Source organism: Pelophylax lessonae (assembly GCF_965119305.1).
Source record: "Pelophylax lessonae genome assembly, chromosome: 9".
Lineage (NCBI taxonomy): Eukaryota > Metazoa > Chordata > Amphibia > Anura > Ranidae > Pelophylax > Pelophylax lessonae.
In genome coordinates, this window is record NC_138776.1 from 250609379 (window position 1) to 250753557 (window position 144179).

Below are 144179 nucleotides of genomic sequence, written 5' to 3' on the forward strand. Positions count from 1 at the left end.
TATATATATATATATATATATATTTATATTTATATATATATATATATATATATACAGTATATATATAGGGGCCGATAGGCACTTTCCCCGATATATCAGAATCGGCCCCTGAGGTTACCGATATTGCCGATATTTCGGGAAAGTGCTTGTAGCAGATTGATGCATGCAGCTAGAGGCATCACCCGGTACCGGCGTCCATAGTCGATGGTCGGCTGTCTTGTAATGACAACCGATGTGGCTGAGAAGCCGCTCGGCTGTCATTACAAGGAGCGAGAGGACGTCCCCCCCCCTCCCACTGGGAGTCCCGGGCAACCAGCCTGCATGGCCCATGAAGAGAAGACCCGATCAAAGCCGCATTTGGCTCTAATCGGGTATCCATGTAAAAACCCGAAAGTGATGTCATGACATCACTTCCGGGTACTCAGCGCCAAATAAAAATTTCAGCATTCAAAACAGCCAAACTTGGCATTTTGAATGCTTTTAACTGCAGAGGAGGGGTTTGGGGATACCTCCACAATAGTACCTGTAAAAAAAAAAAAAAAAAAATGTTTTTTAATGTACGAAAATATCGGCCAATATCGGCCGATACCGATATGCGATGACCAAAATATTGGTATCGGCAATAAAAAAACAATATCGGTCGATCACTAATATATATATATATATATATATATATATATATATATATATGAAAAAATATATAGAAAACCAAGATTAATTCATCAATAAACTCATATAAAATATGTATAAAAAATATAATTGAAAAGATTATTCTTAAAAAACACAGTCTTTATAAAGTCCCAAGTGAATATAGAAAAGTGCAAAAAGTGCAAAAAAATATATCAAATGATGCAAATTTTCTGGGGCCGCATATAAAATATATACTATAGTTAAGACATAGTAATTACAAAGTAATAAATCGCCACCCCGCCCTTCAAGCACTGCCCCCCACCCGCACTAATTTAACTAGAGGATGATCAAATGAAATGGAATCAGGATACAAAGGTTTACTTCTGATGAGAGATATTAAAGGAACACTCTAACCACCATGACCACTTCAGTGATTTGAAGTGGTGATGGTGGTAGGAGCCAGAAACACTGCACATGCTGGAATATTTACAGTTATGTGCCGGGGGCTAGTTGCACCCCTAGCACATATGACTTAGGCAGGCAGAAAATATCATGTCCTTATTCATACATGTATGAACAAGGACATGACATATTATGACTAAGCACAACTAGTTATTAAAAAACAGATGGCAACAATTTACACACGCTAATGCACATACCTTTTCTACTTATTTAGCAGACTGCTGGCAGTTACTGCTGGCGGGTACTGTTGGTGTGGTTACTGCTGGTGGTTACTGGTGGTGTAGTTACTGCTGGTGGTTACTGCTGGTGTTTACTGCTGGTGGGTAGTGCTGGCGGTTACTGCTGACTGCTGGTACCTCCCCCTGATCTGGAATGTTGAAGAATCTTCTAGAACTAGAGGTTAGAGGTTAGGAGGGGCTGCCATGAATATTTGTGGGGCCTCAGTCAATCCCCGACTGTGGGCCAGTAGGGGGCTAAGACTACCCCATAAATAGACATGGACCATGCCAGCAGGGCAGTCAGGTGTTAGATGGAGATGCAGTGTTGAGGAGGCTGTCGGTGGCCCTTGAGGCTAACCCCTAGTCTGGGGGGTGGGCCAGGGTTCAGGTGATAGAAGGATCCTGCTTAAAACACAAAGGGAGGAGGCTTTCCTGGAGGCATAGGAGAAAGAGAGGACAGAGTGAGTAGTGCAACACTGTGGGGAGACTGCCACATGTAACCAGTCCCCCTTGAAGACAGTGGTGTACGGTGTACTTACGTCTTCTATCCTTTCCCTGGGAGATCCCCTGAAAGTCAGCTGGGTGGGCTGAGGAAGAGTCAGTCAGGCGGACTAGTGTACAGAGGCAGCCAGGAGGGCTGGTGAAAGAGACAGATGCAGCCAGGTGGGCTGGCATTGCCTGAAGAAGTGGTGTTGGGATCAGTGGCCACAAGAGAAGCTGTTTCACTCTAATCATGCTACTTTTAAGGGACTTCGAATTCCTCCCTGAACTGACAAGAGGCCCTTCAGTTCCTTCAAGAATGAACCAGTAGGAGCTGTACAGAGGAAGAGAGGAACAAAGTGTGTGCAGGTGGAAGGCTAAAGAAGTTGTAGCTGTATATAGGAAGCTTTATATATGAGACTGTAATTAAGAAGTTGTCCTTGAAGATCTTGTTCAAGTCAAGTGGGCATCCCATAATCTCCTATCCCTATCCAAGTTATTACCCCCTAATAAATAACAAAAACACAGCTCTGGACCGTTCTCTGGCTCTGAATTTTTTGAGCCCACCATTAGATGGGAGCTCTTATGGATGCCAACAAAACAAGGATATAAATAAGTTGTTAAACCCCATTGACTTTACTTTCTGATGGATTATCTTGTGACCCATTGGGATTCTATCTATACTGGGGGAGTTTGTTTTTAACATAAGCAAACAAGGAGACTACGCTCGGTGCTCACAACGCAGGGGCATAACTACAGGGGTTGCAGGGGTTGCAATTGCTACCGGGCCCCATGCTCCAGTGAGTGAACTTCCAGGATCTCAAAGGTCACACTTGCGACCGGGCCCTTGCATCGCACCTCTGTGGGGAGGCCCCAAGATTGCAGGCAGGGGGCCCACTGCAGAACTTGTGAAAGGATCGTGCTGCGGGACAATAATAAAAGGCCATGCAATGAGAGTAAAGAGCCCCAGGATTAGTGGGAAGAGCCCCGGGCTTAAAGGGAAGGGCCCCAGCCAGGGGTCTGGGGGGCCCTTCATGGTTTCTTGCATCTGGGCCCTGAAGGTTCTAGTTACGCCTCTGTCACAACGGTACCTGTATTGGGAGCCAGTTGGCATATAGAAAGTCTTGAAAAATAAAACACAGACAGTTTATTTGAATTAAACATAATTGTAGATAAATGAACGATACCACGTTGTGCAACCCTCAGCATCAGGAAGAAGGTCATCTGAAACTACACCCTGAAAGTGAAGCCCTGATGGAAGCAGTAAACCCACTCGATCAGCCTGAGGGAGCGCTGCACACACGTGTGATGACATCACACACAGGACGTGGGCGGAAACAGGAAGTCCTAGTGGAAGCCTCAGGGAAGCCAGTGTGGACCGCACGTTTGAGACTTTGCCGTGACTACGTGTTTCACACGCATGTGCTTTCTTAAGCCCTTGTTTTTCAGCTTCGCATGCTCTATATTTAGCTGATATGTGAGTATTTTAAAGGGATGGGTAGTTTTCTCCCTTCACTTACACTCTTTCCCCAATGTTTTGGTATATTATTAGATTATATTGGTATATCTACATGTCTACTTGCAGATAATTGATGCATCCGCCCCTGAGGAAGTAGAGTTAATCCAGGAAATGCGCCAGGCTCATCTAGATGCACCATGTTCTCTCAATAGACGGCTCTACATGCCTTATTCATTCAATCGTACCACACTAGTCTGCCTTGAAATAACCTTATGACATGGAGGACAGTGTCTTACAGCACACAATGCTACTCTTGTTACAATGATAGTTTGTTTTGGGTGATCCTGAGGGAGTGGCCATTTGATAGCCCCAGACTCCCAGATAATATGATCCAAAAAGCGACATATTCCATGGACGGGGCCAGAGTGAAAGCTGGTTAATTGTAACCGGGTGACATTCATAGAGTAACCGAGCAACACTTCCATAGCTGTGATTACCAAACCCAAGGGAGATGAAACTGTGAAATTCCGAGATTCCCAAGCAAGCTCCCTCTCAGTAACCACCCGGCCCTTGCCCCACCAAAAGAAGAACATAGTTCCAAAAGAGCGAAGTGGCAGGAAAGTAGGCCTTTGAACAACTTCTAGTAAAGTTAGCGGGTATTCCTACTGGCCCTAGCTGCTATACAGTTCCATGAGAATATGAAGCACTGATGGAGTGCCCAGTCTAGATGGAACCTTGGATGGGCATAAAAGTCAACTTTTGACCAACTCCTTCTGGATAACTTGAAAACACAGTAAAACACAGAGTTCTCTGGGCAGTGGTTCTCCTGCAGCCACAAATCTGTGACACACACAGTGCCTTGAAAAGTATTCATACCCCTTGAAATTTTCCACATTTTGTCATGTTACAGCTAAAAATATAAATGTATTTTATTGGGCTTTTATGTGATAAACCTACACAAAGTGGCACATAATTGTGAAGTTAAAGGAAAATGATGAATGGTTTTCAAAATTTTTTACAAATAAATATCTGAAAAGTGTGGCGTGCATTTGTATTCACCCCCCTGAGTCAATACTTTGTAGAACCGCCTTTCCATGCAAATACAGCTGCAAGTCTTTTTGGGGATGTCTCTACCAGTTTTCCACATCTAGAGAGTGACATTTTTGCCCATTCTTCTTTGCAAAAATAGCTCAAGCTCTGTCAGATTGGATGGAGAGCATCCGTGAACAGCAATTTTCAAGTCTTGCCACAGATTTCTATTTGGATTTAGGTCTGGACTTTGACTGGAACATTCTAACACATGAATATGCTTTGATATAAACCATTCCATTATAGGAGGGGCGTGGCCGCAGCGCGGAAGATGGACGCTTGTTAATCCAGCTCCGCTGAGCCACCAGGCACACGCAACGATCGTCAGAGCATCGGGACCCGCCGAACCCCGCAAAATACTCCCCGCACTGCCGCTCACTGCCGCCGACATGACACGCCGCAAGAAAGGACCGGAGCAGGCGAACAAGCTGTCCGGTTTCTTCATCTCTCAGAGCTCCGGGCTCCAACAAAATGGCGGCGGCCCGGGAAATCGAGGAGGACACGGCGCTGCACCGCTGAAAAAACTTTCTCCTCTGCTTTCATCTCCTCAGGCGCACAGGGTAATTGCAAACCCTGACAGTGGGCAATCCTCTGGATCTCCTTCACCTCCGTCTCCCTCATCCAGAAGCCCGGCTAAGACGCGGCAGAGAAGGGACTCCCCACAGAGGTATCGAGTGCATTCAGGTATGGACATCAGCCTCCCAGTACCAACCATCCCTGCCTCTCATTCCACTGTGTCTGACCCATTTGCAGCTTTCCCCTCTGGGTCCAATCCCATATCAGAAGGGGTCATGAAAGACATGATGTACACTTTACGAGCCACCATGCAGGCAGACATGCTATCATGTATGCAACAACTTAGATCAGATGTGGGTTCCCTGGGTTCTACGGTGGATGTCGTGGAAAGGTCAGTGGATACACATGCCTCCACTATCAACTCCATTATTACCACAATTAACACGCAAACGGATGAGATTCAGTGGCTAAAGGGAAAAGTGGCAGATTTGGAGGATCGTTCCAGACGGAACCATTCCATTACAGCTCTGGCTGTATGTTTGGGGTCGTTGTCCTGCTGGATGGTAAAACCTCTGCCTCAGTCTCAAGTCTTTTGCAGACTCTAACAGGTTTTCTTCTAAAATGGCCCTGTATTTGGCTCCATCTATCTCCCCATCAACTGTGACCAGCTTCCTTGTCACTGCTGAAGAAAAGCATCCTCACAACATGATGCTGCCACCACCATGTTTCACGGTTTGTTTAGGCTGATGTGCAGTGTTAGTTTTCCGACACACATAGCATTTTCCTTTTAGGACAAAAAGTTAAATTTTGGTCTCACCTGACCAGGGCACCATCTTCCACATGTTTTCTTTGCCCCCCCCCCCCCCACATGGCTTCTCACAAACTGCAAACAGGACTTCTTATGGCTTTCTTTCAACAATTGCTTTCTTCTTGCCACTCTTCCATTAAGGAGATTTTCTTCAGTAACTCTTCCACTTCACAATTATGTGCCACTTTGTGTTGGTCTATTACATAAAATCCCAATAAAATACATTTACGTTTTTGGTTGTAACATGACAAAATGTGGAAAATTTCAAGGGGTATAAATACTTTTTTTGCAAGGCACTGTATAAATGAATCAGCAGAGGAATCTTATGTTTGTCGATATACAGTCATGGCCAAAAACATTGGCACCCCTGCATTTCTGTTAGATAATGCACAACTTTGCCCAGAAAATTGTTGCAAAAGTGGAGAAACTAAAAGCCATATCTGACACATTCCACGCAAAACTCCAAAAATGGACTGGACAAAATTATTGGCACCCTCAATTTAATATTTGGTTGCACTGGGCCTTACATTGCACCCCAGAATTCTTTGGTAGTCTTCAGATTTCATAATGCCATGCACACGGTAAAGACATCCAGTGCCTGATGCAGCAAAGCAACCCCAAAACATCAGTGAACCTCCACCATGTTTGACTATAGGGGCTGTATTCTTTTCTTTAAATGCCTCATTTCTTTTGCTGAAAGCAGTAGAGTAATTGACTTTACCCAAAATTTGTAATTTTGTTTTCGTCTGTTCACAGCACATTCTCCCAGAAGGATTTTGGCTTCTTCAGGTAAATTTTGGCAAACTCCAATCTGGCTTTTTTATGGTTCTTGTCAGCAGTGGGGTCCTTCTGGGTATCCTGCCATAATGTCCCTTTTCATTCAGATGGCAACGTATAGTGCTAGCTGACACAGATGTACCCTGTGCCTGAAGGTCAGCTTGAATTTGTCTGGAAGTTGATCAAGGTTCTTTATCTACCATTTATCTACCACAATCCTTAGTTGCAATCTTTGATCAATTTTTCTCTTTCGTCCACATTCAGAGAGATTAGCTACAGTGCCATGGGCTGTAAACTTCTTGACAATGTTGCGCACAGTGGACACAAGAACATTAACATCTCTGGAGATGGACTTGTAATCCTCAATGGGAGCAATTAAAAAAATTTACAGGGGTTTAACCCATTCACACTCTATGCAAATCTGTAAAAAAAAATTAGTTTTGGTTATCCATAAGACTGTGTAGTCAACTTAATGACAGGGTCCACTTATTTAACCAGTTCCCACCCGTGCTATAGCCGAAAGACGGCTACAGCGCGGGCTCTAATTTCCGGGAGGCCGTCCGGCGCGCACGCATTGGGGAAAATCTGTGTCGGCCGTGTCCCTTGGACACAGTCAATCACAGATCGTGGTGAATGGCCAATCACAGCGGCCATTTGCCACGCGATCGAAACATCCAATGAGAGATGATCTCAAATGTAAACATATTGCCAGCTCTCCTTCCTCACTCAGAGACTGCGTGTGAGGAAGCGGAGAGCCAATCAGCGGTTAGGGGACACAGAGAAATGTAATCAGGGCACTGATCACCAGTGCCCTGATTACACAAGAGGGAAATAAAATGCCATAACTGCCCACCATCAGTGCCCACAGTGCCCACCATCAGTGCCCCCCATCAGTGCCCATAGTGCTGCCAGTCAGTGCCCATCAGTGCCTGCTCATCTAGGCACTGATGGGCACTAACTAGCAGCACTATGAGCACTGAGTGTGGGCACTGATGGTGCTGCCCATCAGTGCTCATCAGTGCAACCCATCAGTGCTCATCAGTGCCACCCGTCAGTGTCCATCAGTGCCACCCATCAGTGTCCATCAGTGCCGCCTCTCAGTGCCCATCAGTGCCACCCATCAGTGCCGCCTCTCAGTGCCCAGCAGTGCCGCCTCTCAGTGCCCAGCAGTGCCACCTATCAGTGCTCATCAGTGCCACCTATCAGTACTCATCAGTGCCACCTATCAGTGCCACCTATCAGTGATCATCAGTGTGGCATATTAGTACCTCCTCATCAGTGCCACCTCATCATTGCCCATAAGTGCCACCTCATCAGTGCCCATAAGTGCCACCTCATCAGTGCCCATCAGTGCAGCCTATTAGTGCCCATCAGTGCCCTCTCATCAGCGCACATCAGTGAAGGAGAAAAATGTATTTATTTTCAAAATTTACTGTCTTTTTTCTTTTTTTTTTTGTAAGAAATAAAAAACCCAGAGGTGATTAAATACCACCAAAAGAAAACTCTATTTATGTGAAAAAAATGATAAAAATGTCATATGGGTGCAGTGTAGCATGACCGCGCAATTGTCATTCAAAGCGTGACAGCGCTGAAAGCTGAAAATTGGCCTGGGCAGGAAGGGGGTGAAAGTGCCCGGTAGGCAAGTGGTTAAGGTGCCCCCTCCCCTTCCCTAAAACGTTGGAAAAAAGTTCAAAAAGAAATCCTGTTGGGGCGCTAGATAATATACAGGTTCTTTTTATTTTATGCAGAATTTAAGGATGGGGAAGGGAGGGGCTCATTGAGTAAGCGGACCATGTCTGAAGTACAAGGTCCGCTTTAACTAAAACGTGATTAATTGAGCAATACTGTTAAGTAAATTTTGACTGTGCCATGTTTCCAGAAGTCCATTTCTTAGGTACACAGAAGTTTAATCATTGTAGATCTGCTGGATACTGTTTCATGGTAAACCAAACCATGTCCCTGGAAACATAGAACTTTTACCTAACAGACTCTTTAATTTGTTTGGAAAAGATTTGGGGTCAAAGTTTGTGTTTGCTATTTTTGATTGACTTAGTTTGCAGGAAGAAATATGTACATAGTCAGATAACATATCGGTATATATAGATGACCACCTTGGATCCGCATCATTTGCTCCAGGTCTCTTGTGTCTACATTGGTCAGGTCTCTTGCGTCTATCCTGGTGAGTACCATTGTACAATCAAGTACCATTTGAATGAGCACCTTACTTATATTTATCAATAAATGTATTTCTATGTATTGGCAGGTCCAGCTGCCAAAATTACTTTAGGTTTATTTTTTAATTTTATTATTATTTATTATAAATTTATTATTATTTATTTTATTATTTTTATTATTTTTTTTTTCGGTTTTAGGTTTATTTTTTAATTTATTTTACCGGTTTTTGGATTGCGGGAATAATTTTCAATTTTCAATGACAAAAAAAATCTTAATTTTTTCGCTTTGGATAGAGTCAGGAAGGGTGACTGCATTGCTTTATCCCTTCTGGGGAGATTACACCTATTTGCCATGGTGGCCATCGTCACCAGAACATAAAGTGATATGAGATGGGAGGCATGCCTCACTAACAGCTGAGAGGTGATTTCCAATCACATTGGGAAGATTTTGTATTGTGTATCCTGGACGAGAAGTGAAAACTTCCCAAATGGACCATGACATAGAACGCATCCTTGCTATTAAAATCTCATGACGGCAAGACAAGTAATATTTCTTGAGATCAGCAAGAGCCAGTTTATTTAATCACTTCAATACTGGGCACTTTCACCCCCTTCCTGCCCAGGCCAATTTTCAGTGCTTTTGCACTTGGAATGACAACACTGTACCCAAATGAGATTTTTTATCATTTTGTTCACACAAATAGCTTTCTTTTGGTGGTATTTAATCACCACCGAGTTTTTATTTTTTGCTAAATAAACAAACAAACAAAAAAAAAAACGCTATTTAATTTCTTTGTTGTTATAAAATTTTGCAAATAAATAATCCTTTTTAATAAATTTTGGCCAAACTGTATTAAGCTGTAGAAAGATGATCTGCACACACCGGTGATTGCGCTTAAAAAATCTTCATCTTTATTCAGGAATCACAGAACACAACTGCTGATAAGATCAGTTGATGCATTTCTGCCTATAAGGCCTTAGTCATAACAGTTATGACTAAGGCCTTATAGGCTGAAACGGGTCAACTGATCTTATCAGCAGTTGTAATCTGTTGTTCCTGAATAAAGATGAAGATTTTTTAAGAGCAACTACCCATGTGCGGATCACCTTTTTACATATGAACACAGGTAAATGGCTGTGGATCAGGCACCTGGGAGCTTGTTTATTGGTGAGCTGTATGGGCAGTAGCACTGCTCCTTCTGTTTGCATTTCAAACTGTATTATGCTACATTTCTTTGGTGAAAATAACCACCAATGTGGGCTGTGATTGGCCCCGTCTGTACCATGTGATAACTGTGACCAATCACAGGTAGCAACACAAATTGTACACAATGAATGGCATGAAAGGAAGCCATCCATTGTTTACAATTGTCATGTGATCTGCTGTGATTGGTTGGTACACTGAATCAGTAGTTGGGTGTGACAGATCATATGGTGGTGTCCACCTGGATGAAGGAATGTCCCGTTCAGCCGTCATTTGACAATAGGCTGGGTGGGAAGTTGTTAATAATGGAGTGGAGGCATCAGCATAACATAAATATGAGTCATTTTTTTCCTCCTGTGTAGATCAGCTGTGTTCAAAATATGAAAACTCTGCAGGTTTTGGGTGTACTTTTCCTCCATGTGGCTTTGACATCGAACACACAGATACGCGCTGATGCTGAAAAAGATGGGGAGAGAGTAAAACGAGGTATAAACGAACATATCTTAAAAGGACTCTGGAATAGTTTGGGGCCATTTTCTTTTTCTACATCAATAAGTTTTATTTGTTTGAATTGTTCTTATATTTTTTGTAAAAATAATATGTTTAATATGTGTATGTGTGATATATATATATATATATATATATATATATATATATATATATATATATATACATACACTATATTATCAAAAGTATTGGGACACCTGCCTTTACAGGCACATGAACTTTAATGGCATCCCAACCTTAGTCCGTAGGGTTCAGTATTGAGTTGGCCCACCCATTACAGCTATACGAACGAGCTTCAACTCCTCTGTGAAGGCTGTCCACAAGGTTTAGGAGTGTGTCTATGGGAATATTTGACTGTTCTTCCAGAAGCGCATTTGTGAGGTCAGGCACTGATGTGGACGAGAAGGCCTGACTCGCATTCTTCGCTCTAATTCACCACAAAGGTCTTCTATCAGGTTGAGGTCAGGTCTCTGTGCAGGCCAGTCAAATTCCTCCACCCCAAACTTGCTCATCCTTGTGTTTATGGACCTTGTTTTGTGCACTGGTCCAAATCATTTGGTGGAGGGGGGGATTTTAGTGTGGGGTTGTTTTTCAGGGACTGGGCTTGGCCCTTTAGTTCAAGTGAAGGTAACTCTTAAGGCACCAATATACCAAGTCCCCTTCCTGTTTCAACATGACTGCACACCAGTGCACAAAGCAAGGTCCATAAAGACATGGATAAGCGAGTTTGGGGTGGAGGAACTTGATTGGCCTGACCTCAACCTGATAGAAAATCTTTGGGATGAATCAGAGCGGAGACTGCGAGCCAGGCCTTCTCATCCAACACCAGTGCCTGACCTCACAAATGACGCTTTTCCACTGCATGGAACCAAACGGTTCGGCTCGCTTTTGTGCTTTTCCACTGCATGGTAACACATGGTACGGTGTTGGAACAGTTCGGTACGGTACGATACGGTTCGGCGGCGCTTTTTCACTACATGGAACCAAACGGTACGGCTCGCTTAAAAAGTACCACCTCGGTTGTGGTTCCAAGAGGGCCGTACCGATACCATATCCCACAATCTTTTGCATGCAGCCTTGACTGTTTGTCACTACTAGCTACTGATTGGTCAGAGAATCTTTGTTATCCCACCCACTTTACTTTAGTTATAAAAGCAAACCGTGCGTACCGTACCGAACCGTTCAAACACCGTACCATGCGGTACCATGCAGTGGAAAACCAAACCAAGCCAAGCAGGGCCGAGTGGAGCAGGAGTCGGTACTTGCAGTGGAAAAGTGCCAAAATGCGCCTCTGAAAGAATGGTCAAACATTCCCATAGACACACTCCTAAACCTTGTGGACAGCCTTGTAAAGCTGCAAAGGGTGGGCCAACTCAATATTGAACCCCATTGGCTAAGACTGGGATGCCATTAAAGTACATGTGCATATAAAGACAGGCGTCCCAATACTTTTTAGTTATTTTAGCAAATATATATATATATATTGTTTTTAATATACTCTTTACAGGATCTGTGTTGTGATTGAACCTGGACAGATTTTTTTTTTTTAAATAAACTAGGAGCTCCAAAGGGGCGGTGGAGTATACTGGAGGGTTGGTGAGTCTGAAGTTGGGTTTTAAAAAGTAATGCTCAGGGTCGCCTCACTTTAACTGTGCTGTATACTATATTTAACCCCTTGAAACCGGTGCCTCCTGCCCTTTTAAGGGGTTTAGGATGCCGGGAGGGGTGGGGTTTATGATCATGTGACTGCCGTGATTGGCTGTCACGGCGGTCACATGATCAGAAAGCTCCCGATCACAAGTAGTGATCGGGAGCTTTACGGTAGCCGCCTGTAACTGTGTCAGGAGGGCGCTTGCTCTGGGCACCGCTGTATTTACACTAATGAATGTAAATATGCGGCTGCTCATTGCCAAGGCCCACCCACCGAGAGACCGCATATTTGCGCGGGGCCGGTGCCAAGGGGTTAAACAGTACAAATTGGACTCCCTGGATTCCTGGGACCAAGAGGACCCCCAGGGTCACCAGGAGACATCGTGCTCAAGAGTTTTTGCTTTAAATTATCTATTTAAAATCAGGAAGATATGATCTTTATAGTTAAAGTGAAGCTCTGAACAAATTTTATTTTTTTAGCTTTGAAGTACTGGGGAAAGGTTAGAACCTCTGTTAGGGTTGCAGTGTCTATGTCCCCTTTGGGCTCTTTTTAAGATACTCAGGTTACACTCCCTATTCTTTTTTTCCAAGTAACAATAAGTCAATAAGAGGGTAATTGGCAATGAAAGATACGTAATTACAGCACATGACTCAGAATGGTGGACTATTTCAAAGGGTTTACTGGAAGAAATACTCAAAAGATAACACAGGTCAAATCTATAGAATGGGGAAATACACAGCAGGAAAAATGTTAAGATATCTAAAGTCTCATTGTGACATAATGCAAGAAGCAGCTGTATGGAGATGGTCGTCACCCAACGAGGAGGGGTCAAACCGTCCCATCAGGGATTTGTGGCAAGGGTGAGATAGAGGTGCAGTTGACTAAATCTTAATTGGGGGGGGGGAGTAGATTACTAGGATGAGGGGAAAGAACATGAGGTAGGAGAAGAGGGAAGAGGGGCAGAAAGGAAGGCGGGAGAGAGGCAGGGAGGAAGGAAGAGAAAAAAAAAAGAAGGGGAGCGAGGGGTAAGGGGTGGTAAACAAATTAGCAAATTTTTTTAGTAAATCTCTTTGGTGTGTGGTTCCCTCCATATATAGCCCCTCCTGGAAAAGAGGGAGCAAAGGAGGTTCAAGGTCCGTGGTAGTCTCACAGGGAGAAAGAACTGAGGGATAAGGAAAGAGGTCATGGAGGTATGTATGTTCAAGGAGCAGGTTCCATCAGATGGTAGTAATGGTCAGTTCAGAAACTAAGCCAACAGGCTAAAGTAGTCGAGAATTTTGAGGGGCTATCACGTGCAATATGAATTAACTCTTCCATTTCCTCAATTTTACGCAGATGGGTGAGCCAGTCAGACATGGAGGGAGTATGGAGCCCAGATGAAGTCCAAATGGGAAAGACCGCTCCAGGTGGGCTGGGTATCGGGTGCCGGACGGATCCGCAATCCAAAATCGTATGAGGCAAAAAGAGATGACCGCACTCCGATATAAATCAAAAATTGGAGTAAATTTATTCCACATCAAACAATAGGCAACTGGAACAACACACTGTGAATGCAGGACACAAAGGCAGACGCATTTCACGACTTAGGGATGTCTCTTACTCATTGCCATGTCCATGGCAATGAGTAAGCGACATCCCTAAGTCGTGAAACGCATCTGCCTTTGTGTCCTGCATTCACAGTGTGTTGTTCCAGTTGCCTATTGTTTGATGTGGAATAAATTTACTCCAATTTTTGATTTATATCGGAGTGCGGTCATCTCTTTTTGCCTCATGGGAGTATGGAGCCCCCCAATGCACTGGTATGCAAAGCTTAGTGGCATTACCATATGCATTGCTAGTAAAGTATGTTACAGCTTAGTGGGTAGAGAGGAATGGTGTAAAATGAATTGCCCTGGCATATAATCTAGTGTGTAGGTGTTCACCTGGAAGATAATATGGTGAACCTCCAACCAATGGGATTGGATCAGTAAGCCTGACTACCAGATGCGGAGAAACATGAAAGACTCTCTAGAAAAGGTTGGTTGTCTCCGGACGGAATTTGTGAATATGGGTACCTTTGAGTTCCTATTTTTTTTTTTTTACTTTAATGTAATATTATTTTGCAAAATAATTTCTATGAAACATTTGAACAAAACCTTTTACAAAAATTCCTCTGAAAAACATTTACAGTACGTCGGATAAAGGGATCAGCATACAAGATACATTGCTAAGAGTTCTGTAAAAGGAAAGGCCACTGTTGGGCCTTTCCTTTTACAGAACTCTTTGCAAAGTATCTTGTATGCTGATCCCTTTATCCAACGTAAATGTTTTCCGGGGAATGCATAGAAGCAGCTTGTGTACAGCTGAAAAAAGCCAGATGTTGGTTTTGAAAAGAAACTGTAAAGTCAGAAGAAGTGAGTCAATTGTGAGGTGGAGGGGAGTCCCACTGTGTGACTCGATTTGGAGGTTGTGTATTCTGATCTCCCCACTGTGCAGGAGCTTTTGAATGGACGCTACTGTTGCTTAAGAAGAGATCCCTTCAACTCTTGGTCACTGACAATAAATTTCCCCACCCTAAGCAAAGGTCCTATTCCTGGCACAGTTCCAGAAGTCCTAAATCACACTGGATACAAAAAGTTAGGCTTCTTTTTAAAGCGGAAGTAAACCCATCTTTTTAAAGTTTCAAAAAACAGTTACATTCCCGGCATGCCGGGAATGCTAACTGTCACATTGGTTTTGCTCTCAACCAAACTTTCATACCATCCATTAGGCCAAGATGGCAGCTTCCTTGGCTGAAAATGATAGGAGGTTCCACTTTAAAGAATCAAAAAAAGAGCAATAAATCTGATCACTGCTTGTATCAGGGCTGAGGGCTTTTGTGAGGAGTACTGAGGCAGGGTGCTGTGATGTTCTCAAGAAGGCATGTACAGCACCCTGCTGACCCCTAGCTTTGCCACCTTTTCTTCAAGCTAAATCCGAACACTTTAGCCGCGCAAGGCAACATTTTATTTTTAGGGGAACTCTAATGTAAGGTGGTTTCTGCTCACCATACCTCCCACTTACATCAGAGTTCCCAGCACTCCCCCTTTAATTATGGTTCCCAAAGCCCCCCTTACATCAGAGTCCACAGGGCACCCCATACTTTTGATTCCCCCATACCTTAGTGTAATCACTTGCTTGGAGGCAAGAGAGAGAAGGGAGGGGGGTGGAGACTTCAGTCACACACATTGGATGGTGACCTCACTCGCCCGATGATAGAGGCCCATCTAAACCTTTCATTCATGATGTATCCGCCAGTTGCTGAGCTTTAAACTTCCAGCCCACACATCCCTTTCCTGAGGCACAGAACACCAGGGATTGGAGTGTGGGTGGGCAGATAGAGGGGTAGGGGCAGGAGAAGCAGATCAAGCCCTTTCTCTTCTCCTGTCCATGTATGGGGGTGGAGCCCATGTGCACACCTATGCACTCGGCGGTTGTTGTACTTGGTTACTTGGGAAGTCACAGTCCATTCTGAATATTGTGTCCGGGTTTCAAGTGGTGTGAAACCTGGACACACAATTCAAAACTCAGACTGTCCGGGTGGATCCTGGATGGGTGGCAGCCCCACTGGCCCAACACACCAGCCATAATCTGCATACATAACATAGAGAAATTTAAAGACCCAACAATACCATCACTGGGATTAAAATAAGGTACCAAATAAAAACAGGAAAGTTTGATTTAAACATTTTAGTAGTGTAGCAGGTTTTCCAGGCATTGAGCCTGATTTGGGTCTGCCATTGTTACCGGGTACCTCTCCAGCCCTTGTGAGCTGCGACCCTGAGTGTGAGAACTGAGACATTGACAACTCCTGCATCTTTGTTTTGTTGTTTTATTGTATTTAAGGGGATGGAATGAGTGGGATACTCCTTTAGGCTTAACTAAGTAAAACTTGGGACTTTCTCAGAAAATGTCTGTTAATGCTGTCTTGATGCCAGCCGACGCTAGCCAACGCTTACTGACGCTTAGAACACACTGTAACTTGAAGGGAGTGCTGAATCCTTTGAGTCCAGAAGATCCAGGACTATAGAATAAAGAGCTTCTAACGCTGCTGCACTGCAAAGTCACTGACTTCTTCCTCCAGCCTTGCACTGGCTTGAGGTAGATTGTTATGAATTCCTGCATGGCTGCAACTCTCAACCAATACACTGTACACTGTCTCTTCAGGGCCCAAACTGCAGGTGCCCCCTTTAACTCTTCAGGGTCCCCTGACTAGGTACCCTCTCTGTCACTTCAGGGTCCTCAACCTAGGTGCCCCCTTTACAGCTAGCTGATATCTGGATCCTAGAACCTTCTCCAGAGTGGTCCCCTCTAACACTTCAGGCAGACCCCCAGGGGCAATCCTCAGTACTCACGACCTGTGTAGGCTTTCCTGGGACTGGACCCCTCTCGCTCTCCGCTGGTTCTCGGCACACCGGATCCCCCTCAGCTCAACTCAGCACTCTCTGGATTCTCGGGCGGCACCCCGAGACATCCGCTTCCTCAGACAGGAGGAGAGACAGCTGTTCTCTCCCTCCTGGGACTCTGCTCCAGCCAAAGACACCCAGTCATGCACTTACCTCAAACTTATACCCACTCCCAGAATCCTTTGTGGCATAATCTGCCTTCTGGGGTAGTTACAAGCCTAAATGTGCCCCCTGATTGGTTTTCCTCCACTGCCCTATGAGAAGCCTCTCACAGGAACCAGTGGGGAGACTCCCCTCTCAGCAGGCTCGACACCCTGGCAAAAAGACATCATGGCCCTGCTGTTAGGCAGACAAGGCCCACTATACATTTGCCTAGCACCTACCTGTAGGGTGCTACAGTAGCATGTTGATGAGAAAGGAGGGGGGATTCGGAAAGGAAAAATATAAGCATATAAATCTTCAGGCCTATAAAAGAACTATTGGCAAAACATTTTTTTTAAAATTTTGGATAGAGTAAAGGAAGATTATAACCCGTCAGATTTTTCTACCCCATCTGTGTCCCATTGCAGAGATTTTTCTTCACTTCCTGTCCAATAGCCAAATAGGAAGTGAGAGGAAATCCCTGCAAACGAAAAGAATTATTTCGGGACCGAAAGATCACCAGAACTAGGTACCCTATTGGAAGGTTTCCCCTTTTTTTTCTATTTTTGGGGACAATCCAAAATATTGCATATTCTTTTACTTTCACTTTCAATAATAACGGACAAATAGAGTGGGTGAATCTCAAATAGAAAGGGTTTTGCCTTTAGTTATACTTTAGTTGCCCCCTCCCATCCTATGGATACTTACCTTCACTCCCCAGCTACAACATTCATTCTTATTGAATAAACAAAACTCTATTTAACGTTTGTCTAGCCAAAACTTAAGGGTTGGAATCCTTGTTGGGCTTTTACTGCTGGGATTTTGTTGGATAGATTTATCTTCAACTCCTGTCCTTCTACGAGGAGTGAGGGGAACTCTTCAACAGTAATGCAGAACACAAATAAAAAAAAAATAGTTTTTATGTAGATAGGAGCAGGCTGTCTGTGTTCCTGGTGCCCATTATCTCTGCCCTACTATCTGGTAAAGAAATTGCCATTAGGACAAGAAGTTAGAAGAAAACCTCACTAACAGAGCCATGGATTCCATAAAACGATATTTGGATGTACAAGTTATTTCACTTGGCCTTGTCGAGTGACTGGAGCAGAGAATATAAGCATGGGGGTAGAGACCTAAGTAAACTTGTTACTTTGCCTGTATAGTTAATGAACAGGCTTACTTCATGCTAATATAAAATGGTCTATTTTACAGCCCTCATTGAAAACCAGCAGCCTTCTGTAGGCATACTGTGATATAGAAGAGAGTAAAATCCCAGCACCAGGACATCTTGGCATTAGACATAAAAAGGAATCGATTCCTAAAAAATTATGCGTTTCAGCCTTCTACATAGGCCTTAGTCATAATTATGACTAAGGCCTATGTAGGAGGCTAAAACGTGTACATTTTTAGGAATTGATTCCTTTTTATGGTTTGATGGTTTTTATGGTTTTGATTAAATAAAGATATCATTTTTTAATGCCAAGACGCCCTGGTGCCAGATTTTTACTCTCTTCATTGGATTTTGGATGTTCAGTACTATGTAAGTCTGGGCACAGATGTCTTGATCTCATCTTGTCTATCCTTATGAGATTTTGGAGATGTAGCACTCTCTTTGTTGCTCTATACCAGGGGTCTCCAGTCTTTCTAAACAAAGAGCAAGTTTCCTGTTCTTCATACTTAGGGGGCCGGACTGTGGCCATCAGGAGTAGAAAATGTCCCAGCATCAGTTGCAATAAACAATGGCCCCATCTTTGTTGTCAGTGAGAGGAATTGTGCACCATCGTTTGTGTCATTGGAAGGAGTTGTGCCTCATCATTGGTGTCATTGGTAGGAATTGTGCCCCATCATTGGTGTCATTGGGCCCCATTGTTGTCATTGGTAGAAATTGTGCCCCATCGTTTGTGTCAGTGGAAGGAGTTGTGCCTCATCATTGTGTCTTTGGCAGGAATTGTGCCCCATTGTTAATGTTACTGAGAAGAATTGTGCCCCATCATTGGTGTCACTGGGAGGTATTGTGCTCCATCGTTGGTGTCAATGAATAAAAAGGTGCCCCAAGGGCCAAATAAAAGCAAACAAAGGGGCACATCTGGATTCAGGGCCGTAGTTTGGAGAACACTGCTTTATACTGTGAGATAGCCACAATGCTATGCCATAGTGCATGGGAGCTCCAATGAATAACGTGATTGGTGGATTATCCAAAGAGGGTACCCAGAATTTTCAAAAACAAATTACAAATTCTTAAAATAATAATAAAAAAAAATTAATGCATTTTCTTAAGTAGGCACAGAATAAACTTCATTGTCCTTTTTATCAATCTTTCAGCAGCATCAAATTCTATTTGCTCAGTGTGTGATGATCTCCGAGACAAAGTAAAAGCCTTGGATGCACAACAAAAGCAAATACAAACGGGTAAGAAGAAACAAAGAATCGTTGGAAAAAATGTATTTAACTTTAATGCCTGATGTACCAAACTATTCTACTAAGAGTCTGAGCCGTGAGACTGAATCTGAGTTGGGCCATGGAGACATATCTCATTCTTAGTAATAATATGTTGATACGTTGAGTTCTTTATGTTTCGATTAATTTAAAGTGATATTATAGACTTTTTTTTTTGTTTAAAAATAACAAACATGTTATACGTACCTGCTCTGTGCAGTGGTTTTGCACAGAGCATCTTATATCCTCCTCTTCTCTGGTCCCCCGCCTCTGCTCCTGGCCCCTCCCTCCTGCTGAGTGCCCCCACAGCAAGCAGCTTGCTATAGGGGCACCCGAGCTGAGCTGCTTCTCTGTGTGTCCATTCAGACACGTAATATAGAAGGGGGTTGTACCGCGCTTCAGGGGTTGCTTAACCACTTAAGCCCCGGAGGATGTGGCTGCTAAAAGACCAGGGGGTATTTTGCGATTCGGCACTGCGTGACTTTAATGGACAATTGCGCGGTCGTGCGATGCTGTACCCAAACGAATTTGACGTCCTTTTTTTCCCACAAACAGAGCTTTCTTTTGGTGGTATTTGATCACCTATGCGATTTTTTGATCATGCGCTATAAACAAAAAAAAAGAGCGTCAATTTTGCAAAAATAATATTTTTCACATTTTTTTTATATAAAATTCCCCCCAAAAAAATGTAAAAATCAAAATTTTTTAACATTTTCGGCCAATTTGTTTTATGCTACATATGTTTGGTAAAAAAAATCGCAAAAAGCGTATTTTGATTGGTTTGTGCAAAAGTTATCTCATTTACTAACAAAGGGAAAGATTTTTGTCATTTTTGTTTTTTTTTAACGCGTAATGGCGGCGATCAGCGATTTCTTTTGCGGTAGTGCAACATTGCGGCGGACAGATCGGACCCTTGACTGACATTTTTGACACTTTTGGGGTTACCAGTGACATTTCTACAGTAATCAGTGCTATATATATGCACTGTTACTGTAAAATTACACTGGCAGTGAAGGGGTTAACTTTTTTTGAGAGGGAGGGGCTATGTGTGTCCCTAGGGGCGTGATTCTAACTGTGATTGGCTGTGAACAGTGATCAACGGTTCTACATAGTAGAACCGTATGATCATCATTCATACAGCGGGGAGAATGACAGGCGGCTTGTTTACACTAGCCGCCTGACTTTCTCCCTCTCCCGCCACGATCGCTGAGTGACCGGAGGACATCGGGTCCGCCGGTCACACGCGCGGGGGGGGTCTGTGACCACTCAGGAGTGGGAGAGCGCCTCCGGGGGCGCGCGCTCGCTCCCTAGACCCTCACAGGCTAGCGACGTAGACCTACGTCACTCTGCCTGTGAGGGGCTGACCGCCGCAGTAAATAGTCGTGCGGCGGTCGGCAAGTGGTTAACTAGAACTTCAGAAAATTAATTGGTTATATATTCACTCTTATCTGGTGGTCACAAATATGAATCTTCTATGTGAAAATTCTTCTCCAGTTACTCTCCAATAAAACAATACTTTTGTATTTCATACACAGTGAACAGTAGAATCAATCAAGTGATATTTGTATATCTCAAAGTGCTGATGTGACCATTTACACACATAAAAAGTGAAGAGGGTTATTACTGTGCTTTAAATTGTATCTATGTTTCCAAAGTGCTTATTGTGCATCAAATTATATCCGTATCTTTATATCATTAATTAAATAAGTGCTTGTGTTCCAGTTAAAATAAATGATAAAGTGCTTGTATCACTTAAAGTGAGCTTGTGCCCAAATATAAATATAACCAATGTGTTTGGTGTTTAAAGTGCTAGTATTACAATTCTATAAATAACATTAAATCATATAGATGACAGTTATAATGTCTTCAATATAATCTCTTCAAAGTAATATTAAGTGTCCAATCAAAATGTTGTGCAAAACAAACAGAGGCAATAATGGTGATCCGTGGTGCTTAGTCTCTTCCTCCACCTTTAATCTCCGTGTCCCAGATCTTTTCAGTGCTTTCACTTCTAGGTGCTCTAAATGCTCACCTCAGTGAGGTCAGTAATACGCTTGTATCACTTGACACTCTATGGATGTGGTTAATTTGTCCCAACGCCATCCACTTCCTCCTGGAATGATCCCTGTATCTCCTGCTTTTATTCTGTCCTCTCTCCTGGGGGGGGGGGGGGTATATTAAGACTTTTATTCAATACAGAGGAAGTCACGTGGTATTGTGACGCAACGCGTAGGAGGAAATACCCGGAAGTGACGTGACGGAGGTCCCCGAGTACGCTACAGGATACAGGCAGCAGTGTTTTTAAATGTGAGTTGGCTATTTTTTATTGAATAAAAGTCTTAATATACTGCACCATGATGGCCCCATTATTTGTATGAGCCTGAAGGCACAGTGGAAGCAAATAAGGAAACAAATACGGAAGGACCCTAGGAAAGCCCCCCATAGAAAATCGGTGTACACACCCCCCCAGGAGAGAGGACCGAATAAAGGCAGGAGATACAGGGATCATCCCAGGAGGAAGTGGACGGCATTGGGACAAATTAACCACATCCATAGAGGCAGGGCCGGCGCTACCACTAGGCAGGTTAGGCAGTCGCCTAGAGCGCACTGCCGCCTAGGGCGCCTGCCCCCTGGTTTTGTCCCTCTCGGGGTCAAGTGATACAAACGTATTACTGACCTCACTGAGGTGAGCATTTAGAGCACCTAGAAGTGAAAGCACTGAAAAGATCTGGGACACAGAGATTAAAGGTGGAGGAAGAGACTAAGCACCACGGATCACCATTATTGCATCTGTTTGTTTTGCACAAAATTTTGATTGGACACCTAATATTACTTTGAAGAGATTATGTTGAAGACATTATAACTGTCATCTATATGATTTAATGTTACTTATAGAATTGTAATACTAGCACTTTAAACACCAAACGCATTGGTTTTATTTATATTTGCGCACTTTAAGTGATACAAGCACTATATAATTTATTTTAACTGGAACACAAGCACTTATTTAATTAATGATATAAAGATACGGATATAATTTGATGCACAATAAGCACTTTGGAAACATAGATACACTTTAAAGCACGGTAATAACCCTCTTCACTTTTTATGTGTGTAAATGGTCACATCAGCACTTTGAGATATACAAATATCACTTGATTGATTCTACTGTTCACTGTGTATGAAATACAAAAGTATTGTTTTATTGGAGAGTAACGGGAGAAGAATTTTCACATAGAAGATTAATATTTGTGACCAGATAAGAGTGAATATATAACCAATTAATTTTCTGAAGTTCTAGTTAAGCAACCCCTGAAGCGCAGTACAACCCCCTTCTATATTAGGTATTGAAACTGTTTTATTTGGTATCAGTTAAAGTATATGCAGCATTAGGGTAAATAGCTGACCCTTCCAGGATAGCGCAGGAACCACACTCTAGAAATTTGCATTCAGACAGGTAGTTGTGGCTAGGCCCCACCCCCTCTTTCTTCTTATTGGCACACTGACTTTGATTAACAGCAGCAGGAACCAATGGTGCCTGCTGCTTTCTTAGCCAATGAGGAAGAGCCCCTGGACAGCCGAAGGCTCTCGTGCAACATCGCTGGATTGAGAAGGGGCTCAAGTACGTATTAGGGGGGCTGAAGCACACACAAGGTTTTTACCTTAATACATAGAATGCAATAAGTTAAAAAACCTTCTGCCTTTCAAACCACTTTAATTTTGCTGTATGTAACCAATTTACATTTCATGTGAATTTCAGGTGTATCCATAAGCTTATATGTGGATTGGTACAGGCAACACTGGATACGTCAGATTATAGAATGCATTGGGCCATGGTTTGGATACAAGCAAGGCATAGCACAAGGTTGACTTAAAGTGGTCAAATAATGAAGTCCTGCTCAATCAGTTCAGGCTGGCCCCTTTTGCTGGTAGAGCTATGTAAAACATTAACCACTTTACCACCGGAGGACTTTGCTGTCTTACTTCTGGGCCACTTTTTGCGATTCGGCACTGTGCGAATTTAACTGACAATAGCGCGGTCATGCAGCGCCGTACCCAAACTAAATTTACGTCCTTTTTTTCTCACAAACAGAGCTTTCTTTTGGTGGTATTTAATCATCTCTGCGATTTTTATTTTTTGCGATATTAATAAAAAAAAGCGACAATTTTGAAAAAATAACAATATTTTTCTACTTTGACAGCTAAAAAATATCCAATATATTCAATTTTTGTCATATATTTAGGCCAAAATGTATTTAGCTACATGTCTTTGACAAAAAAATTCTCAATGAGCGTATTTTTAACCGCTTTTAGACCGGAAGATTTTACCCCATTCCTGACCAGGCCATATTTTGCGATTCGGCACTGTGTTACTTTAATGGACAATTGCGCAGTCATGCGATGCTGTACCCAAATTAAATTGATGTCCTTTTTTTCCCCACAAATAGAGCTTTCTTTTGGTGGTATTTGATCACCTGTGCGATCTTTACTTTTTGCGCTATAAACAAAAAAAGAGCAACAATTTTGAAAAAAATAACAATATTTTTCACATTTTTTTATAGGAAATTCCCCCCCAAAAAAATGTAAAAATCAAAATTTTTTAACATTTTAGGTCAATTTGTTTTCTGCTACATATTTTTGGTAAAAAAAAATCACAATAAGCGTATTTTGATTGGTTTGCGCAAAAGTTATCGCAGCTACTAACTACGGGAAATTTATGTCATTTTTATTGTTTTTTTTTTTTAACTAGTAATGGCGGCGATCTAGCGGCGATCTGCGATTTTTTTTGCGGGACTCCGACATTGCGGCGGACAGATCGGACCCTTGACTGACATTTTTGACACTTTTGGGGGTACCAGTGACATTACTACAGTAATCAGTGCTATAAATATGCACTGTTACTGTAAAAATGACACTGGCAGGGTAGGGGTTCATTTTTATTGGAGAGGGAGGGGTTAATGTATGCCTGGTGCTTACTAACGTGTGTCGGGGGAGGTGACTGAGTGACACAGGCACAGATCGCAGGTTCAGCTATGCTGAATCCTGCAATCTGACCCTGCCTGTCACTTAGGAGATCCACACTCACACTCGATCCCCGACGATCAGGGAAGAGCGGCGGTGATCACCGCCTCTCCCCCCCCTGGCCCGACTCCTGCTGTGACTGATTACAGCGGGAGCGAGCCTCCGGCGAGAGAGGGGAATGTCTGGTGACGAAGGTCTACGTCGCCAGACGATAACGAGCCACTGTGCCTCAGTAGCAGCACAGTGAGCAGTGGGCAAGTGGTTAACAATAAGTGTCTACACTGTTTAAAATCCAGTAATACCCCATCTCACCCTGCTCCGCACATGCTCAGTTGCTCTCTGTTTTTAGGCACTATGCTCATTTTGTAGAGGCCGATCTGCTGACAGCCTAAAGATTTACTGCTGCTCAGGGGCTCTGGGGTTCAGCAAAAGGGAAGACTCTGGCAAGAAGAAACAGGAGCAATGCTGGAGGCAATATACCGCACACACTAATTTTGGTGGCATAATTATTAATGTGGAACATAGCTTTCATACTAAAGAATCCTATTTTTTTATCAAATTGTTATGGTTCCACTTTAAGTGCCAGCCCACCACCTCCATGTTATATTTTGGTTGCGGTATAGATACTTATACATCATAGTGATATTATATTATCTTGTGATGAAAGATATTTTTTTTTATCTTCTCTTTTTTTTTATTGCAGCATTTTTATTTTTCAAAGGAAGAGCTACAAGCCGTGACAAAATCTACCTCACAGATGGTGACCATGGAGAATTCAACGTGGCTAGACAAAGGTGCACCAATGCAGGAGGTCAAATGGCCTCTCCAAGGAATATTGAGGAGAACGAAGCCATACGGTCCATCGCCAATCAGTTCGGTGGAGTTTCTTATCTCGGAATAAATGAACTTGAGGAACTTGGGACTTACAGATATCCAGCCGGTGAGGCGATCTCCTTCACCAACTGGAATCCAAATGAGCCTAATAATTTTGAGGGCAGACAGGAGAATTGTGTAGAGCTGCAAAGTACAGGAAAATGGAATGACATTACTTGTGCATCTGCACGTCTTATCATCTGCGAGTTTACTGTCATTAGATTTTAAAATAATTACTTCCTTTGTCACTTTCATTTGTATTCTTCGCTTCTTTATTGAGCATTATTGCACATTAAAATGTAACTTCAGCGACAACTTTTTTTTAATTTCAGGAGGAACAAAAAAGTGGTACAATAATATATTTCACAGTTGTTACGTAGATAGATATACAATATTTTCCACACAGGCTCGCATAATTAGATACATAATGCATGTTTTTATCAGTAACAACTTTATTCTAAGCTTTTGGTAGAGTAGGGAAGATTGGAAATTCACATTCTTAATCCAGGTCCTGGTGGCCACATGCCAAGAAATTCAATCTTCCCATCCCCTTCCCAAAATTTCCAAAATATTTTGGCTAGAGTGGGGCTTCACATTTCTGTGGTGCACAACTAGACACCCCCAGATGAAAAAAAAAAGTGTTTTGCAAAAAATGTATATTCTATTTATAACAAAAGTATTCACTTTACCAACAAACAAACCTAGTCACCCCTCGTCATCACAACTGTTCCAGATCAAAGGGCCATGTGTTCATCAACTGACCCCCCTGTATCTAGAACAGGCACACTACAGATGGGTTGAACCACAGCTTCTCAGCCAGTGGTACACTGTATGGCCAAAGATTAGTGTACATCTGACCATCACATCTAAATGAGCTTGTTGGAAATCCCATTGATAAAGTGTTGTCCCCCTCCTTTGTGAAAAGACCCCACTCTTCTGGAGAGGCTTTTTGAAAGATTTCAGAAGGTGTATGTGGGAATTTATGGCCGTTTAGCACAAGCATTGTATTTTGCTGTGATGCATTTCACTAAAGTGGAACTATAATCATTCACTGGTTTTCTCTAAATTGTAGTCATAATTTGCCAATCCTTTATAAACATCCAAAAATTGTATTTCTTCATAACTCTATGTAGGAGTAACAACCCCAAAAACATGATTAAAATTATATAGTTAATCCTAGGTATAAATGCATCTCAATCTGTTTATGAACTCTTCCAAAGGAATAAAATATCGTCTTCGTCTATATACCTTCACCATAGAACAAGAACTTCAACCAAGCTTATCATCCTTGTGATGGACCGCCTGGCACCCCACCTGGGTGCCTCTGCCATGCGGTGCCTTCTGTCCTCCAAACTCTTCCAGCAGAGCAATAGCTAATACCAGCCCTTTACCCCATGCATCATACAAAGACAAGATGTTGAGGTAAAAACCAAAATACAGTTTTTTTATACACCACAAAAGTAGGGGGCAGCCACCACATGAACAATGCAAACTTCAAACAGCAATCAAATTAACAACTAACAGCTACTGGTGATCTAATTAAACAGTAATCTAATTAACAGCTAATAACACAGCAAACTCATTAACAACTAGTCACCTAAACAAGCCTTGATTGGTCAGGGTATGCCCCCCCAGACAGTCTGCCAACAGCCCCCAGCATCCAAGAAGACCCAGGGCTGTCCAAATCTCATTAACCAGCTTTCTGTTCACATCCATCTTCTCACTGAGTTTTAAGTTGACAGAGACCATCATGGCATCCTTGACAGTTAAATGTGGTATTAGCATGTCATCTTGCATTATATAACAAGACATCTTCCTGAACTCTCGCAACTCATTCAAATGCCAGGGCTCATAGTAGGCAAGAGGCTACCCTGCAGTCCCCTCCAAAAGCCCCTGTCCCGGTTGGGTCTGTCACAATCCTCCCAAATGGAAATGGATTCCCAAAATGCCATAAAACGCTTGGCAAATCTTGGTAAGAACCTTCTTCCCATAGCTGTGCCAACCTTTTGCTGAAACAAAATTTGTCAATCACAAAATAGTTATGTTGTTATATAAATCAAATACTGTTCAATATGAAGTCTATCTTCTCGGTTCCAAAAAATGTCTTTCTCCACCAGAACATGTTCCACTGCCATACAACCTTTCTCACAATCATTATTACATACAAAGATACCAAATATAAAATGCTATCTATATACCTTTTTCAGAGAATAAGATACGTGCCCAGCTTATCATCCTTCTAAATGGTAATGGAACCAGTTGGCAAAGCTCTTGTTCCCATACAAATGCTCCCATGATCAATAATTGTGTTCAATAAAGCCACATCGGTAAGAAATTGCAATGCTCAATAGGGAAAATATATATTTAGGAAACATACTGTATGTGATTTATAAATCTATATGTGATTACTGAGAGATATTGGCAAAAGTATGTATCAATGCCACCAAAGGTGAGAACAGGTCTGTCTCTCTTCACCCAAGAAATCAAAGGATTTCCTGTTGCCCACTTTTTTAGTATGCTAAAGTCAAATTTTACACATTATAATTATATCTCCTTTTTGTCTCCAAGGGTAGGCAAATTGGTACGGTCGGTTAATAGACCTGTTGTGTCTCCATGAGGTCATAGAGTTTTGGTATGCTAAGCTGGCCAATGGATTGTACAAATGTCCATGTGTGTTGTCAGAAGATAACACCTAATGAATATAGTCTCTACGGAGGCTTCAAAGAAGAAACAGGCGAAGCGCCTCTAAGTGCAGTACGTTTATTAAATCTTGGCACACAAGTAAAAAGCAACTCACAAGAGAGTAGATGACAATCGGCTCAATTTAAAGTCAAACGGTGAGCGGACAGTCCAGGAAAGCCAATGCCGAGAGGAAGGAGAGGGTGGAAAAGTCCTTTCCGGTGGATGGAAATGGATGACAGAAGGAAGCCGGTTGCTGTCTTCCGGGACCGGCTGGTTCTCTCGTGGCTAGCTGGAGCGCAGCATCCACCAAGTGACGTCAAGGGGTCAAAGAGTACACGACACGTTTCAGAGCATGCGCCAAGCTGGTGGGGAGCATGCGCGCTCTTTTCTCAAGTGTACTCCTTGACCCCTGGACCCTAGACTTTTCCACCCTCTCCTTCCTCTCGGCATTGGCTTTCCTGGACTGTCCGCTCACCGTTTGACTTTAGATCGAGCCGATTGTCATCTACTCTCTTGTGAGTTGCTTTTTACTTGTGTGCCAAGATTTAATAAACGTACTGCACTTAGAGGCGCTTCGCCTGTTTCTTCTTTCCATTATTCACAGATTTGACTTCCTGTGTGGAGGAGCTGGCCCTTTATTTGCAGACTCTCAACCCACTTCCCAGCCTCATCATCTTTATTTGCAATTTACCTTATGGAATTCATTTGATTCTCTGCAGTATGCCACATAGGTAACCAATTTTTATTGCACCGTTGTTACAATTATCCTTTACATCCTTACATTGATCCTACCACATCAGACCAGAGCGCCAGTTAACCCCTATTTGTCTATGGAGGCTTCAAAGAAAGGAAGGAAAGGAACCACTCATCATCTTAAAAGCCTCAGAACAGTTTATTGAATCATCCAACAAACAGACTAATCCATCTGATGTACAGACCCACTAACACATTTCACTTGATCGGGAGCTTACTTATAGGATAGTCAGACTAGCACACATGGGTAGACACCGGGGGGGACATTTGGATGTAGGCACATGGGGGAACCCAACAGAGAGATCGGACATTATTTCATCCCCTGGGACAGGCAATATGTGATATACTTGTTAACTAGTTATCACCTATCCAATTTGTGATTGCTGGAATATATTGTTATTTCCTTAAGGAATCTCTTCAGTGATGTGGGGTTTTTCTGACTGATAGTATTAGGTTCAGGACTGTTTTTGTCATTTTTATGTAATGGAGGGTGCGTGTGTGCTTGATTTTTAGGTATCTTAGGTAAATAATAAAACATTGGTCTTCAGAGTATATAAGCTAAAATTCTTGTTTGGTAAAAAAAAATGGCTATTTGGATGTCCTAGAGCAGTGGTTCCCAACCTCAGTCCCCAAGTACCCCCAACAGCTCATGTTTTCAGGATTTCCTTCACCTTGCACAGGTGCTTTCAGCTAATGACAATGGTGTGGTATTTATGGCAGCTATTTTATCTAAGGGAAATTCCCAAAACAACATACACACAAGTTGGGGGTATTGAGGATGTAGATTGGGAACTGATGTCCTAGAGCACATGTGTCAAACACAAGGCCCGCGGGCCGAATGCGGCCCTCCAGTCCATTTTATGTGGCCCTTGCACCTCTCCTGCAGCTGCAGGAGAGCTCCAGCCCTCCTCTGATTCTCCTCCAGACCCCTTACTTTCTGCTTTCCAGCAATGCCTCCAGCTTCTTCCCAGCAGCAGCACAAGTTAAGGGGGTTCACTGTGATGTACTGGAGGGTGGGGGACTCAACTTCTGATGGTGAAGAGGCTCTTGACATCTTATGTAAGGGTAGGACCCTTGTCCTAGAGGCTTCATTTGCATTTTATGTATCTTAAGTGAGTAATAAAACGTTGTTGTCCTCGGACATTTAGTGTAATAAATTTGAATTCTTGTTTCGTCAAAAGACTGTTATCTTTATTGATTACAGTATTTACGTAGATTTTTATTGCTTTCTTATAACTATGGGTCGGATCTGAACTTAGTCCTTGGTACAACACTTTACGTTGCCTTCAGAAGTACAATTCTGCCCCTACAATAGTGTTATCTATTGTAGGTTAAGAATTGATGGCTCATTTCTCATATTTATTGACATTTTCAAAATGGTTTGGATTATTCACATTCATGTCCGGTATAACAGGTTCCTGAAATGACATTATACAACGCTCACTGCTTTTATTACTTGAATTAAACTTTCATTTGGGTCTCAGGGAAGTTTGAGGACATTCTCTGCTGCCTCGTTTGAGGACATTCTCTGTTGCCTCGTTTATATTTATCTTACTTCTAGATATAAAGCATAAAAGAGAACCCCAGGAATTATTTCACTTTATTATCTTACTGTGGGCCAGCTTGGATAAAGTGATTTCTCCATAAGTCCTAAATGTATGGCCACTGGGGACGCCACAGTCCACTGAAGTAGTATTCATTACATATAGTTAGAAAGGTCGGCTTCTGCAGGAGTAGGAGCATTTTCCGGAAATAAGAAGCATCAGTCTGTCCTGTCCCTCTGCCACTCAAGAACTGCCTTCTATTTCTGTCAGTGGATTACTAGGCAGGCTCTGATTGGCTGAGGTAGAGAATGTGACATCATCCACCCCATCTGTCCTCCTTTGAAAATAGGAAACCTGCCTGGTATTCATTGACAAGATAAGATGGTGGTTCCTGAGTGGTGGAGGAATGGAGGACAACAACACTTTTTTCTGGTAGCAGAGGGATTTCTCTCCCAATGCTGAGGAACAGTTTATGATTCATGTCAGCTTCCCACTGTCAATTGTTGTTAAAGTGACACGGAACTATAGTCTTATTTTTTAAAAATAACCCACTACTTAATGGCCCTGTAGCTTGTTTTTCATGAAATAGTTTCTTAATGTATTTTCTGCCTCTTTATAACATCTTCCATGAACTCCTGAACCTGTCCTCTTTCATCATCACTTTTTTTTGTTTGGAATGACAGGGCATGTTAGTTGTGGTCATGTGCACTACTCTTTGCACTCTACAAATCCCATAGTCAATAGCCCAAAGCTCATAGTTCATAACCCATAGCCTATAGTCCATAGACCAAAGCTCATAGTCCATAGCTCATAGTCCATAACTCATAGCCTATAGTATATAGCCCATAGCCCATAGTCCATAGCTCATAGTCCATAGCCCATAACTTATAGTCCATAGCTCATAGTCCAAAGTCCAGAGCTCATAGTCCATAGCCCATAGTCCTTAGCCCATAACTCATAGTCCATAGTCCTTAGCCCATAACGCATAGTCCATAGCTCATAGTCCATAGCTCATAGTCCATAGCCTAAAGCTCATAGCTCATAGTCCATAGCCCATAACTTATAGTACATAGCTCATAGTCCAAATTCCAGAGCTCATAGTCCATAGCCCATGGTCCATAGTCCTTAGCCCATAACTCATAGTCCATAGCTCAAAGTCCATAGCTCATAGTTTATAGCCCATAGTCCATAACCCATAGCTTATATTCCATAGCCCAAAACTCAAAGTACATAGCTCACCCAAAGCCTATAGTCTATAGCCCATAGTTCAAAGCCTAAAGCCCATAGCTCATAGTCCATAGCTCATAGTCCATAGCCCATAACTTATAGTCCATAGCTCATAGTCCAAAGTCCAGAGCTCATAGTCCATAGCCCATAGTCCTTAGCCCATAACTCATAGTCCATAGTCCTTAGCCCATAATGCATAGTCCATAGCTCATAGTCCATAGCTCATAGTCCATAGCCTAAAGCTCATAGCTCATAGTCTATAGCCCATAACTTATAGTCCATAGCTCATAGTCCAAAGTCCAGAGCTCATAGTCCATAGCCCATAGTCCTTAGCCCATAACTCATAGTCCATAGTCCTTAGCCCATAATGCATAGTCCATAGCTCATAGTCCATAGCCTAAAGCTCATAGCTCATAGTCTATAGCCCATAACTTATAGTCCATAGCTCATAGTCCAAATTCCAGAGCTCATAGTCCATAGCCCATGGTCCATAGTCCTTAGCCCATAACTCATAGTCCATAGCTCAAAGTCCATAGCTCATAGTTTATAGCCCATAGTCCATAACCCATAGCTTATATTCCATAGCCCAAAACTCAAAGTACATAGCTCACCCAAAGCCTATAGTCTATAGCCCATAGTCCAAAGCCTAAAGCCCATAGCTCATAGTCCATAGCTCATAGTTCATAGCTCATAGCCCATATCTCATAGTCCATAGCCCATAGTCCATAACCCATAGCTTATAGTCCATAGCCCAAAGTTCATAGTTCATAGTCCATAACCCATAGCCTATAGTCTATAGCTCATGGTCCATAACTTATAGTCCATAGCCTTAAACCCATAGCTCATATCCATAGCTTATAGTTCATAGCTTATAGCCCATAGCCCATAGCTCATAGCCCAAAGCCCATAGCCCATAGCTCATAGTCCATAGCCCATAGTCCATATAGCTCATAGTCCAAAGCCCATAGCTCATAGTCCATAGTTTATAGTCCATAGACCATAGCTCATAGTCCATAGCCCTTAGCCCATAGCCCATAGCTCATAGCCCAAAGCCCATAGCCCATAGCTCATAGTCCATAGCCCATAGTCCATATAGCTCATAGTCCAAAGCCCATAGCTCATAGTCCATAGTTTATAGTCCATAGACCATAGCTCATAGTCCATAGCCCTTAGCTCATAGCCCATAGTCCATAGCTCATAGTCCATTCAAGGAGTGAGCATGAGAAGGTGGCTACTTTTCTACATACAGTGGGACCATGGAGAACGAATGTAGGCACCCTCTAACAGAAAGTTGTAGCAAGAAAGCAGCAAAAACAGCATCACAGAAGCAAATAAAAGAATAAAGGGAATGAGGAGATTTGGTGGAGGCTGTGAACAGAAGAAGGCACTTTTCAGATTTAGGAAAACATACTGGAATAGTATTTTATTTTATAACCAGGGTTTAGTATAACTTTAAGGATGCGGGCACCCCCAAGTTCACAGCAATCACAACCCAGATACGTCACTGGCCCCATTCACTTACATGGCCAGGAATTGTGGGCATTGTAAGCATAAGGACGTGTCTAAATTTGCTCAGTGATGTCACCACATCCCCGCCCTCTTGTACATAAACCTAATGACAGCTCTGGAGAGCTGTTATTAGCGTAGAAGTTCAGCACGAGTGGAGGGGTTGACCGCTCAGCAGGTTTTTTTTGTAACGATCAGCAGGCAATGTTCATCGTCACTGAGGCAAAATTTAGTTTTTTTTTTTACATTTTTTTAATAAAGAATTTTTCGAAACTTGTATGTGTTTATTCACAATTGACTTTTGTCTGTGTGTGTGTGTGCTATATACCCCTTACTCATTCACGTGGGGGGGGGGGGGTAGGAGGGACCCTTATTTTAAAGGGGGCTTACAGATTCCAATGAGTCTCCCCCACAACCACACCAGGCCAGGGTTGTGGGGAGGAGGCCCTTGTCCTTATCAACAATGTGCCCCCAGCCATGTTGAGGGCATGCGGCCTAGTATAGAGAGACAGCGTGACTGCCCCACCTTTCTTGGGTTTCCAGCCCGAGTGCTTGGATTAGGGGTCTGGTTTGGATTTGGGGGGACCCCATATAATTTTTTTGGGCAGAGTTCCCTCTTAAAATCAGTATCAGATCTAAAAGCTATGGTATGGATTTTGACGGGGACCCCATTTTCCTTTTATTGCATTTTTGCATGGGGCTCCTCCTTAAAATGCATACCAAATCCAAAGGGTCTTCATTTTTTTTTAAGATGTATAAGATGTAAAAGTGATATATAGAAAAAAAATGCTGCTAATTCACTTTTCCCTGCAAGTTTCCTTTATTTTGTATACAATGCAGTGGGGGCCCACCTAAAATACATACCACATCCTCATCCTCCTTAATTTTTTTCGGGGTCCCATTGCGTTATTTCCAAAACAAAAAATCTTGCAGGGAAATGTGAACTAAAAGCATTTATCAACTTGCCGCCCAGTGTAAGTATATAAATGTCCTGTACAGCAAGTGGTTATACCAGAATCATGGCCTCCCCCCCTCCATTCCACCGGAAAGCCCAGGACTACTGTAAACAGTCGGATCAAATACCCACAGAGGAGATTAGGGGGGTAGTGGACAATGCTGCGGGGGAGGGTATGTGAAAGGGATAGTGGACACTGCTGATGTGGGGGGGGGGGGGTGGGTAATTTGAAGGAGAGCCTAGGAGACCACTGTGTCGGCGGATAGATGTGAAGGGGAGCAGAGGACACCACTGTGTGGGGAGGGGTGATATGAAGAGAAGTAGAGGTAGAGGTGTGGCGGAGGTCACTGTTGTGGGGGAGGGTTATGTGAGGGGTCAGAGGTCACTGTTGTGTGGGGGGGGTGATGTAAAGAGGAAGCAGAGGACACCACTAGGGGAATGACGTGAAGAGGGGTAGAAGACACTGTTGTGGGGGGGGGGGGGTGATGTGAAGGGGGCAAGGAACACAGCTGTGGATGGTAATGTGAAGAGGGGCAGAGGACACAGTTACAGGGGTGATGTTAAGAGGGGCAGAGGACACCACTGGGGGGTGTTGTGGAGGGGTAAAGAGGATGCGGCTGTGGGGGGGTTGATATGAAGAGGGGCAGAGGAAACTGCTGTGGGGGGAGGGAAGTGAAGGGGGCAGTAGGCAATGCTGTGGGGGGGGGGGTATTTGAAGGGGGCTAAGGGCACAGCTGTGAAGTGGAGTGATGTGAAGAGAGGAAGAGGACACTGCTGTGGGGGGAGGGGGGGGGGGGTTGTTTGCGAAAGGGACACTGCTTTTGGGGAGGAGCGAATTGAAGGGGGCAGAGGACACTGCTGTGGGGTGATGTGAGGAGGGTCAGAGGTCACTGGGATACTTCTGTGGGGGGAAGGGGATGTGATGAACGGCAGAGAACACCACTGTGAGGGGTGATGTGAAGAGGGGGATAAGGATAATCGCTGTGGGGGGGGGGTTGATGATAGGAGGGGGGATTTTGGGGGGAGAGGATTTGTGCTAGGAGGAGGGATTTTGGGGAGAGGATTTATGCTAAGAATAGGGCTTTGGGGAGAAGATTTGTGCTAGAAGGGGTGATTTTGGGGGAGAAATGATTTGTGCTAAGAAGAGGATTTTGAGGGAGAGGATGTTTGCTAGGAGGAGGGATTTGGGGGGAGAGGATTTGTGCTAGGAGGAGGATTTTTGGGGGAGAGGATTTGTGCTAGGAGGGGTGTGTGTGTGTGTGTGGGGGGGTAATGTGAAAAAGGGCAGAAGACACTGGGACACTGCTGGGGGGGGGGATGTGATGCAGGGCAGAGAACACCACTGTGGGGGGTGATGTGAAGAGGGGAAGAGGATAATCGCTGTGAGGGGGGGGTGATAGGTGGGGGGATTTGGGGGGAGAGGATTTGTGCTAGGAGGAGGGATTTTGGGGAGAGAATTTATGCTAAGAAAAGGGATTTGGGGGAGAGGATTTGTGCTAGAAGGGGTGATTTTGGGGGAGAGATGATTTGTGCTAAGAAGAGGGATTTAAGGGGAGAGGATTTGTGCTAGGAGGAGAAATTTTAGGGGAGAGGATTTGTGCTAGGAGGGGGGATTTGGGGGGGGGGGATTTATGCTAGGAGGAGGGAATTGGGGGAGAGGGTTTGTGCTAAGAATAGGGATTTGGGGAGAGAGGATCTGTGCTAGGAGGGGGGAGAGGGGGGATTTTTTCTAGGAGGGGGATTTGAGTGGAGAGGATTTGTGATAGGAGGGTGGATTTGGGGGGAGAGGATTGGTGCTAGGAGGAGAAATCTGGGGGGAGAGAATTTGTGCTAGGAGGGGGGATTTGGGGGGGGGGGGTTGTGCTAAAGGGGGGATTTGGGGGGAAAGGATTTGTGCTAGGAGGAGGGATTTTGGGAGAGAGGATTTTTGCTAGGAGGGGGGATTTGGGGGGGAGAGGTTTTGTGCTAGGAGGAGAGATTTGGGGGGGGGGATTTGTGCTAGAAGGAGGGATTTGGTGGGAGAGGATTTGTGCTAGGAGGGGGGTTTTGGAGGGAGAGGATTTGAGCTAGAAGGAAGGATTGGGGGGAGAAGATTTGTGCTAGGAGGGGGGATTTGGAGGGAGAGGATTTGAGCTAGAAGGAGGAATTTGGTGGGACAGGATTTGTGCTAGGGGGGGATTTTGGGGGAGAGGATTTGTGCTAGGAGGAAGGATGGGGGGGGGGGAGAAGATTTGTGCTAGGAGGGGGGGTTTTGGGGGAGAGGATTTGCGCTAGGAGGAAGGATTTGGGGGGAGAATTTATACAAGTGTAGCGCACCCCCTAAGGAGCCGCAGATGAACTGGGATCCCCCACCTTGCACAGCCAGGCACAGTGAAATTTCACCAGCACTCAGAGATAAAGAACAGCCCGTGACTTTAGTTTTTGTTATTTATTAGAGGGATAATAACCTGGATAGGGATGGGAGATTATGGGATGCCAACTGCAACTTTAGCAAACTTCAGGGACATTCTTCCAATATACAGTCTATATATACCAGTGATGGTGAACCTTGGCACCCCAAATGTTTTGGAACTACATTTCCTATGATGCTCATGCACTCTGCAGTGTAGTTGAGCATCATGGGAAATGTAGCTCTAAATATCTGGGGTGCCAAGGTACACCATTACTGATACTGTATATACAGCTCAAACTCCTTCCTCCAGCACCAGACATCCCAAGTCTCCCGCCTTTGGCCAGCAGCTGATAGACACCAACAAGTGCCGTGCGATCTCCCGGCTGCCACAGGAGACTTAGAATGCTCTGCAGTCAGTGACAGAGCGGCTGCTTCCTGTGTAGTTCCGGCTCTGTGCACAGGCAGAGTGATATGAAATGCATCCGCCTGTGACAGGAGCCATACAGGAAGCAGCTGCTCTACTCTCTACTGCAGCCACTGCTTCCTCCAGTAGTACCCGCATGACCAGCATTACCCGCCAGCAGTGCCAGCAGTACCCACCAGAATTACCTACCAGCATTACCCGCCATCAGTAACCACCAGCATTACCCACCAGCATTATCCGCCAGCATTACCCGCCAGCAGTAACCACCAGCATTACCAGCCAGCAGTAACCACCAGAAGTACCCGCCAGCAGTAACCGCCAGCAGTAACCACTAGCATTACCCAACAGCTGTAACCACCAGCATTACCAGGCAGCAGTAACCACCAGCAGTAACCACCAGAAGTACCCGCCAGCAGTAACCACCAGAAATACCCGCCAGCAGTAACCGCCAGCAGTAACCACTAGCATTACCCACCAGCTGTAACCACCAGCATTACCAGCCAGCAGTAACCACCAGCAGTAACCACCAGCAGTAACCGCCAGCAGTAACTGCCAGCAGTACCCGCCAGCACTACCTGACAGCAGTAACTGCCAGCATTACCCACCAGCAGTACCCACCAGCAGTAGCCACAAGCAGTACCAGCCAGCAGTAACCACCAGCATTACCCGCCAGCAGTAACCACCAGCATTTCCCGTCAGCAGTAACCACCAGCATTACCCACCAGCAGTAACCACCAGCAGTACCCACCAGCACTACCTGCCAGCAGTAACCACCAGCACTACCCACTAGCAGTACCCACCAGCAGTAACCACAAGCAGTACCAGCCAGCAGTAACCACCAGCATTACCCACCAGCAGTAGCCACCAGCATTTCCCGCCAACAGTAACCACCAGCATTACCCACCAGCAGTAACCACAAGCAGTACCAGCCAGCAGTAACCACCAGCATTTCCCGCCAACAGTAACCACCAGCATTACCCACCAGCAGTAACTGCCAGCAGTAACCGCACCAGCAGTAGCCGCCAGCAGTCTGCAAAATAAGTAGAAAAGGTATGTGCATTAGCGTGTGTAAATTGTTACAATATGTTTTTTAATAACTAGTTGTGTTTTGTCATAACATGTCATGTCCTTGTTCATACATATATGAAGAAGGACATGACATTTTCTGGCTGCCTAAGTCACATGTGCTAGTGGTGCAACTAGCCCCCAGCACATAACTGTAAATATCCCAGCATGTGCAGTGTTTCTGACTCCTACCACCATCACCACTTCAAATCACTGAAGGGGTCATGGTGGTTAGAGTGTTCCTTTAATATCTCTCAGAAGAAGTAAACCTCTGTATACTGATTCAATTTCATTTGATCATCCTCTAGTGTTAAATTAGTGAGGGGGGCGGCATCACGGGAAGGACTTGGGTGGCGCGGGGGGGGGGGGGGCGTCACGGAGTGCCACCTCCCTGATATTAGTCTTTGCAGGTTAGGATGCCTGCAGCACACACTTTCTTGGTCCAGATACGTCATTCTGAAATGACTTGACAGTCTCTAGTAGCGGCACATTACAGGCAGGGACTCGCAACCCCTATAAGTGTAGAACAGTAGAGTGACACAGCTTTTACTTTCACATTACTTCCTCCCTGTGGACCCTGATCCCAGCACCACCACTTCACCCCAGACTAGGAGGCACCCTTGAGGGCCACCAACTGCCTCCTCAACACCATATCTCCATCTTCCACCTGACTGCCCCCGCTGCCATGGCTCATGCCTATTGATGAGGCAAGCTCCGCCCCCTGCCAGCCCACTCCTTACAGAAAGATCTCATAACATACAAATGTATTTTCTTCATCTGTTTATTGTGTGACGAGCCATCCGGAGCATGAACTGTACCTCAAGTGACTGTGTGCTGGTAATCAGAGGAGGCCCGAAAAGTCATCTTACAGCAGGCCCTACAGTCTTTGAGCTAGACCATGTGGGACACCAGGGTGCGACTAATGCTCAAGGGATGTCTGGCCCTGTGCAGCGGAGGAGACATGGAGCATCTGGGACTGCTATGTAGCAGATGCCTGAATGTGTCCATACGGCTGTGGGCGTGGGGTCAGTGTGGGCACTGCGGTGACATGTTGTTGCAGATGGAGAGGAGTGATTGCCAGCCCAGGAGACTGTATGTAAGCTGGGAGACAAGAATCACACAGGAGTTGTTGATACCCAGAGTGGCGATCCCTGTGGGAAGAGGATGGAAAGTACTGAAAACACCACTGGGGCCAGGACCAGTGATGCAAACCTGTAACACCATCTGCAAAACCAGGGAGACCCACATTTTAGAGGTGCAGTGTATGCAAATTGTGAGGGCCGAGCAGCGGCCGCAAGATGCATTGACAACACTTGCAACAATGAACAGTCTGGTTCTTAAAGAGGCAGAGGGGAATCAATGGGCCCAGAAGTCGAAGGCTTCCAGTGCATCCAGTGAGGAGGAAGTCGGGGCCATTGATATAGGGTCACCCAATTTCCAACATTGGTGTGGGTCCCTGGAAGAGGGAATTGATGATTGGAAGTCTGAGGTAGAGACTGAGTGGGATTGGGGAAGTGAGGAGAGAAGCAGCCCTACGAATTCCAGTTCCCTCAGTGGACTGAGGCAGCCATTGTCCGAATGCAGTGTGCAAGGAATCTGAGTTTCTGCAATGCCTATGCCACAGGGGTCCCAGATTTGTCCCCATCTCGCAACTATGCCTGGGCTCAGGTTCAAAATGAAGCTTACGCCAGCCTCATCAAAAGAGTGGAGACCCTACTGTATATGCCCCATCTGGGAGAGGAGACAAGCAGAAACTTCCCAGGTTTTCCCACTTTCAGTGCCTTGTACAGAAGAAGGTGGCCTTGGAATATGGATATGACTATCTGTACGCTCCTCGGGAGATAATGGAGGAGATTGAGGAAAAGAGAGGGGCTTGGTGTGATGAAGCCGTTTGGGACTTTCTCTCTCTTACCTAAACCATAGAGAATCCTGTCCAAGCCTCATCTTTGGGACACCTTTAAATATTTCACGGCAAATTGGAATCTGGGGAAGTCCATTTACATTGATCGAGTGGAAGTCAACTGTTCAGATGGAAAAGGCCAAGCCTGGGCCGTCAGCATTCATAACTCTGAGGGAAAGATCATCCGCATACCGAATCCTGATCATTACTACTGAGGTGTGCAGAGTTCTGGTTCCTGCCAGAAAAGGGGCTAGTTGGCCTTAAAAGTGTGATATATTAAGTGGAGAGAGTTACAAAGGGGCTAGTGTGCCTGACGAGTTGCTTTGATTCCAAAGCTGCTGTTAGGGCTGGAGGCCCTGTACCTTAATCCACTTCCCTTCTATCCTTGCAAAAGAAGATGGTATTCAGCGAAACTGCTACAGTTTCTTCACTTGGGAAAATACATTTTTCCACAAATAACTTCTCCTGTTAAAGCCAGGGGCTGCTACCTGGAGGGGGCAAACCCCCTACTTCACAGAGATTTCCTGTTTTTGAAGATCCTCTTGGCCTTTGGGCCACTTTTTGCGACACTTTGGGAAGATACTTTTTTTAAAGGACACTTTGCGAAGATCCCTTGTGCCAGTGGGCCATAGAAATGCTGAAGGCAACTTTGTGTGAGTTGCCACCTTGTGAGAGAAGGGTGGCGGCTCATTGCCTCTTCAGAGAAAGGGATGCCAGAGTGAAGGATCCCTTGAAGAGTTCTTACAGAGACTCCCAAGTAAGGCAAGCTTCGCTCAGGCTCCAGCAAGAATAGCTTGCCGCCAGGAGAAGATGTGCTGCCTCGGGGTTACAGTAGGAAAGAACACTGTGAACACCAGTTAGGTGAACTTTGCATTTCTTCATTCTGAACTTGGGGGTCTGCCTATAAAAGGGGAGAGTCAGTGCCCTGGTGTCTGAGAGGGACTGTGCCTATTACTAGTCAAAAATATTGTTTCCTGGCGAAATTGCTGATCAAATGTTAGCTAGTTATCTTGGCAGGATCTGTTTTGTTTGTCTATTGCAGGTACACAACAGAATGTCGGGTCAAGCGTGCCCTTAGGGGGCTGGCAGTGATGGAGATCTCTATGGGGATGTTAGAGATAGAAATGATGCTGGTGAGAGGATCGCCTCTGAGTAGAGGGCAGTCGCTTCGTAAGTAGGTAGGCTATGTAAATTTCCATGTGCTTAACTTTTTTTCCTTTGCAGGCTTGCAGGGAACTTCCGGGTCTTGGAGAGGCTCCCCACTGTCCTCATTGTAAATATGTAATGTTGATATTAGTGTCTAGTTAGTTAGATAGGGTGTTGCCTTTACCTGTCAATCAGATTTTTGCTTGGCGGGGGGTGCATTGGTCTAAATGCACTTGGTATATTCCCATGTGCATACATGTGTAAAGCAGAGAAATATATTTTTTCCACGAAATTTATTGTATTTACTGGCCACATATGGGGTATGTCCCATGGCCCTGTACGTATCTCCCTTTTCCCCTTTTCCAAGTTTGTTGGATACTCCGTGTAACTTTTGTACAGGAATTTTTGTTAGGGTGGCTATCCAGAGCCAGTGAGGACATGGCTCAGTTTGGCAGGGGGTGAGTGTAGCACCCTCCTAGGTAGGTGCTAGTTAGAAAGTATAGTTTTGAGCTCTGTCTGCTTACCAGAGGGGCTGCAGGTAAATCTATATTGTTCTCTGCCTATCAGAGAGCAGGATCTCATTCTGTCTAAGAGAATGTCTCACACTGGTCCAATAGGGAGGCATGTTAGACAGTGGTAGGAAACCTGACAAATGGGTGCACAGGCTTTTCATACAGTCCTGAGGATTGGCAGAGGAAAAGAGCCTTGGTGCATGATGGGATACTGTAACAAGGCCAGGAGCACATGTGCTCAAAGTCTTTCGTCTGGATAGCGGAGTTCTGGAGGGAGGGGGCGGCTGCCTTCTCCTCTGTAGAGGTGTCATGCAGCCTCAGGGGGTCATCCTGAGGGCCTGGAGAGTAGCAGAGAGGAACTGAACCCAGAGGTCCAGAGGAGCTAAATGAGAGGGGAGACACTGGAGGATCGTCTCTGCGGTACAGTGAGTACAGAATCTTGTGTCAAGGGGCCTGACCTGAGGGGGACCACCCCTGCTCCTAGGATAGTCAGGGTGTCAGTTAAAAGGGGATACTGTGTCAGTTAAAAGGGGATGCTAGTGAGAGTGTCCTGAAGATAAGTGATCATCCATTCAGTTGTTTTGCTAGAAAGTAAAGAGCAAGAGACTAAACTCTTTCTACACTTGTGGTAGTGTGGATTAAGCAGCTTAGCTGTTTCCAATCAACCTAGAAGAATTAAAGATAGAAGTCCTTATCTAATATGAATAGTTCAAACTGGAGTATCCAACTATTCCCTTCTCCAATCCCAGTTCCAAATAAACATGAAAAAACCCAACACCCCTAGACTGTTTATTTGTGTGACGAGCCATCAGGAGCAAGGAAGGGATCCACAAACTATATCTCAAGGTAACCGTCAGAGATGTATAGTAACTAAGTAGAACTACTTCACTACTGTACTTAAGTACCGAAAGGCGGTATCTGTACTTTCCTGGAGTAGAACTTTTTTCTCCTACTTCCACTTTTACTTCACTACATTTTTTCAATGATTTCAATACTTCTACTCTGATATTTTTTTTGTGCTGCATAGTTACTCGTTACTATTATAAAACTTCTACTCAAGTCACTTTTTGATCGAGCACTTGTACTTTTACTCAAGTATGGGTTTCGAGTACTTTATACAACTCTGGTAACCGTGTCCTGGTAATCAGGGGAGCCCGTCAAGTCATTATTCAGCAGGAGATAGCTATTACTATTTACTACCAAATGAAAGACTGATTTGACCTGAACAAAACAAGGTATTATCCATGCATATGGTGCACAAAGTAGTTGTGATGATATATACGGTTTAATTATTACATAGTTACATAGTTACATAGTAGGTGAGGTTGAATAAAGACAATAGTCCATCCAGTTCAACCTGTGTAGGTGTGTGTGACTGTAATCATCTAACATAGCCCTCAATCTCCTGATCCTTGAGATGTAAGTCTAAGAGTCTTTTGAAAGTCACCATACTACCCGCAGAAACCACCTCTTGTGGTAGACAATTCCACAATCTTGTAGCCCTAACAGTAAAGAACCCCCCACGTTGCCTGAGGTTAAAACGCTTCTCCTCTAATCGCATTGTATGTCCTCGAGTCCTCATGCAATTCCTTCGAATGAACAGCTTTTCTTCTAAGCTGAGATCCCCATTAAGATATTTATAAATTGCTATCATGTCCCCTCTCAGACGTCTTTTCTCCAGGGAAAATAAATCGAGCGATTGCAGCCGCTCTTCATAGGTAAGGTCCTCCAACCCCCTAATCAGTTTAGTTGCCCTTCTCTGGACTTTCTCCAGCTCCAACACATCCCTCCTGAGGACTGGCGACCAGAACTGGACAGAATACTCCAGATGCGGTCGGACCAGAGTTTTATAAAGTGGAAGGATTATAGTCTTATCTCTGGAATACTTCCTTTTCTTTATGCATGCTAATATTCTGTTGGCTTTGGAAGCTGCCGCTTGGCATTGCATGCTGTTGCCTAATCTATCATCAACTAAGACTCCCAGATCTTTCTCCATTTTTGATTCCCCCAAGGGTTCCCCTCCTAACGTGTATTGTGTTTTTATGTTTTTGGTCCCCAAGTGCAAAACCTTACACTTCTCCACATTAAACCTCATTTGCCATGTCGTTGCCCACTCCGTAATTTTGTCCAGGTCATTCTGTAGGATATCTGCTTCATGCTGTGCAGTTATTGCCCTGGCCAATTTTGTGTCATCTGCAAAAACTGATAACGAACTACTGATCCCGTCCTCAATGCTGTTTAGGAATAAATTGAACAAGGTTGGTCCCAGGACTGAGCCCTGGGGCACCCCGCTTACTACGTCAGACCAGTCTGAGTATGCGCTGTTTATTACTACCCTTTGGACACGGCCTTTTAGCCAATTCCGTATCCAAGAGCAAACCCTGCTGTCGATACCTGCAGACCTTATTTTATAAATTAAGCGCTTGTGGGGAACTGTATCAAACGCCTTATCGAAATCCAAGTACACCACATCCACTGGTCTCCCCCTATCTAGCTCACAGCTCACTTCCTCGTAGAATGCTAAGAGATTGGTTTGACAAGAACGCCCATTTGTAAACCCGTGCTGGTTACTACTGATGATGTTGTTGTCTTTAGCATACTCTACGATATAGTCCCTTATCATCCCCTCCAAAAGTTTACATATTATTGATGTCAGACTAACAGGCCTATAATTTCCCGGGATATGTCTCTGGCCCTTTTTGAATATCGGAATCACGTTAGCCTTCCTCCAATCCCCTGGTACATCTCCTGTCCTAATACTGTCAGCAAAGATCAGGAACAGTGGTCTGGATATAACCATACTGAGTTCCTTGAGCACTCTCGGATGTACGCCATCCGGGCCTGGTGATTTGTTTGTGTTAAGTTTATCCAGTCTTTCCCTGATTTCCCCCTCTGTTAGCCATGGTGACAAGTCCTGTTTATTACTACTAACCATACAGTCATGGTCAGTGTACCCTTCCTTTTCCTGCGTAAAGACTGACGAGAAAAAAGAATTCAGCACGGTTGCTTTAACACATGTCAAAATTGCAAAATTGTGCTTAGGCATTTAGATTAGTTTTACCCTTAGGTATAAAGGGGTTAAGGACGGGTGAGGGGCTCAATGAATAAGCAGACCTCCTCTGAAGTACAAGATCCACTGTAACTAAAATGTGAATATTTGTGCAATACTGTTAAGTACATTTTTACAGTGCCGAGTTTCCAGAAGTTAATTTCTCATTTATTCTGCTCACTTTTTAAAAAAAGGTTGGGTATACCGAAGTTTAATCATTGTAGATCTCCTGGATACCTTTTCATGGTAAACGAAATCACGTCTCTGCAAGCATTGAACTTTTACTTACTGGAATTTTTAATTCTTTGGAAAAGATGCGGGGGCGAATGTTTTGTGTTTGCTGCTTTTGACTTTTCTAATTTGCAGATAGGTATATGTACATAGTCAGATAACAAATCAGTATATATAGATGACCACCTTGGGTCTTCTGCTTCATCTGCTCCAGGTCCCTCTGCTCCAGGTCCCTTGTGTCTTCCTTGGTGAGTACCACTTGAATAAGCACCTTTCTTATATTTCTCAATAAATACATTTCGATCTATTGGTAGGTCCAGTTGCCCAAATTACTCCATATCTTTTTTTCTTAGTTCACCAGTTCTTGGATGGTGGGAATATTTTTAATTTTTCTATGACTTTATTTTTCATTTTGGACGCGATCAGGAAGGGTGATAACCTCTGTTATGGTTTTATTGCTGTATCCCCTTTGGGGAGATTAAACCTATTTGCCATGGTGGCCATTGTCGCCAGAACATAAAGTGATATGAGATCCGAAACAGGAAGGACAACAGCTAAGAGGGGATTTCCCATCAAATTGGGGAGATTTCCTGGTGCATCTTAGGGATGGGAAGTAAAAAAACATCCCCACTGGTTAATTGCATGAAACACATCCTTGCTATTAAATTCTCATGACAGCAAGGCAAGTAGTATTTTTTTGAGATCAGCAAGGTCCAGTTCATTAACCACTTCAGCTCCGGAAGGTTTTACCCCCTTAATGACCATTCCATTTTTTTTGCGATTCGGCACTGCATTATTTTAACGGAATATTGCGCGGTCGTGCGGCGCTGTACACAAATACAATTGATGTCCTTTTTTTCCCACAAATAAAGCTTTCTTTTGGTGGTATATGATCACCTCTGCGGTTTTTAGATTTTGCCCTATAAACAAAAAAAGAGCGACAATTTTGAAAAAAAACGACATATTTTTTACTTTCTGCTATAAAACATTCCCAATAAAAAAATGCAAAAAATCTAATTGTTTTATCAGTTTAGGCCAATTTGTATTCTGTTACATATTTTTTGTAAAAAAAATCCCAAAAAGCGTATTTTAATTGGTTTGCGCAAAATGTACAGCATTTACAAACTACGGGATAGATTTTTGGAATTTTTATTTATTTATTTTTTCTATATTACTATATATTAATATATATATATATTATATTATATATTAATATTTTTCTATAGTAATGGCGGCGATCAGCATTTTTTAGCGGGACTGCGACATTAATCGGGCCCCTAACTGACATTTTTGACACTAATACAGTAATCAGTGCTAAATATTATGCACTGTTACTGTATAAATGACACTGGCAGGGAAGGGGTTAACACTTGGGGTGATCAAAGGGGTAATGTGTGCCTAAATATGCTTGCTGACTGTGTGGGGGAGATGGTTCTGTGACAGGCACAGAGAGATCGCAGTTTCAGCTTAGCTGAAACTGCTGATCTCTCCCTGCCTGTCTGACAGAAGATCCGCCTGCTTTGTTTACATAAGCAGGCGGGTCTTCTCTCGGTTTCTCAGAGAGATCGGGGTTGTAGCTTAGCTGAAACTCCTGATCTCTTCCTGTCTGTCTGACAGAAGATCCGCCTGCTTTTTCTACATAAGCAGGCGGGTCTTCTCTCGGTTTCTCAGAGAGATCGGGGTTGTAGCTTAGCTGAAACTCCTGATCTCTTCCTGTCTGTCTGACAGAAGATCCGCCTGCTTTGTTTACATAAGCAGGCGGGTCTTCTCTCGGTTTCTCAGAGAGATCGGGGTTGTAGCTTAGCTGAAACTCCTGATCTCTTCCTGTCTGTGTGACAGAAGATCCGCCTGCTTTGTTTACATAAGCAGGCGGGTCTTCTCTCGGTTTCTCAGAGAGATCGGGGTTGTAGCTTAGCTGAAACTCCTGATCTCTTCCTGTCTGTCTGACAGAAGATCCGCCTGCTTTGTTTACATAAGCAGGTGGGTCTTCTCTCGGTTTCTCAGAGAGATCGGGGTTGTAGCTTAGCTGAAACTCCTGATCTCTTCCTGTCTGTGTGACAGAAGATCCGCCTGCTTTGTTTACATAAGCAGGCGGGTCTTCTCTCGGTTTCTCAGAGAGATCGGGGTTGTAGCTTAGCTGAAACTCCTGATCTCTTCCTGTCTGTCTGACAGAAGACTCGCCTGCTTTGTATACATAAGCAGGCAGGTCTTCTGTTCATTTATCTGATGATCGCGGGAGGCCGGCGGCATTCGCCGCTGCTACTCCCGCGGCCCGCCTCCCGCTGTGTCTAAACACAGTTGGAGCGCGGCTCCGGTGGCGCGCGCGCGTTTCCGAGACCTCGTGCACGAAATCACATAGTACTACGTGGTTTTGCGCAGCCAAGCCGCCTTGCCGCAGTAATACTACGGTGGGCGGTGGGCAAGAGGTTAAATAATGAGGTGGGGGCATCAGCATAACTTTAATAATATACTCATTTTTTTCTTCCTTTATAGATCAACTGTGTCTAAAATATGAAAGCTCTACAGGTTTTCGCTGTACTTCTTCTCCATGTGTCTTTAGTGATGTCGAGCACACAGATATGTCAAGATGTAGAAAAGAGCGGCTGTTCCATCATTACGTGTGGAGCTCCTGGAAAAGATGGAGCGAAAGGAGAGAAAGGTATAAATTCATTTATTTATTTATTTTTTTTCGTTTTACACCAACACGTTTTATTTTTTTTTTAAATTGTTCTTATATTTTTTGGTAAAAATAATGATATGTTTATGTATATGCTCTTTAAATAAAGTGGCAAAGAGGATCTGTGATGTGATTGAACCTGGATAGATTTTTTAAATAACGGGGAGTTTAAAAGGGGGGTGGGGGATACTGGGGGGGTTGGTGAGTCCAAAGTTGGGAATTTCAAAAATGATACCCAGGGTCGCCTCACTTTCACTGTGCTAAATTGTATACTATAATTAAACAGGAGACATTGGATTACCTGGATTTCCAGGACCAAGAGGAATGCCAGGGCCCCCAGGAGACTGCAAGGATTCAGGTAGGAAGGAGCATGGTGCTCAAGAGTTTCTGATTTAAATTATCTATTTAAAATCAGGTCTGTAACTTGAAAATGTGATTTTTATTGTTAAGCTAAAAAAAAATTACATTGTTTTAGCTTTTAAGTACAGGAGAAAGGTTAGAACTTCTGTTAGGGTTGAAGTGTCGATGTCCCATTTGAGTTAATGTTTTTATTTTTTAACCACTAACTTGGCCTCTGGAAGGTTTTACCCCCTTCATGACCAGGACATTTTTTGCTATTGACACTGTGCTACTTTAACTGGCAATTGCTCAGTCATGCCACACATTATTTTTTTTGTTCACAAGAATACAGCTTTCTTTTATTGGTATTTGATCGCTACTAGATTTTTAATATACCTATAAACCAAAAAACCCTAAAAATTAAAAAAAAAAGACAATATTTTATACTTTCTGTTTTAAAACATATCCAGTAAAATGACATGTCTTCATAAATTTAGACCAAAATATATTATGATACAGGTCTTTGATAAAAAAAAAAATCTGAATAGGCGTACATTAACCACTTTACCACTAGAGCATTTTGCTGTCTTATGTCTGGGCCACTTTTTGCGATTTGGCGCTGTGCGAATTTAACTGACAATTGCGCGGTCGTGCGACACCGTACCCAAACTAAATTTACGTCCTTTTTTTCCCACAAACAGAGCTTTCTTTTGGTGGTATTTGATCACCTGTGCGATTTTTACTTTTTGCACTATAAACGAAAAAAGAGCGTAAATTTTGAAAAAACAAAAATATTTTTCACATTTTTTTATATGAAATTCCCCCCCAAAAAAATGTAAAAATCAAAATTTTTTTAAATTTTTGGTCAATTTGTTTTCTGCTACATATGTTTGGTAAAAAAATTCACAATAAGCGTATTTTGATTGGTTTGCGCAAAAGTTATTGCATTTACTAACTAAGGGAAAGATTTCTGTCATTTTTGGTGTTTTTTTTTTTTAACGAGTAATGGCGGCGATCTGCGATTTTTTTTGCGGGGCTGCGACATTGCGGCGGACAGATCGGACCCTTGACTGACATTTTTGACACTTTTGGGGGTACCAGTGACATTACTGCAGTAATCAGTGCTATATATATGCACTGTTACTGTAAAAATGACACTGGCAGGGAAGGGGTTAATTTTATTGGAGAGGGAGGGGTTAATGTATGCCTGGTGCTTACTGACGTGTGTGGGGGGAGGTGACTGTGTGACACAAGGACAGATCCAGGGTTCAGCTATGCTGAACCCTGCAATCTGACCCTGCCTGTCACTTAGGAGATCCGCCCGCTTGTGTTTACACAAGCAGGTGGATCTCCACACTAGATCCCCGACGAGGGGGGAAGAGCAGCAGCGATCGCCGCTGCTCCTCCCCTGGCCCGACTCCCGCTGTGACTGAATACAGTGGGAGCGAGCCTCCGGCAGCGCGCGCGCACCGCCGAGAAAGGGAAGTGTCTGATGACGTAGATCTACGTCATCAGACGATAACAGACCACTTTGCCGCAGTACTATCAACGTAAGCAGACGGCAAGTGGTTAAAACATATCCAGTAAAATGACATGTCTTCATAAATTTAGACCAAAATATATTATGATACAGGTCTTTGATAAAAAAAAAAAAAAAAAAATCTGAATAGGAGTACATTAATTGGTTTGTGTGAAAGTTATACATAGCTCCCAACTGTCCCTCATTCAGAAAAAAGTCCCTCAGTCCCTCCTTCCTCCTCATTTGTACCTCCTTTTCGTCTGATCTATATAGCTGTATATAAAATGCACTACATACAGTATCTATCAAAATGTGTTCCCCGTGCTAAACCTTTCATCCACTTTCTAAATCGCTGCATTTGTAAATTCTAAATGCCATTATAAAGAAATAGTAGTGGTGAAAAAAGCACTTGTGGGTTTAACTACTACTACTATTTTTGTTGTACAATTCTCCTTTAAGGGGGGCGTGGCAGGAGGTGTGTCTTATGCCTACATACTTTTGCTAATAGATGTCCCTCATTCCCATCTCAAAAAGTTGGGAGGTATGGTTATAGTGTCTACAAACTATAGTATTTATACTGGAATTTACACAGCTCCAAATTTCGGACTGTCTATCTGTAATGTTCCGGTACCTTTGGTACCCTAAATTACACTTTCCACAAGTGTATGCGCCCCACCATTTACTTTTGGAAAGGTGCGCATACACCTTTAAGACTGGAGCTGTCATCACCCAGCGCCGGACTAGATGGCTATTTAAATCGCCGGTTCTCACTCACATGTGTTCGTTCAAACACCCTTACCTGGATGCTAACCTTGCTTGAAGCTTCCATGCTTGCAAGCTTACCTCGCTGACGGAACCTCGCTGCGCTGATCCCTGTATCCCGCTACTGGATCATTCGCCTCTCCTGAACCACCCTTCGGCTGTATCGCTAATAGTGCTAAGTACCCCGCAGGGGAATTCTCTATAAACTTATACTAAGCTTACACTATCTAGCTCTGCATAGTAAAGACTGTTTATCACATCTGCATAACTAGATTGCTAGCTCTTGAGACTACTGCTACTTTTCTGCACTGGGTTGATCTCTTTTGTATGTCCACCTGCTATTCTGTCATCTGCTACCATACAACATTGCTAAACCTTCCTGCATCCATCTGCTACTGTCTCACCTTCAAGTGTCTATCACCTACCACCTCCACTCAACCTATCCCTCAACCTTCATCATTGTGTTACCACATACATAAAGTCACTCTAGGAACCAGCTTGCTAATTGTGTGTATTTACTGGCTGAAATAAGACCTTCCACACATGATGAGTCATTGAGGTTGGGAATGGTATCTCAGCATATCTCTTACATGACTACTGACGTGGAACTATTTCTGCAGCTGAAAATCCACACCATATAAGAAACGCAGGAGCGTTACAGATTGAACGAACCCAAAAATGGATTCAGCAGAAATAACCACTCAGGTGACACAATTAAAACAGCAAGTATCTGCGTTAATACACGCACTTGCTGAATTAAAAGAAGACAATCAGGCTCTGTCGCAGCAGGTAATTAGACTGACACAACTTACCTCTGCTCAGTCCCCTGAACCCAAGATAAATCCCCCTTTGGTATTTACAGGCGATCGCAAAAAATTTCGCGAATTCAAAAACGCATGTGAGTTACTTTTTTTGCTAAAACCTCGTACCTACCTTACTGATCACATTAAGGTTTGTACTATTATTTCTTACCTATCAAGCGATCCTCGAGCCTGGGCAGATTCTCTTTTTGAGAAAAACGACCAGCTTCTCAACTCCTATGCCTTGTTCCTGGCAGAGCTCACTAGCCTATATGATGACCCCAATAGGCAGAGTACTGCTGATCTTCAGTTAAGATCCTTGAAACAAGGAAGGAGGCCTGTAGAAGACATTGTCGCAGAGTTCACCCTGATGGACCCTTGATTCAGAATGGAATGATGCATCTCTGAAAACCCAATTTAGGCTTGGCCTATCAGAAGCCGTTAAGGACGAGCTCGCCCGAGCGGATCTGCCAAAAACCCTGGATGCATTAATACAACTCAGTATTACCATAGATAGAAGACTACGAGAAAGAAAGGCTGAAAAGATGGGAATGCCATTATCCGTTTCCTCTCGGAGTCTGGCCGTTCCTATGGAGGTAGGAACCATACGCCCACCGCTATCAACTATGGAAAAAGCCAAAAGACGAAATGAAAATCTCTGCTTGTACTGTGCATCCCCGGATCACAAGATAAATGTCTGTCCCCTAGTCAACAAAAAGAAGGGTGAGTGTTCACATGTCTCTCTAGGAGGATTGACAACTTCATTCACTAACCCCTACATTTCTGTTTTTTTGACATTACAGTGGGACCAGAACAGGATTACTACTAAGGCCATGATTGACACAGGATCTTGTGGAAATTATATGGATATATGTTTTGCTGCTTTAAATAAAATTCCTATTATTTCTAAACTCAAACCTGTCTCAGTAAGTCTTATTACCGGTGTTCCGTTATCCTCTGGTCCGATCACCGATCAGACACAAGCACTTCTAGTCACTATTAACGAGTCTCATAGGGAGACTTCTACCTTCGATTTAATACCTTCACCCCACTTTCCCATTGTGTTGGGACTTCCCTGGTTACACACACACCAACCAACCATAGATTGGAAGAAACGGTCCTTGACCTTCCCTTCTTGTTATTGCGAGGAAACGTGTAACCTCCCGTTTTCCGGGAAGATTCTGTCTGTGGTGACAGATGAGATTGCACCACTATGTTATCAGGATCTTTCTGAGGTTTTTCTTGAGAAAAATGCTCAAGCATTACCTCCTCATCGAGACTATGATTGTAGCATTGATCTACTCCCAAATAGCAAATTGCCATTCGGTCATGTTTATCCTCTTTCACAGGATGAACTTGCCCATCTCAAAACCTATTTGGATGAGAACTTGGAAAAAGGTTTTATTAGACCTTCCACTTCTTCCAAAGCAGCAGGACTCTTTTTTGTTCGCAATAAAGATTCAAGTCTCAGACCTATCATCGACTACAGGAAATTGAATGCTATCACAATAAAAGATCGCTATCCTCTACCGCTTATCCCTGAGCTCATTGAGCAGGTGCGTGGAGCTACCTATTTTTCAAAATTAGACCTGAAAGGAGCATACAATCTCATTCGAATCCGTGATGGACACGAGTGGAAGACTGCATTCAGAACTAGATACGGATTGTTCGAATATCTTGTGATGCCATTCGGCCTATGCAATGCCCCTGCAGTTTTCCAACGATTTATAAACGATATTTTTAAAGACTTACTAGATGTCTGTGTTGTGGTATATCTGGACGATATACTTATATATTCACGGACCCTGTCTGAACACATAAGACATGTAAGACTTGTTTTATGTGAAGCTGAATAAATGCTTGTTCCATAAAGATGAGGTACTCTTTCTAGGCTACATCATATCCAAAACAGGAATCGAGATGGACATGAGTAAAATATCCTGCATTCAGGATTGGCCTACACCAACTACACGCAAGGCGCTACAGCGATTCCTGAGATTTTCAAATTTCTACAGGAAGTTCATAAAAAACTTTTCTGCTATTGTGAGACCCCTCACACAGCTCACTAGCATAAAAATACCATTTAAATGGTCAGAAGAAGCAAATAAGGCTTTCCACTTGTTAAAGACAAGGTTTACTTCCGCTCCCATATTACGCCATCCAGACCCATCCCTCCAATACATTCTGGAGGTAGATGCGTCAAACATGGCAGTAGGAGCAATACTCTCCCAACGACCTACCCACACTTCACCACTTCATCCAGTCGCTTTTTTTTCTAAATCCCTGAGCAGTCCCGAGATAAATTACCCCGTGGGTGAAAAGGAACTGCTTGCTATAAAATTGGCTCTGGAGAATTGGCGACATTTACTCGAAGGCACCCAATTACCAATAATTATATACACGGACCATAAAAACCTCCAATATCTTCAGACTAGCAAAACTCTCTCGCATCGACAGGTACGATGGTCACTATTCTAAGGTTTAACTTCCTAGTGACCTACACACCTGCAGATAAGAACAAAAAGGCGGATGCACTATCACGACTAACTGAAGAAAATTACTTTGAAATTCCTTCCGTTCCTATAATACCTCACAAACGCATTATTGGAGTTGTCCGTTCCTTGAAGGAAGAGGTTCTGCATGGTATAAGTTTGGATTCACCCCCACCACAACTAAATACTGATGCAGAAGGCTTCCTCTACTACAACGACAAACTTTACATACCACCTACCCTACGCACCAAGATCTTGGAATTATCGCATGATGTGCCTATGGCAGGACATATGGGTATGACAAAGACTTTCAATTTGATTTCTCGGCAATTCTGGTGGCCTGACATGAAAACATCTATACAAAAATTCGTCTCTTCATGCAATGTCTGTGCCAGGTCCAAAATTGACACTACGAGACCATCCGGTCTACTATGCAGTCTACCAATACCCCAAACTCCATGGGAGGTTTTGTCATTGGACTTCATCGTAGAATTGCCTCCTTCCAAAGGATTTAATACCATCTTGGTGTCAGTGGACCATCTGACAAAGATGGCACATTTCATTGCTATTCGCAGACTACCTTCGTCCAAACAAACGGCAGAACTCCTGATGAAACATGTCTTCAGATTACATGGTATCCCAAAAACTCTTCTGTCTGACCGTGGATCCCAATTTATTTCTAAATTCTGGCAAGAACTATGTCACATACTACGGATTGAGCGGAAGCTCACTTCTCCTTACCATCCGCAGACCAACGGACAGACTGAAAGAGTCAACCAATGCATCGAGCAGTATTTACGTTGTTACACTTCTTACCAACAGGATGATTGGTTGGATCTTCTCCCCCTGGCAGAATTTGCCTACAACAACGCAACCCACAGTACGACCAAGCAGAGTCCGTTCTACTTGAACTATGGGTTCCATCCCTCTATTCTCCCTCCACGCATCCTTCCTTCAAATAACCCAGTAGCCTCAGACTATCTTACCCAAATAAAGGATTCTCTGGGTTTACTAAATACTACCATTGCACACGCTCACAGTCAACAAAAGAAGTACTATGATCTTCGTAGAAGACCTTCTCCACAGTATACTATCGGGGACCTCGTTTGGCTCTCAACAAAAAACTTGAGACTGAAGATCCCTAGCAAAAAGCTTGGACCTCTGTTCTTGGGACCTTTCCCAATCAAGAAACTTATTGGAAAAGCTGCAGTGCAGCTTACATTGCCAATGGACCTAAAAATCCATCCCATTTTCCATGTGTCGCTACTGAAACCCCATGTTCCGGACCAAGGAATAAGGCCTAATATTCCACCTCCCCCTCCTGTACAAGTTGAAGGTGGAGAAGAATACGAGATAAAAGAGATTCTGGATTCTCGTATCTACAGAAGAAGACTTCAGTACTTGGTTAGATGGAAGAACTATGGGCCCCAAGACGACACCTGGCTAAACACCTCTGACATACATGCCCCTAGATTAATCCGCAATTTTCATGCGAGATACCCAGACAAACCAGCTCCAGAGGCCTTCAGGAGCAGGCCTTAAGGGGGGGGGTATTGTAATGTTCCGGTACCTTTGGTACCCTAAATTACACTTTCCACAAGTGTATGCGCCCCACCATTTACTTTTGGAAAGGTGCGCATACACCTTTAAGACTGGAGCTGTCATCACCCAGCGCCGGACTAGATGGCTATTTAAATCGCCGGTTCTCACTCACATGTGTTCGTTCAAACACCCTTACCTGGATGCTAACCTTGCTTGAAGCTTCCATGCTTGCAAGCTTACCTCGCTGACGGAACCTCGCTGCGCTGATCCCTGTATCCCGCTACTGGATCATCCGCCTCTCCTGAACCACCCTTCGGCTGTATCGCTAATAGTGCTAAGTACCCCGCAGGGGAATTCTCTATAAACTTATACTAAGCTTACACTATCTAGCTCTGCATAGTAAAGACTGTTTATCACATCTGCATAACTAGATTGCTAGCTCTTGAGACTACTGCTACTTTTCTGCACTGGGTTGATCTCTTTTGTATGTCCACCTGCTATTCTGTCATCTGCTACCATACAACATTGCTAAACCTTCCTGCATCCATCTGCTACTGTCTCACCTTCAAGTGTCTATCACTTACCACCTCCACTCAACCTATCCCTCAACCTTCATCATTGTGTTACCACATACATAAAGTCACTCTAGGAACCAGCTTGCTAATTGTGTGTATTTACTGGCTGAAATAAGACCTTCCACACATGATGAGTCATTGAGGTTGGGAATGGTATCTCAGCATATCTCTTACATGACTACTGACGTGGAACTATTTCTGCAGCTGAAAATCCACACCATATAAGAAACGCAGGAGCGTTACACTATCACTCAAATTTCTTGAGGTGGTAAAATGCCAGGGCAGTAAAACCCCCCTCCCCCCTCCAAATAACACCTTTTTGGAAAGAAGAAACCCTAATTTTTTTGCTAAGAGTAATGTTGAGTCCATGGATTTTTTTTTTGCCACAAGCTTTTAAAAAATGACAAAAAAAAAAAAATTTCCAAAGTTTTCACTTGAGATATTTCTCACACTTGTAATGGGTATATGTGGAATTATACCCCAAAAAACATTTTTCTACTTATCCTGAGTATGGGGACACCATATGTGAAAGATGTTTAGGCAGCCTAGCCACATACAGGGGCCCACAATCCAATGACCACCTTCAGGCTTTTAAGGGGTGTCAATTACGCATTGGATTTCCAGACAATCTATCACATTTTCGGAGGCTGTAAAATGCCAGGACAGTATATACATCCCCAAAATGACCCCTTTTTGTAATGAAGACACCCCAAAGTGTTAGCTGCTAAGAGGCATGTTGAGTCTTTGGAAGATCTTATTTTTTGCCACAAGTTTTTGGAAAATGAAAACGTGAAAGATGAAAAAAATTTTTTTTGTTACTTTACTGAGATATTTCTCACAAGCGTCATGGGTATACATGGAATTACACCCCAAAACACATTCTGCTTCATCTCCTGAGTATGAGGACCTTACATGTGTGAGCCCCAAAATCCAATGAACACCTTCCGGCTTTCAAAGGGCATAACTTACACATTTGATTTCCTGACTACCTATCACAGTTTTGAAGGCCCTAAAATGCCAGGATAGTACAAACGCCTCCCAAGTGACCCATTTTTGTAAAGTAGACACTCCAAAGCATTTGATAAAATGCATGGTGAGTATTTTGCAGATCTCATTTCTTGTCACAAGGCTTTGAAAATCGAAGCAAGGAAAAAAAAACACATTTTCGCTTTTTCTTCATTTTCCAAAAACATGTGGCAACAAATAAGATCTGCAAAATACTCTCCATGCCTCTCCATGCTTCTTAGCAAATACCCTGGAGTGTCTATTTTACAAAAAGGGGTCATATGGGGCGTGTTTGTACTATGGGGCCCCTAAAACTGTGATAGGTAGTCAAAAAATCAAATACGCAAGTTACGTCCTTTGAAAGCCGGAAGATGCTCATTGGATTTTGGAACACCGTATGTGGCTAGGCTCCCGAAAGGTCATGTTTCCTGCCACTGTCTAATATGCCTCCCTATTGGACCAATGTGAAACACTTCAGACAAACTGAACCGCACCTGAGCACATTGAGCAGACCTCACTAGCAAATCCTGCTCTGTGGTGAGAACAATATAGATTTACCTGGCATCCCCTCTGGTAAGCAGAAAAGATCCAAAACGATAGTTTCTAGCACCTACCTAGGAGGGTACTACATAGGCACTGGGCTCTGAGCACAGTGCAGGGCTGCAAAAAAAAGGAAAATCCTCCCTCCAGTTTTGGCACTGAATCTCCTCCTCCTACCTTCTCCAGCAGTTTTAGGCGCTCTGGTGCAGGACAACTCGAAGTCGGCCCACCTGCCCGCCGGCCCACATGGAAAAGGGGGATGTGAGCTGAGCAGGACTGAGTGTGTGCTGAAGTAAGCTCAGACTGTGATATGTGATGTCATTGCTGCTGCTCCCTGTCCAACATCAGCGCACAAGAAGTAGGGATTGGGACTGGAACAGGTTGAGATTTAGGAAGGGGTTAGCACTACCATGACCACCAATGCAAGTGTATATGGGGTTTAACTTTCACTAACACTGTCCTCACTGCATTGGTGGTCAGTGGCAGTGACATTTTAACATACCACCCCTCTTCAGCATTTGTGGTAATGTCAGTGAAAGTTAATCCCCTCCTCCCACATTGGTAGTCATGGAAGGGGTTAAATTTCAATGCCACTGACCACTAATGTTGGGGAGGGGGTGGATAATACTGACATTATTGCTGGGAGTTAATATTGTGCCCATTGACATCAATACTGGGATTTATTTTGTGCAGTGACACCAATCCTGGGGGTTTTTAATGCGTCCTCTGACACCAATGCTGGTAGTTATTAATGCATCCTCTGACACCAATGCTGGGAGTTAAGCCCCATACCATACACACAGGTAGACCAATCAGTGCTCTCAGCCAATGGCAATTTTCGTGCAAAAAAACTGTATTGTGTACCAGGCTTTAATAATGCATCCTCTGACACTAATGCTGGGGGTTATTAATGCATCCTCTTACACTAATGCTGGGGGTTATTAATGCATCCTCTTACAATAATGCTAGGGGTTAATAATGCATCCTCTGACACTAATGCTGGGGGGTATTAATGCATCCTCTTACACTAATGCTGGGGGTTATTAATGCATCCTCTGACACTAATGCTGGGGATTAATAATGCATCCTCTGACATCAATGCTGGGAGTTATTGCATCCACTGACACCCTTACTGGGGGTTATTAATGCATCCTCTGACACCAATGCTAGGAGATATTAATGCATCATTTGACATCAGTGCTGGGAGTTATTGCATCCACTGACACCTGTGTTGGGGTGTTATTAATGCATCCATTGACATGAATCCTGGGAGTTATTGCATCCACCGACACCTGTGCTGGGGGTTATTATAATGTCCACTGACACCAATGCTGGGAGTTACTTTGTGCATCAACACCTGTGCTGGGGGTTATTATTATGTCCACTGACATAAATGCTGGAAGTTGTTACATCCACTGACACCTGTACTGGGGGTTATTCTTGTGTTTGGGGGGGCAATTTGGCATCTTCGCCCTGGGCACTGGTTAACATTGTCCCGCCACTGCAGACTAATAGTCCACTACAGTGTGGTAGCAATGGAACCAATCCTTGAGGCAGCGGCCAAACTGGTCAGGACAGGAAAGACAGAAAAACTGGGTTTCATGCATCATTCCCATTTTACCATAGACGCAACACCTTTTTTGGGGTGACTTTTGTGTTAGGGTAGGTTGGAGGACATCTGGATAATGCCTCTCATGTAGTCACTAGCCAGCTATCTGCATCTGGATTTCGGCTTTGGGCTTTTTGATACAAAAGGGCTGAGATGATCACTTCCTGAAATTTTAGGAAGGATCCAGTTCTTCTAGTAGCTTTGTAAATAACAAACGCATTGTATAGAGCCAATTAAAGGATCCCTAGGAGCTTTACCGGAGTGGTCCCCTCTACACTAGGCAGACCCCAGGGGCATTTCACAGTACTCACGACCTTGGAAGGCTTTCCTGGAACTGAACCCCTCTTTCTCCACTGGTCCTCGGCACACCGGATCCTCTCTGCAGCTCAGCTCTCCCTTCTGGATACTCAGGCAGCCACCCAAGACACCCGATCCTTCTGACAGGAGGAGAGACAGCCGTACTCTCCCTCCTGGGACTCTGCTTCCCACCAAAGATGCAGCGTCATGCGCTCCCCTCAGACTTATACCCCCTCCCAGAATCCTCTGCGACAGAATCTGCCTTCTGGGGTAGATATAAGCCCGAATGGGCCACTGATTGGATTTCCTCCACTGCCCAATGAGAATCCTCTCACAGAGCCAGTGGGGAGACTCCCCTCTCAGTAACCACACCTGGGAGACATGACAGCCCAGCTGAAATCATGGCCCTGCTATTAGGCAGCCAAGGTCCATTATACTTTTACCTAGCACCTACCTGTAGTGTGCTACAATAGGAAATGCCAGCCCACCCTGTTGTCTCTTAACTAGTCTGCTCAACTGCCTCATGCGTCCTGCGCTCCCCTCAGACTTATACCCCCTCCCATAATCCTCTGCGACAGAATTTGCCTTCTGGGGTAGATATAAGCCCGAATGGGCCACTGATTGGATTTCCTCCACTGCCCAATGAGAATCCTCTCACAGAGCCAGTGGGGAGACTCCTCTCTCAGTAACCACACCTGGGAGACATGACAGCCCAGCTGAAATCATGGCCCTGCTGTTAGGCAGCCAAGGCCCATTATACTTTTACCTAGCACCTACCTGTAGTGTGCTACAATAGGAAATGCCAGCCCACCCTGCTGCCTCAACTAGCCTTAACTAGTCTGCTCAACTGCCTCTTTACCGGTCTACCTGGCTGCCTCTTCACCAATCTATCTGGCTGCCTCTTGACCAGTCTACCCGGCTGCCTCTTCACCAGACTACACGGCTGCCTCTTCACCAGTCTACCCGGCTGCCTTTTCACCAGCCTGCCTGACTGCTTCGGGGATCTCCCAGGGCAAGGTTAATGAAAGATTAAAGCATGGAATTATCTTCCAAAGAGACCTGCTATAATCTCTCCAATTATAAGTCTCTGACCATGCTGATGTACTCACACTGTTCTCATTGCTGCAGCTGCCACTTCCCTTCAAACTGCTCTGCTGTCAGGGTCCTCCCAAGTCAGCCCAAGCTCCAGCCAAAGGTAGGGGTTCTCCTCAAGGGCCACCTGTCTCCTCAGCACTCCATCTCCATCTTCCACCGGACTCCCCGGCCAGCATGACTCCATATTTAAGGGTTGGCTCAGACCCCATGCCAGGCCCACTGCCTGGGGATTGGTTGAGCTCCCCTAGGTATGCAGATCAACCCTGCAGGCCTCCACCCTTCAGTTTCTAGAAGTTTCTCCAAACTCCCAGAACCAAAGGCACCAGAGATTTGCCTGTATGAGTCATCCAGCCCTGACCTGTAATAAACATTTGACCCAGATTCAAGACTCACAAGTTAAACATCAGCCAACACATAAATTTGCCTGAACTCACACTAGTAGCACACTAGAGTATGCTACATTAAAAACAATAAATACATTTTTCAGCAGGTATATGAAAGACGTTATTGCCCTAACTATTAATCCTTAAACAGTATCAACTTCTCTTTCCTCAGTATGTGATGATCTCCGAAGAAATATCAAAGCCTTGGAAGGACAACTAAAAGAACTGAAAACAGGTAAGAAGAAAGGTAAAAAGTAAAAAAAAAAATAGATGGGAAACTTTAGGGCCAGAGGTATCATAATGTTCTACTCAAAACATACTCTCTCCTTCAGTGACCCACAGATTTGAGTCTTGAGACCGAATCTGAATTGGACATTGGAGACATATCTTGTTCTTAGTAAAATATTTTGATACGTCGGGTTCTTCATGTTTGGATGACTTTCATTTTGCTTTATACAACCATTATACATTTCAGGTGAATCCATAAGCTTATACAGAGATAGGTTCAGGCAACACTGAATACATTAAATTGTAGCATTTATAGTATTAGTAATGTGTTGGGCCATGGTTTGCCTAAAAAGCATGGTAAGTAGTGCCAGCCTACCATCACCATTTTGCTTGTAGATACTTTCACATTATAGTGATAGTATATCACCTTGTGATTATAGAATTTTTTTCTCTTCTCTTTCTATTGCAGAATCTTTATTTATCAAAGGAAAAGCTAGAAGTGGTGACAAAATCTTCCTTTCAGATGGCAGCCAAGGTGATTTCAAGGATGCTAAAGATAGGTGCACAAATGCTGGAGGTCAAATGGCCTCTCCAAGGAATGCTGATGAGAATGAAGCAATACGGTCCCTCACCAATCAGTACGGTGTTTTTTCTTATCTCGGAATAAATGAACTTGAGGAACATGGGATTTACAGATATCCATCCGGTGAGGTGATCTCCTACACCAACTGGAATGAAAATGAACCCAATAATCATCAAGGCAGAGAGGAGAATTGTGTAGAGCTGCACAGTACAGGAAAATGGAATGACATTGTTTGTGAAAATAAACGTCTTATCACCTGCGAGTTTTCCATCTCCAGAGATTAAAAAACAAAATCTTCATCACTTTAATTTGTAGGGGTGTTTTGACTTTTGAGCACTTAAGGAAGACCATAAGTTAAAAAAAAGAGGATGAAGCATACTGTATCTACACCCAAAAATTCAATGTAATCAGGTGAAAATAAAGAAGAAAACCTGAAAATAATAAAATTATTGCAGCCATCACAATTCAGCAGTTTACCAATCATCAATAAAACCTACCTTCTGATTTAGTAGTATAAAAAATCCTATGTCACATAAAAAATAAAATAAAATTAAAAATAAACAAATGCACAAACCATATACAGTAAAACCTTGGTTTGAGAGTAACTTGGTTCAAGACAAGCAAAATTTTCAAATAAATTTTGACTTGATATACAAGCGATGTTTTGATATACAAGTATTCTCAAGTCACAGCTGAGTATAAAAGAGAATAGAGGCGCCTCTAAGTGTAGCAATATGGTTAAATTTAATGAAGGTACAACATTTAGCAACTCACATGGTTGATGATTGGAACAGGCACATCTAAGGATGCAGGCATCCAGGCTAAAGCTGTCTACATAGACCATCCTCCACACCGCCATCTACGTCATCCTTTCCATGCTGCCCCTCGCTTTCAGATCACTTTGCTGCAGGGTGGTCTTCCCGGTCAGGATTACAGACTAGCAGCCAGCGGTGCAGAAGATGGTCTATCTTTATTCATCAACCATGTGAGTTGCTAAATGTTGTACCTTTATTAAATGGAACCATATTGCTACACTTAGAGGTGCCTCTCTTCTCTTTGATACTCTGTAGCTCCTGCTGGATTTTGCTTCTAATCCCCTTGTGGAAGCGGCTATTTGTGGATGGACATTTTATGGTTATATAACCTATTGCAATGCTATAATCTTTGTATATGGACTATAAACTGATGGATTTATGAATAAATGGTTGTGGAACAAATCATCTGAGTTTCCATTATTTCTTATGGGGAAATTTGCTTTGATATAAGAGTGCTTTGGATTACAAGCATGTTTCCGGAACGAATTATGCTCACAATCCAAGGTTTTACTGTACTATATATCATTATGTATTTCCATATTTTAAGAAATCTCAAAGGGAATTAATGACAAGCATGAAGTAGTAATCCTACATAACAAAGTATATTTCACTATTCTAAAGGAAGTTTAGATTAAATGAACATGAATACTTCTTTGCGCCTTAGGACACGTTATGGTAACTTCAGCAACAACTTTTTTTCATAAATTCTTTATTTTAAAAAGGAACAAAAAATGGTATCATAACATATTTCTTCTTTTTTTTTTTTTTTTTCTTTTCTTTCAATATGTCTTTTTATTGTGAATTTTGTTGAAAACACAATACCAGTATGCAGTTGCTTACATTGTAAATTGCAATAACAATTCTTAGACATCAAGGCAGTAGTGTGAACATTTAAGAATGACAAGAGTACAGCTAAACCTTTGTTGACGTTCCAATATACAGCAGACCCAGCGAGATGTTAGAGAAATGCCACAAGGCCTTAGAGAACAGCCAATGTACAGGCCAGTTGCCCCAAGTGTTGTGGGATTTGGCAAAGGAGCCATATTGCAATGCCAGGCATATTTCCTATTTTTTTTTTTTATTAGATTAATTTAACATCTTAAAAATTGGGGACCAACTTACATCTCCATTTCCTCATAATTAATAGTCTAGAGTACGTGTCAATCACAAGGCCCGAGGGCCGAATCCAGACCTTAAGGTCATTTCATATGGCCATTGCATCTTTCCTGCAGCTGTGGCACCCCCTCTTCTCCACCCCCACCTCATCTAAGTAGGTTCTCAGCATTCAACAGCAGATAGGAGGACAGAGCTCCTCCTACAAATCCTGCGCATCGCTGGGCAATAGCAGCACCCCCTCGTCTCTTCTTTCTCTGGTCTCAGCATTCAGCAGACCTTGGCAGCTGGCTGCTGCCCTCCTCTGGTCCTCTTCTATACCCTGCATGTCCTACTTCCGAGCTCAACCTTCAGATTCTTCCCTGCAATAGCACATGGTAAGGGGGGTGCACTGCGATAAAAGGGAGGTTGGAGGACTCTTGAATTCTGATGTAAGGAGTGGGGGGTGCTCTGGACATCTAGTCTTACAGATACAATAGGTCCCTTGAGGGCAGCCATAATGCCAGAGCGGCCCACAATGAAATTGAGTGTGACACCCCTGGTCTAGGGGCAAACAGAATATTCATGACTAGGGTTCTGAATTTTTGTAGGAATTTGTGGGAATTTCTCTATTTATATGCAAAGCAAGGCCAGTACCATAGCATATTTCATAGTTGTTATGTAGATATGCAAAAGTTTACAAATAGGCACACATAGATACATAACGCATGTTTTCATCAGTAACAACTATATTTTAAGCTTTGGGTAGTGTAGGGAAGGGTTGGAAATTCACAATCCATGTCCACACTAGAGAGATTTTTCCCTCACTTCTTATGTTGGCCACATGCCAAGGGAGACAATATTCCCATCCCACCCCACCCCACAATTTCTAACATATTTTGGTCAGCGTGGAAATTCAACACCTTCCTGTGGTGCACAGCAAAACACCCCCAGATAAAAAAAAGAAAAAATACTAGGCGCTCAGCAAAAAAAAAAATACAGTATTTATCGACGTATAACACGCACCTCAATATTTGGAGAGAAATTTCAGGAAAAAAGCTTAAATTTAAAATAAACAGCTTTGAACTCAGAACATTTTTTTTTGTGACGTGTGACGTCTGTCATAGGCGGGACTTCCGATGACTGCGCTTGCTCGTTCTCCCTTCTCCTCGGCCCGGCCCGGCCCGCCCCCTTCTGCTCTTATGACAGCTCGTCCTTCCTTCTCCTCGGCCCGGCCCACCCCTTCTGCTCTCGGCGATGCTTCCTGGCCTTATTTCTTTAATATCGGTGTATAACACGCACTGCTGCTTTTTTCTCCATTTTTAGGAGGAAAAAGTGCGTGTTATACGCCGATAAATACGGTATATTTTATTTGTAAAAAATGTTTTCACTTTACCATCACACAAACCTAGGGGGAGATTTGCTAAAACCTGAACATTTAGAATCTGGTGTAGCTGTGCATGGTAGCTGTGATAAACCCACCCAGGGCAGGGTTTATTGGAGGGAACTGCAGGCTTGCCTCTTGCCTACTGACTATGGGCCCTGGCTTGTGAGGGAACACTGCTCTTTGTGTGGTGTATGCTGAGGGGACCCTTGGACTAATGTTACTTTGAATTTAAGTCCACATCTTCCCAAGACACACAGACCAGACTCTGGGACTCTAGGCCTAAGATCCATGTTAAAGGCCTAGCTGCCTATTGCCAATAGGGAACTGCTCCGCACAGTCAGACTCATAGCAAATGCTAATATCATCAGCTGAACCACAAAAGTGAGTACAACCTTCACATTTTTGTAAATATTTTATTATATCTTTTCATGTGACAACACTGAAGAAATGACACTTTGTTACAATGTAAAGTAGTGAGTGTACAGCTTCTATAACAGTGTAAATTTGCTATTCCCTCAAAATAACTCAACACACAGCCATTAATGTCTAAACCGCTGGCAAAAGTGAGTACACCCCTAAGTGAACATGTCCAAATTGGGTCCATTAACCATTTTCCCTCCCCGTTGTCATGTGACGCGTTAGTGTTACAAGGTCTCAGGTGTGAATGGGGAGCAGGTGTGTTAAATTTGCTGTTATCACTCTCACTCTCTCATACTGGTCACTGGAAGTTCAACATGGCACCTTAAAGCAAAGAACTCTCTGAGGATCTGTTGCTCTACATAAAAATGGCCTAGGCTATAAGAAGATTGCCAAGACCCTGAAACTGAGCTGCAGCATGGTGACCAAGACCATAGCGGTTTAATAGGACAGGTTCTACTCAGAACAGGTCTCGCTATGGTCAACCAAAGAAGTTGAGTGCACATGCTCAGCATCATATCCAGAGGTTGTCTTTGGGAAACAAACTTAGGAGTCCTGCCAGGTTAAGGTCTGGAGACATGCTTGGCCAGTCCATCACCTTTACCCTCAGCTTCTTTAGCAAGGCAGTGGTCATCTTGGAGGTTTGTTTGGGGTCGTTATCACTTAACCTTCTTGTTGTCCCCCCTCCAGTGTTCGTTTACCATATCAATACCATAAAATGTGATCACTGATGGGTCTCTTCCATGTGCCTCTTTAATGGTGCTTTTCCACTGCATGGAACCTAACGGTTCGGCTCGCTTTTGTGCTTTTCCACTGCTGGTACCGCATGATATGGTGTAGGAACAGTTCGGTACAGTACGGTACGGTACGGCGGCGCTTTTCCACTACATGGAACCGAACAGTACGGCTCTCTAAAACAGTACCACCTCGATTGTGGTTCCAAGAGGTACCATATCGGTACCATATCCCACAATCCGTTGCATGCAGCTGACTGTTTGTCACTACTAGCCACTGATTGGTCAGAGAATCGTTGTTATCCCACCCACTATCCCACCCACTTACTTTAGTACTACTTTAGTGGAAAAACAAACCATACCAAACGGTACCATGCAGTGGAAAACCATACAGGGCCAAGTAGAGCCGAGTCGGTACTTGCAGTGAAAAAGTGCCATAAAATGTCTAGACAGGCTATGTTTCGTGAAGCCCTTTTTTATGTTGTTGATATGTTCTCTTAGCCTCACAAAAAGGGGTCTCGTGGTCCATCCTAAATATTGTAGCCGACATGGGCATTCTATTACATATGTGACATGCGTACTTCTGCAAGTTATCATTTCTTTTATCTTTTGCTGTCTACCTGTGGCTGAGGCTATAAAGGAATCCGTTCTTTTTGGTTGTTTTTTGCTAACTTTACATGGAAGACATTTTTGACACCTAAAGAAACGTTTTAAGTTTGGAAACAGCCTGACCTGTTTTGGTGGATCCAGCACATTATGTACCAGTTTCATCCTGAGCATTCAAGCTTTTCTGTAAATACATTTGGGATGTTGTGGGAATATTTTCTTCAATATTTTGTCAGATTTAAGGATAAAAAAGTGTTTCTTCACTACGTTTTCCACATCCTTATACTGCCTGTTAAAACCCGTGAGAAAGGCCCACCCTGTGTTATTTACAGTTTTCTTCTGTTTATTTTCAAGGAGTGTCTCTCTGTTCATGTCTTTGACCTTCATCTTTAGTACTTCTAATTCCTTTTTTTTATCCTTTTTCTTCAAACCTTCTTATTAAAACATCTGCTTGTTTTTCATAATCTTTATTTTCAGTCACTTCAGTTTCTCCTGATCCTCATGAGTTGCTCTTTAGGCACATTTCCCATCCATTTAGGATGATGACTGCTCTTTGTGGGGAAAATCCTAGTACCAAATTTCCCATCATCCTTATAAATATGCAGATCCGGTAATAAATGCTTTCATAATTCCAAGTACCTGAGAATGAAATTCCATATGAATTTCAACAGATTTCTTAAAAAAATTCCTTCAGTGAATCTTCTCAGCCCTTCCGTATCAATATGATGTCATCGATGTAATGTTTGTAGAATTTGAGGTTTGGTCTTATTATACTAAAGATCTGTTCTTCCTCCCAACTTACTTATAAATATATTTGCTACGCTTGGAGCGTATCTAGCTCCCATAGCCACTCCTTTTGTTTGAACATAATAGTCCCCTTTGTGCCAGAAATAATTGCTATCCATGGCCATTTCTAGGCCTTCTATTATATAATCTATTTGTTCTTGTCTCATCTTGCCAAAGTTATGTAATGCCCACTCTGCTCCTTTTAGGCCATATTTCTGTACAATGTTGGTGTATAGCGAGTTTACATCATTAGTAACTAATAGGTCTCCATCCTTCACATTCATATTTTTAATTCTGATATGAGTTGTTTGCTATCTCTCAGGTACAACTTTCCTTCTGGTACCACAGGTTGCAGGTACTGGCCCCGATATTCCCCCAGTCTAGCAAATAGGGAATTAATTCCACTTATAATGGGTCTTCCCGGGGGTTTTTCTTGATTTTTGTGCACTTTCTGGAACATAATATATAACTGGTGTCTTCACTGCTTCCGAAGTCAAAAATTCGGCCTCTTTTTTACTTAGTATGCCCATTTCTTTTCCTTTTGTGATATATGCTTTCAATTTATTTTCTTATTTCTTCTTTGAAGAGTAACCCAAGGAAGAAATATGAAAAGAAATTAAAGGCCTATATCACAAAACAAGCTTCTGAAGATGTCACGTAATGACGAAACGTGTCAAGCTGGGACGCACGTTGTGGCGCGCTTGTCTGTAGGTGGAATGCATGCCAACATTTTTTAACTTTTATGCTCAGCCCATACTTAGGGGCTTTTAATAAAGGCTACAAAAACATTTTCACACTATGAGGAGTCTGCTCTTCGTTTTTGTTCCCTCTTTTTTGCATCAACTTCGGGGCCTCTGACCACTGAGAGGAGGGAGGACCAGAGGACTGGATGGAGGCTATATCCTGGTCTCAGAGACCGTTTAAGCTTTCCTTGATCCTCTTGTCATACGACAAGGAGGATCAACATCGTCTGGTGAGTGGGGATCTTCACTCTCACTACCCACATATCTATCAACCACGGCAGGAAGAATGTGCTGTTTTTTTTTATGATAACGGAGGATCACTAATGGGACTATTTTTTTTCACTTAACACTGAATTTTCAATATGTTTGTGTTCACTGTGATTAGGGGTTATATCATTTATTTTTTGTTGCACAAGCATTTATTTCTTTTTACATACATTATACTTGTTTATTTGATTTTGTATGATAATCTGTATACACTTTGTAGAGCAAGCCCTGTTACCTGTATAGAATATATCACTCTTGTGGAATAAACAGACTAATCTATCCTATGTACAGATCCCCTAATGCATTAACTTGATCAGGAGCTTACTCTTAGGGTACACTTGGAGGTAGGCACATGGGGGACCCAAGAGAAAGACCAGCCATAATGCAATCCCATGGGACTGGTAATATGTGATATACTTGTTGACTAGTTATCACCTATCCAATATATGATTGCTGGAACATATTGTTTTTTCCTTTAGGTATGTCTTCAGTGATGTGGGTTTTTTTCTGATTGATAGTATTGGGTTCAGGATTGTTTTAGCCATTTTATGTAATGGAGGGTGCAGGTGGGCTTGATTTTTAGGTATCTTAGGTAAGTATTAAAACATTGGTATCATCTGGTATTCAGGGTATACAAGGTCAGATTCTTGTTTTGTAAAAAAAAAAAAAAAAGGCTATTTGCGTATCCTAAAGCAATGGTTCCCAACCTCAGTCCTCAAGTACCCCCAACCCCAACAGGTCATGTTTTCAGGATTTCCTTCACCTTGCACAGGTACTTTCAATTAATGTCAATGGCTTGGTATTTGTGACAGCTATTTTATCTAAGGGAAATTCCCAAAGCATGGAAGTTGGCGGTATTTGAGGATGGGAACCGACATTGTAGAGGCTGCATTTGCTTTTTATGTATCTTAGGTGAGTAATAAAAAAAGGTGTCCTCAGATGTTGTCGTCGTTGGATATTCAGTGTAATAAAGTTGAGTTCTTGTTTGGTCAAAAGAATGTTATCTTTATTGCTTATTTACATACATTTTTATTGTTTTTTTTTATAACTATGGGTCAAATCTGAACTCAATCTTTGGTATGCCACTTTACGTAGCATCCATTAATACAATTCTGCACGTGTTATCTGCAAGGCGTGTTATCAATTGTTGATCCTTGCATGAAGAATTGATGGCTCATTTCTCATATTTATTGACATTTTCAAAATGATTTGGATTATTCACATTCATGTCCTGTATAACAGGTTCCAAAAATGACATAATACAATGTACTCTCACCACTTTTGGAAGATGCTCTTACTGTGGGCCAGCTTGGATAAAGTGTTTTCTTCGTAAGTCCGAAGTGTATGGCCACTGGGGATGCTGCAATCTACGGAAGTAGTATTCATTACATATAGTTAGAAGAGTCGGCTTCCGCAGGAGCATCTTCCGGAAATAGAGTGCTCTGCCACTCAGAAGCTGACTTTTTATTTTTGTCAATAAATTACTAGGCCTGCTCTGATTGGCTGAGGTGGAGAATGTGACCGCATCCACCCCATCTCTCCTCCTTGGACAATAAGAACCTGCTTAGTATTCATTAACAAAAATAGAAGGTGGTTCCTGAGTGGTGGAGAGATGGAGGACAACAACATTGTTTTTTCTGGCAGCAGAGGGATGTCTCTCTGAACCCACTGGAACAGTTCATGTTACATGTCAGTCTCCCACTGTCAATGGTTGTTAAAGTGACGCTTTACAATATCCTTATTTTTCAAAAATAACCCATACTCATCCATCACTTAATGGCTCTGTAGCTTATTTTGTATAACATTGTTTCTTACTGCAAAAAGAGGATTGCGGCTGTGTATCTAGAATTTACCCGGGCACCTTCATCCCAGTTGAATTGTATAAGATATTTTCAAAGATGTTTTGCAAATATATCTTATACAATTGTTTCTTACTGCATTTTTTTGCCTTCTTGTAACATCTTCCATGACCATGACCTACAGAACCTGTCCTTTTTCCTTCTCACTTCTTTTGTTTGGAATGACAGGGCATGTTAGTTGCAGTCATGCACACTACTCTTTGCACTCTACAAATCCCATAGCTCATAGTCAATAGCTCATAGTCCATAGCTCATAGTCCATAGCTCATAGCCCATAGCTCATAGCCCATAGCTTATAGCCCATAGTCTATAGTTCATACCTAATAGCTCATAGCCCATAGTTCATAGCCCATGACTTATAGTCCATAGCTCATAGCCCATAGTATATAGCTCATAGACCATAGCTCATAGTCCGTAGCTCAAAGCCCATAGCTTATAGTGCATAGCTCATAGCCAATAGCTTATAGTCCATAACTCATAGTCCATAGCCTTAGCCCATAGCCCATAACCCATAGCCCATAGTCCATAGCCCATAGATCATAGTCCATAGCCCATAGCTCATAGTCTATGTTAGGATCAAGAGAAGGTGGCTACATTCCTACATACAGTAGGACCATGGAGAAAGAATGTAGGCACCCTCTAATAGGAAGTCACAGCAGCAAAGCAGCAAAAACAGCGTTACAAAAAACAGCGACAAATGACAGAGGCGGGGTGGCTCTCTCGTTCTTGGACGACATCATATAACGTTGTCCCACTCTTTTCACGCTTGCGCGCCCACAGGTGCACATATCGTGGCAGTCAGTAGCGCGCTGTGTCCCTGGGAGATGGCGCATTCCCGATCTTAGTAAAGAATCAATGACAAGGCTAGTTACCAATAACTCTAATAGACTCTAATACCCTTTTTATGGCAAATAAAATGCATATAAGCCTTCAAAATGGGTACTTTTGATTTTTCAAGTTTGTTTCCTATAGACTTTAATAGGGCTTCCGGATCGGGTCAAAGTTCAAGAGTTCTGGCACAAACCGAACCGGGGGGTGTTTGGCTCAACTCTAATGCTAGGGTATAGTGCCACCTAAAGGAGATTTGGGCACTGCCAAATAAAAAAACCATTAGCCATTTCCTGCATAACAACCTTGCCCCCAGTATGCCTCCATTTTTAGCTAGTGTGCTAGGAGGTTGCAGGGCCGGAGAAACCATAAGGGGGCTTAGGCAGCCATCTTATGGCACCAGGATGGGCTGGGTAGTAAAATCTGAATTCCCAGCCACTTGCAACAAAACATTGCAATAATATGTATAAAGTAAAAGTGCAGTGCCAAACAATAAGAACAATTTATTATAAAACGTATCCAAACAATGTATATCATATAATTTATAAGGTGCAAAAGTGCCAGTTGTGAAAATAAATAATAATGGTTATATAGTCCATGTAATAAATGCAAAAATCCACAGAAAAAAAATAAGGGTCCCAGTGCAATCACAGTAATGAGAATTAACTGTACCACTGTCTGTGCCTCAATCACCAATGTGTGACAATCCACCACCCAATGGGGATAATCTGCTTACCAGAGATTGTAGACTCAGATACCATAGCACCGAGTCAACAACACTTGAGTGGAACCAGAGCGTGGTGTTCAGGAGGCAGCTCTGAGGGTATCCAATCCTAGCCTCATTACAGGACCGTGGTTCACAATGTTGTATCATGCAATGAGACCCCAGATGATGCCTTTGAGGACGAAATGCGTCAGGATTTCTCGCTATTCAGGCCATTGCATTCCATTATTTTTTGCTGGATTTTGTTAAAGGCGCTTAAACCTTGGATGTGATGTAAGTGTTTTACTTTTTAAATAAAACCTAAAGTTACAGTTTTACACTATGTGGAGGCTTCTTTTATCCCTGTGGTCCAACGCATTGCATGATAAAACATTGTGAACGGTGGTCCTGTCGTGAGGCTAGGATTGAAGACCCTCAGAGCTGCCTTCTGAACACCACACTCTGGTTTCACTCAAGTGTTGTTGACTCTGTGCTATGGTATCTGTGTCTACAATCTTTGGTAAGCAGATTATCTCCATTGGGTGGTGGACTGTGACACATTGGTGATTGATGGCCTCCTCACCTTAGGAGGCAGATGTACTGCCCGGGATGACTCCGATCTCCCCTCCTCCTCCCTCCTCCCTCCCCTGTCCGAGCCAGGGAGTGGTGGATGGCTAATCGATCCCTGGAGACAGTGGCAGCTGGTAGGGTCGGTCCATCGGGCTTCTCCTCAGACCGTGTGTCTCCTCCTTTTTGGCCAATAAGATCTCTTCTCCTTTTGGCCAATCAATACACATCCTGATTGGCTGGGAGGAGATTCAGTGTGACAATAGTAAATATTCATTTGCTATTGTCACACAACTGGGTGGGCTCCATGCACAGTGCTCTGCGCCCCCAGCCCACCCTTTTTTGAAGCCTATTAGAGCCTCTGGCTCTAATCACGTGCTTCAAAAAATAAAAATAAAATCCCCGTTTGGAATCCATGCATCCGGCACCCTGCATGTAGATTAGGGGTCCGGATGCATTGATGGGGGGGGGCAGCTCCCCTGCGCCCTTAATGGATGGGCTTCCACTGCCTCCTGCTGTCAAGACAGGACCGCCATTCACAATGCAATGCGTTGGCCACATAGTGTAAAACTGTAACTTTAGGTTTTATTTAAAAAGTAAAACACTTACATCACATCCGAGGTACAAGCGCCTTTAACAAAATCCAGCAATAAATAATGGAATGCAATGGCCTGAATAGTGAGAAAATGTGATGTGTTTCATCCTCAAAGGCATCATCTGGGGTCTCATTGCATGATACAACATTGTGATTGGTGGTCCTGTCGTGAGGCTAGGTTTGGAGACCCTCAGAGCTGCCTCCTGAACACCACGCTCTGGTTCCACTCAAGTGTTGTTGACTCGGTGCTATGGTATCTGAGTCCACAATCTCTGGTAAGCAGATTATCCCCATTGGGTGGTGGATTGTCACACATTGGTGATTGAGGCACAGACAGTGGTACGGTTAGTTCTCATCACTGTGATTACACTGGGACCCTTATTGTTTTTCTGTGGACTTTTACAGTTATTACATGGACTATTACCATTATTGTTTATTTTCACAACTGGCACTTTTTCACTTTATAATTTATATGATATATATTGTTTGGATACATTTTATAATTAATTGTTCTTATTGTATAGCGCTGCACTTTCACCATATATCGTAGACTGATTCTCCTCCCAGCCAATCAGGAAGCCGGTCGTGAGACCTGTTTCCCGATTGGCCAAAAGGAGAAGAGATCTTAATTGGCCAAGGAGGAGGAGAGGCCTGACGGACCGACCCATCAGCCGCCACTGTCTCCAGGGATCCACCACTCCCCTGGTTGGACAGGGGAGGGAGGAGGAGGGGAGATCAAAGTCATCCTGGGCAGGACATCTGCCTTCTAATGGGGGGGGTGGGTGGGTGTGTCCCCGAATTCATGTCCATCTCCGGGGGGGTCATTTGGTTTGCTGCCCCCCCCTGCTGTCCGGTTGCTTCCACACACCCCTGGTAACGACAACTCACCTGTGAGCTCGCCCCTGCCTTTTAATCTGGGCTCCGCTTGCCCATCTGCGGGCCCGAGACTGAAATGGTGGTCTCTTGGAAAGTGGTGCATATGATGCCACTTCTGCGTCACCCTGTGACTTTTCCCGGCTAGCATAGCTGGGAAGGAATGAATTGCAATGGGATTTGCAGTGAAATACATCCAGTGGAGCCCAGAGGAGACACGAGGGGCCTTTTAGACCCTGCATGTCTCATTAAAGAGAACCTGTCACCAAAAAAATCATCACATAGGGGACTCTTTGTCCCTTATGTAATAAAAAAAAATAATAATTTGGCGCCTGCGCATGAAAACGTTGATTGTAGTATACATGTTACATATCGCTGTGCAAACCAGAGTGAGAGCAATAATTCTAGCACAAGATTTACAAGGCAAAAATTATCAGCACAGGTACTCTAGGAATGGTGGCCCATTACTCTAAGTAACTCACTTAGACAATAATCTCATAAATAAGCATAATATATTGCAGTGAAACAAGATATGTAAGTGACAGTGCACCCAATAAATTGGGGATAGGAGGTGCAAACAGTGGTGAAGATATAAACTGTGCACATATAAATTAGCAATGAGACACTGTGGATGGTGTCAGAAAAGTTGAAAAAAAGTTGAAGAATACAAAGGAAATTTCAAAGGTAAAAAGTGCCCTCTGGGAGGTGAACCAAATAAACTTCCTTATGTGAAATGCAGAATATAGTGCTCCAATATTAAACGTGAGTAAATATCAGGAAGTGATGTATCAAAATCCAGAAAAACATGCAATAAAGCAGAAATAATAAATAGTGTCCTCTGAAGAGTGAACCCCTGTCAGCTCTTTAATATCATTCCAAAAGTGTAAATACACAAAGGTGAACCATGCCCTAATAGGGTGAAGAAATATCAAAAAATATATCCACAACTAACAGTGAAAAAATAAAGTGTCCTCTGAAGAGTGAGCCACTAAACAGCTCTTCAATCCAGTTCACGGGGTGTAAATACACAAATATGCAACATGCACTACAAAATAAAGTCCAAAATAATTGATCGGTGTAAAAAAATATATAGATAATTCCGGTGATTCCCAGTGCGATTCTATTCGTGAGCTAAAAGGTCCAAACCAATGAGTGCAATGGCCGCTCACCTCCACTAACACTCTTAAGAGCGTTTCAGGTATTGCTTGTCAACCTGCAGACTTTTAGAGATATCTCCTCCAGGTCCTAGGGGTCTCGTGGTCCCAGTCACCATATGCAATCCCAGTCACCATATACAATTCAGATAGGGGGTGTAGATGCTCATTGTATCAGTGGAAAACACCAGCAAACAATTGGCTGATGTCAATGGATACAGCTACACCCTACAGTGGAGTCCATGGTTTCACAAGAACTTTCCTGTGATCCTCAGGTTCCCTGCGATTACACAGCAGCAGCAGCAACCTGTACAGTAGGGATGACAGAGCAGTAGCTGTATCCATTGACATCAGCCAATTGTTTGCTGGTGTTTTCCACTGATACAATCAGCATCTACACCCCCTATCTGAATTGTATATGGTGACTGGGATTGCATATGGTGACAGGGACCACGAGACCCCTCTCCCCGCGATCCCCGCTGAGCCGGGCGGATGACAGCTCCGTCTCCGCTTGCAGAGCGGAGAGGGAGGTGTCTCAGTACCCGCTGCCCTCTATGGGGGATCGGAGGAGAGCGGACCGCCTGTCCGCTCTCATCAGATCCGCTCCGCTCCGATTACTGAACGGATGGAAAAATAGGGTTTCCATCCGTCCAGATTTCAGCACAGGATCGGATGCGGATGGCAGCGGGTGTCAGTGGAGGTGTCTCCGCTGACACCCGCTGCCCCATAGAGCTGCATGGAGGATCCGATCAGATCCGCCTAAAAAACTGACAGGTGGATCTGATCGGACCGCCCGTGTGAAAGAGCCCTATGTCCGTTTTTCATCCGCAAATGGATGGGATGAAAAACGGACATACGGAACGCCCGTGTGAAAGAGCCCTTAATCTTCTGTTTGTATGTGGTGACACTACACTATTGGCTGTAGGTCTCTGGTGCCCCATCTTTTCCTCATCCTCATTCCTCCAGGGGATCCAGCTCCTTCTTTCCTTTGGCAGCGCATAGATTCTTCTCTGAATTCTAGCACAAGACCTCCTCCATAACACTTAACTGATAACCTATGGGGGGCTTTTGAAGCGTCACCTATAGAAAATATAGTGTACTGAAATTCGATGCCATTTCAAGGGCACACACACACATTTAAGGTTTGGCATGTTGTGTATCTATTTACTCAATGCAACCTCGTCTTTTATATTTTACCAAAAATGTGGGTAATTTATTGCATTTGTTTGCCCTAAAATCCACTTTAGTGTGTTTTTTTACAAAAATTTTATGTTTCCTAGACCTTTGCGGTATTATCATGTTACATAAAAAATTGCAACCACCACTATGTTATTGTCTAGGGTGTAAATAATATACTCGCGCCAAGGTGTATTAAAAAATTATTAATTAATTAATATGTTGGGAAGCAGCAAGTAATAAAGGTCACTATCTACTATGAGATAGTGATCTGATAGTTGTGAAAAAAATGGTAAATACTGCGCTACCCTATGTAATAGGATTTACTTGTAATAAATGACTAGTAGGTGATTTGTGTTCACGTGAATAAATAAATAAATATTGCTGTGCTATGATTAATATGCTTACTGGGAACAATAATATATTAGCAAATATCAAAAAAACCTCTAAAGTGCATGTGCAAACATGTAAACAATATTGGTGATAAACTTATAAAGTGCTGGTGCTTAATTGATAATAATTTCAATAAAAAATCATGTTATATGTAATACATAAACAGCAAAAAAGGTTTTCCAAGCGTGTATCCAGTGAAAAAAAGTCCATAAAGTGAAAAAATACACAACTAAGGGAAGTGCAAAAAGAGCACCTTCCTTTTTGCACTTCCCTTAGTTGTGTATTTTTTCACTTTATGGACTTTTTTTTGATATTTGCTAATATATTATTGTTCCCAGTAAGCATATTAATCATAGCACAGCAATATTTATTTATTTATTCACGTGAACACAAATCACCTACTAGTCATTTATTACAAGTAAATCCTATTACATAGGGTAGCGCAGTATTTACCATTTTATTGTCTAGGGTGTCTGCTTTCAAAAAAATATATAATGTTTAGGGATTTTATATAATTTTCAGACCTAAAATGGTTTTTTAAACATGTGTGCAAAAAAAAAAAAAAAAAGCAAAAACAGCTCTGGCAGCGAAAAGGTTAAACCTCCCTCTAAATTTTTGAGCCCCTCCACATAAAGACATGTGTCGGGGATGCCTATGTATGAAATTGTCGATTGTGCTACACATGTTAGATATCGTCGTGCACACTGGAGCGGGAGAAAGAATTCTCGGCCCAATTACGGTGAACTCCTAACTGATAACCTGAACGGGCTTTTAAAGTGTTCCCTATGGAAAATCTTGGGTATCAAAGTTTGTTGTCATTTCATGGGTGCACAAAATTTTAGGGCTTGACATGTTGGGTATCTAATTACTTAGCACAACCTCGTATTTTTTTTTTGCCAAAGTTAAAGTGTATTTTTTACTGCTATAATATCGCATGAGATTAAAAAAAAATTGGCAGTACCGCTATTTTATTCTCCAAGCTCTCTGCTATAAAAATCTATATACTGTTTTTGGAGATTGAAGTAAAAACAAAGACGTTTTCAAATGGGAACCCCATTTCGGTATCTACTTATTAACCACTTCTGGACTGGAAGGTTTTTCCCCTTAATGACCAGGCCATTTTTGTGCAAATCGGCACTGCGTTACTTTAACGGACAATTGCGCGGTCGTGTGACGCTGAATCCAAATAAAATTGATGTCCTAGTTTTCCCACAAATAGATTTCTTTTGGTGGTATTTGATCGCCTGTGCAATTTTTATTTATCGCGCTATAAACAAAAATAGTGACAATTCTGAAAAAAAAAAAAAAAACAGTATTTTTCACTTTCTGCTATATAACATTCCCAAAAAAAATTTGAAAATCAAAATTTTTCATCACTTTAAGCCAATTTTTTTCTGCTGCAGATTTTTTGTAAAAAAAAAAATCGCAATAAGCGTATTTTGATTGGTTTGCAGAAAAGTTATCATGTCTACAAACTAGGGGAAAGATTTATGTCATTTTTATTTTATTTTAATTTTTTTATTAGTAATGGTGGCCATCTGCGATTTTTAGCAGGACTGTGACGGACAGATCGGACCCCTAACTGACATTTTTGACACTTTTAGGGGAACCAGTGACATTACTACAGTAATCAGTGCTATAAATATGCACTGTTACTGTAATAATGACACTGGCAGGGAAGGGGTTAACCCAGGGGCAAACAAAGGATTAAGTGTGAGCTTAGGGGAGTGGTATATTTCTTTTGGTGGTATTTGATCACCTATGCGATTTTTTGATCACGCGCTATAAACAAAAAAAGAGCGTCAATTTTGCAAAAATAGCAATATTTTTCACATTTTTTTATATGAAATTCCCCAAAAAAAAAATTTAAAAATCAAAATTTTTTTACTTTTTCGGCCAATTTGTTTTATGCTACCTATGTTTGGTAAAAAAAATCGCAAAAAGCGTATTTTGATTGGTTTGCGCAAAAGTTATCGCGTTTACTAACAAAGGGAAAGATTTCTGTCATTTTTGTTGTTTTTTTTTTTAACGTGTAATGGCGGCGATCTGCGATTTTTTTTGCGGTACTGCGACATTGGGGCGGACAGATCGGACCCTTGACTGACATTTTTGACACTTTTGGGGTTACCAGTGACATTTCTACAGTAATCAGTGCTATATATATGCACTGTTACTGTAAAAATACACTGGTAGTGAAGGGGTTAACTTTATTTGGGAGGGAGGGGCTGTGTGTATCCCTAGGGGCGTGCTTTCTACTGTGATTGGCTGGGGCTTGAGCTGTATGGACACTGATCAACGGATCTACATACTAGATCCGAGTGATCAGTATCCTAACAGCAATGAGAATGACAGGTGGCTTGTTTACACAAGCTGCCTGACATTCTCCCTCTCCCCCGCCGATCGCCGAGTGACCGGCGGACATCGGGTCCGCCGGTCACACGCGCGGGGGGGTCCGTGACCACGCGGGAGCGGGAGCGCGCCTCCGGGGGCGCGCGCTCGCTCCCTAGACCCTCACAAGCTAGTGACGTAGCCCTACGTCACTTTGCCTGTGAGGGGCTGACTGCCGACGTAGATCGGCGTTAGGCAGTCGGCAAGTGGTTAAAAAAAAAAAAAATGGCAGAACCGCTATTTTATTCTCCAAGCTCTCTGCTATAAAAAAATCTATATACTGTTTTTGCAGATATAAGTAAAATTGAAGACCTTTTAAAATGGGAACCCCTTTTCGGTATCAACTTATTAAAAGGAGCAGTTTGGGAGGAATATCTCACTTTCTATTGTATCTTTGCCATAGAAAGTACATAGAAAATCTTCATAAGCTACACAAAAGGCAAAAAATTTACAAGATTTTTTTTAGTTTATTAGAATGTGATTATTTAAAAAAGACATTAAATAAAAAATATAAAGAAATTTACTGAAGTCTTTTTCTCCTTTATTGACCTCATTTTAACAAAAGAGTTAAGTACACAAAAATGTTGTAATGTAGATTTACTGGAAACTGTTATTGAAGACTATTACGGTAACTCTGGAAGCTTTGAACTTTTTTGAACCGGTAATGTCTGAAAAGTCTTGGAGTCCAAATTTGCGTGTGGTTTTTGCTTAGTTTGCAGATAACAGGTCAGATCAGATAATAGGTGCAGGTCAGTCAACATACTAGTACAGTGAGGGGAAAAAAAGAAATGACCAGTCTATAATATTAACCACTTTACCACCGGAGGATTTTGCTGTCTTACGTCCAGGCCACTTTTTGCGATTCGGCAATGTGCGACTTTAACTGACAATTGCGCGGACGTGCGACGCCGTACCCAAACAAAATTTACGTCCTTTTTTGCCCACAAACAGAGCTTTCTTTTGGTGGTATTTGATCACCTGTGCGATTTTTACTTTTTGTGCTATAAACAAAAAAATAGCGTAAATTTTGAAAAAATAACAATATTTTTCACATTTTTTTATATGAAATTCCCCCCCAAAAAATGTAAAAATCAAAATTTTTTTACATTTTTGGCCAATTTGTTTTCTGCTACCTATGTTTGGTAAAAAAAAAAATCACAATAAGCGTATTTTGATTGGTTTGCACAAAAGCTATTGCGTTTACTAACTAAGGGAAAGATTTTTGTCATTTTTGGTGTTTTTCTTTTAACGAGTAATGGAGGCGATCTGCGTTTTTTTTGCGGGACTGCGACATTGCGGCGGACAGATCGGACCCTTGACTGACATTTTTGACACTTTTAGGGGTACCAGTGATATTACTACAGTAATCAGTGGTATAAATATGCACTGTTACTATAAAAATGACACTGGCAGGGAAGGGGTTAATTTTATTGAAGAGGGAGGGGTTAATATATGCCTGGTGCTTACTAACGTGTGTGGGGGGAGGTGACTGAGTGACACAGGGAAAGATCGCATGTTCAGCTATGCTGAACCCTGCAATCTGCCACTGCCTGTCACTTAGGAGATCCGCCCACTTTGTTTACACAAGTGGGTGGATCTCCAAACTAGATTCACCGACGATCGGGGAAGAGCGGCGGTGATCACCGCTGCTCCTCCCCTGGCCCGACTCCCGGTGTGACTGAATACAGCGGGAGCGAGCCTCCGGCGGCGCTCGTGTGCCGCCCACAAGGGAAGGAGTCCAGCGACGTAGGTCTACGTCGCTGGACGGGAACTAACCACTTTGCCGCAGTAGAGCTTGAGTGAGCGGTCGGCAACTGGTTAATGGCAGGTTTATTTTAACAGTGAGAGACTGAAAAACAAAAAAAAAAATCCAGAAAAACTAATTTCAAAAAAAGTTATAAATCGATTTGCATTTTAATGAGTGAAATAAGTATTTGACCCCTTCGCAAAACAGGACTTAGTACTTGGCAGGGCTGCTGTTAGAAATCACGGGGGCCCCTTGCAGCCTACCTGGCAGGGCCCCATCCCCGACTATATCAATGCAATATTTTCACAAAAAATACACTAAAATCATTATTAGCGGATGCAAACATAACAGAGAACCTGTGTGAATTAGCCCTTTTTAATTGTTTTTTACATTTTTTTATACATAAAAAAATATATATCATTTTCTTTAAAAATGTTACATTTTTTTTATAATTTTAGTTTACTTTTTTTTAAAATGATTCTTCCCGACCACCCGCCGCCTATTTACTGGGGCAGGTTGGCCCTCCTGCGCGAACCGACGTAGCTCTATGTCGATTGCGCGCCTGCAGCTAGGGGGCGAGCTCGCGCCGCCGCCGGCGCGCTCCCGTCCGCACTCGACAGCGGGGACTCCGATGCACGGGGCAGGTGGCTCCGATTGCTGCCTGACACCCGCGATCGTTCCCCGCTGAGAGAGAAGAACGCTCAGTTGTTGTAAACACAGCTGACCGTTCTTCTCCCTGGCATGATCACAGAGCGCCTGTGATCCTTCTATATAGGAACACAGGTCTCTGTGATCATTTCACAAGCCATGCCCCCATACAGTTAGATTCACTCCCCTAGGCTTATAATTAACCCCTTGATCACCCACTGTGTTAACCTCTTCCCTGCCAGTGTCATTATTACAGTAACAATACATATTTTTAGCACTGATTACTGTAGTAATGTCACTGGTCCCCCCAAAAGTGTCAAAAATATCAGTTAGGGGTCCAATCTGTCTGCCGCAATGTCGCAGTCCCGCTAAAAATTGCAGATCACCGCCATTACTAGTAAAAAAAAAAAAACCAATGAAAATTACTTACATTTTTCCCCTAGTTTGTAGACATGATAAAATTTGCACAAACCAATAAAAAATACGCTTATTGCTTTTTTTTTTTTTTTACCAAAAATATGTAGTAAAAAACAAATTGGCCTAAAATGTTAAAAAATTTTGATTTTTTAATTTTTTTTGGAAATGTTATATAGCAGAATGGGAATATTTTTTTTTTTTTTTTTTCAGAATTGTCACTTTTTTTTGTTTATAGCGCAAAAAAAAAAAAAAAATAAAAATCGCAGAGGTGATCAAATACCACCAAAAGAAAGTTCTATTTGTGGGAAAAAAAGACATCAAATTTATTTGGGTACAGCGCCATACGACCGTGCAATGCAGTAATGCAGTGCCGAATCGCAAAAAATGGCCTGGTCATTAAGGGGGCAAATCCTTCCGGTCCAGAAGTGGTTAAAAAAAAGTCATAAATTGATTTGCATTTTAATGGGTGAAATAGGTATTTGAACCTACGCAAAACATGACTTAGTACTTGGCAGGGCTGCTGTTAGAAATCACGGGGCCCTGTACAGACTACCTGGCAGGCTCCCCCCCCCCCCGAATATATCAAGACAATATTTTCACTAAAAATACACTAAAATCATTATTAGCGGATGCAAACATAACAGAGAACCTGATTAATTAATAATGTTTAATTATTATTATTATTTTTTTTTATATTTTTTAAATTCTCTACAGAATAGAGAAGCCTGCAGAGTAAAAGGGGGGCACACGGGGGGGGGGGGGGGAATCAGATGCAGGCAGAACAGGGAGGGGAATCGGTGTTACGGAAGCAATTACGGAAATGATTCCCTGTGTCTGTGTCTCCCCCTGCAGCAGCTGAAAGCTGGCAGGAAGGGGAGAAACTGGCTTTTAGCTGCTGCAGAGAGCCCCACAGGGCTTCCTTCTTTAATTGCCGCTCTGCCCGACCGTACTGATTCCCTGTGCTATTGGGGCCCCCTGTCTGCCCTGGCCCCCTACAGGAGGACTGGTGGACCTCCCTATCAGCTGCCTTGGTACTTGGGGGCAAAACCCTTGTTGGCAATCACAGAGGTCAGACATTTATTGTAGTTGGCGACCAGGTTTGCACACATCTCAGGAGGGATTATGTCCCACTCCTCTTTGCAGATCCTCTTCAAGTCATTAAGGTTTCGAGACTGACGTTTGGTAACTCGAACCTTCAGCTCATTCCACATACACTATTTGAAAAAAGGCGAGCTTTGGGGCCATTCAATGGTCTCAATTCCTCCATCCTCCAGGAACTGGCTGCATACTCTCACCACATGAGGCCGGGCATTGTCGTGCACCAGGAGGAACCCAGGACCCACTGCACCAGTGTAGGGTCTGACAATGGGTCCAAGGATTTCATCCCAATACCTAATGGCAGTCAGAGTGACATTGTCTAGCCTGTAGAGGTCTGTGCCTACCTCCATGGATATGTTTCCCTACACCATCACTAACCCACCTCCAAACTGGTCATGCTGAACGATGTTACAGGCAGCATAACACTCTCCACAGCTTCTCCAGACCCATTCACATCTGTCACATGTGCTCAGGGTGAACCTGCTCTCATCTGTAATAAGAACAGGGGGCCAGTGGTGGACCTGCTAATTCTGGTGTTCAATGGCAAATGCCAATTAAGCTCCACGCTGCCGGGCAGTGAGAACAGGGCCCACTAGAGGATGTTGGGCCCTCAGGCCACCCTCATGAAGTCTGTTTATGATTGTTTGGTCAGAGACATTTACACCAGTGTCCTGCTGGAGGTCACTTTGTAGGGCTCTGGCAGTGCTTAGCCTGTTCAACCTTCCACAAAAGAGCAGATACCGGTTCTGCTGATGAGTTAAGGACCTTCTGTGGCCCTGTCCAGCTCTCCTAGAGTAACTGCCTGTCTCCTGGAATGTCCTCCATGCTCCTGAGACTGTGCTGGGAGACACAGCAAACCTGGCATCGGCACGTATTGATGTGCAACGCTGGAGGAGTTGGACTACCTGTGCAAACGGAAGGAGGTTCTCCCCCAAGATTTGACAGTACATCTATCCATCGTCCCTTTGATGCGGTAAAGTTGTCCTGTCCCCTTAGCAGAAAAACAGCCCCCAAGCGTAATGTTTCCACCTCCATGTTTGACAGTGGGGATGGTGTTCTTGTGTCAAAGGCAGCATTCCTCCTCCTCCAAACACAGCGAGTTGAGATGATGCCAAAGAGCTTAATTTTGGTCTCATCTGACCACAAAACTTTCATCCAGTTCTCCTCTGAATCATTCAGATGTTCATTAGCGAACTTCAGACGGGCTTTTACATGTGCTTTCTAGAGCAGGGGGACCTTGCGGGTGTTGCAGGATTTCAGTCCTTCAGGGCGTAGTGTGTTACCAATTGTTTTCTTGGTGACTATGGTCCCAGCTTCCATAAGATCATTGACAAGATTCTCCCGTGTAATTCTGCATTGATTCCTCACTGTTCTCATGATCACTGAAACTCCACAAGGTGAGATCTTGCATGGAGACCCAGACTGAGGGAGATTGACAGTTATTTTGTGTTTCTTTCATTTGCGAATAATCGCACCAACTGTTGTTACCCTCTCAACAAGCTGCTTGCCGATGGTCTTGTAGCCCATTCCAGCCTTGTGTAGGTCTACAATCTTGCCCCTGACATACTTGAACAGCTCTTTGGTCTTGGTTATGGTGGAGAGATTGGAATCTGATTGATTTATTGCTTCTGTGGACAGGTGTCTTTTATACGGGTAACAAGCTGAGATTAGGAGCACTCCCTTTAGGAGAGTGCTCCTAATCTCAGCAGCCCGTGGCTTGGGTATTTTCACTCGACCAGGTGCTCACTCATCCACTCATTATCCAATGACTAGGGGATTTGTTTTTTTTTTTGTATTTATTGGTAGAACTTGGATGGGAGAAGGGACTAGTGGGATACTCCAACTTTTTTTTAAGTGCAATATATATTTTTTTCCAATAAACAAAAGATCAAATACAAAAATAGTAAAAAAAATTGTAAAATACTTTCTTTTACCCCCCCCTCCCCATATCCCATTTGAAGCTATTATATTACCTAACCAGAAATTCTAAATATTCGCTATCTCGGGTGCCAGACCTGGAATTTCTAACCAAGCTTTACTCATTTTTTCAAGTCTTCTTATACCTCCCCTACTTATATAAGCCAGTTTTTCTCTAATTATTATATTATTAACCATTCTCAGCCAATCTGTTATACATGGTGGTCTAGACGTTATCCACTTCCCTGTAATGGCTTTTCTAGCTTGATACAAGCACGTCAAAACTGCTATTCGCTTATCCCTGAAACCCACTTCATGCTCCATGTACCCAAATACACAAAGTACCGGATCCAGATAAAAGAACCAAGGAACCTGATCCCCAACCTGAAGGGTAAGAGGATACTGGTAATTTGGAATAAAAATGGTGGATATGTTGAGGAGGACTCCTGGTTGGTGAGCATGAAACAATTACTACACATGTAGAAAAATTATCATTTATTGAATTTACAAGTCATAAACATAAAATATACAGACATATAAAAAGGAAACAACATTTCCATGATACATTCAGTGTTACAGTCCAAATGGGTCTCACATGTGCCCTGGGACAGGACTGACGCGTTTCGCCCTTAAGTGGGCTTTTTCAAAGACCATAGCCAGTCCCGGGTGGACACATGAATAGAAAAATTGAGGATAGTTGATGGCGACCAGGGGGTTCCATATACAGCCCGATGTCCGGTATCACACTCGCGTGTAAGAGGCGGCAAACTGGGTATCTCCAGCCCCGATAGGGGCAGAAAAAGTTGTCCCAAAAGATGGGGTGTCGAGCCCCGCCCCTTAAAATGGAGGAGATCAAGGATAATGACCTCAAGGGGAGGAGGCCAATCAACCAAAGGGATACAGTTGTCCCCTGTAAAATAACGGGGTGGCTTAGTGGGCTCTATTAACACGCACGCCCAAACCAAGACGCCAACACCGCCACATACAAGCGGAGGCTAAAGCACCGTGATCCAATCGTAAATTTGTTTCAAACACTGAGTTTATTCTATCCAGCACCTCCAGTGCACCCACTTTTATTTTAATACTTTTACAACCTAATATAGCCTCCTTCCCATGTCCTCCTCCCTCTCCATCCCATGTACTCCTCTTCCTCTTCCAGTCCTATCTCCCCCATCCCATGTCCTCCTCCTCCATCCCATGTCCTCCTGCTCCTCCAGTCCCATCTCCCAAATCCTCCTCCTTCTGCAGACCCATCTTCGCCATCCCATGTATTCTTTCTCCAGTCCCATCTCCTCCATCCCGTGTCCTTCTGCTCCTCCAGTCCCATTTCCTCCATTCCACATTCTCCTCCTCCTCCATCCCACATCCTCCTCCTCCGTTCCATGTTGTCCTTCTCCAGTCTCATCTCCCCTCTATGTCAGTCCTCTCTCGCAGTATCCTCCCACTGTAGTTGTTCTATCCCTTCTGCGCCCTCAGTACAGCCCAGATCCAAGCCAGTGTAATCCCTCCAGTATGTAGAGGAGAGGAGTGTGGAGGGTATGACAGTGGCAGAATAGGGAAGGATTTATTTTATAATGGCAGTCTGTCGGGTGAATAGGGAGTGATGTTGGGCAGATAAGGGTCTGAGTGATGTCAGTCAGCTGGATGTATGAATTGGTCTGGGGGTGATGCAAGCTGGGGGGGGAGTAGGGGGCTGAGGTGTGGTCACTGGTCAGATAGTGATGTTTAGAATAAAAAAAAAAAAAACTATTGTGCTCATCTACTAATATATACAACAATACATAATACAAAATTGGTACTCAAAGAAAACCTCCTCTTGTTATAAGATGTAAATATATATCTATATAATCCAGCTTCCAGCACTCTGTTTATATCCAGATGATGTGAAATTAATTCATGACAATTCATTTACCCTGTGTTATGCAAGTTCTGAGTCTGCACAATCAGAAGTCTAAACTCGCCACATGAACACAGGATTAAATGAACGGTCATAAATTACCTTCACATTATCTGGACAGAGTGGTTGGGGATGTTTATTTAGATAGGGCTGTGTGCCAGCTTGAGAGATATCTGTCACACGCTGTCTCTTGGTTCTCTCCCTCTCCTTATCCCTGAAAAACCTAGAAGACAAATCCTAACAGAAACTTTGGCAGCTTTTCATCCAAGGTTAAATAGAATCTAGAACAAAATGGACTTTACAGGTACAAATGGAAAATATTTTAAAAGAAGAGGTTTTTATTAGTTAATAAATATATCTAAGTCTACAAAATATACATAAAAAAAATACATAACAACAGCATTAAAATCAATTGGAAAGTATTGCAATTACCCAAACCGAACCATAGCTGAACACTAAAGGTTTGGATAGCCAACTGTACAGACCAGAGTCCAAGCTCTACATGTTTTGCGATCTAACTAGAACACCTGGATGTCCGGGTTCGGCAGGTTCGGCCGAACTTGAAAAAAAAAGTCCGGGTTCGTGACCCGAACTTAACCCGAACTTTACCCCGATCCCGAACCCCATTGAAGTCAATGGTGACCCGAACTTTTGAGCACTAAAATAGCTCTTAAAAAAAACATGGAAATGGCTAGAGGGCTGCAAATGGCAGCAAAATCTTGTTAAGATCATGGCAAGTGCTCTGCAAATAAATGTGGATAGGGAAACAACTTAAAATAACATAAAAAACATAAAAATAAAAAAGAATCATCTTGATCTAGGAGTACGAGGTCCATATGGAGTAGGAGGTTGAGGTGGCGGTGGATGTGGCAGTGTAGGTGGAAGCGGCGGTGGAGGAGGTTTTTGTTTTTAATTTAAAATTTCTTTTTAAATGAGGGTACACCCCAAAAGAGTGAGAAAGATCAAAAATACAACAATGGCTGGGTAAGGCTGGTATACAAGTCTATTCTGCACAAGGTACGGACAAGTCCTGTGGGATCCATGCCTGGTTCATTTTAATGAACGTGAGCTTGTCCACATTGTCTCTGGAAAGGTGTCTGTGATAACGCCCCCAGCCATGCTAAATACCCGTTCAGTTAATACACTGGCTGCAGGGCAGGCCAGCACCTCCAAGGCGTAAAGGGCAAGCTCAGGCCATGTGCCCAATTTGGAGACCCAGAAGTTGAAGGGGGCAGACCGTCATTCATTTTTTTGTTTACAAAATATTTTTATTGGAAAGTCATATTTGAACAATAAGAAGATCAATACAACCGTATAGAGATCAATGTAGCACAATAACAGCATACAAAAACAAATTTGCGTAGATTATACAAAGAATACATAACATTAAGCAGCCATGTAGTTTAAAAAAGACATGTCAAGTATATTAGATTATCTCCGTACACAGTGTAAACAACCAGAGTGTTAGAAATGAAAAGAAAAAATGGAAACTGCTAACAGGCAAATTTATCCCAAACATCCCATTTAGTATGGAAAACCGACATACTTCCCTGAATTGAATGTAGTACCTTTTCTGACATTTTGATGTTTTCCATTCTGGAGACAACCTGTTTCCAGGAGATCAGATCGGACCTCCAGTTGGAAGCCACCATCCATTGAACAGAAGACAACAGGGTGTAGAATAACTTGGACTTTTGGGAGGGGACTCCCCTGATGTTAGTATACAAAATGCACATGCTTGGTGTGAGGGGAATGACTGAATCAGCAATGATTGATAACAGTCGACTCACGTTTCTCCAGATAGGCTGGAGATGATTACACCCCCAAAATATATGCATAAGAGTGCCTTCCTCGGAACACCCTCTGAAACACCTAGGAGAGACCGAATCGTAATAAGAATGTAGCAGAGAGGGAGTAAGATACCACCTGGTAATCAACTTAAATGGAGAGTCTCTGCTTGTAGAAGATCTGGTTCCTGCTCTCATATTTTTTATCATACACCTCCAGTCCAAAATGGAAAAGGAGGTATTCAATTCCTCCTCCCATTTAAGCATATACTTGTGCTTCTCCGGCATAAAGGAATTATTGATATGTATATATAACAAGGAAATTAGGCCCTTACCTCTAGGGAAAGAGCAACACATATTTTCAAAGGGGGTGAAGGGAGGGGATAAAGTTAAGGAGTGTTTTGAGTTGAAGAAATCTCTAATGATCTCATAGTGGGTGCGTTCGGATTCCGGTAGTTTATGTATCGCTAGGATTTGATCAAAAGAGTTAAATACATTCCCCGTAGAAAGAGCCCCCAGGGAGATCAGGCCCTTCCGCAGCCATGGTCTAAGAAGGTCTCTGTCCAAGGGGAAAGACTGTGAGTCAACTTCTGACATAAAGGTTGCCAATGGAGAAATTTGTGAGAGCATGGAGCATGCATTTTTATATTTATGCCACAATTGAAGGAGATTATGCACGAGTTTATTAGATTGAAGGAGTTTTTTGAGAATGTTGGGTGTTGACCAGAGGCAAGCCTGCAAAGAGTATGGTGCAACAGAAGACCTCTCAAATGAAAGCCAGGGTATATCACTCCCATCGTAGTGCCAATGCGCAATCTGTATATACTTTGTTGCCAAGTAATAGGACCACAGGTCAGGAAGACCCAACCCCCCCAGTTCTTGTGATGCATGAGAAACTTGGTTACTAAGCCTAGGCTTTTTACCATTCCACACAAACCTAGACAGTTCCCTCTGAAATCTCATTATGTGTGATTTAGGTACCAACACTGGGAGTGCTCTAAAGAGAAAAAGAATTTTCGGGATGATCACCATCTTCACCGCCGCCACTCTGCCCAGCAGCGAGATGTGATGAGAGGACCAAAATTGAAGCAGAGCTCCTAGTTTTTTAAACATAGGGGGAATGTTAGTAATGTATAGGGATTCAAAATAGGGGGTAATTAATACGCCCAAGTATCTAAAGGATCCAGAACACCACGAGAAAGAAAAACTCTCTCTGATGGATGTCTGCATCCAAGGAGGCATATGCAGTGGCATCAGAGAGCATTTAGAAATATTGACGCCCAAACCAGAGAAAGTTTGAAATTCAGCTAATTCAATTAGAACATGTGGTAGGGAGACATGTGGGTCTGACAGATATAATAGGACATCATCCGCATACAAACTAAGTTTATACTCCTTATTTACCATATTGTAACCTTTAATTTTTTGATTCCCTCTAATTGCACACGCCAAGGGCTCAATGGCAAGAGCAAACAGAAGGGGGGAGAGGGGGCACCCCTGTCTCGTGCCTCTGCTAATAGAGAAAAAGTCAGAATTACATCCCGGGATGCGGATTCTTGTTTGGGGAGAATCATACAAAGCCCTGAAACCATTAATAAAATTTTCTCCCAATCCATATTTTGGCATAAGGTGTTCCATATATTCCCAGCTGACATTATCAAAAGCTTTGTGAATATCTAAGCTGACCATGCAGGTCGGTGATTTATTACGGTTCGCATCTTGTATAATGTTGGCCGTGAGTCTTATGTTATCCGTCAGTTGCCTTCCCGGTATGAAACCGGTTTGGTCAGGAGCTATCAATTTAGTCATGTGTTCCGCCAGCCGATTGGCCAGGAGTCTACCAAACAGTTTGAGATCATTGTTCATGACCGATATGGGTCGGAAGTTCTGTGGCAGTGTATGATCCTTTTCTGGTTTTGGGATAAGGGACATGTTTGCTAGAAGCAGAGATGTATAGTAACGAAGTAGAACTACTTAAGTACTGTACTTAAGTACCGAAATGCGGTATCTGTACTTTCCTAGAGTAGAATTTTTTTCTCCTACTTCTACTTTTACTTCACTACATTTTTTCGATGATTTCGATACTTCTACTCAAGTATTTTTTTTTTGTGCTGCATAGTTACTCGTTACTTTTAAAAAAATTACCACTGCCAGAACAGTAGATGGCAGGTTGCATAAAGCTCAAAAAAATGTGTATAATGTCATTTGTAAATCAGCGCATACGAAAATAAAGGCTGTGTATAATAAAAGCTGCTATACCAAATCTTTCCAATAAAAAGAAAATATGAAACAAACAAATAAATGGTGCTACAGCGCTTAAAGTGCATCAAGAAACTACTAACAAACACCGGTTAATCATTTGAATAAATCATTTGAAATAATAAAAACAATATGATGTTCATACTTTTGACTTCTTTCTTTAATAACTACATAACACAGTACTTGTACTTCTACTTTCAGTACTTGAGTAGAAATTTTTTTTCAAAACTACTGGTACTTTTTACTTTTAGTACTTAAGTAGCAATTTTTTTGAAAAAACTACTTGCAATACTTAAGTAAAAAAAATGTTGAATACTTTAGTACTTCTACTTAAGTAACTTTTTCTGCAAGCACTTCCACTTCTACTCAAGTAATTTTTTGATCGAGCACTTGTACTTTTACTCAAGTAGAAATTTCGAGTACTTTATACAAGTCTGGCTAGAAGCATCTCACTTGGAAAGCTACCACCCTGAAGGACATCATTAAAAAGATTGGTCAGCCTGGGGGTAAGATATTGGGCGAAGGTTTTATAATAAGTGGCTGAAAAACCATCCGGACCTGGGGCTGTAGAGGATTTAAGGGATTTGATGATATGTGATATCTCCTCCTCTGAACAAGGGGCATCAATCCTATCTCTGTCTGTCTGAGAGAGGGCTGGGAGGTCTAGTTTGTTGATCCAGGGTTCAAATTTATTTGTTGGGAATGAAGAAGGATTGGATAGAAGGTTCTTGTAAAATTTAGTAAATACATCAAGTACCTGTTTGGGATGAGAAACTACTTTGCCGTCTGATCTCCTTAGTTTGTAAACATGAGTAGACCTAACGTTCTGGGCCAGTTTCCTGGCAAACATGGATGAGGGAGAATTGCTATGTAAAATGAATCTAGCCTTAGACCATCTAAGAGATTTCTCTGTATCATTGGTTAGGATCATGTTTAAAGCTTGTCTTTTGGAATCAATTTGATCTCTTAGAGCTTGGGAAGGGGATTGATTGAAATGCAGGTACAAGCGGTCTAGGTCCTTTGTCAGTTGTGTAATGTCCGCTAATCTAGCTTTGTTACGAGCCGAGGCCAGGGCAATGATTCTTCCTCTCATCACCGCCTTATGGGCAGTCCAAATAGTGGAGATCGGAGTCTCACCATTCTCATTCAGGGAAAAATATTCTTCCAAGGAGGTGGATATCTGGGTAACAAAAGTGGGGTCATTCAGCAAAGAATCGTTTAATCTCCAATTATAAGTAGAGTCCACAAGGCCAATACACCTTGTTTCAAAGGAGACTATTTGGTGATCAGACCAGGGGCATGGGTGGATTTGAGCATTAGAAGAACTTGCCAGAATAACAGGAGTACAAAAAATGTAATCAAGCCTTGCTGAGCTGTCATGAGGGTGCGAGTAAAAAGTGTATGATTTGATACCCACATTGTGCGCCCTCCATGCGTCCACTAACTGTAGGTCACTCAGCGAGCGTGTCAGAAATTTAGGGAATGTTTTGGAGGATGGTAAAATTTTGCTCCTGTCCAATGATGGGTGTGCCACTAAATTAAAATCTCCCCCAACTATCATGTGTGGAGATTCGAATTTCGCTAGGGTATCTAAAAATGACTTGAAAAAAGCCGAAGGGGAGTTGTTTGGGGCATAAATTGAGGCTATGGTGATTTTTTTCCCATTCAGATTACCTTTCAAAATAAGGAATCTACTCTCTGGGTCGCAAAAAGAGGAGGTGACGTCAAACATTATACTGTTGCGAACAAAGATGGCGACCCCCCTGGTTTTGTTGCTATAAGTAGAGCATCTGAACTGTTGATACGTTTTATGGAAATATTTCGGGCTATTGGATTCAGCAAAGTGTGTCTCCTGCAGGAGAATAATATCTGCTCCCAACCGTTTGTAATGACTGAATGCCTTGTGCCTCTTATTAGGAGAATTAAAACCCTGCACGTTGTGTGATATCACCTTAAGACCCATGATAAATACCTGAGAAATCGCCTAGTGCATTAATCAGGCTAGCATGTCGTGACAAAGAAAACCTGAACAAATATCTCTTACCAACTGAAGATTCATCGAAATGTAATAATATACCTGTACTTGGTGGAAGGTTTAAAGCTTTGACACCCCGCACAGGAGACCTCCCAAACAAGGAGGACCACACTGTGCGGAGCCACCTCGCATGAGTAAACATACTGATCAAATCATTAGACTTTCCTTTTTTAGTGCAAATCAGAATTAACAGCATAACGAAATAAAAAACATATGAAAGAACAAGTGACACATATTCACAAAATAAAATTGGGGGATGGGTAAGAAAAAAAATACCCATCCATAAAATCAAGTAACCTTGGACTGTACCGTCCAATTCCTGCCCATGGAGATCCACAGCCAGACCGTCCATCCGCACAGAACGCATTGCGCGAACGGGTGGGGTCGGAGTGGGGGTCGACACAGGCAGATTTGTGGGGACAAACCAGCGAAAGGGGAGAGAGAGAGATACAATAAAAGCATAATATATATCGTACCATACAACCAGAGAAGGCCTTTGCCCACAGCATATAGCAAACCAGACCTTTCTAAAATCTCAATATGGGGCATCTCTTTAGCAAAATAAAAAAAAAAAAAAAATTTTTTAAAGGAAGGTAGGGCAGGTCAGCCAAACGCCTCATTAGTGCAAAATCCGTATAGGGCACAACCAACAAGAAAACAGAAGCCGAGCTTGAGCAAAAAGGAGCCCACCAGCAGGCGAACTCTTCTGGGAAGCCAAGGAAGAAAAAAGAAAAAAAAAAAAAATTCCCTTCCTCCCCTATCTTCCAAAACAGGAGTAGAACTAGTTCTATGATCGTTCAAAAATCAGAAGACAAGCAGAACTAAATTGTTCCAACGGGGTTAGGTCAGGTAGACGGATCTCTAAAAGGGTTGCGACTTCGGCGATTGTCTCTTCTGGAGGCTGGAGTAGACCAGATAGGTGAGGGCCTGGGAGTAGTAAGCTGGTGTGACACAGGCTCCGCCGTGATGAGGCCCAGTTTAATAAGAAGCTCCTTTCCCTCTGCAAGATTAAAGACCACATAGGTCGTGCCATTATGTGGGACTGATAACTTAAATGGGAACCCCCATCTGTAACGGATCCTGGCAGCCTGCAGGACAGACGTGACTTCTTTCATTCTGCGTCTTTTATCCAAGGTAGCTTGGGAAATGTCCGGGTATATCTGGATCCTTGTGCCCTCATAGATTATGTTAGGAGTATTCCTAGAGGCTCGAAGGATGTCTTCCTTTGTCAGAAAATCCTTAAGGCACATGACAACGTCCCTTGGTGGCTTATCAGGGGGAGGTTTTGGCCGAAGAGCTCTGTGGATTCTATCGCATGTAAATGCTGAGGCTGGTTTATCTGGCAGAAGGTCTCCAAACAACTTGAGCACTGCAGGCATTAAATCTGTTATGGTTTCAGGGAGACCCCTAAGACGCAGATTGTTTCTGCGATTCCGATTGTCTAGGTCCTCGACCTGGGATTGTTAGATCGAGTAGTTATCGGAAAGTTGTTCAAAATCCTTCCGCAGATCGTTGTGGGCTATCGCAAGCTCGTCATGTTTGGCCTCAAGCAGATCGGTGCGCCCCCCCAAAGACGCTATCTCAGCAGTTAATGTGTTTGTGGATTTGTCTATCGCTGTCTGGAACTTTTCTGCTAACTTTTCATAAATCGCGGCGAAGCCTGCATCCAAGTCGGCCTTTGTGACCGATGGAGAGTACTCACGATTAGCCTCATGATTAGTCGTGTGGGTCACCGGTGTGGCTGGCGTGGGTGATGGAGAGGTAGGATCCGGCTCCGGCGCGGGAGATGGTGCGGCGCCATCTTGGGTCATCTTAGATGTTTCCTTGGCCCGGATCAGGTACGTGGTCAGGGAATGCTTAGGAGGGCGGCCTCGCTGTCTCTTCCCGGTCGACGGCATGCACGACTGTCTCCTACGGGGGTGCAAGGTGTTTGCGGATCAAAATTGGGATTAAAAAGCCCCGTGGAAGCCGTCTCTCCCTGTCCCCTCCGGCGGAGCTAAATGCCTAGCTTCCGTCCAGCATCGCGCCGCGCATGCGCCCCTGGCAGACCGTCATTCAATACGTATAGGCGTGTGCACACATACTGCTCCACCATGTTGGTGAAATGCTGCCTCCTTCTAAGACGTTCCATATCAGCTGGTGGTGCTGCTGCGCTGACAAAGCTTTTCCACATTTTGGTCATGCTAACCCTGCCTTCTGAGGTGCTGGCAGTTCCCTGGCTGCGTTGGCGATCTTTCCTCCTCTTCTGCCTTGGCCTTTTGCTTCCACTGTGCCCCCGCTGTCAGGTGGGAATGCCACCAGCGGCGCGTCTACCAGCGTGCGCTTGTACTTGCGCATCTTCCGATCATGCTCCAGTGAGGGAATTAGGTTGAGGGAGTTGTCCTTGTAATGGGGATCCAGCAGCGTGGCCACCCAGTAATCAGCACAAGTTACAATGTGGGAAACTCGGCGGTCGTTGCAGAGACACTGCAGCATGTATGCCAGGCTGCCCAGAGGCAACGAAAAGCTGTTCTCTGAGGGAGGTGTATTGCCTGTGTCCTCTGTATCCCCCCAGCCACGCACCAGTGATGGCCATGGGCTGGCCTGGGTGCCACCCTGCTGTGAACATGGTTCCATCTCCTCCTCCATCTCCTACTCCTCATTATCCTCCAGAACTGTGCCCCTGCTGGACAATTGGGTACCTGGCGTTTGTGGGTGCAAGAACCCACCCTCAGGAACCTCTTGTGAATGACTGCCCTGAAAGCCTTGGAAATTATACCTCTTCTTCCTCCTCCTCCTGTGCCACATCCTCTTCCATCATCGCCCGAAGCATTTTTTCAAGGAGGCATAGAAGTGGGATAGTTAAGCTGAGAACGGCATCATCGGCACTGGCCATGTTGAAGGAGTACTCTAAACAGCGCAACAAGGTACACAGGTCTCGCATGGAGGTGGTTATTGGTGGTGAAGTGGTGCTGTTCCACAGAGCGACTCACGCGTGCGTGCTGCAGCTGAAACTCCACTATGGCCTGCTGCTGCTCGCACAGTCTGGCGAGCATGTGCAAGGTGGAGTTCCACTTTGTGGGCACGTCACATATGAGGCGGTGAGCGGGAAGGCCGAAGTTACGCTGCAGCGCTGACAGGCGAGCAGCAGCAGGGTGAGAACGCTGAAAGTGCGCACAGACGGCCCGCACTTTCTGCAGTAGCTCTGACATATCGGGGTAGTTTTTAAGGAACCTCTGCACCACCAAATTCAGCACATGCCCCAGGCAAGGGATGTGTGTCAAACCAGCTAGGCCCAGAGCTGCTACGAGATTTTTCCCGTTATCGCACACCACCAGGCCGGGCTTGAGACTCACTGGCACCAACCACTCACCAGTCTGCTGTTCAATGCCCCTCCACAACTCCTGCGCAGTGTGGGTTTTTTCCCCCAAACAGGCAAGTTTTAAAACTGCCTGCTGTCGTTTACCACTGGCTGTGCTGAAGTTGGTGGTGAAGGTGTTACGCTGACTGGATGAGGAGGCGGTAGAGGATGAAGAAGCGGAGTAGGAGGAGTTAGGAACAGAAGGCAAACTGAAGCGTCCTGCAATCCTCGGTTGTGGAAGGACATGCGCCAAACTGCTATCCGCCTCAGGCCCAGCCGCCACTGCATTTACCCAGTGTGCTGTTAGGGAGATAAAAACGTCCCTGACTGTGCTTACTAGTCCACGTATCCGTAGTTAGGTGGACCTTGCCACAGATGGCGTTGTGCGGTGCACACCTGATTTTGTCACCCACTTGGTTGTGCAGGGAAGGGATGGCTTGCCTGGAAAAGTAGTGGCGGCTGGGCACGACGTACTGTGGGACAGCCACCACCATAAGGCTTTTAAAACTCTGCGTCTCCACCAGACGGAATGACAGCATTTCAAAGGCCAGGAATTTTGAAATGCTGGCATTCAGGGCCAGGGATCGCGGGTGGGTAGGGGGGTACTTCCTCTTCCGCTCCAGTGTTTGGGAGATAGAAAGCTGAACGCTTCCACGGGACATTGTGGAAATTGTTGTTGGTGACCCAGGTGGTGGTGTTGCTGGCAGATCCTCTGTTTGTGGGGTGGCAGGTGCCACTGTCACTACAGAGGTGGATAAAGAGGCCGAGACTGCAGCAGAAGAGGAAGCAGGAGGAGCCAGAGACCTTTCTTGGTTTTTGAGGTGTCTACTCCACTGCAGCTCGTGCTTTGCACTTAGATGCCTGGTCATGCAGATTGTGCTCAGGTTGAGAAGGTTTATGCCTCGCTCCAGGCTCTGATTGCACAGCGTGCAAACCACTTGTGTTCTGTCATCAGCACATTGTCTGAACTGCCACGCTAGGGAACTCCTTTGAGCTGGCTTTGGTGTGCTCGGTCCCTTGCTGCATTGGGCAGTAGCAGGCGTAGTGTCTAGGGCACGGCCGCTCCGCTTTTGCACCCTGCTCCCTCTTCTGCTGTGCTGGTGGCTCTGTGCGACCACCGCCTCTTCCTCCAAACTACTCAGGTCACCTGCATGACATTCATTCCATGTGGGGTCGAGGACCTCATCATCCTCCACATCATCTTCCACCCAGTCTTCACCCCTGCCCTCCTTGTCGGTTGTGTTTCGTCATCATCCGAGACGTGCTGCGATGGTCCTCCCATGTACTCATCTTGAGACATAAGTGGTTGGGCATCGGTGCACTCAATCTCTTCCATTTTTGGGGCAGGGCTAGGTGGCTGGCCCTGGGAAACCATGCTAACAGAGTCATCAAAAAGAAGAAGAGACTGCTGCATGACTTGGGGCTCAGACTGCTTGGCTGATTTGAAAGGGGGTGAGGTGAAAGATTGATGGACATCGGCTGCAAGTGCCAGCTCTGACCTTTCAGCAGTAGACTGGGTGGGAGACAATGTGAAGGAACTGGAGGCACTGTCAGCATCCCAATCTACTATCGCCTGTACTCAACATTTGTAGAGGCACATTAGGCCCTGCCAAATACTGCTGCAGGTTCTGTGGCCTACTCACACCTGAGGAAGGTGTTTCACTTATGCGTGTAGCTGGCACAGATCGACCACGTCCTCTCCTTGCAACAGGAGCTCCACCAGCAGCACCACGACCCAGGCCACGTCCCTTATTTGACCTTCTCCTCATATTTCTGAGGAATAGAAAAACAGTATCCAACGGGTGTATCTCACAGTAACATATGCAGACTAGGCCGCAATTTAATTTTTTTTTCCTTAAATGGGTTTTTATTGAAAAGCCGAATAGAACAACAGTATCCAACGGGTGTATTTCACAGTAGCATATGCAGACTAGGCCGCAATGTAATTTTTTTTCCCTAAATGGGTTTTTATTGAAAAGCGGAATAGAACAACAGTATCCAATGGGTGTATCTCACAGTAACATATGCAGACTAGGCCGCAGTGTAATTCTTTTTCCTTAAATGGGTTTTTATTGAAAAGCGGAATAGAACAACAGTATCCAACGGGTGTATCTCACAGAAACATATGCAGACTAGCCCGCAATTTAATTTTTTTTCCCTAAGTGTGAGTTAATTCAGTAACCGCAAGGCCTAGAGTATTAGTCTCTTCAGTATCATTTCCTTCGGAGCCAAGCCCGGGGTATCCAACCATCTACCCCATATTTTTATGTATATACCAGCCCCTATGCTGGTATATACACTTTTCAACGTGCAGAGTGTTGCCCATCTGCTTAAGCCACATCTTAAATGTGGGCAGTTCAGGTGAGATCCAGTGCCTAAGTATAAGTATATGAGTCTGAAATAGGGCCCTTGCTGCTGCCTCCATCAGAAACCTATCTTGGGTGTTAATCAAGTGGTAATCAAGTATGCCAAATGTTTAGGCTACATTGGGATAGTTATCCGTAATGCTGTATTAATTGTAGTAGTTACTGCCCTCCAGTAACGGTGGAGCTTAGGACATCTCCACATCAGATGTATTAAATCTCCCACATCCCTTTTACACCTACTACATAAATTATCAGAACGTAGACCCATGGAGTAAAGCCCAAGTGGGGTACGGTGAACCCTAAGAAGTATATAAAGCTGCCATACCTGCTGCGATACATTCAACGAACACATCCGAATGGATTCCAGTGCTCCGGTCACACGCACGGAGGTGTCCGTGAACGAGCCAGGGCGGGAGCGTGCCTCAGGCAGCGCGCGCTCGCCCCCTATTGGCTCAAAGGCTAGTGACGTACCCATACGTCACTTTGCCTGGCCGGGGCTGACCGCCGCAGTATATGTACTTGTGGCGGTCGGCAAGCGGTTAAAGTGCTTCATGTGCAGCAAAATTGCATTTCTTCATGTGACTGGGGGAATCCGTCACCATGTGCTCAGCCCACTTGCCAAACGACCCCTGGGGGTCTAGCATGGGTAAATAGTGTCTTTAATGCCCGGTATATTTAAATCCCCGCTATCAGCGGGGTATCAGCGTAAGGGGGCTGAATGCAAATGCACATACAATACTTTTCAGATATTTATTTGTAAATAATCTTGAAAACCATTTATTAATTTCCTTCCACTTCACAATTATGTGCCACTTTGTGTTGGTCTATCACATTAAATCCCAATAAAAAACATTTATGTTTTTGATTGTAACAGGACAAAATGTGGAAAATTTTAGGGGTATGAATACTTTTTCAAGGCACTGTGAACTGTTGTTAATAAAAGATTAGAGCCCTCCTGGAGGATCCACCTTGCAATCGCAGTATAATATATAACTTCAGAATCCTTAGCCAGCCCCACGTTCCTCAGCAGTGTAAAGTAAAGGAATGGCCAATATAGTGAAGTACGTACAGGTAATATTTATTGAAATAAGGTAGATACACTTACATTTAGCAGGAAAAAAACAGGCATTGGATCAAACAAATACTGGGGATATTGAGTGGTGCTTCCACATCTCAATGCGTCTCATCCGGTCCAAGAAATAACATGGCAGTGTGATTGCACTCCTAGGTCCCGACCGATTTCGATAGTACAAAGGCCGTCGTTGTCAAGGGCGATTGCAAGGTGGATCCTCCAGGAGGGCTCTAATCTACTCTGGAATATTGGCTTCTGATGAATATCATTCTGCTTACACTGACCCCTATAACTAAGGGGTCGGTGATTTCTGGTAAGACTTTTCACACATTGGGTGTCCATGTGGTGAAGGGATTGAAGATCTGGTTGTGTGTGGAAGAATCCTTTAGAGACTGCACTGAAGTCTGTTGGTGCATGGGACTCTATATGCAATTTTTTTCACTTATTGCTGCTGCACTTTATATTTATTTCACTGTGTATGGGACTTTATATGTGATTTATATCACTTATTGTTGTTGCACTTTATATTCACCACTGTTAATGCACTTTATATTTATTTATATTCATATTAATTGTTATTAATACTTATATATACTATTACTCGTTAATGGTTCACTATATTAAAACACTACACTTAGTGCACTTTAGATGAGCGCGGCTCTGTACACCTCCATAGGTGTATTGAAACCATTCTCACGTTATTTACGATTCAGCTGCAGCTCCTTTATATGGTTCACGCCTATATGTTGCACTTTCTGATTCATTAATTCTGCAGATAATTTACACGGTACAAATTTTATTTCATTTTTAGCTTTATTGTCATTTAAATTTGCCATTTGCGCAGGTACTGTTGGCGATTAACGCCAACATATATATTTATGTACAAAGAAGCTTAATAATTGTAGATCTTCTACCATTTCACGGTAAACCAAACATGTCTCTGCAAACATTGAAAATTTACTTACTGGAATCTTTATATTTCTTCGGGGGTCAACGTTTATGTTTGCTGTTATTGATTTACTTAGTTTGCAAGTAGAAATATGTACGTAGTCAGATAACAAATCAGTATATATAGATGACCACCTTGGATCTTCTGCTTTATCTGCTCCAGGTCTCTTGTGTCTACCTTGGTGAGTACCATTTGTACGATCAACTACCATTTAAATGAGCTCCTTATTGAGTGGATTAGGCAGTGGCTGAGTGACAGACAACAGAGGGTTGTAGTCAATGGAGAACATTCAGAACAAGGTCATGTTACCAGTGGGGTACCTCAGGGATCTGTACTGGGACCAATTTTGTTTAATATCTTCATAAGTGATATTGCAAAAGGCCTCGATGGTAAGGTTTGTCTTTTTGCTGATGACACAAAGATATGTAACAGGGTTGATGTTCCTGGAGGGAAACGCCAAATGGAAAAGGATTTAGGAAAACTAGAAGAATGGTCAGAACTCTGGCAACTGAAATTTAATGTGGATAAGTGCAAGATAATGCACCTGGGGCGTAAAAACCCAAGGGCAGAATATAGAATATTTGACACAGTCCTGACCTCAGTATCTGAGGAAAGGGATTTAGGAGTAATTATTTCAGAAGACTTAAAGGTGGGAAGACAATGTATTAGAGCAGCACGAAATGCCAGCAGAATGCTTGGATGTATAGGGAGAGGTATAAGCAGTAGAAAGAGAGAAGTGCTTATGCCGCTGTACAGAACACTGGTGAGACCTCACTTGGAGTATTGTGCGCAGTACTGGAGGCCATATCTCCAGAAGGATATAGATACTCTAGAGAGAGTTCAGAGAAAAGCTACTAAACTAGTACATGGATTGCAGGAAAAACTTACCAGGAAAGGTTAAAGGACCTTAACATGTATAGCTTGGAAGAAAGAAGAGACAGAGGGGATATGATAGAAACTTTTAAATACATAAAGGGAATCAACTCGGTAAAGGAGGAGAGCATATTTAAAAGAAGAAATACTACCACAAGAGGACACAGTTTTAAATTAGAGGGGCAAAGGTTTAAAAGTAATATGAGGAAGTATTACTTTACTGAGAGAGTAGTGGATGCATGGAATAACCTTCCTGCAGAAGTGGTAGCTGCAAATACAGTGAAGGAGTTTAAGCATGCATGGGATAGGCATAAGGCTATCCTTCATATAAGATAGGGCCAGGGACTATTCATAGGATTCAGATATATTGGGCAGACTAGATGGGCCAAATGGTTCTTATCTGCCGACACATTCTATGTTTCTATGTTTCTATGTTTCTTACTTATATTTCTCAATACATTTATTTCTATGTATTCCAGCTGCCAACTTTTTTTTTTTCTATTTACCAGATTTTGAATATTGAGAATATTTTCCAATTTTCTATGGAAAAAAAAATAATTTGAAAACATTATTTCTTTGTTTGTAGTTTTGGATAGAGTCAGGAAGGGTGAAATCCTCTGTCATGTTTTAGGCTACATTCACACCTGAGCGTAGGGTTTTTTGCCGCGATTTTACTGCGATTTTTACCGTGATTTACAGGCGTTTTTTGTGCAGGCGTTTTTAGATTGAATAGAGACCAATGGAAAACGCCTGTAATCTGCCCAAATAGAAGTTCATGTACTTTTTTGAGTGTTGGGCGTTTTGTTCACAGCGTCAAAACGCTCAGATGTGAACAGTGGCCATTGAAATAAATAGGATTTGTCTTGTTGGGCGTTTTGAGAGCTGATCCTAGAGCAGAAAAACTCCCCAAAAACGCCCCAAAATGCCTACATGTGAAGCCTTAATGTTTTATCCTAGCTAGGGAGATTCACTCTTTTTGCTAGGCTGGTTATCGTCACCAGGATATGAAGCCATATGAGATCCGGAACAGCAAAGAACATCCAATAGGGACACCTGTTTCACTAACAGCTATTGCGAGACTTTCTGGTCGGAAAGTAAAAAAATCCCCAACTGCTCAATGATTCAGAACAAATCCTTGCTTGTAAATTCTTAGAGGAGTAGTATTTTTTTTTTTTTAATCAGCCGAGGCAAGTTAATGTAGTAATGAGGTGGGGGCACTGCCATAAATTTAATAAAATATTCATTTTTTTTTTCTTCCTCTGTAGATTTAGAACATGAAAGCTCTGCATGTTTTCGGTTTACTTTTTCTCTATGTGGCTTTAGCGACGCCGAGCAATATTCCTGGAAAAGATGGAGTGAAGGGAGAACGAGGTATAAAAATGTATATCTTAAAGGGAATCTGGAATAGTTTGGGGTAAATTTTATGCATTGATATGGTTTTATACTTTTTAAAATTATTATATAATTTTTCATAAAAATACATTTTTTTATGTGAATATATATATATATATATATATATATATATATATATATATATATATATATATTTATATATTATATTTCTATATATGTATAATATATATATATATATATATATATATACATACACACATATATATATATATATATATATATATATATATATATATATATATATATATATATATATATATATATATATATATATATATATGTATGTATATATATATACATATATATTTATATATGTATATATATATATATATATATATATATATATATATATACACATATATATATACTGTATATATATATATATATATATATATATATATACACACTATATTACCCAAGAGTATTAGGACGCCTGCCTTTACACACACATGAATTTTAATGGTATCCCAAACTTTGTCCGTAGGGTTCAATATTGAGTTGGCCCACCCTTTGCAGCTATAACAGCTTCAACTGTTCTTGGAAGGCTGTCCACAAGGTTTAGGAGTGTGTCTATGAGAATGTTTGACCATTCTTCAAGAAGTGCATATGTGAGGTCAGGCACTGATGTTGGACGAGAAGGACTGGCTCTCAGTCTCTGCTCTAATTCATTCCAAAGGTGTTCAATCGGGTTGAGGTCACCACTCTGTGCAGGCCAGTTAAGTTCCTCCACCCCAAACTCTGTTCCAAATCATTTGATGGAGGGGGGATTATGTTTTGGGGTTGTTTTTCCAGGGGTTGGGCTTGGCACCTTAGTTCCACTGAAGGAAACTCTTAAGTTGTCAGCATACCAAGACATTTTGGACAATTTCATGCTCCCAACTTTGTGGAAACAGTTTGGGGATGGCCCCTGCCTGTTCCAACATGACTGCGCACCAGTGCACAAAGCAAGGTCCATAAAGACATGGATGAGCGAGTTTGGGGGTACAGGAATTTAACTGGCCTGCACAGAGTCCTGACTTCAACCCAATAGAACACCTTTGGGATGAATTCGAGTGGAGACTGCAAGCCAGGCCTACTCGTCCAACATCAGTGCCTGACCTCACAATCTTGTGGACAGCCTTCCCAGAAGTGTTAAAGCTGCGATAGATGCAAAGGGTGGGCCAACTCAATATTGAACCCTACGGACTAAGACCGGGATGCCATTAAAGTTCATGTGCGTGTAAAGGCAGGCGTCCCAATACTTTTGGTACTACAGTGTACTTACGGACCTCCCAAGGTCCAAAAAGTAATATTGAACAAAATAAGGTTTGGCCTTCCACAACAGTCCCAGTTTCGCATTTGACCCCTTGGGAAAATGAATTGCCCACCCCTGATCTGTGGCTTTGGCAGAATAAGTTGATAGGTGGATAATCTAAGAGGAGCAGCCATAATTTTGATTCTTAAATTAAATAAAAATCATGGAATATATTTTCTTTCAGTAGGCATAGAAAAGATTTAAATGTCCTACTATGAATCCTTAAACAGTATCAACGTCTCTTTCCTCAGTATGTGAAGATCTCCAAGGGAAATTCAAAGTCTTCGATGGACAACTAAAAGAACTGCAAACAGGTAAGAAGAATAGTGTTGAGCGAACACGGACTGTATTATTCGGGTCTGTACCGGATAATTGGATTTTTGTTACCCGGACACGGACCCGAAAACTTTACTGTATGTTCGGGTTTAAAATCCGTGTTCGGTAATTTTATTTCCTGTTTTGTATATAATGGCACGCTTTTAATGGCGGGCTTTCAACAGCCAATCAACAAGCGTTTAACTGGTGTGCGCCATCACAGCCATGCCTACTAATGTATTAGGAGCTGTGATTGGCCATCTGAAGCATGTGACCCAGGTCTTTATAAGCTCGAGAGACACAGCGCGATGCGTCATTTTGCTGTAGTGTAGGGAGAGAGCACACATTATACGTGCTGGCTGCTGCTGATTAGGGACAGACAGGGAAAAATTGTGCCCGAAAAGAATGCAGGGACAGGTTGGAGTGTAGGCAGGGAAAGATATTTGAGCATTTTAGGGACAGGCTGGAGAGATTAGGCAGGGACAGATAGGAGACACAGGACAGAACAATCGTCCATTAGCGATCTACATCGATTTTGCTGTGTGGGGGGTGGTGCAGTGAACGATCTTTTTGCCCTCACTTGAGCCCACTGAGGAGGAGGAGGAGGAGGGAGAAACAAATATATTTTTATCAGTCTGTTGTGTGCAGCGTTCAGCTATATTTTACTACAGATTGCTGTTCTAATCTGCTATTTAAAAATTACAAATTTAAAGGGGATTTTTTTTAAGAGCACTTGCCATGCTCTTAACTACATTTTGCTGCCATTTGCAGCACTCTAGCCCTTTCCATTGGTTTTTTAGAGCAATTTTAGTGCCTGAAAGTTCGGGTCCCCATTGACTTCAATGGGGTTCGGTGTCCGGGTAAAGTTCATAAAAAGTCCGGGACACGGACCCAGGCTTTTTTTCAAGTTCGACCGAACCCGCCGAACACGGACATCCAGGTGTCCACTCAACTCTAAAGAAGAAACAAAGCATAGTTGGTAAAAAGCTAGTTGGGCACCTTTAGGGCCCGATGTACAGTACCGAACTGTTCTACTAAGAACTTACTATTGAGCTGAGAGACTGAATCTGAGTTGGATTTTGGAGACGTATCTTGTTCTTAGTAAGAATATGTTGATATGTCGGGTTCTTTATATTTGGATGACTTTAATTTTGAGGTAAATACCCATTATACATCTCATTGGAATATATGCAGATTGTAGTATTTATTAGTAATGTGTTGGACCATGGCTTTTTTTTATTAAATATGTGCAAACAAAATTGCCCTTTTGATCTGGGCAGGGGTAAATTATAGTTTGTGTGCCAGATTCCCATTTTCTGGTAAATGGAGGCACAAAATAATCTGGTGAATGTGTAAGGGGTTTGTAAATTAAAGACAATAAATGAGGGGTATATATTGCATGGATTTGAGTTGGGCCATGGCTTGGCTACAAACAGGAGATGGCAACAGGTTGGCTTAGGAGAGGTTCATCTTTACGAGCATGTTATATGGTAGATCCACGGCCGGCTCTACCATGGGTCCTGCTGGGTCCATTGGACCCAGGCAGAACTTTGAGAGGGGCAGCAAATTAATGCCCAATATGTTTTTCCCGCAGTTTTGTGGTTTGCCACCCGTAGTGCAAACTGATGAGTATGAGGAGGCAGAGCGTCTCCTCTGGGGAACGTCCCTCGCGTGATTGTGGTGTGCGCAATGACATCAGCACACTGAATCTCACGCAGAGCAGTCTGGCTCTTCTAGGGCAGTGGCCACGGCAAACACAGGAGTAACAGGAGGACAGACAGTGGGTGTTTGGTGGACCGAACCGGTGGGGACGTATGGAAGAAGATAACAGTATATTTAATATTTTCTAAATTTTCTACATTTAATAAAGTTATTACAGATTTTTTATTTTTGTTTGTTTGTTCTTTGCCCCTATACCCCACAAAGCAGCCCCTTTACCCCCTTCTACAATGCAGCCCCCTAACCCCCCCAACAATGCAGCCCCTTAAAAAGTTCTGCATATAGACAAGGTGCTGTTGCACGTAAATCTGACTTCCTGATAAATTTAATTTTAGTTTTAATTATCATGAAATAAAATAATGGATGTGGGGGCCTTTTCGTGGGTGTGGTTTTTTTTCTTAGGGTGGTGGGGCAGCATTTTATTCTTGGACCCAGGCAGCACAATTTCTTGGGCAAGCCCTGGTTAGATCCATATTTAGGGTGTAACATGCTTTTATTTCCCCTCTCCCTGTGACAATGGGCATGGGCTCCGCTCCTCTCCCCCGCACCCACTGTCACATTTTGACAACTGTCCGGCTGTGCTGGGCTTTGCCTGCACAGCCATGCCATTTATTTACATCTATGGATGGGATCTGTGAATGAGAAAACTACAAGTCCCATCTACCACCTCAGCAGATGGCTTGTAGATCTCAATAAACTACAAGGGTGCTGATGAATAGGGATGATCGAACTTTTGAAAAGTTCGGTTGGGCCAGAACACCCGAATTTCCCGAAAGTTTGGTTTGGATTGCAGAACCCCATTGAAATCAATGGGACCCGAACTTCTGGAATCAAAAAACACAATTTTGAAGCCCTAAAACCCAATAAATGCCCCTAAAAAGTGCCTAGGGTTCTGAGTCATGCCCCAGGGACTATTAATCACACAAAAAAAAGTTCTTAAAAATTGTCGTTTTTGATAAAGAGCCAATTATTGAAAAAATTATTGAAAAAAAAAAAAAAAAGAGATTTCTTTGGATTTAGTGTCTGGGGGGGGGGGGGGGGGGTCTAAAAAGTGTACCTGTGAAGTTTCAGCTCTGTGTGTGTGTGTGTATATTTATAAAGTACAGTAAAAATGCATAAAAGGGCACTGGGGGGCATACTAATGTGAATTTATTTTATTTTGCAATGTATCAGTGTGTTTTACTTTTTGATATGTATATATATATATATATATATATATATATATATATATATAGAGATGTATATATATATGTATATATATTAAAAAAGAATAGCGCAACCATGCAAAAGAAATGACTATTAAATATGGAGACAATCCATAAATAAAAATGGGGGTTTAGTCCCACCATATGGCCATATCGTGCTCAAGCCCACCACTGCGTCAAAGTACCCCATTTTCACCCCTGTTTATTATGTATTCGGTCTGACCAGACTATCAAGGTTGAGCAACCCTCCCCACCCCCCCCCCCCCCACACACACCTGTACTCAATCAGTGTCCACCATCAAGTGGATATAGGAGGAGTCCCCTGTAGTGCACTTGCACATCTTTCCCAGCAAGGAGTATTATCTCCAAGGGTTAGAAAGGCTGGATTCATCTCTTTTTCATGGATAGTGTAGGACCCACTGATAATGGGGTACTTTGACGCAGTAGTGGGCTTGAGCACGATATGGCCATATGGTGGGACCAAATCCCCATTTTTATTTATGGATTGTCTTCAGATTTGGTATTTTGGCTATTCTTTTTTAAATATATATATATATATGTGTGTGTGTGTGTATACATACATATACATATCATATATATATATATATATATATATATATATATATATGTGTATAACCCTAACCCAAAATCTGCATAGTGGGGTCACCCTGACATGGAAGAGTTCGGTCACCCTGTACAGCAGCCTCAGGCAGAGTCAGCTAAACTACACTACGGTCACCCTGACATGGAAGCGTTCGGTCACCAGGCAGAGTCAGCTAAACTACACTACGGTCACCCTGACATGGCAGAGTCAGATCACCTAAACTACACTACGGTCACCCTGACACTTAAGGTATCCCTACAGAAACTAGATTATTGAATCTAACTATAGTGGTATATAGTACCCTAACTACACTGCATATCCCTTTCCTCACACTAAAAGAACAGCTCCATACAGCAGGAATAACACAAATGCTTCCACTCTCTTCCACTGTCCCTGTATTACAGTGCTAGAGGTTTGGCGGGGCTATGTTATATACTGGGGTGCATATGGGTGGCGTATTCACTCCTGATTGGCCTCTGGACCCCATAGTCACTCCAATCACATTTTACTGATGTTTCTGGGCCAATCATGGGCTTTTAAAGCCCAGTTCCTGTCCCATTGCATTTTGGGCGGTTCTGGTGACCGAATTCCGAACTTTTACCGCAAAGAGTTCGGAATTCAGCCGAATTTTCGAACAGCCAATGTCCGGGTTTAATTGATGGTCGACCCGAACCGTTCGATCATCCCTACTGATGAACACCCTCATAGTTCATTCACAAGCCCTGCAGCTTTCATATTGACAGAGGTATGGGCAGAAATCTGTAGGGCTTCTCTGCAGGAGCCTAATATTGCACCCATGATGCACTGATCTTGGGTGCAATGCCCGGTAGGCTCCTGTGAAAAAAATAATAAATGCTCATTTTTTTCCTGCTAAAATATGTTAATTTATTATTTCTTTCACAAGGTGAACGTATCCTTTAACCACTTGACCTCTAGAAGATTTACCAGCCATTGTGACCAGGCCAATTTTTGTGATACGGCACTGCGTTACTTTAACTGACAATTGTGCAGCCATACGAATAAACTTTATGTAGTTTTTTCCCACAAATAGAGCTTTCTTTTGGTGGTATTTGATCACCCCTGCAATATTTTTTATTTATTTTTTGTGATATAAACAAAAAAAAAAAAACGAGAATAAAAAAAATTTGAGGCCAATATGTATTCTGGTACATATTTTTGGTAAAAAAAAAATCCCAGTAAGCGCATATTGATTGGTTTGTGCAAAAGTTATTGCGTCTACAAACTACGGGATATTTTTAATGGCATTTTTTTTTTATTTAATTATTTTTTACTAGTAATGGTGGTGATCAGTGATTTTTAGCAAGACTGCGACATTGTGGCGGACACAGTAACGTCTACACTAGCATCTGCAAACTATGGAATATTTTTTTTGATTTTTATTTTTTACCAGTGATGGTGGCGATCCGTGACTGATTGTGATATTGCGGCAGACATTCTGACACTAACTGACACTTTTTGGAGACCAGTGACACTAATACAGTGATCAGTGCTAAAAATCTGCACTGTCACTGTACTAATGACACTGGCTGGGAAGGTAGTGGCATCAGATCAAAGGGTTAACTGTATACCTAGGCAATGTTTTACTATACTGTGTGAGGTGCTTTTACTGGGGAAAGAGATGGACTTTATTCCCTGCTTTGCAGGGACACAAACTCCATCTCTTCCCTCCTGTCAGAACAGCAATCTGCTTTGTTTACATAGGCTGTGACGGGACCGACGCACATTGTGCTTGCGTTCTGCTGTCAGTATACGGCTTCCTCCAGTCTTAAACATAGGTATCAGATATCTAGCCACCTATTGCAACCAAGAACTAGACAGCACTCATTTTAGATCTGAAACTGATTTATTGAACAAGAATAAAAACTTTTTATACACTTGGGAAGTAGGTCAGTCACTACATGAACAATGACCCGAATATTTACCCAAAACCTCACACAATGGTTTAGATAATTATGTAGGACTGACTCATGGCTAATCCCCCTCTAGCAACTATTTAGCTGACAAGGATATTATTAACATTCTAATTAACTTAGCACTTAAACCAGCCTAGGTGGAGTACATGGAATCCACATCTAAACAATGCCTTGATTATTTAGGAGTTACAGACTTCATGGCAACAGGCTACAGGTCTGACAGTGTAAAGTGGGATTCAATCTTCATATATTTCTTCAGGTATATTGTTGATAAATATTACTGTCCCATTTGAAGTAATCCAAACCATATTCTCAGTGTTCATTAGGTAGTTGTCCATCATTTTCTCGGTCACCCTGTGCCCCTAATACAGTGGTTCTCAAATTCGGTCCTCGGGACCCACTAACAGGCCAGATTTTAAGTATTACCTTGGGGGATGCAGACTAGAATACTGCAATCACTGAGAAGCAAATGAGATCACCTGTGATGTAATTTAGTTATCTTGCAAACCTGGCCTGTTGGTGGGTCCCGAGGACCGGATTTGAGAACCACTGTCCTAATAGACACAGGGTGACTTACACATAGGAGGGGCCAAGGGACCTGAGAGTGGGATTTCTCAACCTCTCTAAAGGTAAGCTGGGTTCCACGGGCCCCCCAACCAAAGTGACTCCCGTCACATAGGCAACTCGCTGTTCTGTGTCTCTGTCTGATGATCAGTGGGTGCTGGAAGACATTGAGACATCCGCTGTGTGTACTCACTCGGGCGCCCCCTACCTGCAAGTGTCTACCCGCATATATACCTGATCCGCTGCACAGGTGCTGCCCTCTAGCAGTAAAACTGCTATAGTGCAGACCTAAGGTGGCTGAGTACCAGCCCACCATCATCATTTCCATGTTATGTATATTTTGTTCTAAGTGAAGATACCTGCACATTATGGTAGGTCTCCTGATGAAATAATTGTTTTCTCTTCTCTTTCCATTGCAGCATTTTTATTTTTTAAAGGAAGAGCTAGAAGTGGTGACAAAATCTACCTCTCAGATGGTGGTAAAGGCAATTTCACCGATGCTAGTGAAAGGTGCACAGATGCAAAAGGTCAAGTGGCCTCTCCAAAGAATGCTGATGAGAACGAAGCCATACGGTCCATCACCAAACAGTACAATGAAATTGCTTTTCTTGGAATAAATAAACTTGAGACAAATGGGATTTACAGATGTCCATCGGGTGATGAGATCTCCTACGCCAACTGGAAAAATAATACATCCAGTAATAATCAAGACTCACAGGATTGTGTAGAGCTGCAAAGAGCAGGAAAATGGAATGCCATTTCTTGTGAATTTAAACGTCTTATCATCTGCGAGTTTTCTGTTACTAAATAGTAATTGTTTATATCCTTTGTCACTTTAATTCATGCTTAGGATTTACACATTGGTTACCACTAACTTCTTTATAAACTCTTCACCAGGGATCCTTAAACTACGGCCCTCCAGCTGTTGCGGAACTACACATCCCGTGAGGCATTGTAAAACTCTGACATTCACAGACATGACTAGGCATGATGGGAATTTAGTTCAACTGGAGGGCCAAAGTTTGAAGACCCCTGCTCTACACCATTATGTGTTACTGCTGCTACTCTGTACGTCTTCTGAAAACTCGAGTCGTGCACGAAATAAAATGTCAAATTAAATTTTTTTTTTAAATGAACATACCATATATATATCATTTTGTATTTCCGTAATATAAGAAAGTGCAAAGGGAATTATTGACAAAAGAGAAGAACCTACGTAACAAAGAATATTTTACTATTCTAAAGGATATTTAGATTAACATGACTAAGTCACCACTGATGTAATCAGCACCCACCTACATAATGACCATTATCCTTCCCTGCCTTTTACCCCACTTAAACTGCAATAACACCATGACAATATTTTTTGGAGTAAAATTGGCCAAAACGCGCCATTTATTGACCAACAACCAAATATAACAAACATTCCTTAACCACTTCCATACAGTGCAGTTACACCCCCTTCCTGCCCAGACCAATTTTCCGCTTTCGGTGCTCTCACGCTTTGAATGATAATTACTCAGTCATGCAACGCTGTACTCAATCAATTTTTTTTATCATTTTTTTCACACAAATAGAGCTTTCTTTTAGTAGTATTTAATCACCACTGAGTTTTTTATTTTTTGCGATATAAGTGAAAAAAAAGCGAAAATTTTGAAAAAAAAACATTTTGTTTTAGTTTCTATTATAAAATTTTGCAAATAAGTAATTTTTTTTTATAAATTTGGGCCAAAATTTATACTTCTACATATCTTTGGTAAAAATAAACCAAATTAGTGGTTATTATTTAGTCTGTGTGAAAGTTATAGAGTCTACAAGCTATGGTGCCAATCATTGAAAATTGATCACACCTGATGTACTGACGGCCTATCTCATTTTTGAGGCCCTGAAATGTCAGGACAGTACAAATACCCCCCAAATGACCCATTTTTGGAAAGTAGACATTCCAGGGTATTTAGTAAGAGGCATGGTGAGTTTTTTGAAGTTGTAATTTTTTCCCATAAAATTGTCATAATTACAAGTTATTTCTCACACACAGTATATGCATACTTGCAATTACAACCCAAAATACATTCTGCTACTATTTTGTTTAACAGCAAGGCCAATTCTTGCTTTCATCAAGAGTACCTCTATATCAGTCATGGCGAATCAATGGCATGCATGCCAAAGCTGGTTCGCAGAGCCCTCTCTGTGGGCAGGCAAGGAAGAAGAGCCGGCCATCCTGTACGAGGTGTATCTCATAGAACTACATCTCCTACAGGGCTCTGGATCAGGGGTGTTGTGTCCAGGGTGGGCGTAATTGAAACAAAGTGGTGTCACTGGGTTGGATGCCACATCTCTCACGGGCTGTCCTGGTGGTCTCTGACAGCAGAGTGGCTGTGGACCAAAGCCGCCTCCCCCTCCTCAGCTGTGTTCACAGCCCGGATAAAGTATACCCGTGCTGATCTGTGGTCTGCACTAAGTATATTTTATTGTAGATGGACACAAGAGGGGGACAAAGTGACCAGGAAGGGAGGGGGGGGGGGCAAGATAAAAACAATAGAGGAGTGATTGTGAGGGGGACCTTGTGGGCACGTCACATATGAGGCGGTGAGCGGGAAGGCCGAAGTTACGCTGCAGCGCTGACAGGCGAGCAGCAGCAGGGTGAGGACGCCGAAAGCTCTGACATATCGGGGTAATTTTTAAGGAACCTCTGCACCACCAAATTCAGCACATGCGCCAGGCAAGGGATGTGTGTCAAACCGGCTAGGCCCAGAGCTGCTATGAGATTTCGCCCGTTATCGCACACCACCAGGCCGGGCTTGAGGCTCACTGGCAGCAACCACTCATTTGTCTGCTGTTCCATGTTCCTCCACAACTCCTGCGCGGTGTGTGGTTTCTCCCCCAAACAGGCAAGTTTTAAAACTGCCTGCTGTCATTTACCCCTGGCTGTGCTGAAGTTGGTGGTGAAGGTGTTACGTTGACCGGATGAGGAGGCGGTAGAGGATGAGGAAGCGGAGTAGGAGGAGTTAGGAACAGGAGGCAAACTGAAGTGCCCTGCTAACCTCGGTGGTGGAAGGCCATGCTCCAAATTGCTATCCGCCTCAGGCCCATCCGCCACTGCATTTACCCAGTGTGCCGTTAGGGAGATATAACGCCCCTGACTGTGCTTACTGGTCCACATATCGGTAGTTAGGTGGACCTTGCCACAGATGACGTTGCGCAGTGCACACCTGATGTTTTCCCCCACTTGGTTGTGCAGGGAAGGGATGGCTTGCCTGGAAAAGTAGTGGCGGCTGGGCACGACGTACTGTGGGACAGTCACTGACATAAGGCTTTTAAAACTGTGCGTCTTCACCAGACGGAATGACAGCATTTCAAAGGCCAAGAATTTTGAAATGCTGGCATTCAGGGCCAGGGATCGCGGGTGGGTAGGGGGGGTACTTCCTTTTCCTCTGAAGTGTTTGGGAGATGGAAAGCTGAACGCTTCCACGGGACATTGTGGAGATGGTTGGTGACCCAGGTGGTGGTGTTGCTGACAGATCGTCTGTTTGTGGGGTGGCAGGTGCCGGTATCACTACAGAGGTGGATGAATGTAACGTTTATGCGTTTTTGTTAATGGATGGATTTTCAGCTGCAGAATTATCACACTCAGTAGCCTTGTAGAGATACTGTTGAATAAACCTATCCAACTCTCAGGACTTCATCACGGTGTACAGCCTGTTATGCAATATACATATACTCAATCAGATGTTTTAGTGGAGGGATAGAACATATGAGAATGTATAGATGAGAGACAGGTTTTATGGTGATTACTAGGAGTAATATTAGGAGAGTTGCAGGTGATGGTAAAGCAGATAGGTTCTGATGTCTAGTATAGTGCAGATGGTAAGAGGACACAGATGGAGTATACTTAGACAGAGTAACCTAGTGCAAGGATAGTTGAAGGTAGTCCCAAGAGCTAACAGTCTATGCAGATGATATGGAATAGATAGATAGATAGTCCTGGTAATTGCAGTAGATGACAGTAGGAGATTGGTTAGTAAGGAATCCCCTGTGGGGTACTTATCACTTAGATAGGTTAGTAGTAACAATGTCCATAGATAGAGAGGTGATCCCGTAGCGAGATTCGGATCGGCGGCGAGGTTCCGGCGTCAGTTCAGCAAAGGAAATGTCAGCAGCTCCGACTTCACAGGAGAAGGTGCGGTGAACATGTGGTTTGAACGAGCGATGAGTGAGAGAAAGCCGGCGATTGAAATAGCCGCTCATAGCGGCGCTCGGCAATGATGTCATCCGGTCTTAAAGGTATATGCGTCTCTTGTTACACAAGATGGGACGCAATTAGCAAAGGAGAAATATGGAACAAGGGTACCAGAGGTACCAGAACATTACAGTACCCCCCCCTTAAGGCCGGCTCCGGAAGGCCTCTAGAACTGGTTTTTCTGGATATTTCGAGTGGAAATTGCGAATCAGTCTAGGGGCATGTATATCGGAGGTATCCAGCCAGGTGTCATCTTGGGGCCCATAGTTCTTCCATCGTACAAGATACTGGAGTCTTCTTCTATTGAAACGGGAATCCAAAATTTCTTTTATCTCAAATTCTTCTCCACCTTCCACTTGTACAGGAGGTGGAGGTGAGATAGTAGGCCTTATTCCTTGGTTAGGAACATGGGGCTTCAGTAGAGACACATGGAAGACAGGATGTATCTTGAGGTCTGCTGGTAATGTGAGTTGTACTGCAGCTTTTCCAATAAGCTTCTCTATTGGGAAAGGTCCCAGAAATAGAGGTCCAAGTTTTTTACTAGGGATTTTTAATCTCAGATTTTTTGTAGAAAGCCAAACAAGATCCCCAATGGCATATTGGGGAGAGGGTTTCCTACGGAGGTCGTAGTACCTCTTTTGTTGGCTATGAGCATGTGATATGGTATTGTTGAGTAATCCCAGAGAATCCTTTATCTGGGCAAGATAATCAGATGCCACTGGATTACTTGATGGCAAGATACGTGGTGGAAGGAGTGTGGGATGAAACCCGTAATTTAGGTAAAATGGACTTTGTTTAGTAGTGCTATGAGTCGCGTTGTTATAGGCGAATTCCGCCAGCGGGAGGAGATCTGCCCAATCGTCCTGTAGATACGAAGTATAGCAACGCAGATACTGTTCAATGCACTGGTTAACTCTCTCTGTCTGTCCGTTGGTCTGAGGGTGGTATGGAGAAGTAAGTTTACGCTCCATTTGTAGTATCTGACATAGAGCTAGCCAAAACTTTGAGATGAATTGTGAACCACGGTCAGACAGCAATGTTTTTGGAATACCATGTAACTTAAAGACATGTTTCACAAGTAATTCCGCTGTTTGTTTGGACGAAGGTAGTCTTCGGATAGGAGTAAAATGTGCCATCTTGGTCAGATGGTCCACTGATACCAAGATGGTGTTGAATCCTTTGGAAGGTGGTAGTTCCACTATGAAGTCTAAGGATACCACTTCCCACGGAAACTGGGGTATCGGTAAACTACAAAGTAACCCCGATGGTTTCGTGTTGTCGATTTTAGACCTTGCACAGGTATCACAAGATGAAACAAACTTTTTTACGGTTGTCTTCATGTCTGGCCACCAAAACTGCCTAGTAAGTAAATTTAAAGTTTTAGTCATACCCATATGTCCTGCCATAGGTACGTCATGCGACAATTCCAAGATTTTGGTTCGCATAGTGGGGGGTATGTATAATTTATCGTTGTAATAGAGGAAGCCTTCTGCGTCAGTAGTTAGTTGTGGTGGAGGTGAGTCCAGTCCTACGCTGTGCAAAATCTCTTCCTTCAGGGAGCGAATGACACCGATAATACGTTCAAGTGGTATTATAGGAACTGAGGGAACCTCGGTAGAATCTTTCTCGGCTAGTCGTGAAAGTGCATCCGCTTTTTTATTTTTGTCTGCGGGCGTATAAGTCACTAAAAAATTAAACCTCAGAAAGAATAACGACCACCGAACCTGTCGGTGGGAAAGAGTTCTATTAGTCTGAAGGTATTGAAGGTTTTTGTGATCAGTATATATCAGGCAATTGAGTGCCCTCAAGTAGATGTCGCCAATTCTCTAATGCCAGTTTTATGGCTAATAACTCCTTCTCTCCTACTGGGTAGTTCACCTCGGGGCTGCTTAATGACTTTGAGAAGAAAGCAACTGGGTGAAGAGGTGAGGTGTTTGTTGGTCGTTGTGAGAGAACTGCTCCTACTGCCATATTTGACGCATCTACCTCCAAGATGTATTGAAGGGATGGGTCTGGATGGCATAGTATGGGGGCAGTAGTGAAGCTTGATTTCAGCAGACAGAATGCTCCATCTGCTTCTTTTGACCAATTAAATGGTTTCTTCGTGGTTGTGAGTTGTGTGAGAGGTTTCACAATCGCAGAGAAGTTCTTAATGAATTTCCTATAGTAGTTAGAGAATCCTAGGAACCTTTGCAATGCTTTGCGAGTGGTTGGCACAGGCCAATCTAGAATGCAGGATATTTTGCTCATGTCCATCTTGATTCCATTTTTTGATATAATATATCCTAGGAATAGTACTTCTTCTTTATGAAACAAACATTTTTTTGATTTAACATATAAGTTATGTGCAAGTAGTCTTGACAACACAAGTCTCACATGTTTTATGTGCTCAGGTAAGGAATGAGAATAGATGAGTATATCGTCCAAATATACTACAACACAAACGTCAAGCAAGTCTCTGAATATCTCATTTATAAACCGTTGGAAGGCTGCGGGAGCATTACATAGCCCAAATGGCATTACAAGGTACTCAAACAGTCCGTATCTGGTTCTGAATGCCGTCTTCCATTCATCCCCTTTACGGATTCGAATTAAATTGTATGCCCCTTTTAGGTCCAATTTTGAAAAGAGAGAAGCTCCACGCACCTGTTCGATAAGTTCAGGAATAAGAGGTAAAGGATAACGATCCTTTATTGTAATGGCATTTAAGTTCTCATCCAGATACTCCTTAAGATGAGAGAGTTCATCCTGTGAGAGAGGATAAACATGTCCGAAGGGCAACTTGCTATTAGGGAGTAGATTGATACAACAATCATAGTCCCTATGAGGAGGTAGCATTTGAGCGTTTTTTTCAAGGAAAACCTCCGATAAGTCCTGATAACACTTGGGTATAATGTCATCCGGCACTACAGACAGGATCCTATCATGTGTGGGGAGATTACACGTTGTTTCACAATAGTGAGAAGAGAACTCTACCGTTCTTGTTTTCCAATCGATGATTGGTTGATGTATGTGTAACCAGGGAAGTCCCAAAATGATTGGGAAATGTGGTGATGTTAACACATCAAAGGTGGTGGTCTCCACATGAGACTCATCAGCAGTTACAAGGAGTGCCTGTGTCTGACTGGTGATAGGACCAGAGGATAGGGGGGTACCGTTAATAAAACTAACGGAGACAGGTTTGGGTTTTGAAACAATAGGTATTTTATTAAGGGAGACAAAACAAATGTCAATGTAGTTTCCACAAGATCCTGTGTCGATCATAGCCTGGGTGGTGATCCTAGTTTGGTCCCACTGCAATGTCAAATGAACAAAAAGATAAGGATTAGAAAAGGAAGTTGTGAGTCCGCCTAGCAAGACATTTGAACACTCACCCTCTTTTCTGCGGACAAGGGGACAGCCGCTTATCAAATGATTCGGGGATGCGCAGTACATGCAGAGATGTTGTTCGGTCTTCCTTCTGGCACGTTCAGAAAGGGTCAGAGGTGGGCGTATCATTCCTACCTCCATAGGAGTAGGGTCAGCAGGCAACATCCGAGAAGGACTGGAAAATGGTGAGCCCATCTTCTCAGCCTTTCTTTCTCGTAGTCGTCTGTCAATATTGATACTGGTCTGTATCAGTCCCTCCAGAGTGCCAGGTAAATCCGCTCGGGCGAGCTCGTCTTCAACGGCCTCAGATAGGCCATGTCTAAACTGAGTTCTCAAAGATGTGTCGTTCCACCCTGAATCAGGGGACCATCTTTTAAAATTTGTCACGAAATCTTCAACGGGTCTCCTTCCTTGTTTCAAGGCCCGTAACTGGGTATCAGCGGTACTCTGCTTATTGGGGTCTTCATATAAACTAGCGAGTTGTGCTAGGAATAGAGGGTAAGAATTAAGGAGTGGATCATCCTTTTCAAAGAGAGCGTCTGCCCAGGCCCGGGGTTCACCCGTTAAATAGGAGATGATGGTACAAGCTTTAATTTGGTCAGTGGTGTAGGTTAGAGGTTTTAACAAAAAAAGTAAACGACATGCGTTTTTAAATTCACAAAATTTGCTCCGATCACCAGAAAACACTAGAGGAGGGTTTATCTTAGGCTCACAGGGCTGAGTAGCAGAAAGCTGTGTGAGACGGCCAACCTGCTGTCTCAAGGTCTGATTTTCGTTTTGTACCTCTGTAAGCGCAAGGATCAATGCATCTACTTGCTGTTTTAATTGTAGTACATGAGTGGGTAATTCTGCTGAATCCATATTTTTTTTTAAGGCTCGTTCAATCTGTAACGTTCATGCGTTTTTGTTAATGGATGGATTTTCAGCTGCAGAATTATCACACTCAGTAGCCTTGTAGAGATACTGTTGAATAAACCTATCCAACTCTCAGGACTTCATCACGGTGTACAGCCTGTTATGCAATATACATATACTCAATCAGATGTTTTAGTGGAGGGATAGAACATATGAGAATGTATAGATGAGAGACAGGTTGTATGGTGATTACTAGGAGTAATATTAGGAGAGTTTCAGGTGATGGTAAAGCAGATAGGTTCTGATGTCTAGTATAGTGCAGATGGTAAGAGGACACAGATGGAGTATACTTAGACAGAGTAACCTAGTGCAAGGATAGTTGAAGGTAGTCCCAAGAGCTAACAGTCTATGCAGATGGTATGGAATAGATAGATAGATAGTCCTGGTAATTGCAGTAGATGACAGTAGGAGATTGGTTAGTAAGGAATCCCCTGTGGGGTACTTATCACTTAGATAGGTTAGTAGTAACAATGTCCATAGATAGAGAGGTGATCCCGTAGCGAGATACGGATCAGCGGCGAGGTTCCGGCGTCAGTTCAGCAAAGGAAATGTCAGCAGCTCCGACTTCACAGGAGAAGGTGCGGTGAACATGTGGTTTGAACGAGCGATGAGTGAGAGAAAGCCGGCGATTGAAATAGCCGCTCATAGCGGCGCTTGGCAATGATGTCATCCGGTCTTAAAGGTATATGCGTCTCTTGTTACACAAGATGGGACGCAATTAGCAAAGGAGAAATATGGAACAAGGGTACCAGAGGTACCAGAACATTACAATGAAGAGGCCGAGACTGCAGCAGAAGAGGAAGCAGGAGGAGCCAGAGACCTTTCTTGGTTTTGAAGGTGTCTACTCCACTGCAGCTCGTGCTTTGCACTAAGATGCCTGATCATGCAGGTTGTGCTCAGGTTGAGAAGGTTTATGCCTCGCTTCAGGCTCTGATTGCACAGGGTGCAAACCACTCGTGTCCTGTCATCAGCACATTGTCTGAAGAACTTCCACACTAGAGAACTCCTTTGAGCTGGCTTTGGTGCGCTCGGTCCCTTGCTGCGTTGGGCAGTAGCAGGCGTAGTGTCTAGGGCACGGCTGCTCCGCTTCTGCACCCTGCTCCCTCTTCTGCTGTGCTGGTGGCTCTGTGCGACCACCGCCTCTTCCTCCAAACTACTCAGGTCACCTGCATGACCTTCTTTCCATGTGGGGTCGAGGACCTCATCGTCCTCCACATCATCTTCCACCCAGTCTTCACCCCTGCCCTCCTTGTCGGTCTCCACAATTCTGAGTGCCGCAGCAGTTGGCACCTGCGTTTCGTTATCATCGGAGACGTGCTGCGATGGTCCTTGCATGTACTCATCTTGAGAAATAAGTGGTTGGGCATCGCTACACTCAATCTCTTCCACTTCTGGGGCAGGGCTAGGTGGATGGCCCTGGTAAACCCTGCTGACAGAGTCATCAAAAAGAAGAAGAGACTGCTGCATGACTTGGGGCTCAGACTGCTTGCCTGATTTGCAAGGGGGTGAGGTGAAAGACGGTTGGACATCGGCTGCAGGTATGAATCAAGAGTGGAAAGGAATCCGCGCTTAGGATAATATCGAAGGGAGAGGGTAGAAAAAAACGATTGGCTGCAGCCCACTTCAGAATATAATCTACTAGAGATTATATTAGATATGTAGAGGAAAAAAGAAGAAGAAGTGCTTGGCGCTGCCAATATATGCGTTAGAAGTGTGGAAGGTAGAAACTAATATAAATAACACAGATATCACAAATATTGCAAATGTAATGCACGATTGAAAAAAGTGGTGGATGTTAGATAAATAAGTGAGGTATTAAATATTCAAGAGGTAAAAACAGGAATAAAGTGTAAAAGCATAAAACCTAAAAACCAATATTTAAATGTATGCAGAAATATAAATAGGTACGCAAAAAATGAATAAATAGAAAATGACGTATATATCCACAATATACTCCAGTAAAAAATATATATAGTGCCCTTCAAGTGAGGGTGAAGTGGTGATGTTGAAACAATAAATAAATATATGAATTCAGAAATGGTATTATAGTGCAGTGAGTATTTGGTGATATGTAACACAGGTGTATAAGTGATGATAAAAAGGTATAGTAGAAGAAATTAGTAAATATAAATTAATTTACAGTGACTTGGGTGACCAAAAAGTGACGTGTGCAAAAAAGAAACCTCAGTCCCAAACCAGGGAGGAGAGAGTGCCCAATATGGTCCCCCAAAATAACAATGGGGTGAACCACAGATGAAAGAAAACAAATCCAAAAAAATAATAATAAATAATGTAAAAAAGTATAAAATGGTGACTAGGTGATTGTTACACAGAATATCTCAAGATCAATAGTGTGCTAGTGAAAAAATGCGCAAAAAATGTGGTCAAAAATGCATAGGAAAAAACATCCACTGAGTCCTTAAAAATCGCATAGAGGTATAACAGTCCAAAATGGTGATGAGGTGCCAAAATCACAGGTGCGACCGGTTGGATGGTTCTAGAGTGAAGACTATGGTGCTCCCCTATTCAATGGGTCCGGTGCTCCCCTTTCTAGTAAATACCGAGCTTACCAGAAAGTACTACCCCTACAGGGGTAGAGCGCAGGTCGATATTTGTAGGGATCGCTCCCAAAGCAGAGCGGTCCGGTCACCTGGTCCACTTCTAATATTCCAATTGCCCGAGTCACAACTGCTTGGCGTGTTAGTAGGGGTATTCCAACATTAATGCTCCAAACAAGCCATTCCAGGACATGTGTATAAATAAAGAAAGATGCCTCCAAATGGTGAAATACCGCTAGACTTTTATTAAAACATCCAAGATAAAAGCAGGTACTCACATAAAAACAATGCTAACGATCCCTCAGGACTTAGGAGCCGCAAGGTCCTCTCTGGCGGTGGGGTGATGAACGGTAAGCGTTCTCCCGACCGGAGCTGTGTCCCAAGCCGATCAATACAATACAAGCGGAAGTGATGCGGTGCGCACTCTACATGTTTCGTCGTATGACGTCATCAGGAGTAGCGCTGGAACAAGAGGAGGAAGAGATGAACAAGAGGAGGAACCCATCACGCCAATCTCCAGAACACCGGCCACACCATTTCCCAGGACACCTCGTGAAACACCGTTTAGACCCAGTAGAGAACAACCGCATTATACACCCAGGCAGGAAAGGAACTATGAGGAACTTCCCCCTAGACCCCAGAGGACACCTAGGGTGAATAGAAACAACAGATTCTACAACCAAAGATATGACACCCCTCAGTACCGACTACCCACCTACAATAGATTTTCTCCGTTGAGAGATAGAAGAAATGCCCCACCCAGGGAAAATGAAAGAAATGAAAGAGAGAATTTTTTTCAATGGAACAACCGAGGGAGACCCCCGAGACAACAAGGGTGGTGCAACCGAGGAAGGCAATGGGACACGAGACCATCAGGGTTCACGGACAACCGATGGAGACAAGACAACCGAGGATGGCAAGATCGAGAATACCATTTTGCCCCGAACTTCCAGAGAGGAGGGACGAACCCCGCAGGACACTATCACAACCTGGGGAGACAGAATGCGTGGAACAGAAACTGGCAAGGAGGAAACGGACCAGAGGTAAACGTGGGGGCAGAAAGAAAACGAAGGCGCGAGTTTTAGGGAAAGGGATTTTTAACTTAAGTAATACTGTTTTTAGCAAGGAAGAATTGGAGATTTTAGACCTCGGCCTCAAATACGCTCCCAAAAGAGATCTGGACAAATTTGAAACGTACATAGATGTACAAAAATTTATTAGGACACTTAATATTAAAAAATTTTTCACTCTAAAAGGAACTCAAAGACAACAACACGACACCGTTTTCAAACATACTGAACTGAGGAATCGATCTATCTTCAACCCGAAAGTACCCAATAATGAATGTGTCAATGCCTTCAAAAAGATGGTAGAACATGAGATAAAAAATTTAAACACTAATAGTAAGGAAAGTAAGAAAATTTGGAAAACAATACAAAACTGGAAGAAAACAAAAAGGTGGTTATTAGACCAGCAGACAAGGGAGGAGGCCTTGTTATCTTGAACAAGGAAGACTATGAGGAGGAGATGAATAATTTAGTGCGGATCCCGGATACTTATAAGAAATTGAAATCGAATCCTAGGAAAGAATATAAACACAAATTGAAAGGTTATATTAACAAAGGAAAGGAACTGGGGATACTTACCGATAAGGAAGCAAAATATCTACTCCCATCTTCATCAAAAACCCCCGTGCTATATTATCTCCCAAAGATACACAAAAGAATGGAGAAACCTCCCGGGAGACCAATTATTAGTGGGGTAGATTCCCTATTTTCTAGGCTGGGGGAATATTTAGATCAATTCCTCCAGCCTATAGTACCCAGAGGCAAATCATATTTAAAAGACAGTGCACAGCTGCTTAGGGACATCAAAAATATCGGAGTTGATGATAATTTGATACTGGTGACGGTGGACGCCAATTCACTGTACACCAGTATCAAACAGAAAGATGGACTCAAAGGAGTAAAAAAAGCGTTACATGACAGATCAGACCTCAAACAGACACAAATTGATTACATTTTAGAAGGACTGGAACTTGCAATGTCCAATAATTACTTTTGGCATGATAAAAATTTCTACGTTCAGACCAGGGGCGTCGCCATGGGGGCACGCTACGCCCCAAGCGTCGCCAACCTATTTATGGATTTACTTGAAGAGGAACTAGTTTATAAAATATCAAGACCTAATTTATGTTTTTATCAGAGATATATTGATGATGTTTTTATGCTATGGAAGGGATCACAACATACTTTGGATATGTTCATTGAAGAACTAAATAATAACAGATATGGGATCAAATTTACCGACAATCAAAGTACGACTCAAATTTATTTTCTGGACCTACAACTATATAAAGAACAGGAGAAGTTGCAAACAAGGACTTTTTTCAAAGCAACTGACAAGAATGGCTATATCCCTATAACAAGTTGCCACCATCCCAAGTGGAAACAGAACATACCCAAGGGCCAATACATGAGACTCCGACGAAATTGCGGAAAAATCGAAGAATATGAGGAGCAAGCAAAAATACTTACGGAAAGATTCACGGAAAAGGGCTATAGAAAAGAATCACTAGAGATCATCAAAAACCAAGTGAGGGATATGAACAGAGAAACTCTACTCACTGAAAAAGTAAGAAATAAAAACACCGACTTTGATTATGCCTTTGTTACTGGATATAATAACCAACACAGGAAAATGGAAAAGATTTTCAAAAAATATTGGCCTATTCTGAAATCAGACAGGACTTTGGCCAAAATCCTCCCAAGTAGGCCCAAATTTATATACCGTAAGGCACCGTCCTTACGAAACAGACTAGTGCACAATGTGGTAGATCCACCGAAAGAGGTACAGATTTTTCCCGATATGAAAGGGTTCATACGGTGTCGGAGATGCCTGGCCTGTAAGAACAATACACGACAACCAAGGAAGATCACAGAATTTAAATCATGCGTAAACAGAAGAAATTTTAAAATTAACAAACTTATCACATGTCATAGAACACATGTGACTTATGTTGTGGAATGCCCATGCCGACGGCAATATGTGGGAAGAACAACCAGGCCACTATACGTCCGCATTAGGGAGCATATCAAAAATATTAAAAAATATTAAAAAGGGTTTCCCCAAGCATGGCCTATCGAGACACTATTTAGAGGCACACAATAAGAATCCACAAGGCCTAATTTTTTACGGCATCGACACCATAAGAGAACACTGGAGAGGGGAAAACAAGACCAGAAAAATATCTAAAAACGAGACTAAATGGATTTATCAATTGGAATCGCTACAACCTGGAGGGTTAAACTTAGATATAGACCTGAACTGTTTTATATCCAATTTTTAATCATATTTATCTTTGATTCAATTTCACCCTCACTTCAGATCGATTTTCTATCTCCCTTTTATCTTTCCAGATTTTAGACTCCTAAAGATCCCTGAGGTTATTACATCATCATTTTTTATACTTTTTATAGCTTTTTACGATCCATAAGGGGCTCAAGACCCTTATTGTTTAATATAGGATGACTATAAATATGAACCTCGTACCATCTCTTCTGTTTGTGGCCATCCTTTACATTTACATTTGCATGTCCTTGTGCCTATTCTTTTACCTGCCTTTAATTATAAGACCATCCAAATGGCCCCAACCCAACTCTCCAGGACCTAGTTCCTGTATATACACCTTTTTTCGAAGCACTGTCACTTTATCTATCATCTCACGTCAGAGTCGTTTAATTATTGACTGTCACTATGTTTATCAATATTTCCTTCCTGAGTATTAATCATGGTGGTGGGTATTGGTTTTTGTTCCCTCTCCTTGGGCCATCAACCAACTTCCCATTTTTCCAGATGTCACTCTCCATCGACACGGTTCAACAATACACTCGCGTTTTTTATTAAACGCGCACATATACAAGTTTTTTATTAAATATTTTGATCCACCTTATTTTATAGACTAATATATATTTATAGACATGTACATTTCTATTCACTTAAGATATGTATTTTTGATCTCACTTTCATTTTACTTCTCACCATGTATATTTATTGTTCATGGGTATACCCATTTTACCCAGTGATATAATAATTTTTATAATTTTTATAATTCCATATATATTTTTTAAGAATTCACTTTTGAGACTGTACTTATTAGTATTATTATCCTTTTAATTCATTATATACCACCTATTTGAGACTTAATGAATACTATATATGCCCCCCTAAGACTATATATGGGAATCGGCTGTTTTGTGAAATTATCGTTTATAGACATATATGATTAAAGTTTTTCCCTGTTTGTTTCATATGCACTGGATAGATTTGATATACTTATACAGACATGGAATGATTGCCAGGCCACCAGACTTCTCATTATGATTATCTGATTTATTCGGAGTTATAATGAGGACATTTTTTTTTTTTTTTTAGTACTAGATTTCTTGTTCCACAGTTTTTTGTTTCCTTTTTTGTGTCCCTTTTTCCGGACTAATTTAGAACTGTTTACCATCATTTATCGCTGAGTATACATCGTCTTTTAGGAATAAGTACTATCACCTAGTCTGCTGACAGTTCCGGGGATGGCTTAACCAACCGGAAATCCCCTGTGTAGTGAATATCCTCACCATCTATCAAAGGAGCTAATCAGCATCAGTATTTTTTTCCCAGCAACTGATGACAAAGGACAAATGTTTTCTCTGATTGGCCCACGGATTAATGTGCATTGCATTAGGAGGTTTTACCTAGCGACAGATGATCATACTCCCAGCTTTTTTCTGATTGGTCTGCTGACCAATAGGCGTTTTTAGTTGAATCGGGTTGCCTGGCAACCACTCTACACTTAAGGAAGCGGAATGGATGCGGCCAGCGCTACTCCTGATGACGTCATACGACGAAACATGTAGAGTGCGCACCGCATCACTTCCGCTTGTATTGTATTGATCAGCTTGGGACACAGCTCCGGTCGGGAGAACGCTTACCGTTCATCACCCCACCCCCAGAGAGGACCTTGCGGCTCCTAAGTCCTGAGGGATCGTTAGCATTGTTTTTATGTGAGTACCTGCTTTTATCTTGGATGTTTTAATAAAAGTCTAGCGGTATTTCACCATTTGGAGGCATCTTTCTTTATTTATACACATGTCCTGGAATGGCTTGTTTGGAGCATTAATGTTGGAATACCCCTACTAACACGCCAAGCAGTTGTGACTCGGGCAATTGGAATATTAGAAGTGCACCAGGTGACCGGACCCCTCTGCTTTGGGAGCGATCCCTACAAATATCGACCTGCGCTCTACCCCTGTAGGGGTAGTACTTTCTGGTAAGCTCGGTATTTACTAGAAAGGGGAGCACCGGACCCATTGAATAGGGGAGCACCATAGTCTTCACTCTAGAACCATCCAACCGGTCGCACCTGTGATTTTGGCACCTCATCACCATTTTGGACTGTTATACCTCTATGCGATTTTTAAGGACTCAGTGGATGTTTTTTCCTATGCATTTTTGACCACATTTTTTGCGCATTTTTTCACTAGCACACTATTGATCTTGAGATATTCTGTGTAACAATCACCTAGTCACCATTTTATACTTTTTTACATTATTTATTATTATTTTTTTGGATTTGTTTTCTTTCATCTGTGGTTCACCCCATTGTTATTTTGGGGGACCATATTGGGCACTCTCTCCTCCCTGGTTTGGGACTGAGGTTTCTTTTTTGCACACGTCACTTTTTGGTCACCCAAGTCACTGTAAATTAATTTATATTTACTAATTTCTTCTACTATACCTTTTTATCATCACTTATACACCTGTGTTACATATCACCAAATACTCACTGCACTATAATACCATTTCTGAATTCATATATTTATTTATTGTTTCAACATCACCACTTCACCCTCACTTGAAGGGCACTATATATATTTTTTACTGGAGTATATTGTGGATATATACGTCATTTTCTATTTATTCATTTTTTGCGTACCTATTTATATTTCTGCATACATTTAAATATTGGTTTTTAGGTTTTATGCTTTTACACTTTATTCCTGTTTTTACCTCTTGAATATTTAATACCTCACTTATTTATCTAACATCCACCACTTTTTTCAATCGTGCATTACATTTGCAATATTTGTGATATCTGTGTTATTTATATTAGTTTCTACCTTCCACACTTCTAACGCATATATTGGCAGCGCCAAGCACTTCTTCTTCTTTTTTCCTCTACATCGGCTGCAGGTGCCAACTCTGACCTTTCTGCAGTAGACTGGGTGGGAGACAATGTGAAGGAACTGGAGGCACTGTCAGCAGCAAACCAATCTACTATCGCCTCTACTTGTTCTTGCCTCAACACTTGTAGAGGCGCATGATGCCCTACCAAATACTGCTGCAGGTTCTGTCGCCTACTCACAATTGAGGAAGGTGTTTCACTTTTGCATGTAGCTGGCACAGATCGACCACGTCCTCTCCTTGCAACAGGAGCTCTACCAGCAGCACCACGACCCAGGCCATGGCCCCTATTTGACGGTCTCCTCATATTTCTGTAATTTATGATCTTGCCCTAGAAAGGTGTTTATTGAATAGCGGAACAAAGCAACAACAGTATCACACGGGTATATCTCAAATAGTATAGTCAAATATGCAAACTATGCCGCAATTTAATTTTTTTTATCCCAAAAGGGTGTTTATTAAATAGCGGAATAGAAAAACAGTATACAAATACAACGGGTGTATCTCACAGTCAAATATGCAAAGTATGCCGCAATTTAATTTTTTTTACCCCAAAAGAGTGTTTATTAAATAGCGGAATAGAAAAACAGTATACAAATACAACGGGTGAATCTCAAAGTCAAATATGCAAAGTATGCCGCAATTTAATTTTTTTTACCCCAAAAGTGTGTTTATTAAATAGCGGAATAGAAAAACAGTATACAAATACAACGGGTGTATCTCACAGTCAAATATGCAAAGTATGCCGCAATTTAATTTTTTTCACCCCAAAAGGGTGTATATTGAATAGCGGAATAGAAAAAAGTATATAAAACGGTGTATCTCACACGTACAAACACAGACTAGGCCCTGATTACAATTTTTTGTACCCTAAAGGCAGGATGAGGATGAGGAAGAGGAGTAGGAGGAGTAGGAGGAGTTAGGAACAGGAGGCAAACTGAAGCGCCCTGCAATCCTCGGCGGTGGAAGGAGATGCGCCAAACAAATTTAAAACATGTATCTCACACGTACCGATACAGACTATGCCGTAATTTAAGTTTTTTCACCCCAAAAGGGTGTATATTGAATAGCGGAATAGAAAAAAATTTATAAAACGGTGTATCTCACACATACAAACCCAGACTAGGCCCCGATTACAATTTGTTGTACCCTAAAGGCTGGATGAGGAGTAGGAGGAGTTCGGAACAGGAGGCAAACTGAAGCACCCTGCAATCCTTGGCGGTGGAAGATGCGCCCCCCAAAAATTTGGAAGGTGTATCTCACACGTACCGATACAGACTATGCCGTAATTAAATTTTTTTTACCCCAAAAGGGTGTAGATTGAATAGCGGAATAGAAAATTTGATATAAAAAAGTGTATCTCACACGTACAAACCCAGACTAGGCCCCGATTACAATTTGTTGTACCCTAAAGGATGGATGAGGAGTAGGAGGAGTTCGGAACAGGAGGCAAACTGAAGCACCCTGCAATCCTCGGCGGGGGAAGATGCGCCCCAAAAATTTGGAAGGTGTATCTCACACGTACCGATACAGACTATGCTGCAATTTAATTTTTTTTACCCCAAAAGGGTGTAGATTGAATAGCGGAATAGAAAATATGATATAAAAAGGTGTATCTCACACGTGCAAACCCAGACTAGGCCCCGATTACAATTTTTTGTACCCTAAAGGCAGGATGAGGAGTAGAAGGAGTTCGGAACAGGAGGCAAACTGAAGCACCCTGCAATCCTTGGCGGTGGAAGATGCGCCCCAAAAATTTGAAAGGTGTATCTCACACCTACCGATACAGACTATGCCGTAATTTAATTTTTTTTACCCCAAAAGGGTGTAGATTGAATAGCGGAATAGAAAATATGATATAAAAAGGTGTATCTCACACGTACAAACCCAGACTAGGCCCGATTACAATTTTTTGTACCATAAAAGGGAGGATGAGGAGTAGGAGGAGTTCGGAACAGGAGGCAAACTGAAGCGCCCTGCAATCCTCGGCATTGGAAGATGCGCCCCAAAAATTTGAAAGGTGTATCTCACACCTACCGATACAGACTATGCCGTAATTTAATTTTTTTTACCCCAAAAGGGTGTAGATTGAATAGCGGAATAGAAAATATGATATAAAAAGGTGTATCTCACACGTACAAACCCAGACTAGGCCCGATTACAATTTTTTGTACCATAAAAGGGAGGATGAGGAGTAGGAGGAGTTCGGAAGAGGAGGCAAACTGAAGCGCCCTGCAATCCTCGGCGGTGGAAGATGCGCCCCAAAAATTTGAAAGGTGTATCTCACACCTACCGATACAGACTATGCCGTAATTAAAAAATTTTTACCCCAAAAGGGTGTAGATTGAATAGCGGAATAGAAAATATGATATAAAAAGGTGTATCTCACACATACAAACCCAGACTAGGCCCGATTACAATTTTTTGTACCATAAAAGGGAGGATGAGGAGTAGGAGGAGTTCGGAAGAGGAGGCAAACTGAAGCGCCCTGCAATCCTCGGCGGTGGAAGATGCGCCCCAAAAATTTGAAAGGTGTATCTCACACCTACCGATACAGACTATGCCGTAATTAAAAATTTTTTACCCCAAAAGGGTGTAGATTGAATAGCGGAATAGAAAATATGATATAAAAAGGTGTATCTCACACATACAAACCCAGACTAGGCCCGATTACAATTTTTTGTACCATAAAAGGGAGGATGAGGAGTAGGAGGAGTTCGGAACAGGAGGCAAACTGAAGCGCCCTGCAATTCTCGGCGGTGGAAGATGCGCCCCAAAAATTTGAAAGGTGTATCTCACACCTACCGATACAGACTATGCCGTAATTTAATTTTTTTTACCCCAAAAGGGTGTAGATTGAATAGCGGAATAGAAAATATGATATAAAAAAGTGTATCTCACACGTACAAACCCAGACTAGGCCCCGATTACAATTTGTTGTACCCTAAAGGCTGGATGAGGAGTAAGAGGAGTTCGGAACAGGAGGCAAACTGAAGCACCCTGCAATCCTCGGCGGTGGAAGATACGCCCCAAAAATTTGGAAGGTGTATCTCACACGTACCGATACAGACTATGCCGTAATTTAATTTTTTTTACCCCAAAAGGGTGTAGATTGAATAGCGGAATAGAAAATATGATATAAAAAGGTGTATCTCACACGTACAAACCCAGACTAGGCCCCGATTACAATTTTTTGTACCCTAAAGGCAGGATGAGGAGTAGAAGGAGTTCGGAACAGGAGGCAAACTGAAGCACCCTGCAATCCTCGGCGGTGGAAGATACGCCCCAAAAATTTGGAAGGTGTATCTCACACGTACCGATACAGACTATGCTGCAATTTAATTTTTTTTACCCCAAAAGGGTGTAGATTGAATAGCGGAATAGAAAATATGATATAAAAAGGTGTATCTCACACGTGCAAACCCAGACTAGGCCCCGATTACAATTTTTTGTACCCTAAAGGCAGGATGAGGAGTAGGAGGAGTTCAGAACAGGAGGCAAACTGAAGCACCCTGCAATCCTCGGCGGTGGAAGATGCGCCCCAAAAATTTGGAAGGTGTATCTCACACGTACCGATACAGACTATAACGCAATTTAAGTTTTTTTTACCCCAAAAGGGTGTAGATTGAATAGCGGAATAGAAAAAAAGTATATAAAAAGGTGTATCTCAGACGTACAAACACAGACTATGCCGCAATTTAATTTGTTTTACCCCAAAAGGGTGTATGATTGAATAGCGGAATAGAAAATATGATATAAAAATGTGTATCTCACACGTACAAACCCAGACTAGGCCCTGATTACAATTTTTTGTACCCTAAAGGCAGGATGAGGATGAGGAAGAGGAGTAGGAGGAGTTCGGAACAGAAGGCAAACTGAAGCGCCCTGCAATCCTCGGCGGTGTAAGATGCGCCCAAAAAATTGGAAAGGTGTAGCTCACACGTACCGATACAGACTATGCTGCAATTTAATTTTTTTTACCCCAAAAGGGTGTAGATTGAATAGCAGAATAGAAAAAAGTATATAAAATTGGTGATTTTTCAATAGCACATGTGAACACAGCAGTGTCTTCTGTTTTATTTCATGGTCAGCAGCAGGCTATGAAGGAAAAAAAAAAAAAAATTGCCCTTTAAATTTGTAATTTTTAAATAGCAGATTAGAACAGCAATCTGTAGTAAAATATAGCTGAACGCTGCACACAACAGATTGATAAAAATATTTTTTCTCCCTCCTCCTCCTCCTCAGTGGGCTCAAGTGAGGGCAAAAAGATCGTTCACTGCACCACCCCCCACACAGCAAAATCGATGTAGATCGCTAACGGACGATTGTTCTGTCCTGTGTCTCCTAGGTGACCCTGCCTAATCTCTCCAGCCTGTCCCTAAAATGCTCAAATATCTTTCCCTGCCTACACTCCGACCTGTCCCTGCATTCTTTTCGGACACAATGTTGTTTTTCACTGTCTGTCCCTAATCAGCAACGTATGATGTGTGCTCTCTCCCTACACTACAGCAGACTGACGCACCGCGCTGTGTCTCCCGAGCTTATAAAGACCTGGGTCACATGCTTCAGATGGCCAATCACAGCTACTAATACATTAGTAGGCATGGCTGGGATGGCTTAAGGCACACCAGTTAAACGCTTGTTGATTGGCTGTTGAAAGCCCGCCATTAAAAGCGCGCCATTACATACAAAACAGGAAATAAAATGACCGAACACGGATTTTAAACCCGAACATACAGTAAAGTTTTCGGGTCCGTGTCCGGGTAGAAAAAATCCAATTATCCGGTATGGACCCGAATAATACAGTCCGTGTTCGCTCAACACTAGTGCAAACCAATCAATATATGCTTTTTTTTAACCAAAAATATGTAGCAGAACACAAATTGGCCTAAAATTATTAAAAAAAATTAGATTTTTAAAATTTTGTCGCTCTTTTTTTGTTTATAGCCCAAAATCTAAAAAGCACAGAGGTGATCAAATACCACCAAAAGAAAGTCCTATTTGTGGGGAAAAAAGGACATCAACTGTATTTGGGTACAGCGTTGCATGACTGCCCAATTGTTAGTTAAAGCAACACAGTGCTGAATCGCAAAAAATGGCCTGGTCATTAAGGGGGTAAAACCTTTTGGGGCTGAAGCGGATAATATATATTATAATATATATATATAATATATATTTGACATTGTCAAGTTTCCTGCCGCCCATTTCTAAGTCAGGGCCCTCATTGTAAAGAAGGGTTATGTACAAAAAAGCTTAATAATTGTAGATCTGCTACCATTTCATGGTAAACCAAACATGTCTCTGTAAACATTAAAAATTTACTTACTGGAATCTTTTATTTCTTCGGAGGTCAAAGTTTATTTTTGCTGTTATTGATTTACTTAGTTTGCAAGTAGATATATACACGTAGTCAGATAAATCAGTATATATAGATGACCACCTTGGATCTTCTGCTTTATCTGCTCCAGATCCCTTGTGTCTACCTTGGTGAGTACCATTTGTACGATCAACTACCATTTAAATGAGCCCCTTAATTATATTTCTCAATACATTTATTTCTATGTATTGGTAGGTCCAGCTGACAACTTTTTTTTTTCAATTTACCAGTTTTTGAATATTGAGAATATTTTTCAATTTTCTATTGAAAAATAAAATTCAATGGAAAACATTTTTTCTTTGTTTGCAGTTTTTGATTGAGTCAGGAAGGGTGAAATCCTCTGTCATGTTTTATTGTTGTATCCCAGCTGGGAAGATTCATTCTATTTGCTAGGTTGGCCATTGTCACCAGGAGATAAAGCCATATGAGATCCGGAACAGCAAAGAACATCCAATAATGACACCTGTTTCACTAACAGCTAGAAGGGGATTTTCCATCATACTGCGAGATTTTCTGGTCTGTCTCCGGGACGGAAAGTAAAAAACTCCCCAACTGGTCAATGATTCAGAACAAATCCTTGCTAGTAAATTCTTATGACGAGTAGTATTTTTTTTAATCAGCCAAGGCAAGTTAATGTAGTAATGAGGTGGGGGCACTGCCATAAATTTAATAAAATATTCATTTTTTTTTCTTCCTCTGTAGATCAGCTGTGTTTAGAACATGAAATCTCTGCATGTTTTCGGTTTACTTTTTCTCTATGTGGCTTTAGTGACGCCGAGCAATATTCCTGGAAAAGATGGAGCGAAGGGAGAACGAGGTATAAAAATGTATATCTTAAAGGGAATCTGGAATAGTTTAGGGTAAATTTTTTGCATTGATATGGTTTTATACTTTTTAAAATTATTATATAATTTTTCATAAAAATAATTTTTTATGTGAATATATATATATATATATATATATATATATATACATATACATATATATATATATATATATATACTTTATATATTATATATATATGTATAATATATATATACTGTATATATATAAAAAGTATATATATTTTATACATGTATATATACACATATATATACACACATATATATATATAAAGTATATATATATATATATATATATACAGTATATATAAAAAGTATATGTATTTTATACATATATATATACTAGTGCTGTCAAAATTAGCGCGTTAATAACGCATTAACTCAAATTCATTTTAACGGCGCTAATTTTTTTAACGCACGATTAATGCAGCGCGCATCACCTGTTTGACCCGTGGCCTAGCCCGTAGTTGGAGAGATAGAGATGCAGCAGCAAACAGAAATGGAAAAAGAAAGGGGTCTTCTGAACGGAAAATTTATATACAAAACGAGGTCTGATGGTTCTGTCGACAAGACAAAAGTTATCTGCATTTATTGTCGATGTGAATTAAGTTATCACCGCAGCACGTCGAGTTTAAAATATCACTTGATGGCGAAGCATACAACTGACACGGAGAGCCCCCCTCCCCCTCGTCAAAGGCAGACCACAATGGATCAAAGTTTGCAGCGGAGATCGATGGATAAGTCCACAACTAATAGACTCACCTCAACTATAGCTAAATGGGTCGCTACAGCATGTAGACCAGTTAATGTGGTCGAGGACGAGGGTCTACTTGAAATTATTCGCATCGCATCTAACGATTCTACATACGAACTACCTTCAAGAGCCACCATTACAACCAAGATTCACAACTTATATGAAGAGGAGAAAGCTAAAGTTCAGGAGGCATTGAGACAGACAAACACGGTTGCGCTCACCGGAGATTATTGGACTTCCCTCAGTAACCATAGCTACCTAGGCGTCACAGCACATTATTTTGACGCGCACTGGAAACTTCAGTCTCACGCTTTGACCGTTATGAAGACAGAAGATAGACACTATGCTGACGTTTGCGCTGAGCACTTTCTTCAAGTAGCCAGACAGTGGAACATTGAACTCAAAATTAAAATAGTGACCACTGATAGTGCACGCAACATGATTGCAGCGGCCAGGCAGCTCCCGTTCGAGCATATGCCTTGCATTGCACACAGCCTCCACCGAGCCATCACAGTTTCTCTCCAAAACAGCCCGTTTGATGGCGCCTTGGCAAAATGCAGGAAGTTAGTGGGTCATTTCAAGCATAGCCCTGCTAACGCAGCCGAGCTTGAACAGCAGCAAGTCAAACATCTTCAAAAGAAAGAGTCACTCGTACAGGAGGTGTCTACTAGGTGGAACAGCACCCTAGAAATGATAAAGCGTGTTCAGAGAAATCAAGAACCATTGAGAGATGCACTGGCCCTACATGCAGGCAACATCAACATGCCAACTGCAGCTGAATTTGATAAACTGAAGAGGTTGGAGACTGTGCTGGAACACTGCAGGTAATTTATTGATACTCTTATTATTATTATATTTGTCTCTCAGTCAAAGTAAGGTTGTGTCAAAAGTGGGGACGTCTGTGTGCGTGTGTGTGTGTGTGACATTTATAATAGAGTGGATTTAAGTTCTGATGTGTGTGTGTGTGTGTGTGTGTACAGTATGGGGACAAAATATAATAGAAATGTCTGAAATCCTTGTTTTTGTGGGGACATTTGTTGGTCCAGTTAAACAGCTTATAAATCATACAGAATGAGTTGTATTGAAAATGTAAAAATGCAGAAAGTTTTCTGTGATGGTTAGGTGTGTGTGTGTGTGTGTGTGTGCGCGTGCGTGTGTTAAGAGTGAGAGATTGAAAGTGAGTGAGAGATTCATCATGTCTAACTAAAGTGCTTTTCTCTATTATTCCAGGTATGTGAGTGAACTTTTAGGAGGAGAGAAATTTGTTTCTTGCTCAGTTGTGCTGCCCGCGTTGTGTCATCTATCACGTGTGATGGAGGTCTCAGAAGATGACCCAGCCTACATGATTAAGTTTAACCACTTGCCGACCGCCGCACGACTATCTACGTCGGCGGTCAGCCCCTCACAGGCAAACTAACGTAGGGCTACGTCACTAGCTTGTGAGGGTCTAGGGAGCGAGCGCGCGCCCCCGGAGGCGCGCTCCCGCTCCCGAGTGGTCACGGACCCCCCCGCGCGTGTGACCGGCGGACCCGATTGCCGCCGGCCACTCTGCGATCGGCGGGGGAGAGGGAGAAAGTCAGGCAGCTTGTGTAAACAAGCTGCCTGTCATTCTCCTCGCTGTATGAGAGCTGATCACATGGATCTACTATGTAGATCCGTTGATCACTCTGCATACAGCTGAAGCCCCAGCCAATCACAGTTAGAATCACGCCCCTAGGGACACACACAGCCCCTCCCTCTCAAATAAAGTTAACCCCTTCACTACCAGTGTATTTTTTCAGTAACAGTGCATATGTATAGCACTGATTACTGTAGAAATGTCACTGGTAACCCCAAAAGTGTCAGAAATGTCAGTCAAGAGTCCGATCTGTCCGCCGCAATGTCGCAGTACCGCAAAAAAAATCGCAGATCGCCGCCATTACGCGTTAAAAAAAAAACAACAAAAATGACAAAAATATTTCCCTTTGTTAGTAAACGCAATAACTTTTGCGCAAACCAATCAAAATACGCTTTTTGCGATTTTTTTTACCAAACATAGGTAGCATAAAACAAATTGGCTGAAAATTTTAAAAAATTTTGATTTTTACATTTTTTTTGGGGGGAATTTCATATAAAAAAAAGGGAAAAATATTGCTATTTTTGCAAAATGGACGCTCTTTTTTTGTTTATAGCACGTGATCAAAAAATCGCACAGGTGATCAAATACCGCCAAAAGAAAGCTCTGTTTGTGGGAAAAAAAGGACGCCAAATTCGTTTAGGTACAGCGTCGCACGACCGCGCAATTCTCCGTTAAAGTCACGCAGTGCCGAATCGCAAAATACCCCCTGGTCGGAATGGGGGTAAAATCTTCCGGGGCTTAAGTGGTTAAGGAAACTTTCACAACTGACATGGACAAACGGAAGGAAAAAACCAACACCACATGGCTGAGGGTTGCATCAGCACTGGACCCTAGGTTTAAGGACCTCAAATGTCTGAGCAGGGCTGACAGAGCTGAGGTGTGGATTTCAGTCTGTGCCTTGCTCAAGAGGGAGGGGCTTGCACAGCCAGATAAACCAGTGACAACTGAACCACCTAAGAAGATAACATGTCTCATGTCTGTGCCAGAATCTTCATCTGATGATGATGAAGAGGACTGTATTGAGAAATGTGTGGAGCGCTACAAGGCAGAGCCCTCTATTGGCATAGAGGACTGTCCCCTGCAGTGGTGGTCCAATCATGAAGGGGCACACAGTGAGATGGCCTACCTTGCACGCATATACTTATCAACACCTGCCACATCCGTACCTTGTGAAAGATTGTTTTCACTCTCAGGACATGTTGTTCAGAAAAAGCGAGCTGCCCTGTCATCTGAAAATGTAAACAGGCTCGTCTGTTTGAGCAACTGGCTCAGTGCAAAGAAAGAGAAATAATCTGTGAGGGACCTGTGGGTTTTTTATATTCTTTTTCCCACCTGTTTGATAGACATGAACACGTTCTTTGTAAAACATGTCAATGTTCTTTTATGCTCTGTTTAGGGTGATTTCAGTAATAATAAATGTACATTTAGGTTAGCATGTTTACAAGAAGTGAGCTGCCCTATCGTGCAAAAATGTAAATAGGTTTGTGTAAGTAAATTGAGTAAAGAAAGAGAAGTAATGGGAACCGTTTATTTCTATGTTGTTGTTTTTTCATGTGTATAATAGACATGAACAAGTTCTTTGATAAACATATGACTTTTGATACTATGGTCCCTTTGATAGATGTCCAGTCTTCATCCTATGTTAAGTATGGTTTCACTAATAATAAACATGCATTTGCATAAAGCGTCTATTTGTCCACTCCCATGTTGATTAATGTATTCAAAACTTGAAAAGTATTAATTTAAGGTACATTTAGAACTGATACAAATGTGCGATTAATCGCGAGTTAACTCATGACAATCATGCGATTAATCGCGATTAAATATTTTAATCGATTGACAGCCCTAATATATACATATATATATATACATATATATATATGTAGCGGTGTTTAATATGCCTGAAAGATGATTGTTTGACATTTGAGAGGAACTCGGCTCCATCTAGTGGCCAAAACGACACACTGCAGCTACTATGGAATTTCTTGTGATGTGATTTTCCTTTCAGGAAGTTGAGAGACTTCATCATCCATAGTGCTCTTGGACTACCAGGATGCACTGCTTCACCGCACAGCCTTCTGGGGGAAGCTTTATAAAGGAAGGGAGGAGCCAGGCTCAGTCTCTTGGGAGAGACACAGTGAGACAAGCAGGAAGCCAGCGCTGTGGGCTGATGCTGCATGCTAGGCCGAAGCCTCTGGGCCTGAAGTGACGACGCTGAAACGTTCCATGCAAAGCAAGAGACCCTTCCCAGAGGTCCCATCGCTGTTTGCAGAGACCGGAGCCATCCACCCCAAACACCTCGCGCGGCTGGGGACAGAGAACAGAGACTAAGACAGCCGTGGAGAGTTCTAAGGGAAAATCCTGTTGGTGAGAGGGCACTTGCCCAAACCTGACTTTATCTACCAAAAGAAGTAACGTTATCCACAGATAGCTATAGTGTAACAGAAGGTGATAAACCCCGGGGTAGATCAGCATACTCTCTCAGGAGATTCATAGACAAACAATAATATCTGTAAAGGAGTCGCCAGAGGCCCATCTCTCTCACAGAAGTTATTGCTCAGCTACACAGATACCCTGTGGTGACAACCAACAGCTCACTGCTCTTTTTCTCTCTCTTGATCTTCATTCCTAATGCGGATTACAAATATATCTGCGCAGTTATCTTGCTAGCGAAGATTCACCAAGAAGAAAGAAGAGGACTTTGGGGAAGGGACTCAGATAGGCCTATCTATCTTGTACTGTGTCTAGCATCAATGAGGGAGTAGTGTGGGATATTTCTTTTATCTTTTTAAAGCCGATTTAAGTAACCCTTTAAAATAACCGTATTTCATTGTATCTCACTTGCTTAATTTGATATACAGTAAATTAAGCTTTGGTTAATTACAATCCTGTGTGCTGTTCCATTGTGTCACCCAGAAAGACTACCATTGAAGAAGGTAATAAGTCACTGTTGCATATTGAAGTATTGTAGTCCAATCTGTGTATCCATTTGAAGGTCCAGTCCTATTCTGGTCAGTTGTGCCTGAGGAGGGATCGAGCCAGTTCTATAGGGTTGTTAGGCAGGGTGTAGACCCAATAACAATCAGCAGCTCCTGCGGGGGTGGTGCTACACGTGGGGGCTCGTCCGGGATCTCTACAGTCCTGCAACACAACCCTCTCAGCCACAGAATCCCCCTCAACGCAGAAATGGATCCTACCGCTGCAGCCGAGTGGTGCAGGGAAGAGAATGTCGTAGTGGAAAATGGCCTGGTGGTTGAAATCAAGGGAGAGGTCTGGACTGAGAAAAAACTCCTCCCAGTTTTAAGGGCACTGTCCACAGACAGGAAATTCTGGGTGACTGACATAAAGACAGACACCACCGTTCCACACACGTATGCATTGTGTGAGTGGAGGAAGGGGGTCCCCGATTACTTTAAGGGAACCAGTGTAAAGACTACTGACCAAACAGAACTTTTTTTAATACATCCAGAAGTCCTTACTGAAGGTCCCTCATCCACCACTCCTGGGGGATCCAGCAAAGAAAAAGGTGTCCAAGAAGGAAGTCCAGAGTCACCACCTTTGTCTACCTTTAGCTCAGAACTGTGTGCTGTTCTCGGGGAAATCGTAGCAAAATGTAGTAAGGACTCCCCAAACTATCTGATGACTGGATATAGGAAGCTCAGGACATTCTCTGGGAAACAGCCTGTGCCTTCAACAGAAGATGGGTTTGAAGAGTGGTTAGATACCGCCACTCAGGCTTTGGAAGAGTGGGAGGTACCAGAACAGCATAAGAAACAGAGAATCACAGAAAGTTTAAGGGGACCTGCACTAGAGGCCGTACGTAATCTCAAGCTAAGCAAAAAGAACTGTACTGCACAGGATTATCTAGACATTCTACAAGATGTATTTGGTCGGACGGAGAACGTGGCTGAACTTCTTTACCAGTTAGACCACTGTTACCAAGAAGAGGAAGAGAAGTTGTCCGAATTTATTAGACGCCTGGATAAGATCATCCACCAGATCCTGTTAAAGAAAGGGATAGACCCCCGGAAGGTAGATGAGACTCGTGCACGGCAGGTGGTGAGAGGGGCTCAACCTTTAGATCCCATTGCCATACTGTTGCGAACTCGCCAAGATGGTGGCATTCTGGAATACCCTGACCTGATCCGAATGGTCAGAGAAGAAGAGGTCATGTTGGACAACAAAAGGAAGAGTCGGCAGTTTGACTCAACTGCTCGTGTCAGAGTGATAAGTGCAAAAGAAAGTGACTCGCAAGTTGAACTCCTAAAGACCCAGGTGTCCCAGTTGATAGAAATGGTGTCCATCCTGACTAGTCAGGCATCTACTCTACCTGATGGGAACGTGTCAGAGAAGCCGGATAAACCTTCTAACCTTAGAGTAGACCCGGAACCGAGACCTAGGAGATCGCTAACTTGTTTCAACTGTGGGGGAGTAGGTCATGTTAGAGGAGTATGTCCCAGCCCAGGAAAGGTTGTCTCAAAACCTCGCAAGCCAGCGGAAAACTTCAGAGGGCCCCCGGTGAAGGAGTCAACCGGGTGCCCGCCAGTTTCAAGGGACTCCAGGAGGCTCACTGGTTCAGGGAAACTGAGTCAGGGAGTAAGATCTAGGTACAACGCCCCTCGTTCTATACTCCAGGCTACTGGGGGGAGGAAAATCAATGCACACCGTGCCCAGCGGGGACTGAATCCAAGAAAAAAAAGAAAGAAGAAAAGAGCCTGGGTGCAGAGAACTGAATCAGACAACAAGGCCACTTCAAGAGAATTCCCAACTAACTTGGTCGGGCCTTCCCCTGTAGTCTCTGTCCAGGTAGAAGGAATTTACACAAGAGCCCTCCTTGACACTGGGGCCCAAGTGACTCTTCTGTATAGAGACTTCTATGATAAACACCTTACCCATCTACCTCTGCAGAAGTTGGAAGATCTGGAGATATGGGGTATCGGGACTCAAAGTTTTCCCTATGACGGGTATCTGCCAATCAAGTTGACCTTTGACCCATCAGTGGCTGGTGAAGCTGAAACCTTCGACACCCTAGCGGTGGTCTGTCCTCGTCCGCCAGGGGCCAACAAAAGCTCTCTCATTGTAGGGACCAACACTGACCTAGTAAGGCGCCTCCTGACACAACTGGTCCAGGGACAGGATTCTCCAGCGCCAAGGATTCACCCCATGCTACGGCAGGCCTATCAACGACTAGTATTGGAGCAAGAGACTCCTGCAGAAGGAGTTGGAAGACTCTGGAAGTTGGACAGAACAGAAAAGGTCTTGCAGCCAGGAGAGGTGGCTTGTCTGAAAGCTTCAGTTAAACTCACATGGAAACAGCCTGGCCCTTTTATCATCTTTGAATCAGGTCCACAGGAAGAGGAGAGAGGGATAGAAGTAATCCCTGAAGTGATCCCTTTGAAGGTGTTACAGAAAAACCGTGGAAGGGTTTTAGTGAGTGTCAGAAACACCTCTACTACACCGGTGAAGGTACCGGCCAGATTGCTGTTGGGCCAAGTTAACCCGGCTACCCCAGTTGTCCCATCTGATCTTAAAGAGGAGGGAAGTGGTGAAGTAGTCATAGAAGAGCTCTGCTCTGGAAGCGCTGCCCTCCCACCGGAATGGGTGAAGAGGGCCAAGGCACAACTTGCTCGATGGCGAGGAATATTTTCTAGGGATGAGTTCGACGTGGGATGCGCCAGGAGTGCCACTCATAAGATCCGCCTGAGTGAGGACAAACCTTTCCGAGAAAGAGTCCGGCGAGTTCCCTTAGGTGACTTAGAAGATCTACGTCAGCAGCTGGCGGAACTCAAGAAGACTGGGGTTATTCGAGAATCCAGGAGCCCATATGCTTCTCCGATAGTGGTAGTCCGGAAGAAAAACGGATCTCTGAGGCTTTGTATCGACTACCGAACCCTGAACAGAAGAACCATCCCAGACCAGTATACCACTCCTCGAATCGAAGACGCCCTACAGAGCCTGTCAGGGGCGAAGTGGTTCAGTGTGATGGACTTAAAGAGTGGGTATTATCAGATCCCCATGCACCCTGAAGATCGGGAGAAGACAGCCTTCATCACCCCTGTGGGGTTCTTTGAGTTCAATCGCATGCCTCAGGGGTTGTCAGGGGCCCCTGCTACCTTCCAAAGGCTGATGGAAAGGACCGTTGGAGATATGAATTTGATAGAGGTACTGGTATACTTGGATGATGTTATCGTGTTTGGCAGAACTTTGGAAGAACACGAGGAGAGGTTGGAAAAGGTCCTGAAGAGGCTACATGAAGAAGGCCTGAAACTTTCTCCTGAGAAGTGCCAATTCTATCAGTCCTCGGTCCATTACCTGGGCCACATCGTGTCTGAAGAAGGGGTGGCCACCGACCCCGACAAGCTGGATGCTGTCGCCTCCTGGCCGAGACCTACGAATGTGACCGAACTTCGGTCGTTCCTGGGTTTTTGCTCCTATTACAGGAGGTTTGTAGAGGGGTTCGCCAAGATTGCCCGACCCCTCAATGAGTTACTAAAGAACGAAGAAGATGACGTTCCTGAACTGGTCAAGCCAATGAAGTCCACCATGGGACCCCGGAAGGCCAAGGAGTCCATCCAGGATCAGTGGACCCCAGAATGTGAAGGGGCTTTCATTCAGTTGAAAAAGAATCTAACCACTGCCCCTGTGTTGGCCTACGCAGACCCCACGAAACCATATGAACTACATGTCGATGCCAGCCGAGATGGGCTAGGTGGGGTACTCTACCAGGAACATGAGGGCCACCTGCGACCCGTAGCCTACGTGAGCAGGAGTCTACTACCTGCTGAAAGGAATTATCCTACCCACAAACTTGAATTCCTGGCCTTAAAGTGGGCAGTGGTCGACAAACTGAAAGATTACCTGTACGGAGCTGAATTCATTGTCAAGACGGATAATAATCCCCTTACTTATCTGTTGACTACAGCTAAGCTGGATGCAACAGGACACAGATGGTTGGCTGCCCTCTCTAGCTTCAACTTCAGCCTGAAGTATCGGCCAGGAATCGGGAACAGGGATGCAGATGCCCTATCCAGAAGGTTGCATGCACCACACGAACCTGATGAAGAATGGACCCATTTGGCTCCAGAAGGGGTGCGTGCCCTATATCAGGGAACTGAACTTCGATCCAGAGGAGGATCAAGAGCCGAAGAGATTGGGGTTTCGGCTGTCGGAGTACCCAAATACTATTGCAGGGTGACCCAGGTTGAAGGGGAAGATTTACCCCGGCTGTCCAAAAGGGACTTGAGGAAGGAGCAGCTGGAAGACCCTCTGGGAAAACTTCTTTTGGAAGCCTTGGAGATCCAGCGCCCTGAGTTGCTTCTCACCGACTCTCCTCAGGGGGCCCGTCTGTTGCATAGAGAGTGGACCCGGTTACAGATCCGAGAAGGGGTGGCCTACCGAAGAGGCCCATCTGAAGATCTGGAGGAGAAGTGGCAACTGTTCTTACCAGCTAAATACAGGGAGAGAGTTCTGGCTGCTCTTCATGATAATCATGGCCATCTGGGACCTGAAAGAACTTTTCAGCTTGTCAGAGACAGGTTCTACTGGCCCTGTATGAGGGCCGAAGTTGAAGGATACTGTCATTCTTGTGTCCGATGTATACAAAGGAAGACTCTGCCACGTCAAGCAGCCCCAATGGGCCATCTGCAAAGCCAGGGACCCATGGAACTGGTGTGCATTGATTTCCTTTGCCTAGAGCCTGATCTGAGTGGCCAAGGGAATGTCCTTGTGGTAACAGACCATTTTACCAGATACGCCCAAGCATTCCCAACAAGGGATCAGAAGGCCTCTACAGTAGCCAAAGTTCTTGTAGAAAAGTTCTTTGTACACTATGGGTTACCACAACGCCTCCATTCAGATCAGGGAAGAGACTTTGAAAGCAGACTGATCAAGAGACTGTTAGATCTGTTAGGCATCCAAAAGACTAGAACTACTCCCTACCATCCACAAGGGGATGCCCAGCCGGAACGATTTAACAGGACTCTTTTGGACATGTTGGGGACTTTAAGCTCAGAGAAGAAACAGCATTGGGGCAAACATGTAGCTGCCATTGTGCATGCCTACAACAGTACTGTCAGTGATGCTACTGGATATTCCCCTTATCGTCTAATGTTTGGACGAGAGGCTCGATTGCCAGTGGATTTGGCCTTTGGCATCTCGCCCGATCACACCTCTTCAGCATCGCACAAGGGATATGTGGACCGACTGCGGAAGAGTCTGAAATCGGCCTATGATAAAGCTCAGGCCACATCTGATCAACGTGGACTGAGGAATAAAAGGAATTTCGACTTAAAAGTTCGGATCCAAGACTTGCAACCAGGGGACAGGGTATTGTTGAGGAACTTGGGTGTCCCGGGAAAACACAAGTTGGCAGACCGCTGGAAGTCCCAACCTTATGTTATCTGCAAGCAACTACCAAACCTCCCTGTGTATCAAATTCGGCCTGAAGGAAGTGTGGGTCCATTGAAGACTTGGCATAGGAACCATTTACTGCCTCTCTCTGAAGCAGTTCGCATGCCTCCTGTCGTAGATTCGCCAGAGACCCCTTCGACCTCTCGCCTGTCCAGACCAGTCACCAGATCTCAGTCGACACTCCCAGATGTGAGGGAGGGAAATCCTCCATCTGAAGATCTGGAAGATGAAGAGGAGGTACCTGACTGGATGTGGTCGTCTCAGTTACCAGAACCCACACCTGCCTCCCTGTCTTCATCCGAATTGGCTGACAGAGGAACCCTTCGG

General features: G+C 43.1%; 1 protein-coding gene across 2 annotated transcripts; it reads left to right on the plus strand.

The window, feature by feature from the left end:
- The first annotated feature begins 44388 nt into the window (after positions 1-44388).
- Positions 44389-110391, plus strand: LOC309562882 (pulmonary surfactant-associated protein D-like). 2 transcript variants are annotated; one of them, XM_082267202.1, is made up of 5 exons: positions 44389-44502; positions 46748-46913; positions 47218-47289; positions 60062-60124; positions 109956-110391. In XM_082267202.1, the coding sequence occupies exons 2-5, from the start codon at positions 46766-46768 to the stop codon at positions 110345-110347; spliced, it is 675 nt and encodes a 224-aa protein (XP_082123328.1). In that variant the 5' UTR covers positions 44389-44502; positions 46748-46765; the 3' UTR covers positions 110348-110391. The 2 variants fall into 2 exon arrangements, with proteins under 2 accessions (XP_082123328.1, XP_082123327.1); XM_082267201.1 differs by lacking the exon at positions 109956-110391 and adding an exon at positions 60587-61049 and having other exon boundaries at positions 44485-44502.
- Positions 110392-144179: the final 33788 nt, after the last annotated feature.

Excerpts from the sequence above, each read along its gene's own strand:
- LOC309562882 (XM_082267201.1), top strand. The coding sequence starts at position 46,766 with ATGAAAGCTCTACAGGTTTTCGCTGTACTTCTTCTCCATGTGTCTTTA. Across the intron at positions 46,914-47,217 it reads TGGAGCGAAAGGAGAGAAAG|GAGACATTGGATTACCTGGA; the intron begins GTATAAATTCAT and ends ATAATTAAACAG. Across the intron at positions 47,290-60,061 it reads AGGAGACTGCAAGGATTCAG|TATGTGATGATCTCCGAAGA; the intron begins GTAGGAAGGAGC and ends CTCTTTCCTCAG.